Genomic DNA, 142,148 nt, shown 5'->3' on the forward strand with positions numbered 1-142,148 from the left:
CTCCTCTCCTATGGCCTTCTGCCCCGCAACCAACGCTTCCAAACGGGCCACTTTCACCCCAGTCCTCTTGGCCAGAGCTTGCAGACGCTCCAGCGTTGGGTTGCCTTGAAGAAGCTCCAAGACATCCAGAGCTTCACCTCCGAGGTTTCCGTTCCTCCTGTCATCATCGAGCTCGCTCAGGGACGTGCTCTTCAGCTCCGTTTCTAGTGTGGAGGTCTGTGTGGTAGCAGGAGGAGCAGGAGAGGTGTTGCCTCCATCTGGAGACAGTCCGAAACTAAGCAACACCTCACTCAGCTCCTGTATGAACTCGGTCTTGTTGGGGAACTGCGGGAAATCTTCGGGCAGCTCGATGCAGTGGTTATCAATATCGACGAAGCAAAGGTTTGCCTGTGGAGAGCAGGGAACGAGAGCGTGCGTATTAACATTATGCCTCAAATCCCCCCAGTTAAGTCTTCACAATTTTATTAACTCAAGTTTGGCTCTACAACATGCTTTTAAACGTGTCACCAGGCTGCTCGTTTAAGCTTTTTGCTTAATTATAGTTCAACTTGCAGAGCCCATTTGCAAGTATAATACACAATAATTATGGTAATGGCCAGCATAATGGAAACGTGTTGTTGTGTCTGTATGCTGATGTATTTCGGTTTGTAAGGCGTACAATCTCGATCTCTGTTCAAAAACCTAATCCAACATAATGATCTTAACCCTACGCTGCCAAATCCATTGTAATGTGCCAAAAAGAGCACACGTCCAAAACAGACACAAGTGCATTCTGAAAAATTACAGTGACAAACACGCTCTAACCCAGTGTCACAAAAACAAACAATTAGTTGAACTGACCTAATAAGTAAAGCCAATATTTGGAACTGGGTTAAATCAATGCATTATAACTCTGTGTGTGTGAGACTATAGTCACATGCAGTGCTCACTGCTCGTGCAGTCAAAATGCCCTCGAGTGACTAAGTGTGTGTGCGGTGAGTATGTGCGGTGCGCGTACGTCCGACCTTTTTGCTGTAAAAATAAATCAGTCAAGCGAGAAGCAGAACTGTCCATTCTGCCAGGCCTCAATGCTGACAGCCTGTCATAGGGCACTTAGGCCAGTGTGTGTATATGTGGGTGATGTTTGACCTAGCTTATATTTTTGTGCAAAGCTGCTAAAACATGCCCCGACGTTAGAAAAACCGGACAAGTCTTATAGTCAGGACATCGTTAAAAAAGTAAATAAAATCACAAATTAATGACTTCGTGCTGATGCAGCATGTAACATAAATTTTCAGTTATCATTCCGCCTTTAAATATCTGGTGTATCTGTGATCTCCAATCGATAACAGGGACAGAACTGATACAAAAAAACATTTGTAAAGCAACAGAAGTCTAAAAAATTGGTCCGATTTGTGACTTGAATGTGTGCGATGATGCATGCAAACACATTTATGTCGGAGTAGTATATACACCCAAACCAGACTATGACTATCGTTGAATACTAATATCATTTGTGATCAGATCTCCGTGCCCTTAAGGACACAGGCAATGAACAAGTACTAGAATAATGTCAGTAAATGTCAGTGTGACTTTTCCTAAAATTGCTTTTACAGATACAAGGACACAGAAATTGAACCTTAGGTGGTTTCGAAGCTTAACAGAGAAAAGACTGCAAATAATGCCAAAAGCCTGCTCTTTTTGAAAGACTAAGAGGTCACAAGCTTACTGTATTTATTTAAATTCAATTAAAACAAAAATTATATTAAAAATAAAAATAATATACAATACACATCCCAAAACACATACACAAAAGCATTCATAAATATATCCACATACACTTTTATAACGCTTGCAATATAGCAAACAAACCCGAAAGCTTGAAGTTGCTGTCCCAAAATAATCTCAAGTCTCCCGTTTCTCTTTTGTCATCACACATTTTTTTCTGGGTCAGCATGACTTCAAAGAGAATACAAAACAGGGAATCTGCATCTAGAGTCAGAGAGAGAATGGGATTTGGGGACGAGGATCTGAAAAACTTCGCTAGAGATTTTGAGCATCTAGATAAACCGTGAATAATTCTCCCCTACTAAGAATTCAGATACAGTGTGACACAAAGGAACAAAGGATAGAAAGTTAAATGTCACCAACCAACACACCAAACCCCCCCAAAAAGGGCTGCTGTGTTCCTGGGGGCTCTACAATGATATCTAACAATATATTGCTTAAAAACAAAAGCTATTCTAAGCAATGAGGGTGGCTTCAAACAAATTACCCATCGCCTTTCAACCAATCAAGCCTCAAGGTCAAAAAGCCTCTTTAAACCGTATAAAGGTGGATGTATCCGGCAAGTGGACTGTTATGCTAAGTGGATGCGCTGAGATAAAGGATGTGAATGTGTTTTTAAGCGCGGGGGTATACGTGCGGGTTCGTGCATGTGAACATGCTTTAGTGAGTGCGTGTCACCTCTTGAGGCAGCTCCAGTTTGGAGCGGTCCGTGCCCTCTTTGGACTGCAGGCCCATGAGGTAGGGCACAGGGGCGTCCAGGAAGTGCAGCAGAGAAGCGGGAAGGATGGGCACGTACACATGCTGCCATTGGAAGGGAAACAGTAACGTTGTGATTCCCTCCGCGACCACCATGAGCCTCTGGTAGTCTATAGGTGCAATGGGAAAAGACAAAAAGCATGAAAATGACTTTCTCTCTCCCAAATTATTTTTTGATATAGCCTTACATTACGAGACCAAATTATATTCTATGGTTTGATTCACATGTCAAGGTCAGACTACATTGCATTGTAAACCATGCATCATAACTGCTGACTCCGATTTATTTAATGGCCAACGCAAATTTTTACTTGCATTTGCCAATGGTTCGTTTTAGATCCTGGATGAACTATAAAATGTAACTCCATGTAATAGTGCAGCATTAAAACAAGCCTGTGATTATTAATAGATGCTCCTTATAAAATCATATCATTAGTTTCAAAGAGATCAGCCAGAGGAATTCATTAACATGTGTATTAACTTGTGTTTGCAGTAAAGCGTCTGTGTGCAGCAGGATCATGTAATATTCATAATGTTCCTCCACGCTGACTTTGTCTCCAAGTCAAAGGCCTTGCTGAGACACATCCGAACTAACAAATTAAACGTTGAGCTGAAGCGATCTGCATACAGACTCAGTCACGTCTTGAAATGCAGACACATACATTTGTCTACAGAAACTAAATGTTTGGAAAATGATATAGCGAACACCTGCCAAAATAACAATTGGCTTTGGTTAGCTTTAAACTCTGCAAGATTATGTGGTTTATGGCTAAATTTAAAAAGTCTAATCTTTAATAGCATAAAAGATGCAAGTTTTTGTAAATGTCCTTTAACATCACTTAAAAATTCCCCACCAGAAGTTTTTTTTTTAATTGGTTTAAAATTGCCATGGGAAACAAAAATATATTTTGTTTAAAAATTATGCAAAATTACAATTTCATGGTTAACAAGAATTTATTTACACAAAATAATTTCTGCAATTCTCTGATCGCAAGTGACAAAAATTCCATTTTGAACCCTGAATGATAAGTACCGAAAAGGTGCCACAAAGAGTTATTTTTTACCATTAAATCTTTCTCTAGGTTTCTTACCCTGTGAATACAGAAGGATCTGCATCTCCAGAAGGACGCAGGTGAAAAGCTGCACCAGATTTTCCACCCCCAACAACCGGAAGGCCTCGCCCAGCGGGAAATCAGCCAACGGCAGCTCTCCGACACCGGGCCTCTGGCACAGGATGGGTTCATACACACCGTGGAACTTTAAAGATCGTCCGGGTGGAGGCAAGGGTACTTCAAAGAGTATGTTGTAAATGTAGCTCTCCAAAGGGAGCGGAGGTGGTTGATTGGAGGTGACGGCATGGTGGAGCTGCGACAGGAAGCGTTTACACGCGTGCATAAATGGCATAGGCGTGATCAGACAAGCGGCTTTTGACACATACAGAGTGTCGCGGAGGGAGTCATAACCTTCTCTGGAGCATCCGCAACTTCTGCGGTTTCCATGTGAGGAGGAAGGAGACTCGACGTCCTCCAGGCTGCTGGCTAGAGAGTCCATACTAGATGATGAAGATGATGATGAAGAAGATGAGGAAGGGCAGTTATGGGCAGATGTGTTGTGCTCTGCTTGGTGCATTTGGTGTAGCGCCTGCATGGCAGAACAGATCTGAGGGCTGGTGACCTCCTCGTAGAAGGTGTGGACGAAACCGTAAGTGCGAGAACCATCTTCTCTGGTGATGATGAAAGAGTGGTACTGTGGGGCGCGACTGTCACGTTGCGTTCGGAAGGACAGGCCTTTTGGCATGCAGAGCTGTAGACAGAGAGAATGAGAAGCATTGGTGAAATAACTGCATTTTTTCACAATACTACTTTTAAGTCCCATTTACACAAAAGATTATGACAATAACTAGCAGATTTAAGATTCTACAAATAGATTTAAGCAGTTAAACGGCCAAGTTCTTGGCCACCATTGACTACCAAAATAGGAAAAATTGCTTTACCAATTTCTTTATTCTGTTGAACACAAGAGAAGATATTTTGAAGAATGTAGGAAAGCAAACGGTTCTGGGGCACTTTTGACAATCATTGTAATTTCTCCAACTATGGTAGTCAACGGTTTGGTTACAAGCATTCTTCCAAATATCTTTCTCGGTGTTCATCAGAACAAAGAAATGTATACAGATTTGGAACCAATTGATGATGAGTAAATGATGACAATTTTTATTTTGGGATGAACTGTCCCTTTAAGGGGGACGATAAAAATAAATAAACATCAATATAACAAAGAATAAAAACATAATATAATACAATAGATGGCAACAATGTTAGTTCCTCATCTTGAGGAACTATGACAAACTAACCTTGAGAAATTAATAAACAGAAGCCTCATTCAGTTTTTATGGTAAAAAAGCATGCGCACCAGTTCGAGGACACGCACAATGAGCAGTTTCCATGCCGACGTAAGCAGAGAGCTCGGGTTGAATAATTGATGCTGAACTCACTACTGCCAAGCTTCCGTTTACGCCGCTGGTGGAAAAAATGACCTTGCGGCACAGGATCGACAGGTCAGAGGTTTTCGTTACCTCTGAACGCTCCGGGACGGAAACACAAGCCAACTCGTCCGATAACGGCATGAGACCACAGACTGAGCGAGTGTGTGCTTGTGTATGTTTGACGTTCTGAATCAATGCAGGCGATTGCGACATCTCTCATGATTAATGTGGGAAATAAGACAGTGTCTGGGAACGTTTTGTTTTGAGAACATAAAACAGGTTTAGATGTGTTGGATATTGTAAAACGTTTAACAAGTCTTTGCATGGGGGCATGAAGAGTAGATAAATACTAAATGCACAAAATTAAAAAAAAATGTTTTTCCCCTAATGCTGGAATATATTTTGGAATATAGAGACTAATGTTATTGCAACTGTTATTATATTATTGTAATTTTTCAGGGACTTTCAGGGAAAATGAATGTACAGCTGTTTTTGTTAATCAACCTTGCATATTAAATATTTTAATATTTAAAATGTAAAATGTAATAAATAATTAGAAAAACACCTCAAAGTGAATCAAGAGTTATAGTTGGACGTAACTTCAAGATTTTCAGGTGACTCACCATGTTAACAGCATCTTGGTCGAATGGGTTGCACTCGATGTTCTCTGGGTAGTGTGCCAACACTTTGGATTTAAACGTCCTTTTCAAAGGGCTCTGATCAAAGTTTTCCCCTAAAGATACAGAATTGAACAAAACAAATTAATGAGGAGAAAGGCAAGGACATTTACTAATAGTATACATTATTCAAAAGCTTTACAATGCAAAAGCAACTAAGGTATGAGTGTGTATGGTCGTAAATACAAACAGTGTTGCAGTCATGCATCTCAATTACGCTGTTTACATTACATTAAAAAATGATACATTTTTGAAAACAGAGGACTGTACATGTATGTTTCCTTACTATTAAACATCTAAACATCCATGTTTCAATAGTACTAGCTTAACCTCTTTGTGCTACAGTACAGCAAACAGAGAAATTACATTTTGAAAACCTTGATACATACTCAAGTGTCTGGTTTAATATCATATATTTGTTTGAATATACACTACTGTGTGTGTGACAGGAAATTAGTTCAGGAAATCATTTCCACAGCTCTTTCAGGTATGCTGGATAGAGTAATCCCCCTGTATTTGCAGTGTAAACGTGACCCAGATACAACACCTGTCTATGAGAGTTTATCAGAGCAGGACTCCTCGCTCTCGAATCTCAATACTAACATACTCACATCCACATGTTGGGTTTGATCACTGGGATGTTAGTTTTTTGCATTTATCCTCATTTCATGAAAACAAATGTTTCAACCCTACAAAAGCATCTAAAAGTAACCAAATGTACGTTGGTGTCAATGTCAAAAAGTACACCGCCAGAAAAAAGGTACAAGAGCGTTGCCCATTAAAAAGGTATTTGTAAGACTTTACTTAAAGCCTTTAGGTATCATGTATTAGTTATTGAATGGTATGATGCCTTATAATTGTTCATAATGTGTGTTGTGATGCATTAAATGTTGTTGTAAAGAATTATAACCAAAATAAAAATGTGAAGTGTAACAATGAATTGATAAGTGTTATAATGTATAAACTTACAATTATTCATGAGACATTATAAAGTGCATTACAAGGCATAATTAATACATTAAAACTACTTAATACTATAATAATCCATTATACATACTGTATATGCTTTAAGTAAAGTGTTACCGCACTCTTTAGGTGTAAAGGTTGACTTTTTAAAAGAGTATCGCCCCAGCTTCTTTTTTCTGTCAGTGTATGCTTATTTCATACATGTATGTCATACATTTTCGACACTTCTATTATTGACTTGACAGATTAGAACATCTCCCAATGTGGCCGCATAGATCAATAAACACATTTGTATGTGTGTGTGTGAAGCAAGCCTAACCCTATTTCACTCTGCATCTCCAAGAACGCAACAGTTTTCACAAAACAATTACAGTTTTTTGGCTCGGTACATCTAACGTGTCTTCGGCAGGCTGCTGTGTTAGATGAAACAGTATCGCTCTGACAGCAAAACACAAGGAGGCATGAACAGATATTGGAACACACCCATGTGAAAACCCAACAGCACAGATGACAGGAGCCGACAGTGTCATGTAGGATTTGGATCCGAGGAGAGATTTTAACCAAAGGGTTGTGGAATAAACACGATGGCTAAGGCCGCATTTACACTGCAGTTCTTGATGCTCAAGTCCGTTTTTGTGACTATATCCGATTTTTTTGACGACCCGCTTACATCTTCTTTTAAAAGTGACACATATCCGATATCTGCATTTACACTGCACATGGCGAAACAACCCGAGGTAAACGTACGGACCACACAAAAAAGTAAAAACGTCATTCGCCACCGCCACTTATTTAATAGCCTTTTCATACAGAGATCTCAGAAAATAAACGCATAATGTGTCCCAGGATTTGTCCCCCAGTGTGCCTTCACACATAAAGACACGTCATAATGTACTGTAATGTAATGTGTATTTTTTTTATCGTGAATGTAGGGCTGTCAAGGTGACGGAATTTCCCTTGCTGTGTTTTTAGGTGGCTGAATAGCGCGGTTTGCCTTTATTGCCGCTTTCCTCTTATATTTAGCCAAATTGGGCTAAATAAACTATATTGTTTGGGAAAATTTTATTTAGCATATATTGTTGTTTTTTATTTAACTTAAATACCTTTTACTTATATATTTATTGATGCAGAACAATGACAATAAGAACGAAAAGAATGACAGGTTCTGAGAGAAGGTTTAAGCTCAGCCAGTTTATGAAGATAAATATGAACTTTCAAATGAAAATAAAAGCAAATTGTTCAGGCGTGGAGTCTTCAGTGCATTTTTACAGAGCCTCAATACCAATTATAACGGAACGCAGTCTGAGTCCTAAAGTAAAAATGAGCTGGTATTTTTGCAACTGCAATATAAAAGGCACAGAATATTACAGCAGCGCATGTTTTCATTTATATGACGTGCAAAAAAAGTGAGCTCAAAAATGACTTAATCGTTAATGCTTTTTTAAAGTCTGAGAACGTTTTTTTATCATTTAGATTTTTTGAACAAGCTCACGCAGACCGAACGAAAAACCACTTAATAAAGCAGACTGCATATAATATTACAAAGACAATACATAGACACTTAGGTCAGTGTATGATCATAATGTTCATGTTGTTTATAATGTTTTTGTTGAGGAAAAAATCAGTTAATGCTCGGTCAAGTGAAGCCTGTTAAAAGTAAAGCGGTGCAGAGAAACTCGACCTTCTCCGTTGCGTGGAACAGATAATTGTTTTAAAGGTTGCAGAGCGATCAAGTTTATTAAAGCGATTTGTATATTTGTGTTGATAATTTTTGATATTGAGAGAGAGAGAGAGAGAGAGAGAGAGAGAGAGAGAGAGAGAGAGAGAGAGAGAGAGAGAGAGAGAGAGAAACAACAGAAAAATAAGGAAGGAGAGGCAGTGTTGCAGGGGAACAGAAACTGATTTAAAATAAGATAAGGGGTGTGGGACCCACATTTCAGGGACAAGAAAGGCAGAGGGTTCAAAAGACCTCGAAAGAAGTCTTCTTTGAACACAAAAGAAGATCTGAAGCAGAATGTCCAAGCTAAACCATATGCAAAGCTCGCAGAAAGACAAAAAGCATGTAAATATTCTTGTGATATATTCCTTTAAAAAAGTATGCAGACAGAGGAAAACAGGAAGCAAGCATAGACAGAAGCTAAATGAGATGAAAAAACCAAGGTTGAAGGATTGAATAGGATGTTCAAGTTTTGCAATGAGGTGATTAAAGATGATGTTTACCTGCTGCCACGGCCGCTGGGTCCTTGCCCTGCCGATCGGCCTCTAGCCATTGGTACAAAGCTAAGGTGGCACAAACACACAAACAAAAAAGCAAAATGTCAAACAAGACACAGAAATGGAGAAGCAAACAAAAACGATGCATGACTGAATTGCATTGCGTACACAGACAGCGTGTGTTATTTTACAGGCTGAGCAGTGATGGAGGTGAAGTGAGACACCGCTGGTTTGTCGAGCACAGCTTGATTGTGGGATGTAATCTCTGCTGGCAGTGAGACATCATGTTATGCGTGACCAGCAAGCAAACACAAAATATTTTATCGGTGGGTGTTAGAACACGGCGAGGTGGATTATTAAGGGAAATCTACATTTGCCCACACAAACACGCATTCAAGCACAACCAATCTCCATTGATTATATTCCTGCCTGGCTGCAAGACATCATCGATTGAGCCTTGAATGCTTAAGATCATCTAAATGGGAGTAAGAGTGTGTGCAATTGTGTGTTTAAGTTTCACGCTTCAGGTATTATTTAGGACCTTTGAGGTACACATATGAATATCTAGATTAAATATATAACATATATGTAAATTTAAAGATTATATAAAGGTAAATATAATGAAAACTGAGGTCCTAAATGGGGGTCCTAAGAACAGCCTTTAGTTTCTTGGTGTAAACTGATATTCACCCACACAGAAGGAAACTGCTGCTGTGTTTTGCTACTGTACTTACAGGATGACTCAGCCCATGTGTGTGTGTTATGAACACGTGTCATCACCGAATGAATATAAATCATGTACTCTTTGATCTGACCTGACGTCATAACTAATCCCAACACCAGCTCTCATCACTTAAATAACTTCTTATCACAGGTTTTCAAAAATGACCAATTCAGAATGCAAGTCCTTCAACTAACAACATAAAAGTACCAGAAGAGACCACTGTATTACTTTTCAACAGCACAATGACTGCGTTTAATGAATGAAAGAAAACACAGCATTGTATTTCACAGTTTTTGAAGTACAGTGCAGAGCCTCTGTATAATGGCCTTTATTTTTTGTAAAGGTTTTATTCGCTCATTTTTTGTAAAGGTAAAAAACAGAACTACACATATAAGCCCTTGTGTTGAACCCATAGGTACATCAATATGATTGGGTGTGATATTGAGCAAAATCACTGGCCTTGCACCCGAGCGAGCACCATTCATTTTAAAAGTGCTGATGGAAGACAGCACACAGTGTCTTTTACAGAGCCTTTGTCCATCCTTGACTGCGTTACGTAACTGAGCCCTTGCTACGCATGCTCTGTGTGTGTGCGTGCGTGTGTTTCGAGTGCTGAACAGGCACATTGTGAGCACAAAACAGGGGTCCTTTTGCTTCACACAGGGTTTGGGCAGTCAGCACAAGCACAGCTCTCCTGTCAGAGACATGACACATCTGCTGAAGCTGGAGCTTACAACACGTTCTGGCCTGTCGAAGTCTCCAAGTCTTCTCAAGAAGAGCTCTGCATCTGGATTGATGTGTGGAAATTCTCTAAAAAAAATTGCTTTTTATTTCCATTTTACAACCACTTTACTTTATTGCAAACAGAGAGGTGGAAGCAATGGTCTTAATCTTAAATGTTTGATGAGACATTCGACTTTATTAATAATTCCTATGTACAAACACAAATGTAAACAAACACAAACAGGCAGAAATCACATAAGGACTTGTGGAGATAATTTCAGTGTTACTCATGCTGGCCTGTTGCAGACATTCAGGTTGAAGTTCAAACAGCAATGAAACACTGTATGTGCTTGGAAAGAAGGAAAGACAGACAGACAGACAGACAGACAGACAGACAGACAGACAGACAGACAGGCAGACAGGCAGACAGGCAGACAGACAGACAGACAGACAGACAGACAGACAGAAAGACAGACAGACAGACAGACAGACAGACAGACAGACAGACAGACAGACAGACAGAAAGAAAGAAAGAAAGAAAGAAAGAAAGAAAGAAAGAAAGAAAGAAAGAAAGAAAGAAAGAAAGAAAGAAAGAAAGAACAAACAGCTATTGCATATATATCCAAAACTATTGTAAGCAACAACTTTCTAATTCTCACATATGATAATACAAATGATGTACTCAAACTAAACGTATAAGTAAGAGACAATATGGAATTTTTGGACCTTGGGACTAAAAATACAACAAATTTTAAAAAACATGCTGGGTCATATCATCCAACCTCCCATAATGCATTCAGAAAACACTTTAACCTTATATGTTTAGAAACAGTAACAGGCATGGTATTTGTTAGCTACCCAAATATTGAGTACAATACTCACTAATGTAAGCACAAATGACCAGAAAATACCAAACCCTCAAAACATTTTCATAATCACATCTGAACTACAAAAACATGCATCATGTTTGGCTGAAATCAAATAGTCATGTGGTGCGTCAAGGCTTATCTAAGGACAGAGGTTACTGATGAGTTGGAGGTTAGTCAATGAACAAAGTCAACATGACCGATTCACGGCCTCAGTCGGTCTCAATTACACACAAACAGACACACACAGAAGGACATACAGACATACACAGATATAATGACTGTCCATCAAGACCAGTAGCCCCTTTGTCCTGTATAATCTATCAGACATGTAGAGCTGTCTTCACTCTAATTCGTATTACTATAAAACAATTGCATAATAAAAACATTTTAGGTTCATTTTAAAATGTCAAGCCTACTTTACATGCTCCCTATATTGTTACAACTATCACATTTAAATGAAGGTCTCAGCACTACGCAATGTCCTACCCTTGCTTTAATCTATTAAATGATGGCAGCGCATGAAGGTAAAAACATTACGCAACTGGATTTATGCGCTTGTGGCATAACTGTGAGTTATAGTAATCATTGCCCATTTGGCAGCCAGTAGTCAGCAAGAGTTTTAAATGCATATTGAGAGCAACACGAAAAAGTCCTTGTGCTATCTTTAAAATAAATTTAATTTGATTTGACATTTTGTTACCTAATGCAATGAAAATCATGCACTTTTAGGTGTAGCTTATGTGTCCCAAGACTTTTTGGACTATGTTTTGGTCTCTCTTATGTAAAGTATGCCTTTTATTTAAACAATTTTAATAATTCATCTTGCCTATTTATAAACGGCCAACAAAAATATTTTGCTTTGTGAGAACGTAAAACATACTTTTACATGATCTTAAAGTAACAATGTGGGGTTTTTAGGAGGATCTATTGACAGAAATGCAATATAATATACAAAACTATTTCTTCAGAGGTGTTTAAAGACCTTACGTAACGAACCATTAAGTTTGTAATACCATAGAATAAGCCATTTATATCTACATACAGAGCTGCCCTACATACATTGAATTCGCCGCCATGTTTTGTACAGCAGCCCTAATCTGAGCGATTCGTTGCAAATATATAATACAACGCTAGTGGCCGCTGTTAATCAAAAACTGCGCCTTTAAAAATATCATACAACCTTTTGATTTATGCAAACTTCAGTCTCAAATTAACTTAAAAAAGTGCTAGTGATAGGTTGCCCTATTATAAATTGCATAAACTTTTTGGTAATGTGCATTTAAAACAGGTTAAAAACTAAGGGATAATCCTGATGTGAGACCATTTTAATACCTCTAAATGCTTAAATGAATGCCTCTTGCTTTAGATTTATATGTGAAATCCATTTTATGCAGCACTGAACCACACTTGAGATCAAAGCGAGGCAGATTACACAGTTGCCTTAAAACTCACAAGTAGATTAAACTAACAAATTTACAGACACCCTTTCACCAACTCTGAACATTCTAGAAAATAAAAAACGTGAACTTCTTAAGCGTCTTTTCGAACGCCACTTTAAATGTCAAACCAGCAAAACATTACAGATTAAAAACAAGTTAATTGCCCAAGGTGGAGACAAAGAAGGGACAGAGTAAGAGGATTGTGCCGCTAGGATGCTAACCCATGAGAGGTCATGGAGGTGTTACCGAATTAGCATAGTCATTGTCCCCACGTTCAGGCTGTTGCTCACAGACAGATGGCACAGGAATCAGCCCTCCAGTGTCTCTTTATGGCTGTCCAGTGTCACTACTGCCTAGAGTCTCTATGCCCATCACAATAGGAGCAGGCCAACGACATACAATGAGCGGAGACACGTCATGCAGCCGTGGTGTAACAATGCAGCCCAGGTTTTGTAAATCCTGTCTAGTTTTTAGCCTCAGAGTAGAAACTTTGGTTGGGAGTCTTGTAGCTTGTTTTAAAATCTCTATTCTTAACAGCTTTAACAGCTGAACATAATCTTATATTGAAACCCATAGTATTCATGTTGTCTTTAGTTTAGTCGCCAAAGTAAGCACTATAGACACTTAAAAGCCCTGAACACTGAAAGTAAAGTATAACAGGGAGTTTATAGGAGAAACAGAGAAATGGTGATTTGATATGGAGTTACCAGTTTTTTTATTACATTTATTTGGCAGATGCTTTATCCCAAGTGACTTACACTGCAATTGGGTATACATTTGACATAAAAATTAGATTTTTGTCCCCGAAATGTCCTTTGAAATACCCGTTTCCGTCACCCCGAAGACTCAATATCTATGCATTTAATGAATGAATATACTTGCGTAACTGCCCACTAATGGCAGCTACACTGCCGGCAGGGTAAAATGTTTCCCTCAGCATCTTGTTTGCCAAAAGTACTTGTTAAAAGCTGTTTCGGGATGCTATAAAAATCAAATGGAGCCGATGCGGTTTTCAAACACCACTACTCCAAATCAACAGGTCTAACCTAAAGAGGACCAAACACTATTGATACCCTGTTAATGACCATTCAAGGTGTCAAATCCTCAGTAAACGAAGGCAATAGAGGGTATGCACGTGTCGTCACTTTCCCATGTGAGCACGCCGGAACGCGCCTGCTTGAGTGGTAAAACACTGGGCGAAATGAATGGTTACAATATAAGGAAACGCAATTCCGCGCAACATTTGAGTGTCTAAGAACACCTGATTCCTTTGTAATTCATAAGGTAGTCATAAGGATCACCGTCGAGTCCAGCTGCTTGTAGTTTCAGCAAATAATTGCGTGTTTTAGTCCCGTTTTTTTGTTCCTCCTATTGAATGCAGCCATTTTGCCTTAGTTTTACCACTCAAGGGAGCGTGTCCCGGCGTGTTCACGTGGGAAAGTGACGTCAATGCATACCTTCTATTCAAGAGAAAAATCCCCTCTTTAGACTGAGGTGTGAACTATGGAGATGAGCCAAAAGCTCAAAGATAGAAACATCTTCCTAAATAGCGGTTTTGTTTGTCGTTTTACAAAGCTCTTTTATTGACTTGTGGAACATCAGGGCAATCTTAAAACGTGATCAAGGTCTGCAGGTGCAGAATGTTTTGTAAGAAACCGAAAACATATTTCAAGTGCTGTGATCGCTGGAGCGTTAAAACAAAAAACATCTGCAAGCACATGTGTCAACAATTAAGATTTTAGGGATGATAGTTAGGGCCTGCGAATACATTTTTATTGGCAATATTTACCTTTAGGGCACAGAAAAATGCACCATGCGTCATTAATTATGTACATAATTCAATAACATGAAATTTTTCAATGCTACTGATGGATATGTCAATTATTCCCAGAATTTGTATAGAATCGGTTCAGAATAAATTTTAACGCAATAACTGACAAGTCCCTATTGTACGAATTACATTTACATTTTCAACTAATTAGCCATTTCGTAAAATAGTTAAATGAAGTATAAAATTGTAAAATAATGAATTGCCATGAGGTTGGATATTTACATTACGTATGTCTGCAGAGGCACTAAAGCCGTTTAGACTTGACTTCAAGCATGCAGAATTCTTTCGGACGGTGGTACGAAAATTGGCGGGAACGATTCCTCCATTTTTTACATTTCTGTACCGAAAAGGTCACGCTGTGACGTTTTGATCTTCTATTGGTCTCACGCACTCACGTGACGCTAATTCGCAGGTCAGAGTTCACCAAACTTGAACTTTGCTACGCAGCAAAATACGAAATATCTTCGGACGGGCTTGCGTTTCCGGTCTGACGCATTCGCATGCGTATGAATGGAAGTCAATGGAACGAAAAGTCAAGTGTCACTTTTAGCCTAAACCTATAACGCAAAATCCTTAAAAAACACAAAATATAAACGTGTTTTTATATTTAGTTCTCACTGTTTGTAAGCACGACAAGAAAAAAACAGTGCTTCAAATCAATTTCACACAATCTGTAGCAACTATGTCCTCTCAAAGGCAGAACAAGACACAAGAGGTGCTATTTATAGCTTATATTTTTATCCCGCTCAGAGGATATACCGCACCTTACGTCTATATAAGCGTTTAGAGGGCCTTCCAAGAACCAACCAACATCCATAACCAAATGGATTATATGAGAGCAGAGAGACCTATAAATAAGAAGCAGCCCCGTGGATATAGCAAACATAACGAAGATAGAAAAACAAAGTTGTCCATTAGTGGAACTTGTTTTTCCCAAATCACCTTGGCCTTGCAGAGGACTACAAACTAGCCAGAAAAACAACATTTATATCGGACTCTGAGATTATCAGAAAAGAGGACAACCGTCTGATTAATAAACCTCTGCTGAAAGAGAACAGAGGCACAGCCACTTGAAATGACATCAATTGAGAGGCCACACTGTGTTTACATTATTAATGGGCATTTTCAATTAACCCATTTTAATAAGAATCCTTTATATCAAGAAACAGATTGTAAATGGGAGAGAATAGTCAAAAGGCGACCAGCAGTGATGATTATGCCTAGAAGCACTAGGAGGGAGCTCGGCCTTTTGAGTCCAACTGCACGTATCCAGTCATGCAGAAACGCATGGAGGTAACCAGCAGGAAGCGTGCATTTCTGGTTTTAACAATGGAACCGAGGAAACAGTGCCAAAAATATATCACGGAGAACCATCTCTCGCTCTCGATCTTCAAGTGGTTTGAATTACAAATGAGCATTCTCATCTTCTCACAGGAGGTGCAACCAAAGCTGTCCTTTAGAAACTAGGCGGGTAGAAAACACAGGTGCTACGGGGTGGAACGAGGGGGATTTTCAAAACACTCGATATGGATCAAACCATTTTCAACAAAGGTTATGTTGTACACGGGATATCTCGAGTGAACATCTCACAATGCCGCAAACAGTGAGCGCTTACACTGCTTATCTGAGCAACCCACTGAGCTGATAATGTCCGAGTCCTTTATGACACTGGACACACACGGAGGTAAATTAATCAAGCTCCAACCGTTCAATCATGATGAACTTTATCTGGGGTATAGGACTGATCTGACATGAGAAAGTCATGAGCAAAGGACAAAATTATGCTACAAACACAAATGCCAGGTTAAGTTTTAGGTTGAAAACAAGCCATCACTTCCAAACACTACAAACTGTGGGAGACGACAAATTTTTTCAACGACAAAAACTTTATTTCCAAGAGAAATCAAGCTTGTGCAAAATCTGGCCATTGTGTTTCCAGGTTGCTCTGGCAAGATGATTTTCTGAAACTTACATTAACAGATTCTTTCACCAGAGCGTAACATCTATTTGAACCAAAATGCTCGTGTAATCAGGTTTAATTTACACACTTTTGACAAACAAAGAGATTCAAGCCTGTGCTTAAAACTAAACAGCCTGGTTTTATCCCACGCAGCCTCTCAGCACCACATCTAATCCACAGGAGCCTCACAAAGTTCACTAGCAGCGTCTGTTTAACTGTGCCAGGTTTTTAAAAAAGTGGCACAATCAGGGGATCTGTTAAAACAAGTGTTTCAGAAACAAATATCGGGTTCATTTAAAACATGTGATATTTCCCAGTAGGTGTGTGGCTAAAAAACAAGTTTCACAAAACAAGGGTTATTTCGTCAAGCATGAATTGAGTCACACCAAGCGTGGTACACAATGACAACAGTGGGCACCGTCCAAACAAAATGATCAGTGGTGTGAGCTGCCCAGCACCGGTTGCTCAATACAAGTTGATTAGCAGCCTGTGGACCATTACAGGACTTGTCACAATGAACTGTTAAAAGACACTGGGATATTTTGAAAGCCCTGCTAGTTGGCAATGTCTAAAATAGATGCACATTTGTTATGAGACCCATATGATGCCTCTTGTGATTGTTCAATGAAACCAGCCAACCTCAAAAACAAAGCTGAACGCTTAAACCACAAGGAGATACATCATATGCCCTATGTGCAACTTAAAAGACTTCTCTCCTTCTGTCTATGCCTGTTTTTATTTTTTTCTGTTTTTATTTTTCTCAGTCATACACACACACAGATAGTGTAATGAACTACATATTTCGAGAATGTTACAATAATGTATGCATAAATAATTATAAATGTGATAAATAATCTGGTTTAATAATAGTTCAAGCCAATCAACATGTCAATTTCACAGCCTCTTAATTTAGCAATAGGCCCTCGGTGGTCTCTTTATTGCCCATATAAAGCATATATCAGCTGTTCTGCCAGGATGCCAACAAGCCAATGAAGCCAATAACCGCATATTTCTAGACTGGTTGTGGTGTCACCATGGGACATTCAAAAAATGTTTACAATCAATACATAATGATGCATATTGATGTTTGATACCCATCTTTTAAATAACTGAACTGAATGCATTATCTATTGCACAGACATTTGTTTTTACACAGAGCACAGGAAGACACTATGGGTTTAGGTATTAAGCTGGTTTATCTAAAATCATTACACCATTATACTAAAAGGCTGTTACAAGAATTACCCATTTAGATCGAGCATAGGCTACCTTACGAAAATTGACCATGGTCTATAGTGGGCTAAACATGGTTTCGACGTAGCCTATACACACATTGACGTAAACACACAGGTTTACACAATAACCATAGTTTAATCGTGCTTTGTAGTGAAATTATTGTATATCAAATAGGCCTAGTAACAAATATGCCATAAGCATAATGAAACAATTACCCTAAGAGATTTTAATAGTACATTAAACAGCTTTCAATTTCCAAAGATCGAGATCGTAATATGATTCAAGCGGTGCTCATAAGAAATCAGTGCACGTCAGCTCATGTTTATATCCGCTCGTGTTTATCGTCAGTCAACAATACGCAAAACAATAAAATACATTCTTACCTGCTAAAGCATCGGGTTCCAGACCAGTTTCGTTGTCTATTCCGCATATAATAAAGTAATGTGCGAAGCGGCAGGGCGCTGACCCAGAGCCGCTCGTCGTGGCACTCATCTCGGCTTGAGCTGATCCGCTTTGTCCGCGCCTATTATACAGACCTACTCAGCTCCATATCCGGGCGTCACCGGCCAAATGAAATCTCAAAACGTGGGTTTAATAAACGAAAATCCTTAGTATTTGGTGTAGCAAGCGTTGGGAACCAGTCTGCGTTTAGATTATTCGGACCGAGTAGTTTATGCTGCGCAGTCTGCGAGTTGTAGAGTTTTGGTGAGACCCCTGCGCGCTCACTCGCTGACGCGCGCTTCAGCTGATAGCACTCGACCAATCGAGCGCGCACCGAGCGGGACCTTTAAAATGTGTCACCACGTTGGGGGCTAAAAATAAATAAATAAACACATAAATAAGTGTATTCATTTGTTTATACGCAAGACATTTTCCTCCAGTGATTTAACTTTCTGGTTCTTAAATGATGTGTGATTGCATTATTGTAATGATGATTGTATGTGAACATATCGCTGCGTGTCTGTAAACGTGTTTGCCTATTTTACACACATGTACACGTATTTAACAGAATTTACAAACAATTTAATGACATGATATAAAAATAAACACTGTTCACCCCTTGAAAACCTATACCAAAATTCTGCAAATAATAATGTGATTTTAAATGTGATAGTTTTAACTATTTGTTTTACTACGTCTTATACTGTATATCACAGTTGTTTAATATAAATCTATAGCGTGTCATTAAGACGTTGTTTGTTAACGTTCCATTCTTTAATGGATAGAGCGCCAATAGCCGTAGGTCTATCAAAATACCGCCCTCTGTCGATGAAGCGGCTGTATGGCTACCTGATTTATGTGTTACATTATTATCATCTAATGATTATCATCCTTTTTGTCCTTGTCAAAATCATATTGAATTATGCAAAGTATATGAAGAATGACAACGAACAGAAGCGCTGTGATTTTAAATAACGTTTTACAAGATCCCATTATGCTTTATAAAAACAAAAGATTTTTAGTGTGTGCAAGTGTGTGATAAATTAGTAAATTAAGATTTATTTAGTGAACTGTTTAACTGAAATTGATTGCCAAACTATTTTCTCCTAACTAGATTATTATTTAATATTGAAGTCATTGTTAAAAAAAAGTGAAACCATTTTTATACTGAGTAAAAAGTCTGTTTGAGAAATTATTATAGCTCGATAAATAACTGCTTGCAAGCAAAATTGTTACTTATAGTGAAACAAAAAATAATTAGGCTACAAACACTTTATGGATTATCCATGAAAACACAAGGATGTCTGTTTTTTATTTGTAAATACTATATAATTTGATTTTGTTATTCAACTTGATTTCGTCGGAAACTATGGTTACTCTTTTTTTAAAGTTTGTAAATACATTTCAACCCCCGAAACTTTCACGCGTGACGTCTTCGTTTGTGGGAGGGGCTCAGCCTCGCAGTTCGTTCGTCGGTGTCCCAACAGGACAACCAGAGGGACAGAAACGATATTTTATTACAGTGAATAATAACGAAAGAATAATGCTGAGTCCACACATTGTTGCTATAATACTGCCTGGCGTCAGGTCACAGCAGTAAATGTCTACAGTGAAATCTGTCCACCTCCTCGATCACAATTGCTCAGAGTTGTGCGGTAACACGATATCATATGAGTAATGTGACGCATGTTTAAACCACACCTCGATCACAAAGAACAACCGTAGCGCTTTACGCCCAACAGGGAGTAAAACACCTGACACTACACACCTCACTGCATCTAAAGAGAGACCTCGATGGCGGAGGAGGCAGATTTTATGCGCACTGTGTTGCCCGTTCTGGGGTCTTTTCGGTCGGAAGACACTTCTTTGGCTTTACCGCACACGGACAAACTCACTCATGCCGATACTCACCGGCGAAACCGACTACAGCAACAAGTGCAGCTGACACTCTCGCGGAAAAGAAAGAAACCTAAACTGCCAGGTATGCAGAATGATTCTTATTAGTGTTACTATATAATGAAGTAATGTAAAAGCAAGCAGAGTTATTGTTTGTTTGAAGTCGGTTGTTGGTGTATTCGGTATTTGTGAAATTACAGGATGGTCAGGTCAGCAGCAGTCTTGTTTATACTCAGCTCCTTTGTTAGTCTGCTTGCTCTCATTCTGCTGCCCCTGCTGGGAAAACATGACATCACAAAAATTCTAATGGCTTTGATGGTTTTAATGGCAACTTTAATGTGTGTGAACTTGAATAATATGTGAAACTGTGTGTTGGGTTCTTTATCTGCAGATGGGAACCAATAGAACGTCATTCATTCAAGCCATAAGAACATACAATAATTTTGTAATGGTTTTAATGGTAAACAATTTATGGTTCATACTGGTATTTGTAATAGAAATAGTTCAGAATTTGTTTATTTTCAAGGAGATGCAGCTTTGAAAGTATTCTATCCTCAAAAACATCCTATACAAAAATACCCACAAAAGGATCTTCCCAGCGATGCCATAGAACTTCTATGACAGAAGATCAATTTTTGGTTCCCTAAACCAAAAGTACCATTTACAGAAAGATTCTTTTAAGAACCATTTTGTAAAATCTAAAAAAAACTTTTCCACTACGAAGAACCTTTTGTAAATCTAAAAAGTTCCTTGGATGATTAAGTCAAGGCTCTCTATGGAACCATTCAGCCAAAAATCTTTCTTCTATGACCTCATGAAGCACCTCAAGAGTTTATAATAGGACATTTGAATCATTATTTACTCAAATTACTGGTGGAAGAATGGTATAGTGACCACTAACTCCTCTGTATGTGTCTGAAAACATCATCGTATTTTCTTTTGTTAGTAGAGCGATATTAACTTTCTTCAAAAATGTAAACTCAACTATTGAAACCTGTTTATTAGTTTTTGTGAATGAAGAATTTGTATGTTTTGTGATGTGTGTTCCAGATTCATCTCTCTCAGAAAGCCTATCCAACTGTCACATATCACGTAGTATTTCATTAGGAAACATTCAACTAAAGGTACCCAATCAAATTAATGCATCTTTAATGTTCCACACTTTATGTAACTCATATGATTTGATACGACACACTGTACCTTGCAGAGAATCAACACGTTTGTCAACCATGATGCTACGCCACAAACAGCAAGGCCGTTGTGGATGGGTGATCGATCTCAGTGGCCAAACACAGAGCCTCCTCACTTCCACAGGGGCTTCAGAAGCTTTCATTACAGCACAAGACCTGGTTTTTACTCTTTCACTCTCCCCCCTGCCACTCCAACCAACAACTTCCATACGATTAAATACCCATTACGTTATGCCCACTCGGAGGTTCTGCGTAACCCAAGGTTATTCGTTTCTGGACTTGTGGCTGTTATGAAGCTCCCTATTAAACCCGTTTATGATGACAATTTCGAGGATAAATGGGATGACGTCTTTTTACCCAGCACCTCACACAATACTGTCCCAGAAGGGTTTGAGAAGAACAGGATGGAGTTGGAGAAGCGCTGTATTCCAATAACCCTCAGCAAGAAGAGGGAGGGGGCTTTCGGTTCTCATGAACAGACAGAGAACGTGTCCTGGCAGGGCCACAAGCGGAAGCCGAGCCTGGAGGTTGTTGCAGGAAGACAACCCTCCCAACCTGGCTCGCTCATCAGTATGGTGGAAAAGTCAGGAAGTTCGGGAAGGATTGAAAACCTGGAGGTCGAACAACACACAATGACAGCTTCAACAAAGTGAGCCAACAGTTTATACATTTTTTTAGTAATGAGTCACTTTATTGTGTTTACAATGTTATTGTTTTATGCCATAGTAATGTTTTGTTTTTGTGGTGATCAGGACTGTAATGTAAAGTATTAGTATAGTAGTAGGAGGCAATTAATTGTTTTAAGTTTTTTAATGAGTTACACAATATGCCAACATTGCTTAAGTATATTGTTTATTTCAATATTGAACAAGTCTGTCGCTGGCCTAAAATACACACAAAGTCTGACGTATTCTTAGGGCCCGTTCGCAAAATATGCTTTGCATTTAGGTGACACTTTGACAGTAGGAAAATTTCTTTACCTACTTTACATACATGTCAGGAGGTAAAATTGTGTTACTATTTATAATCATTCATCGTTAAATTAGTAATTTACATGTCTGGGCCACTTTCTGCATAAGCTTACAAAGTTTTTTCACTTCCAAAGTGCACAATACACACCCACCACTGTAACGTTATCTTATCATTATCTTATCTTAACTTCCTGCATGTTTTGTGTAAAAGGGCAGGCAGGAAAAATGAGCATGGGACAGAGATGACACTCAAAGAGGCTGTAAATCTCCTAGAGGAAGATGATGTGGAAGCACAAATCACTGCAGTTAACTTCATACAGAACCAGTGCTTTAACAGACCTGACGCTAAGGAAAAGGTAAGCCATTATGATCCACCCTCATGGCAACTGACACGGATGATGTATATCACACATTTCTCAAACTCTAGACTCAATGGTTGCGATGATAACAAGAGCTTCAGGCAAAATGAAACGATGAGTCATAGCGCTGCTTGGCGAGGTGGCACTTACATTTCATTGTGGGAAACAGGTTATGGAATAATGCTGTAGAAAATATTTAGAGTGGTTTGGGTTTTTTCATTCAACCACAATTAACCTGCCACACCTGGTGCGTGAATTTAAAAAACTTCTTACCAGCCATAAATATTTCTTACCAGGCATGAATCTGTATTTTGCATTATTTTCATTCATTTAATAACAGTGTGATTTTTGTGAATGGGGTGACAAAGTCATTCACTTGCAGAATCTTACATGAAATAAGCCAGGCTTTGTCTTTGAGACTGCACCTCATTTTGTTGCTTTATTTGTGGAATAATGTGAGGAATATTTCACATGTGTTTGAGAAAAGACCTTAAGGCAAACTGAATAAGCTAATGATGGAAAGGTAAAAGTCATTGGAAAACACACAAGTTGCGACAGGTGTTTGCTTCAGGAGACGGACGTCTTTGATTTGAATTTCATGGATCAGTTACGTAAACAATCATTTCTAAACTCTTTAATGTGGTAGCTTTTAAAAAAAATACCAGATAATGTTACTTGCATTTGGTTATAGCAGAGTGCTAATTTTGGACCCTGTTTACAATGCATTAAAAGAAAATGTTCTCACTCCTGTCATTGCGTTTTTGGGAGAATGATATGGAATAAAGGTCCAAAGCAAAGCATTAAAAGAACTTAGTGTTTTTAGAAGTTTCCATTGTAAAAGCCAATAGACATTAAAAGGGGTGGTGTGTAAGATACGAGCTGAACAATTCATTAGCTATTACCATTGAACTTAGCCTAACATTATAAGTCAGCCTTAAAGGTGCTGTGTGTCATTTTTTGGAATATAATATACATAACTATGTCTTCAGAGATGTATAAAGACCGTAGATAATGAAACATTATGCTTTTATTACCTTAGAATGAGCTATTTCTATCTACATACACCGCATGTGGAATTGCATGGAATTCGCCATGTTGTTTATACAGTAGCCCTAAACGGACAAAGTGCTCTACAGAGCGCGTTTCGTAAATACATTATCTCCTTCGGCAAAGTAGTGAAAACATGACGACATCTTAGTTCTGTGCAGCCACTCTATAGTGCTTCAAAAGGGAGGGGTGGAGTGAGCCGTTGGTTACAGTTCACAAACTCACCGCTAGATGTTGCTAAATTTGATACATTTGACCTTTAAAATTTGAAATGTCCTATTTTAGCATGTTCTCTCTTCACAGATACATATTCTAAAGGGCATTCCAAAGCTGCTGCAGCTCCTGCAGAATGACAGCGAAGAGCTCCAGCAGGCCACCGCCAGCGCACTCCGAAACGCCGTTTTCGAAAACTGTGAAAACAAGATGGACGTCAAAGACTGTGAAGGGCTTCCAGTGATCCTGAGCACGCTCAGGAAGAACCGAGATATTGAGACCCGAAGGCAGCTTACCGGTAAACCTATCATACTAAATCTCAAATCCTAACCATAACTCTAAGAAAACGTACAGAAATGTGATCTCTACCCACACTGATTCTCCGATGGTCATTATCTCCTCAGGGCTGCTGTGGAATCTTTCATCTCATGACCTGTTGAAAGAGCAGCTCGCAAGAGAAGCGGTCAAACCTATCACAGACAACGTGCTGGTGCCTTGCTCGGGCATTTCTGAGGGGGAGGATCCCAAACTAGACCTTTTGGCTGACCCTGACGTTTTATACAATGCTACTGGCTGCCTGAGGTATTGCCAAAGGGAGAAAATGGTTTTGATAAAGACTAGTTTTGATAGCATAAGCGGCGTTCTTAGTGGAGAAAGCTACTTAAAGCCACAGTTTGTAAAATCAGCCGCTAGAGGGCGCACATTCAAAACGACAACAATGGCGTAGCTTGATGACCCTGTGAAGGAGCGCGGAATGATTGGATCTGTTGTCTTCAACTCCACCGCTGATGGCCATCAATCAGACGGGAACGAGAAATCACGTTAATCGTGTTTCTACATCAGTAAAAGTGGTAACAAAGGGTAACGCGGATATGACGCGAATGTGGCCCCGTGTCACTGTTTAAAATAGCGTTTTTCTCACGATTTACAAGTAGTTGGAAACATTTGAGATATTGTAAGTACTCAACTGAAAAAATTATATAACACTGGCCTAGTGGTTTTTGGATATTTTACTGCAACATTGTTACAAACTGTACCTTTAAGTTATATATCATTAAAGGGATAATGTGTACCCAAAAATTAATTCACCCTCATTTTGTTTGAAACCCATATGGCATTTTCTCTTCTGTGTGATGCACAGAACTCGATTGTTATATTTTTATAGCATGTCTCTATCATGGACTGCAAAAGATTGGTTCAGTCACCATACACTTTCATTGAATGGACAAAAAGAAAAGCATCCCTCAGAATTATTCCATGAAAGTAAAAAAGAACAACATAAAGATAGATAGCAGTAACATGAGCTATTAGCCTACTTGTGTAAATGCCAAGAAAATGTATTTTTATTATTATTATTTCTAGATATATATAATTTACTTGGTTGTATGCATTACATTTTTTCATAAGATGTTATTGTACTAGATAAATTGTACTTTGTGATTTTATTGTATTTCTATAGAAATTTGAGTTCTACCGGTCCCGATGGACGTAAAGCCTTGAGGGAATGTGAGGGCCTTATTGAGTGCCTCATCTATTACATCCGTAGCACCATTTCAGACTATAAACCCAATGACAAGGTAAATAGCTACTTGCGCTTAAAACCCAGTCTTCATACCTTAGTAACTGCAACAGTGAGTTAGATTCATAATTGAGGGGGTCATACAGTATAATGATGAAACATTATATGAATATTTTCGGATGACTTGCTAATAAGCATGACAATAAAAAGCTTTACCATCATAAGTGATCTTGAAATGTATGACATAATTAAAATAAATGTCAATGAAGTGATAAAATGTTAATAATATGATCCTAAATAATTATAATAAATTTGTGTTGTGATGATTTTGTTTTAATAACAATATAACAACAATTTTTCAAAAGGCCACAGAAAACTGTGTGTGTATCCTGCACAACCTCTCTTACCGGTTTGATTGTGGGATGTCTAATATAGATGCCCCAGAGGTTCAGGAGTCCAAACAGAGTCTCACAGCACAAAACAGTAATCCTGGCTGTTTCATCATCAACACTCCAAAAAGTATTGAGGAGGTTAGTATTACCATGCCAAAACAGGCCAAAATGTACATATAATAATGACTACATATTGATGGTGATTTGGTTGACGGCATAAAATAATGCAGTATCTTGAATATGAATATTAAACAAAAGATATACTTTCAGAGACGTATTATTTATAATTATTTGTTTTGGCTTACCTGACTGGCAGGAAACAGAGGAAGAGTATCCTCTGCTGGAAGAGAATGCCAGTCCTCAAGGTGCAGAGTGGCTCTGGAGCGCAATCACTATCCGCATGTATCTCTCGCTTATTGCTGTCAGTGCAAACCAACACACAAAAGAGGCATCCATTGGAGCACTGCAAAACCTCACCGCTTGTTCTGGGGAGGTATGGCCTGAAAATTAATTTCATTGCATTTATATTTACGCATTTGTCCGATACTTTTATCCAAAGTGACAATCCTGGTGTTGCAAGTGCTATTTTCTACTAGTTGAGCTTTAGTCTTGTGCTAGACATTGACTATAAGATAGATATTTAATATACAGAAAGCAATCACATACAGTTTGGTTAGAGAAAGCATGTCATTAAAACATCCAACAGGACTGGATTAACATCTTTGTATTCCCATTAGATATCTCAGGCCATCGCAAACTTCATTGTGCAAAAAGAGGGAGGCCTTCTTCATGTGAAAAAGATGCTGCAAGAAGAGAAAAGGGAAGAAATAAGAATATGTGTGTCATTAGTAAAAAATGTCTCCCGCTACAGAGAACTGCACAAACACATTGGTGAGCTATAATTAAATGACTGTACAGGCAACATGTACAACTGTATGCTGTTTAAATGCTGATTGTGGTTTGTATAAATCTCTTTAGTTAAACAGGTGCTACCAGAGCTGGTTGCCATACTACAAAACTCTGACAGAAGCTCAGAGCAACCCATAGATGTCATTGTCACAATCTTTCACATCCTCATCAGCTTGAGCAATGAGTCTGTGAAGAACACCTGTGACATTATAAACCAAGGAGCATTACCCAAGATTATCAGCATCAGCACCAAAGACAATGGGTACTGTGATTTTCATCTCCAGGAGGACTTTTAATATCTGTTCATGCATGTGACTTATTGAAATCATACATTTGTTTCTCTACCAATTCTAGGTTTGGGCCCACACGGGCAGGCCAAGCAGCTTGTGTTCTGTTGCATACACTGTGGAGGCATTCTGAGCTGCACAGCAGCTATAAGAAGGTCGAATACTTTACGTTTGCATCACATTGTGTTCATTAAATAGTGTATTTGAGAATAAGCAATAAATTATTAGTAATAATCAGAGACTATATAAATAGGATATAAATAGGTGGAAAGGCAGATAAAGAAACAGAGATTTAAATGAAGAGATTTTTCCAATTAACATAATGATAGTTGAGGCAGTGGCCTGGCATTTAGTTCTAACATGATGCTTGTGTAGATAATAGAGGTTTAGTTTGAGTTTTCATTATGTAATGTTTTCATGTATTATATACCTAATCTTATCTTCTTTTTATAAATCTGTTGCAGGCTGGTTATAGGAAATCTGATTTCATTAACAAAAGGACACTAAAGGCTGTGAATTCTGTCCGTGAATAGGAGGATGCACTGCAAGGAAAAGACCTTTCATTTGTTAACTTTAAAAAACTTACTTTAATATATTTCAAAGTGGTGCTAAGTAACATAGCTTTTGTATGTGTATATTTGTTATCTTAATTTAATATTATTTGTTTTTATTAAATGTATAGTGATTATGCCTGTTGACTGTACACGACTTTATTTATTTATTCTTTTATTTTGTACTGCCTTTGGTTTGTTTAATTAGCAATATTAAAAAACACATTCTTATATCTTTGTGCACTTTTTTATGTTGACTTCTTTGTTTTCAGACCATGAGTAAACCAATGCCTTGTGGTGGTTTTTCAAATTATTGCCCCATTCAATGAGGGGTTAATGTGTGTTTGTTTAGTTACCATGGTACTGTTTGAGTACAGTCTGCACTCAGGCGTAAACATGATTTGCAAAAACACAAAAATGTATTAAAATCTCAAAAGAATTCGTCCATCGTTAGAAATTCATGTAATGTGAGATCTGGATGTGCATGCAGTGTGAGAACAACGTAAAAGGTCATGTTACAGTCAGTCAAGTATGTTTGAGCTTTCGAATAAAAACAAACGATCATATTCCTCAGTGGGAGGGATCAGCGACAGATGAAAATATTTCGTTTCCATTGTCTACGACAAGAACAGAATGTGTCTGAATGAAAGTTTGAGGTGCATTTGTCCACGAGAAATGGCTATTGCTTTTGAACATAAGCGTTCTTTTGTATAAGCGATCACAAAACACTTTTAATGTACTTTGACGTCACATCCGTAAACAAAGAAGCTCATGCGAACTGGACTGCACCATGTTATGTTACTAGGGTTGTGCGGTACTCCTGTACGTTCTACATCGTCGACATTTCCTTTGTTTGTGATATTACACAATCATACTTGTTCGTGCCATTTAGATTTATAATTGTAATATCACGTTCGGGTAATGTTATACACTAACGTCACTCATGTTTCTTTGCATCTTTTGTCGAGGACAAAATATTTCCACCCTCTCGGCTACGGAATAATGGAATATTCCAGTTTCACAAAACACTGCAAGTAATAATGTAAAAGAGCCCTTTAAAGTCCCACCGTACTGCTCGAGGAAGTGTATCGATACATTTTGTCCTGTAAATCGAGAAAAGCCCCGTTGCTCGGTGTTGTTTGCCAAGTCTCCACTCTCGGGGACTTGCTTCAGGTAAACGTTACATAATTTTACTCGACATTTCTTTCAGGACTTTATATTTGTAATGTTTCTCACAAGCAATTTCAAAAGACCTTAACTTACTTTATAATCACGGAATTAATTACTGAAACCTTTAAACTGAGCATTGATAACTTGGATTGGAAAATGGGGTCGGACATATGTCTGTGCAATGAAGCTCAAACGACTGCAAATCACTTTAATAAATAGTCATGCGTTCACGACTTATTTCATTTTATTATTTCATATTATTTATTAATTTTACATCTAACCCAGGTTAGAGAGCGAATGTTTTGTGATTGTTGCTTATTTTTAAAGGGTTGGGGGTGTGCGTGATCTGGAACGTCCAGTTCGGTCGCTCTGTTGCAATGCTTTGACAGTTTACTCGTGTTTTGTCCTTGTTTGTGTGTTGAAGATAAGGTCACGTGTCTAGAGCAGCTGGGCTCAGTGTTGTGTGTGTGCGCGAGTGTGTTAGTGTGTGACTTCATGCATCTCTGCGCAGAGTGATCGGCATTTGACATTAACGTACCGCGAGAGCGTTTTGAAAGCAGAGATCTCGCGGTACTTTGATGTTATATGACGATCAATCTGCGCAGTGCCGCAAGGAGGTCGGTCTGATTTTTTTTCTGCTGCTCAAAATAGATTCTCTTTTTTGGGAGTAACACAAATGGAAAGGCTTGCACATGTTATGCCATTGGCCGTCCTATTATAACAACGCCTCCGGCTACTGGTATACGTATACTGCATTGTCATTTTTTGCACATTTCTATTGACATCTGACTATTATGTAAAAATTAGGCTGTTCTGTCAGTGGAGTACCTTTTGCAAAATAATTTATTCTTGCATAAAGAATGGGATAAGTCTTATATATAATACTTGGCACAACAATTTGGCATAAACTTAATAGGAACATCTGAAAGTCGTTGTTGAATCGAGTTAAAAAAGCCAAAAAAGACTCAGTTTACATTACGAAACAGGTGTGTAGTGGAGGCTATGATGCCGGGGGTGTAACTAAATAGGCTTGTCTTTAAAGATTAAACTGTTATCAAGCATTGTCTGTTACCTAAGAAACAGCGTCTCTCAGCGTCCCAATCGCATTTAAAATACAATGTTCCTTTGTGGGCCACATGAATGTAACTGAGCCCTTTTGTTGCCCTGTTTTCTTTGACCTTTGTAAACTACTTTGTCTTTGTTATGGGAATAAAGCTTCATGTGCTTGTACAATTTATCAACATTTAAAGTGTGCCATCACCCTCCGCAGCTCTATTTAAAAGATTGCCCTGTTTCCGTTTTAAAAATCAGTCTGTCCCACAAAATCATCTACCCACAGTTCTCAAAACAGTTCGATTCATATAATAGATACCTTCTTGACAACTCCCAGCAGCTGTTCAAGATGCCACTGAACGATGAGCGTCCCACCTCCACGTCTACGGTGGCCAGTGAGGACCAGAACAGCGATACCGAGTCATCGGAAAGGTGCGACAGCTTGACCTCGTGCAGCGATGTTGACTGTTCTCGTCAGAGCTTTACCAGCAATTCTTCCAGCAAACACAACTCTCCTTCTTGTAAGTGTTCGACTACCACACACACACACACGCAAAGCAAACAATTCCTCTTACCTCTTATTCTGTCAAATATGTAGGTAAATGTTCAACTTTGACATTTTATCGCTTTGTTTTCAGGCAGTCCACCAAAACCCCTAACGCTTGATGAGGTTATGGCTTCAGCCCGGGACCTGTCTAATCTGAGCCTGGCTCACGAGATCGTAGTCAACCATAACTTCCACCTTGAGCCTCCGGAACTACCTCAACACAGGTACCAGATTAATATTGAATTACCATTTTAGGGCTTTCACAAAAAAAAATGAAAACGCATGTTTGAGGTAACAGTGAGTAAATAGCAACTCTTCCGTTTGAAATCTGGATAGAGAAACAATGTGATCGCTTAACATTATGTTTTACCCTTTAAGCTTGGAGAAAAGGGTGAAAGATATGGTGCACAAGGCCTTCTGGGATTGTCTTGAAGCAGAGCTGAACGAAGACCCTCCTGAGTACGATTACGCCATTAAACTTCTGGAAGAGATCAGAGATGTAGGTCAAACGTTAACTTCAGTGTGATAACAACATGGCCAATGCAATGAAGTTTATTGACTATTCATTCATTACTTTTTTTCTTACTATCAAAGACCCTGCTGTCCTTTCTCAACCCTGGTGCAAACCGCCTACGTACTCAGATCATGGAGGTTCTGGACATGGACCTAATACGCCAGCAGGCTGACAACAATGCGGTTGACATCCAGGGGCTTGCTTCCTACATCATTAATACTATGGGAAAGTTCTGCGCACCGGTCCGAGACGATGACATCAAGAAACTCAAGGAAGGCTCTGGTGACACAGTGAAACTGTTGAAGTATGTTGTTTTTTGCTTGTCATTAAGGTTATTTTTTATAATTTTGTAGAACAAGCACAATGGTTGTAATACTATAGTAAATGGAAGTCAGGAGTGCAATTACATAATTTCTAATTATTTGTGTTAAACAGGGAGATCTTTCGGGTTTTGGACCTGATGAAAATGGACATGGTGAATTTCACCATTCAGAGCTTTAGACCCGAACTTCAGCGGCAGTCTGTGGAGTATGAAAGAGCCAAATTCCAGAGCATTCTGGAAAGAACTCCCGGTAAGAATTTTAAAGCTTCAAAAATAGCTTATCTGCATCAATCAACAGATCTTGGATTTCAACTTTAGATGTAATTTTAATCACTTAGGCGCTTTGGATCACACAACTGAGTGGATCAAAGCATCAATAGAGGAGGCCACTCAGCTCATGCCCCCAGCTGACAAGAGCGGTGATTCTGGTCAAGGCAAGACGTCCCTACCAGGGCCCATACTGGTTCTAAATACTGCCTACATTAAACTGCTCACCTGGGTTGAGACCAAGGGTCCTCTGCCTGAGGTTGGTGAACACACACAAAGACAGAAAGCTTATAGAAACTTAAGTTATCACAGTCACAGATCAGCGTTTTTGTTTGCCGTCCATTTAGAATGACTGTACCTTTAAGAGCACTTACGATTTAACAGTCTCTCTCTTGCACATTTAGACCTTGATGACAGATGAAGTGAGGTTGCTAGAAATGCAGAAGTCTCTTCAGCTCTACCAAGCTGTCGCATCTGTTCTGCTGATAGTCTGCAGCTCGATAGGAGGGCCTGTGTCAGGCCTGCCAGATCTTGTTGAGAGACTTAAAAAGATGACAGCGGTGCTGCTGGAGGGAATGCATGGCACGTAAGTCCACCCTGTGCCTTTCACAAAAACCCCACTCAGGCTTGCACACGCAGGCGTTACCACACGCATACTTCTACAATGAAGGTAATACAATAATGATTTGAATGATCATTTTTTACAGAGAATTCAACCTGACTGAATCTCTCAGAAATGTCAGCGATCTGATCTGCTGTGAGATCAACAAGTCACTGGAAGAAAGAAACTTCCCTCTTCTCCCCGCTGAACTGCAGGCTACTCTGAAAAGCTTGATCTGTGACCTCGCCCTGGAGAATAACCCAATGCGCACTCTTGTTGGTAAGAAAAGCACATTTGTCTGAAAAGTATGAACAATTATTGATCAAAGAAACCGTAACATTAAGAAAAATTCTAATGTGTCTCTGGTGTCTGGCAGAGGCGAGAGTGCAGCAGTATTTCAGGGTGGTCCTCGCCTCTACCAGTTCACACAGGGCACCCCCTCCCGTCCCACCAGGGTTGGGCCTGATTCAACTGGAGCTCATGGCCCTGGGGGCGAGTTTTTCCAACCTTGTCAACTACAACAAAAAGGTTTACACACCTTTCTACATCAGCATCTTGAAGACGCTCCTTTTTGACATGCAGGAGCCAGGGACCAATCCTCAAATCACACCCACCAGCCCAATGGAGTCCAAATGAGTAAATAGAGGTTGTGGATGCGCTGTTATACCAGATATTTCACTTATGTGTGTAGTAAAGAATAAGATGTATAATCATATACCAAGTTTCAGATTCAACTGCAGTACAAAGAAGACTGAAGAACAACTATGTCCTATGGTGCTGAAAATGGGAAATGATAGATTTTGATTGTAAGGATAACTATGTTACAAAGAAACTGTTCCTTGCCAAGTATTTTTGCATCTCTAACTGTGGTTCTTGCCTAACAGTGTTACTACAATACATATAGTATATTGACAAAATAAAGTTTTTGTGCAGGGCAAAAAGAAGAAAGTTTTCTATACTTAAAAATTTTTAAAGGCAGAGAGCCAAAATAGGCTAATATATTTGCATAGAGAAAAAATAGTAGTAAGCGAATTTGCTTAGAGATACCAGTGTGTTATCCGATGACCATTTTCTAACAATGTTTAATTATCATTAAAAATATGTTCATCAGATCATGAAAACCAGTGACAATGTAAAATAATAGATTTTGTTCGTGATACATTTGAAAGTATTGTATTTCAATTGTTAACCATGTTTAAGCTTTGAAACTTTTAAAAAATTTGTATAAAAAGGAAAAAGGTGAATTGACTTAAAGAGGGACAGACCAGATCTCTGTTTATTTAATTTTTTGATTTTGGTTTTGATAGTGTCATTATCCGATGATCTGCATGTTTTCCTTTTTTATCCTTTTTCTTTTTAAACGGCACGTTTTGAAAAAAAAATACGAAAAGGTTTTGTATGATGTTTTTGTATGTTCTTGTGCTTTGGTTACAGGCATGTTTGTTTATAAGAATTAAGGGAATTGTCTTCGTATGTTACTCTTAAGTAAAATTCTGTTGATGGATTTTTAGCTATTACCTGCATAGATTATTATGTCTGTTTAAGAAATATCTTTTTTTGCCATTTTGATAAGCAAAAGTTGTTGCACCTTTTAGACCTTCTTTTCATCAAAATTTTCAATTTGTTTGTTTACAATATTTAAGAATCCTTGCAAAAACATATGTGCTGTACTATGACAAACACTGAAGAAAATAAAGTGTGAAACATAATTTTGATTCACGTTTTATTTAATTTATTTAACACAAGAAATCATCACAGATATTCTAGTGGATTTAATGGGAATTGTACTGGCTTTAATGAAACCTAAAACATTTTTTAAACACATTTTTTGTTCCAGTATCTGTGATGTGTTGAATGCTATTAATAAGATGTTATCTGGCAAATAGGAAACCATTTAAAGCTATTCAATCCTACAGTAAACTGCATAAAGAAATTTTGTAATGTTAAATTGGTAAACAGCTTTGACAAATCCATTGTCTTGTTTTCTTCATAATGACTTTAGCTATAAAATGTAAAATTAAACGGGATACTTCAGTCAAGATTATTAACCAGCAAAAGGCCATCGAGTACACTGCACTTATATGTTCAAAGTTATATGACTTTTATTTTGCAAGAACAATACTTCCCGTCCGTTGCGGTTGTTTTCGTCGGGCAGATGACGTTTGGTGCTAGTTGAAGCCTACCTTGTCAAAATTACAACCACAGCTTTCGGGACCAGTGACACTTTTCTCTTTTATTTCTGTTAACATTTTAAAGGTTTAAACATGATGCAATTCATTGTAAGTATTTATTTGCGATGTTACGTCATTTTTACTGTCATTCTCTGTTTAGACAACTTGCTAGCTCACACATAGCTTTGAATTTATGCAGTCGAGTGTAAATTGAGTTTAACGTGAATACAAAGGTTTATGTTAAAATCTTATAGTGTATAAATAAAATATATCAATCTATGAGTCATGAAATCGCTCATGAAGGCATCACTTTATTTCAGCTTGGCTTCACTCTGGGAAACGTGGTTGGCATGTACCTGGCACAGAATTACGAGGTTAAAATATAGTCATTTTACTTTAAACATCCATTGTCTGTTTTTAACCTTAATCTTAATATAAGATCTAAAATAAAGGTTATATTTTGTAATGAAACGATGACTGCTTCTTGTTGTCATGTTGTTTGCTTTATGTGTATTTTGTCAACACTTTTTTTAAGGTGCCCAACATTTCAAAGAAAATCGAGGCCTTTAAAAAGGACGTGGAAGCCAAGAAGAAACCTCCAGAGTGACGAATCGATGAGTCACGGCTGGAAATATGGCTCATATTGTCATTGAACTGAAAATAGAGTGGGTGTTCTGACAATTTATGCTACCCTATCAAATTTTGCTACCTCTATACAAAACAGGACTAACCCCCAACCCAACCCTTACACCTAAATTACCCCTCCCCCAACACGAGGGTAGCAAAATTCGATGGGTAGCATAAATCGACAGAACAGGGGCATTTAGAAACCAGGATATACTCCATGTTACTGCTGGAAAAATCTAAAGAAGGACCCAAAATGCACAGTATAGTCTCATTGTTACAGTGCCTCTAATCCCCCTTTTGAAACTTTTGTTCTACTGCTACTTTTACAATTTAACCCAATACAGACGTGGATTCTGTTACCTGATGCATAATATATTTGAATATAATTGTTTAAAGAACTTAATTTTATTGTACACATCTGTTGAGTTAAATTAGTAGTTATAGTTATGTTTGTAAGATGTTTAATAAAATTGTTGGAAAAAGAAACTGCACGTGCACAGGATCAGTTGAAACATATATGACTGAAGTACTCTACAAGAACGTTTCATTCTTAAATAAGCAATGTAGAAGTGATCTTGCACAAATAAATGTGCCACTTTTACCTTAAACATGCATTTGTGGTGTTTTCTTTTCTATGGGTTACAAACAAACGTTTAAACATTTGTTTAAATGAAATTAATTTATAATAATGATTATTAATTAAACGCATTGAACTTTAAGGGGCGGTTTCCCAGACAGGGATTATTTTAAAACAGGACTAGGCCTTGGTTAAATTAGGATATTTAAGTTGTTTTTAAAAACATACTTTTCAAAAAACATTACTGGTGGGCATCCTGAGACAAAACAATCGCACTGATATATTTTAAGATAAGTCAGTGCAAGTTGTTTTCTATTAAGACACCTCTAACATTCAAGTTAGTCTGGGACTAGCCTTAAACCCTGTCTGGGAAACCGCCCCTAAATGTACATTACCGTAAACTTCAGAGTTTTTGAAATACTTCAAGATCTGCCAAACAGCCTTGCAATTGTGAAAGGTTGCACTTGTAATTATGACCGCCAGATGTCGCCGTGGACACCGGGAATCCATTTATGGCTTTTCAAAATGCAAAGCTGCTTTTTGTGAAATGTATGGGGTCACATTATATAAATGTAATAATTTAATAGTAAAATCATTTGGAAAGTTATCTATTGTGATATTTGTTCAATCGATTTTTTTAGTACTGGGACTTTTAACGTGACGGGGCATAACAAGTACGGTACGTTAATTTCTTAATCTGACTTTTAACTTGACCAGTACGTTATGTATACGTTAAGCAATAAATTAATTGACAATATATTAAGTTCGCAAAAGTATTTTGTGCGGAAAGTTTCACCGGAAGATGAAAGCGAGTGTTTCCGGAACACGTCTCCGCTCCTGTAACAGCTGTGGACAAGCGGGTGTTAAGAGGAGTGAAAGCAAAGATGATTTCCCTCACCGACTCCCAAAGTAAGACCACTGTAACCTGTATCACTGACAGCTTTTAATTATACAATGTCGCGCATCAGCACGTGCATCTATAAAGTCCAATGTCTTTGTTATTAAGACTGTCTAAATATTTTTACGCGTGTGGATTCATGTATTTGGGTGCAGCTGTCATCTGCAAATGATACTCATGTAAATATCGCGGAGCATAGCATTTGAATACATCTGTAATCGTTCGATATAGATGTTTCGTTTATAAATAATACTCAACAAAAGCTGTTGTAACGTTGACATCAGACTGAAATACACAGAGACGTAGCCAAACATACAAAAGCAAGTTTATGTCAGAAAAACCTTACATAATAATCAATCGAATTTGCAGAGCTTACGTAACTTTTATGCGTTATGACATTTATTTATTATTATTATTACATTTAATGATTATTTATTGCGTCATTCATTGCTAAGGCAAGAGCTGTAATATGCGCATATCTGTCTGGATTCATGTAATTGCTATAAACTGGATTTGATGTGCTTTCTCTCCCAACAGAGATTGGAATGGGGTTAACAGGGTTTGGGGTATTTTTCCTGTTCTTTGGGATGATCCTGTTTTTTGATAAAGCCTTACTAGCCATAGGAAATGTGAGTGTTTTCTTTTTCTCATCCAAGTTAAATTGTTATTTAGTAAGTTAAGGCAACAATTTAGGTAATTAAGATTATTAAATTAAGTTGATCACAGTTCTCACCCAAGATGTGGCTGTTGTGATCTGAAGCTAAATATTTTACAATTAAGAATTCTACATTCTTCACAGTTCTTGTCATGTTTAACATTAAGCGTCTCTTTGAATAGTTTGACTATGATATGGTTACACTGTACTTGTGCTACATATTCAGTACTAACTGTGTATGCTTGAGTTTATAGAGAAACATGCACAGATCCCTCACCAAAAGACAGTGTTTCGCTTACCTCTGTCTTGATCTTCGTCTTCTTTCAGATCCTTTTTGTTGTTGGCCTGGCATTCGTCATTGGGTTGGAAAGAACTTTTAGGTTCTTCTTCCAGAAGCACAAGATGAAAGCCACCAGCTTCTTTTTGGGGGGCGTCTTCGTGGTGCTGATCGGATGGCCCATCGTCGGAGTGATTCTAGAGTTTTATGGCTTCTTTCTTCTATTTAGGTATTTTTTACGTACAAATGAAAAACTGCTAACCAGGAAAAAATATGCAGCTATTTAAGCGGTGTATGTGTTTTTAATGGCTAATATTTAGAAAGAACAGTGGCAAAATCGGTCTAATACTAGTTAAATCACACATGTCCTGATATTTTTCTCTCTGTTGTGTTTGAAGGGGGTTCTTTCCGGTGGTAATTGGTTTTATCAGAAGGATTCCTGTACTTGGATATTTGCTGAATTTTCCTATAATAAGTGGGGTAAGTTTTATTCAGCAGGGCGATAAAAAGTGCACCGTGTTTTATTTATTTTGTAATTATTATTATATAAGAATTCTCTAAAACTGAAGTGAATTTTACACGTGTCCCTACCAGGTACGATGCTATAAAGTGAAAGCAGTAGGCCTACCCACCATTTTTATTCCGATTTTTGAACAGAGATTGAATGCAGCAAAAAGTTTTGAAGACTTGTCGCACCTGGTTAGGACACCAGCGTACATCAGTGTAAATTCACTTAAAATGCTTTTGCTTGCTGTAGCAGCTCTGAAAACTAATCTTTGGAAACATACAAATAACAAGAATGCTGTTATTAAGGCTTTGGAAGGAAGTATTTTCCCCACAAAAGTCTCAATTTCGGCTTTGACAAATACTTCGTCTTAGCAACATGATGATATTTCAAATTTAAAAATGATTTCAAATGTAAATCCAATAGTAGGTGGCTCACAATTGATACTGATGGCGGATCATTGATTTAGGATGAGCATAAGTACCTATGCTTAAAAATACACACATTGCCTTTTCTGGGCAAGATTCAAATCTGTTTTCTTATTCACGGCAGAAAACAGTTTCTTAAGAGTGTCTTTTTTCTTTGAACGTGTGTTTGTTGTTTTCTTAAAGCCTTCCAAAGGCTGAGCGGACAGTCAGACATCTTGGTCAGTCACTGCTAACTCTGTCTTGCATGTGAGCATGAATCTGCTGTTCTGTGTGCATCATGTTGTTTAACTGATTAGATTGCGCTTTATTTACAAAGAGCGTACACAGCTTCAGTCAATTTCCTAATGTTATGTTTTTTAAAGGAAATAATTTGCTGTTTGATATGTAAATACCTTGTAATACAATTGTATTACATTAAATGTATTACTGTAATTTGTCTGTATAATCTATAATGTTTGAATGTAATCATTTATTTCTTAAAAGTATCCTAATTCTACTCTTTTACGCCTTTTTATTACAGTATGTGGACAAAATGAGCGAAAGCAACAACATGGTTTAACAAAGACTGTGTTTTTTTTGTTATTTATGGAATGGATTTTCTAAGGTCATTACCGAAGCATTATAGTCAAGCGAATTTCCATTTTATGGATGACGTCAGGTTTGAGTGTATCTACGACAACAAAAAGCAAACTCTGTGGCTTGGAAAAGAAGCCACGGCCACTTCCTGCACAGCAAATCTACGGAGCGACGTCACATGGCCCAGCATGCTGCACCCTGGAGGATCACAAAGTGTATACTTCATGAATGCATACTGCATGATGAAGTCAGCAGAGGCTATCTCATGAGGGACAGTTTATTGAATGTGTTTAAGAATATTGGTTTCTATTGACTTCTGAAAGTCTGTATTCTGTGTTTCCTTTTTTGCCGTCACATCTGTTTACAAGAGCCTTATTTACACTTCCTTGTAAACTGGGAGGTTTAGCTGTGACAGCGTATGACTAACAGCCATGCGAATATGTCGTTTTCTTTTTATCGTTGTAAAATCTCAGCACTGGGATTGGATAATGGTTCAGCTGCCATGAACTTTTGTAAATAAAATACATGTATATTTAAAATATATATTTAAAAATATGGTATAAAGTCTGCTTTTTATTTAATGGATAAATGGGGGTGCCGCAGAACAGACTAACTTTTGTCACCCACATTCCATATACAATAAAAGTAATTTTCTAGTATGACAGAGCAAGTCTTCAAAAAATCTCCATGTAGTGCACAAAACTCATGCTAGACAAAAATGTAATAAAAATTGTACATTTAAAGTCATTAAGGTGAGTAAATAACACAATTTTAATTTTGGGGTAACTGTTCTTTTAAAATGAGATTATTTAGAATATTCAAATAAATAAAATCATAAGTACTTTTATTTTTCAATTGTTTTCTCTCTCTACCTAATCTCTATACAATGATACTTTTCCACTGAGAATATTGTTGGTTGAAATACACTGCAGCAACGATTTGATTTAATTTTTTTTCTATATAATTTACTTTTCTATCAATTGCTTACCACTGGAAAAGCCATAAATTGAAAGTTACATGAAGGCAGATATTTATATATATATAGTGTCAGCAGGGAAACCCCATCAGCATCTTTCTGAGAAACTGTGCTGCGTTCATTCATAAAAAACGATTGGCTGGTTTATTTGAGACGCATGGCTGCTGCAGGTGTAAACATATCAATACTGTCCGCCCTCCCCTCTTCATTGCTTACTATTAAAAGTCAATTTCCCAAACACCGCACCTAATAGCATCTTAGGTTACAGAATAATTCTCAGGATGTGGAGAGCCCCGCGTGTCTCGGGAATAAATGTTAGGGTTTCGTTTATTTTAAAGACAGGGTTAACTAATCCGTCTAAAAGGTTCGCGGTCCGGCCCCGTTGTGAATCAATGGGATTTGACCTATAGCTGAAGACTAATTCATTCAACATTCCTCCACCCTGATGATTATAAATAAGGACAGCCGTCATTGTCTTCACTCTTGATTTTGCCTCAAAGACTCGAGAGCTGAGAAGGACATCTGAAGCTATGAAGGTAAGACTGCACCCATGCACTTTTATCCACTTTCAGCACTTAATCTAGTATTAATTTGGCTTTTGAAATAATAGCTTTTGAGCGACCTATGGTGTCTTAAAGTTTCTTAAATAGTAATAATGGTGTTAGTTTTCATCTATAAAAACATAATTCTCATACAAATGTCTTGGTTAAGCTATGGTTAGACTACCGTAGTTTTTCTACAGCTTTTACGCACGGGGTAGGCTATCAATGTAACCCTTTTACGCACTATGTTATTCCATTTAAAATGGTGGTATACTGAAATCCAAGTGACAACACGATATTTCTGCAATGTTTTGCATGCGATTAAAGTTATAATTAAACATCATACTGATCTATTACTTTCCAGGGTTTAAAAACTCTTTCGGCGTACGCGCTCACGCTCTTACTTCTCTCCACGTTTGTGTCCCATTCCTGGAGCGCGCCCACGGTAACACAGTCGATGATGTTTTACGCTTCATATTAAAATCATGTGGTTTTTCCTGGACTTATATTGTTATATTTGTATGTTTAAAGGTAAGTTTTCAGCGTAGGAATTGGACGCCCCAGGCGATGTTATATTTAAAGGGCACACGTAAGTTACTTTTCAATTATTCGTACGTCTAAAATGTTTATAAACAGGCATTTATTACAAACAACGTCGTATTTTTATTTACATCTTTTTTTACTTTTTATTGTCTTTATAGAGGGACGGCGCTTTGTGGCTGAGGACAGAAATGAAGGGGACCTGTATGACACAATTCGCTTGGGTATGAACTATTATTTCAAAATATACATGCAAATATACAAACTATTACATGCAAATACAATTGATATTAAAATTAATTGGTATTGCAAACAAAAAATTATTTATAAACTTACAATTAGCCTATCTGTGCAAAACTATTGTAGCCTAACACTGACACTAATGTAAAGTTTAGCTTTTTTCTATAAAGGTATATTAGAAAGCTTTTCCTTTATCCAATATTGGTCTCAACAACTAACTATATAATTGTAACTCTCTCTACAGAATCACGCAGCCAGAACACAGAAAATCTGAGCATCTCGAAAGCAGTTGCATTTCTCTTAAATGTTCTCCAACAAGCCAGAGATGATAGTGAACCTTACTGAAACCAGCTAAATGACTCTTTCATCTGTAAATTTCCATTTTTGTGAGCCACGTGGAGTTATACATCTTAAGAAGTTCATCTGTGTTTACTCTTCTGATGTTTTGTGCACATTCATCAAATACTGTTTGCAGATAACAGTTCAGTTATGTGGCTCTTCCGTCAGTCTGTGATTTACTGGAATCCGTTGGGTTGTTCCAATGATATATTAATCAAAAAGGATAGCAAAGAGTAATAAGATATTTGTCATTTTTTTGTTTTATTTCAGGGTTGGTTTTACCAAGACATATCATCCTGGAAAAGGAACTATTTATGATGACTGAAATCTATGTAATATATATTAACTGTACAGATATTTTCTTTTCATTTTCTCATGTTGGATCAACATTCAAATTACAATGTGGAATACACTTGGAGAATGTGTGAACATTTTATCAATTAAACAATTTGCACTGAGTGTGTCAGATTTCTTGTTTTGTGAAACAAACAGCGGTTTGTTTTACATTTGTTTCACTTTGTACATCATTATTGGAATATTGAACTTTTCTTGGAAAAATATTATAAGTCTTTATATAATATTTGACAAGTGAAAATGTTATATGATTATGCTTCTTTTCCAATTAAACGGAATGTTTTTCATCACAAGTGATAAACTTTGCGCTATACGAAAGAATGAAAATTCGCTTACATTTACTAAATTACCCTCAAATGATCAACTTTAAAACTTTTTAAAAATACTTAGACTTTAACAGGAAAATGGGATCCCAGATGTTCAATGTGGTCTCAGATATTTTGACAATGCTGTATCATCAATTTATACAAATGCTCTCAAGTAACAAATATCTTTAAATCTGATGAACTGGGAAGATGAGATGAGCAGAAGGGTGCAGCTCTTAATTCCCATTTTGCCCCGGTTGTGTCTTCTTACCCTCCGGCGCTGCACCCAGAGTGAAAGGTGCTTTGATGTTCTGTCTGTCTCTCTCCACTTCTTCATCTTCATCATACGGCTCGTCATCTTCCTCGTCGCTGTGGTGAGGGGTGGAGTGGAGGGAGGCTGATGGGGAAGGTGGTACCGAGGAGGGTGGGGGGTAGCGGAAACCTTGGGTCTATTGAAACAAAATCACAGTTACTTACTTTCTTACTTTGCTCACTTTCCAATCAGTTACTTAAATTCCAATATGATGGCAAACAAATTACTTTACAATCTTTTCACAGTAATCAAAATCCTGAAAATCTGCCTAGAAAAGTAGTCCACGGTAATGTATTCCTTCACAACTGAAGGTTTTGTTTAAATGATTTGTGGGACTGGACAGAATATGAAATCTGCGAGAACATGAGTATTAGCAGGACTTACCAGTGGAAAGTTGAGGTGGTCCATTTTGAATTTAGCAGGGAAGGATCTGCTGAGGGCGAGATGCCTGGCGTGCATGTAGAACTGAGCGGAGACAAAAGTAAGCAATTCTTATTCATTTTATAATGAAAACACGCTGTATGTAGACAGCAATTCAACAGCGTAACTCAACTGGTAGAGTCCAAGGGAACATATGAAATGATTAAATGTTTATCAAAAATATTCTGTATAAAATGCTCGTACTGTTAATGAAATGAAAGACTTCAACATTTAATAAAGTTTTTACTTACAATTAACAATTACTTGAGCAGGTTTGTATTATTATTATTATTACTAGGCATTTTATATTTATAGTTTCCCGTTTACACATTATGACCTTAAGAGGCCACTCACTCGTCCAAGATATCTCCAGTCTAACAGGTCAGACAGTCTCTCTGTACGATTACGCTGGATTATCCGCTGTCGTCGTGACTGCTGGCAGAAGGAAAACATGAACTGAGTCAGCTGGTTACACGACTCATCCGCAGAACGGAAACGCCGATCCACAATGTAGATCCCTATAGCAGATGACAGCCAGAATGTTTGTGAGACATGTGACTGTAAATATGCATGAGAATTTGTGGTAAAGCACAATACAGGCAATTCAAATACAAGTAGTTCTTATAAATGGTCAGTCACTCGCTAACCGTATGCAGACGGGTCAGAGATGTGTTCTTCCATGAAACAGCCAAATCCAGACAGATTGGTTGTGACACTGGGAATTCCCATAACAGTACATTCACCTGAACACATTATAGGTTATGATCAAGAGAAATATAACGCATGGTTATGAAAGAAAAATAGCTAAACATGAAAATGCGCATAGACAGAGTGTGTGCACAATTAGTGCGTCTGAGAAAAAACCGTGTCAAATGGTGTATTGGCACAAATAAAATTGCACAGCCAAACATTACATAGACCATAGTATCTGAATGTGCACCGTACGGTATTCATTTCAAGACAGATGTTCCACCAATGTAAATGTGAATGGTGGGTGGCGCTACATTGTGAAGGCCAAATATTTTAAAATGTCTTCACAAACATAGTGGAGGATTTTGAAAAGGGTTTGCTTTAAATCTAGTATGTCAACAGGTTTCTATAAAGGGTTTGGTTTAAAGCATCTTCATAAAGCGATTACCAATATCATAAAAGTTTAATTTCTGTTTGTGTGTGAGCATTTTGTGCGCAACCTGGCGTGTATCCCCACGGTTCATAATAAGAAGGAAACACTCCGAGATGACAGCCACGCACAAACTCCTCATAGTCCATGGGTAGCAGGGGACTAGTGGAGGATAGAAACTCTGGATGGAACACAATCTGACACAACAACAATTATCCTTAACATGGGGTTCTACGTGAGGGTTCTTATTTAAGCGATTCCAATAAACCTCGTACCTTCACTCTGTCATTGCGTCCATTGAAGAGGCCAATTCGCCGGATGTTGCTCAGGATTGGGTCCGTTGAGTCGTCCAGCATGTTGTGAGTTGTTACCGGTGGGAATGAGTGTCTCTAGGGTGAACCAGAATTGAGTAAAGTCAGAATTTAAGAATTGGTTTGCATTCAGTTTGTAGGTTTGGCTCCATTATACAGCTCCATTATTCTGCCAACATGGTTTATAAAAGAGTTTAAAATAATAACAGTGTAAAACAGTTAACATTGTTTATTAAAATGGTTTCTTATTTGAAAAAGTTTTTTTATAATCCTAAATTCTTAAGTCTTTTAAAAATTATACTTTCTTCAAATTTCATTCTATTGAAATACATTAATATTAAAATTCTGTGATGTTTTTTTACACAGTTCATTTTAAATTCAAATTCAAATGCAAAGAAACACATGTGTGTATATAGTTTTTAGGATTTTAGGAATTTAGAAAATGGAGATATATGAACTATTAAAAAACAGAGTGATCTAAAGTCTTAAAATGACAAGGGCCACAAAGTTCAGTCATGAGTTTTCACTTCTCTGCTCTTAAAACTTTTTTACATTATGTGGGCACCATAATATTGAGCAATAAACAAAAAATAACTCAACTTCATGGTTTTTTCAAGTTTCTACTTGGTTCCTATACATTATTCTTCCTATTAAATTCAAAAGACTGAAGCGCTTATAAAAAAAGGGTTTTAACCCTGCAGAAAAATGAGTCTCATTTCTTACTCTCATTCCCTCTTTATAAAAAATACCTATGCGAATGGATCAATAGCTCCTTCTGTAGCTCCCGAAATATTGATGCACAGATAAATCTAACTGCAGTGGCTGTATATTGACTGGATGTCCATAACATTGCCATTACGAAGCTGTTGAATAAATCTCAGTAACACATTCAATCGATCGACCACGAACAGTCAGGAAACAGGGTTAAATACGTCACTGAGCACTTCAACATAAGCCAGTGGCCCAGGAGAATGATACAGAGGATTCAACCTCAGATTTAGAGACCTCCGTTAAGTCAATATTCACTATAACCTAAAGCTGACCTTTGATTAGAACCCATTCATAAAAAACAGACGCAGTGGAGAATGAATGAAGTCCACTGAATGCATTTATTCATTAGTTCTGAGATGTCCATCTTTGGACACACCTTCTAGTTTGTGCTGAAACCTGCTGCTGATGTTTTAAAAGAGAGTGATAATTCATTTAAAGGGAAAGGTCACCTAAAAATGTTTAAATTACTCATATCCTATATGAGTCTTTCTTTAGCAAAACTTAACGGGTGAGCTTCTTGTCATTTATGATATAATATCTGTTATATAATATAATCTGACCTGTGTTGCATAAATAGCTCTCTTCATTATGGTGAAGTCATCTCGGTCCAGAATTTTGCTCATGTCTGGGATCTCACCCCTGTGAACGTAGAACTTCATTAGAGTAGACTTACACATTCGCACACAGATTTTGCTCTTGCGCTTCCTAAGGATGACGCAAGAAATGACCCAATTACATCATAGAATGACATATGAATACCCAACACTGACAACCTCTGAAGGAAGTGTGGTGGATTCTCATCATCATCTTGTCAACACTACGAAAACCTAACACTTCAAGCACACAAAGGTTACACAGCCATGTCAAATTAAAACATCAGATGTTCATCATCTCTGTTCTTCATCACATACGGGCAACATATACTGTCACATCAATTCTGAGTGATGCAAATCTGAATGATAAAGAAATGAACAAAATAATGCTAACCTTAACAAGCCCTCGTAAAGCCTTTTGCCAAACTTCTCCTTTACAGACTGGGCTGTGTCCCTGTGATGAAGAGGAAAGACACCCCGGTTAAATCTGACACACTGGATCTGAAAAACATGTGTTAAAGTTTCAGTTTCACGTACCACAGCTGCTTGCGTATAGCCTGTCCCTTTAGAGACTCCACGTTGAAGTTGTTGGTCTTTGCGGGCATGATGAAAAACACAACTACTGTGACATCATTCTTGTGCACCTGCGAGACACACAAACAAATACAAACACACAATCAGTCAAGACCATCTTTTCTGAAGAAAATGTGAACAGGAATTTTCTTAACAAATCTGTCCACCAGACTGCTGTGGATGGTTGCCAGAGGGTTGATAAGATGTTCTGAGATTTCTTTTGTGCGTGTGTGTTGCTTTATGTTCCCTTACACATAGAAAACATATTTTCCTATATATTAAGTAATTTAATTTAAACATTTAATATATAGTTGAAAATATATCAATTAATTAGGGCTTGTCAAATGATTAATCGTGATTAATCGCATCCAGAATAAAAGTTTGTGTTTACCTAACATATGTCGGTGTACTGTGCATATTAATTTTGTATTTATGAACACATACACATCAATGCATATTTTTAAGGAAAATATTAAATATAACAATTAATAAACGTTGATATAGAATTTCAGTTATTGGTAAATATAAATAAAAACATTTAAATATTTCCTAAATATATATACAAGTATGTGTATGTTTTTGTGTTTATAAATAAAAAATTAATATGCACAGTACACAGACATTTATTATGTAAACGCAAACTTCTATTCTGGATGAGATTAATCGTTTGACAGCCCTACAAATAATACATCGCTAATATATTACAAAATTACAATATTACAGGAATTATAAGAAACATGAACTTTTCATGTATTTGAAAAAAAGCACTTCGTTCCAATATATGGAAATGTATAATTTAATATATTGCATTATATTTTCCAGTATATATATTTTTGTTTCGTAAGGGTTAGCTTTGAGTAGTTGCTAGATATGAATGGGATTTTTTTCAATACAGAACATAATTTTATTTTTTATGGTATTAGATAACCGTCAAGTATGAGAATTAATAACAGTTTATTTTGTTACCACTGCTGTGTAGTTTCTAAAAAACACAAGTAAAATATTTATACCCGTAGCAGATAGTTTAATCTAGACAGAGATTCAAGGAACAGGTCTGCTCCCTTATTAGAAAACTCATATCGACCGGCGATGAAGAAGAAGAGGGTCTTATCCAGGTTGAAGTCCAGATGTCTGCAAATGAGAATAGATTTATCAAATTAAGCAACAATAAACGAGAAGGATAAATAATTTTTAATACGTATTGATATAGGAGCTCCAACCCATAGAAGTGGCCTCTTACAAACTCCTGGATCTTGGCTTTGTTTGTGGAGTGCAGGTTTTGGAACTCATGCATGGCTGAAAACTTCCTAACATTAAGGCCATTTGGGGTGACGACATCTGCAAGATGTATTTAATACCATAAACACAGAACAATTATTAAAGACAAAATTCTGCATTGTGATTGGCTGATCAGGTGCATTATTAAAAGGTTGGTTTGTACAGATTTGGGAGTGTTCATACTGTTATTGTTTTACATCACATATATTTCTTAAATTTGACAACAAGAACCTGGTTGTCTATGGAGCATGTGATTGGCCTCCACAGCTGTGATCTGAGACACAGTGGTGAAGACATGTGCGCAGTGCACCGCAGCCCTCTCCAAACAGTACCGATGGTAGATTTGTCTCTCTCCTGCCTCTTGGTCTATGTTGAACTGCATCACACAAAAAATAAAACAGTGATAATAAGAATGACCAGAGTGAGATGACAGGACAGGACTGGTGTACGTTCACATCAAAAAGCATGGCAGCAAACAGACAGGAAACAGACGATTCCAAGTCATATTTAACCAATGTTTCACCAAATAAAATTTTTGCCTCATCGGTGGAGGTAGGAAGTATCCCTGGGGCCAACGCGCAATCATATCTACCACACAATTATGAGATGCTGTCAATTATCCTTCAGTCAAAGTCTGCGACCTTCAGGCATGATGACCTTTATGCTTCCTACACCAGACCCAATTATCACCACACACGCTCTCACGCTCTCTCTCGGCTCAAGTTATAATAAAGCATTGACCCCAGCTGATTGTTCTTGGACTCGATCTAAATATCACGAAAATGTGTGGTCACTTGTTTTTGAAATAACAATGGCGGTATATTGATATGATTGAATATTCTTTGCTAAGAAACATACGTAAACGTTTCACCTTTTCCAGGTTGTTGTAAAAGTCTGCATTGCCTGCACACAGGTAACGCCCCAGCAGGGTGGCATGTGTGGTAAAAATAGTTGCCAAGGGAATTTTACGAGAGCGGCTCAGTACAAGCCCCGTCCCGGCTTGCCACTCGTGGAAATGAGCAACTACGTTAGGCTTGTCCTGAAGTTGGTCTGTTAACTGGTGAGAGACAAAGAGGTTTAACAAAACAATTGTTTACAAGATAGATCAAACTAAAAATGTCATGTCGCGCTAGTGCATAACTACACACCTCTTTGAAGAACCAGGCCACAAGAGAACCAAATATGAGTGAGTCATTGGCCTCCCTGTCGTGATACGGCAGCCCGATGCTAGATGCGTTCCACAGATCTCCCTTCCACCGGTCCAGGTTCCATGCAGCTGCCCCAATATCAAACAGAATAACATATGGACTACCCTCAATCAACCAGCGGCCAAAATGCACCTGCATATAGAGACCGGGAAAACACAATAATGACATTAAAACAGACAAATATACCAACACGGCCCCTGCTTTTGTAATATTGGATGCATACTATGAGAATGAACATGCTATTTTAGTTTGTATGCGTATAAATCTTTATTTTATACTTTTTTATTAGTCGATTTCTACTATAGCTTTGGTGCTAATCTGGTTTACTGAGCTGAGCTCGCATTTACATTTATTTAATTTCAACGTGCTGTTGACAGTGCTGCAAATTTAAATGTTAAATTTAAATTCAAAATTATATTATATTATACATTTTGCATTATATTTGTAACTTTTTATTGTTTTTGAGAACATAAAAATATTCAAAGTATATTAAAAATAAATATTGACAAAATGATATTATAATTTTGAGCTAAATTGTTGAAGTCGTTTTGTCACACTTTACCACTAAATCTCCAGATCAGTATGTCTTTATGATAAAAGTTCATATTTTAACACTATTTATTTAAAGAATGATTAGTTGTACGGACAATTAATATTGATAAGCTAGGTAGTAGTCACCATGTCATTACATCACAGACTGTACTTGACATTGGCATTGTTGTCTTTTTAATAGCTTGTTTTTCTCATTTGTAAGTTATATTGTGTTAACAGTCTGTTAAACAAATAATTGTGAATAAAATACAAATATTGTCTCTCCGATTTAGATTCTATGTTCAAAATATGAAAACACTAAAAAAATGAAATGAAAAAACAATCCTATAGCGCCCCCGCTGGAGCCGTTTCACATTTTATTTGCTTTGTCTCTAAAGCAACACTTTTGCGACATCTGTTGGTCAAAATAATCCAAGACATAAACGCAACACAACCATTACATTTTATAACAAAAAGGAAACTACCAAAGCTAATATAAGGGTGCTTAATATCAGTTTATAGTATTGGGCTGGACAGAAATATACCAGGTGCATTTTTAAACGGACATAGGACCCTCAACGAAGAGCCTCTGATGCTCCCGACAGGGCAATAACTGTAGGCTATTGTGGGATACCTGGCAGCCATTGTTAATCAAGGAGTCCATTGCCACTTTTATGGCTTGGGTTGGAGGTTCGCATGGCTCCACCTGTGTCTTGAAATTGTGCTCGTAGTAAGGACCCATCATGAAGTAGTTCTCCCCCCATTCGTCCACTGTAATCTTAGCTTTAGTCTGGATAACAGTGTATATACCACCAACTGGGGATAAAAAGTATAGGGGAAAAGAGAGAGATTTAGTAAAGAGAATGTGACAGAGAAGATCTGGACTTAGTTGTGGTGGGCTAGAACTTTCCATGCACTGCCAAATAGGTACAAGTCTCAAAAATCTGATTATTGATTTGAAGCTTAATGTTTAACCTACAGTTTCACAGATACAAGACTGTGTGAATGTTACATACTGTACATGCATTGAACCATATGACGTCTCTGCCATGTTGCACAAACGTCAAAAATCCCATGTGACTGTCTTAGATCAGCATTAATTACCTTTAGGATACAGGTTGGTTTATGCTGGGTTGGTGCTTGTCTAGCTGTTGGTTATCAACAAAAACAAGCTCATTTTTTCAGGAGGGCCTGATATAGGGTGAAAGGGGCCACACAGAAGTTCTGCTGAGGTTATGCAATACATTTTAACATTGGGAAATCGCAAAAATACTAATTATCAGTTGTATGATTCTATAAAACTATAATTCTGAAGCCCAATGACTATGCATTGCATATTATCAGTGTGTATGTGTAGGCCTACACAACTGCAATCAAATTCTTACCTTTATTAGTTACTTCCCATGCAATCTCAAAGAGTAAGAGATCCTCCACAGGCAGACTATCCTCCTCCCAGAGTGGAAGTCCGGTTAATGATGTTATTGATAAAGATCTGGAAAGACGCATCTCAAAAACTCCTAAATATTATATATTTTGGGTAATGTAAGGCTCAAGAAGTGCGTGGAACCGATTTAAATGGATATTCGCAGAAGATATAATCTAATGGTGCGCCTGGAGGCACTGAAATCACAGTGGCACACTGTGAACTGTTGCACACCACTTTTACTAAAGGTTATAGTGAGGTCTAAAAAAATCTGCATGCGCGTCTGAAGTCCAACGACATCAAGGTGAAAGATTTGGCCAGTGCGCGCTCCTGCCCTCTGACCGGGAAGGCACGTGCACGCAAACTCCATATTCCTGCTTGGTTCATATCTTAGAAAATAAACACTGAACAGTCTGTTAAGTCATATATTTGAGGGGTTTAGTGTTGAATCATTTAAGATTCCTATAGTGCTCTATTAGGAGGGAGAGAGAGAAAAGTGTGAGAGAGAAAAAAAGTCAACAGATAATTTATGACGCACTTCAACGCGTATTTGACGTTTTACTGCTGAAGAACAACATTTGTTATTTATTTAAGGAGGAAAATACGCCTAAGCATAATGTGACTAAGGTGATCTTGGATTAATAGCCTACACATACAGAATTAAACAATAAACCAACGTTTTTTGTGTTAAAAAATACAAACAAATAAATAAATATATAAGACATAATATAATAAAATGTTTTATAATATATGGCAAAGACAAGTGAAATGTTGAATAATCTTTGTGTATATATATATATATATATATATATATATATATATATAGGACTTTGTTAATGTCGTTCCAAACACAGGCTTTTAAACAAAAACAAAAAAACATTTTCCATCCACTTACTGCAAGTAAAAAGTCACTATATAATTTGCATTAGTAGAGCAAAGGAAAAAATTCTACTTTTTCCTGTTTTTTATTCAAATCTGCTGGCCCCTTGTAAGATCTGGACAGTGATGACTTAATGCTTTAAAAATGTCCTTATGATATCCAGACTAACACGAATGTTTTCTGTTTTATTAAACAAGCACGCGCCTTTTCGGATATTGAAAATTGCTATGATTGCACACCATTACAGCGCTTTCATTCACGTTTTCCAACAACAAACAACTTATTTTACTTTTAGATCATATTTTTCTCTGGGAGTGAATGACTAAAATCCTAAATCAAAAGTGACGCGCATCAAAAGCATATATAGCAGCGGAACTTCAACAGTAAAACATGTCAGCCCAATTTGAATCTCAATGGACTACAGTGGATCAATTTCCAGGATTTCCAAGAAATAAACATCTAACATTTTGACAGTTGACAAAATAGTCTGGATGGATGGACGTCCTGTTTGCACGGGATGTGTCACGCATGTAAAATAAGGTCAGGGGATGTCACCATCCCAGCTTATATTGAAAGAGGACGGCAGAGGACGGGTTTATTCACTGAAGAAAGAGACACGCGCAGCTGTGCTTCATCTTCCAGCAGTATGAAAATCAAGGCACTGGTTATTTTCCTTACTGCAATGATCTGTCAGTCTACAGCTATGAGAGAACCATTTACTGTCATGGATACACCTGAGCACACAGGCACTCCAGGTAAAGGTGATCAATATTTTAAAATAATGTTTAAAAAATGTTTTTTTATATTATAAACAAAATATATTACTAAAATTAAAATGCATGATGATAAAGGCAAGGCAAAGCAAAGCTGTCAAGATGAAAGAAATGCGTTATCTTACATTGCAGATTTCAAACCAGAAAAACTTCATTTTCTCTTAATGGAACGGAGGAAATCCGACGAGCCCAACATTTCAGACGACTCGAGTCTTTGCTTATTCATCAAAGAAAAAGACGAAACGAGTCACATTTCCTGCAAACATCGATTGACACGTAGTAAATTCAACTACAACCCGTTTGGATTGCGCTTTGGAAAGCGAAATGAAGCGACAACAAGGGACACGGACAAACACAAGCACCTGCTGCCAATTATGCTTTACCCGAGTAAACAATTAGAGACTTCGTAAAAAATTCTCTCGTCATCACATTCAAGGATGCTTGGTTCAAAACTGTGGGTAACTATTTCAGCCTGTTATTCTGCCTTTCATTTCTCACATATGGAATTTATGGCGGACGTGTTTGCCATTAAATATTGTATTTGTGGCATAAACGTTTTACGTTGTTAAAGGTATTGGATGCGTCATTGTTAAAAATCTAAAGGTGCATCCTGCGCTGTTATTTACTTGAAATAAAGGTTTTTACCACAAGGTGCTAAATATCTGTACTCTAAACAAGAGATAAAAACGACTGGGAGACAGATTTGATCAGGGTTGAAGAGGTTTTATTCATTAGGTGTTACACTCCTGACCGCTGCCTGCAATATGATTCAGAAGAATGAATTCATATGTATTTATTTCACTTCAGTTCTTTACCCACTTGACTTAAACAGAGATGCACACAAAAACTTTCCCTAATGAGCTCACTAAATTATGTTGAGAAGAAAGAGGTGTTGGCTCTTTATGTTAACAAGTGCAAATGTGAAGAACCAAACACATTCTCCCTTTGATCATTCTCTTTATCACATTACCAGAAAAGCAGTTTGACTCACTAAGAAAAAAAGTGGCTGTATTCAAAAATTCACAGAGATTTGCACGACACTTGTAGGGAGTGAGTTACAGAGTTATGGAGTGTGTTTGGTTTCCACTGTGGTTGATCTACAGGTCCTTCAGGTCTTTCTGGATGCCCCAGAGGGTATCAGCGCTCTTCTTGAGCTGTGCAATCTCTTCGTCGATAAGGGTCATGTTGATGACGCTGCCCACCCCGCTGCTGTTGAGCACGCAGGGGAGGCTCAGGTACACCTCCTCGCCGATACCATACATGCCCTGCAAACCACAAAATACATCAGCGTATTAGATAACATTAGATGAAATGCATATTTGCATTTTAACACAGTTATGTCCCAATACAATAGATTTCTGTGAGCACAGTTTTGTGCCATTTCCATGATATGAGAGTATGAGTCATGATGAACATTAAATTCACAATGCAAATGTGACTGTAAGAATATACAAGTTCAGACAAAAAAGGGGCTTGTAAGTGAATACATGTGTACTCGCCTTCACCATGGTGGAAACGGGGTGGACCCTGTTCAGGTTCTTCACCAGGGTCTCGGTCAGGTCAGCTACACTAAGGCCGATGGCCCAGTTAGTGTATCCCTTCAGCTTGATCACCTCATAAGCACTAAGGACAAGATGACAACAACAAATCAGATCTTCACTTTTCTTGATTCTTCCAAAGCTTTTCTCTAAATGACCATCGAGATATTCTCTACCTGTCCACGACCATCTTGTGAGCTTCTTTCCAGTTCTCGCCGTCTTTATCTGTGCCAATGTCTGGGTTGAGTTTCTGCAGGCTCACTCCCGCCACATTTGCTCCACTCCACACGGGCACTAAATAGGGCAAAAACATTTTCAATTCTGATTGGATAAGATGGATTTAGCAGGAGGTAAAATGGCCATACAACAAAATACCCGTTACTACACATGATCTAAATTTTGTACCGATAAAGCGAGTTCCTACAATAAAGCCTACAGTTACTAGCTAGTAAACTAGATTTTATTTTACGTAATATGTTCTATTATGCAAATTTGGGATTAGCCCTGCCCAGTCAAATCTCATTGGCTCCTACTCCATACAGCTACACATTAAACATACGTTCTGATTGGCTGTGGTTTAGTGTGGATAGAGGAATCCTTCTCAAACTCACCACTGGAGTCTCCGTGCTCTCCCAGGATGTAACCATTGAAGCTGCTGGAATGGATACCCAGTTTCTCCGCCATGATGTAACGAAAGCGGGCGGAGTCCAAGTTGGTGCCGCTGCCAATGACACGGTGCTTTGGAAAGCCACTCAGTTTCCAGGTAACGTAGGTCAGAACATCCACTGTAGAACAGAGACAATCAGGTTTACTTTAAATACCATACCATAAACAGATTCTCTAACACGCAACACTAAATTTCAGAGCTTTCTTTGGTTTAGTATAGCAAACTTTACATCCGAGTAGGTTCTGAGGTCAAGTGCGAATTTGCTCACCTGGATTGGACACGACAATGAGGATACAGTTAGGGCTGTATTTGACAATCTGAGGGATGATGTGTTTAAAAATGTTGACGTTCCTCTGTACCAGGTTCAATCTGCTCTCACCCTCCTGCTGACGCACACCGGCCGTTACCACGACAATGCGAGAGTTGGCAGTCACAGAGTAGTCTATCGGTCAAAAAGATCAAGAATTATTGTGTTCGACTTCATGCAGTGTTGCGCAATCCAAACGGCATATGACAAAGTAACGCAAAAGTGATTTGGTGAATTACTAATAAATGGTTTTTTTAAACTAATGTAATGCATCTCACCCTTGTCGGCAACAATCTTGGGGGTCTTAAGGAAAAGACTGCCATGTTGCAGATCCATCATCTCTCCCTTCAGTCTATCCTCCACAACATCAACCAGAGCCAGTTCATCTGCCAACTCCTACAAAACAACAAATTTACATTTTCCATTCAAAAAACTTCTCATTAACCCATTATTTGTAGAATGATGAAATTAGAGACTCACCCTAAGCAAGACGCTGACAGCACATGCCATGCCCACCTGCCCAACACCAACAATGGTCACTTTGTTCCTGGGGGGCTCAGCGGGGCCGCTGGCCAGAGGAGTGATCAGCTTCTCCATAACTGAGGCCATGATATCTGCTGTAAGAGGGGAGTAGATAACATAAATAATATAGAAATTAATGCAAAATATGAACTTTTAGGAGAGTGCCACCTCTAAACCATTAAACGAATAGTGTGAAGTTTAAGAAAACAATGTGTGGTGTAAGCTTTAACCCAGGTCTCTCAGAGTTCACCAGTTAAAGTTTAATTTTAAAGTATACATGGTCAAACAGTAACGCTGTGCCAAGCTAACATCCACACACTCACTGCGTAACCATTACTCCATATGGAGCGAATTACCCTAAACTTTAGTCTCAGCACGAAGCCTTGAGTAATAAAATTAGGCACTAAAGTCTGCTCATTCTGCCCCCTTCACTAAATTTAGAGGTAAAAGTGTTTCAAAGTAGAAAGAAAGACCAAGCCAAACATTTGTATAAAATTATTGAATAACTAATTTAATAGCTGCAAGTATGGTTCATTCATAAACATATTAGTTTGTCAGTCAGGTGTTTAAGACAAAAACGTGATTTTTTTTTTACATTTTATTTGAAGAATTTAATTTGAGTAAAACTGAATTTGTCAAATGTCAACTAGGGCATCAGAACACTGGCTTATGCACGAACTCTGTCATTGACATGGTGTTCGGTTGTGACACTAATCCCCTCATGCGATCCAAGTGAATGTTAGATACTGATATCCCAAAATATCTGAGCCTCTGCCAACGTGACCGTCATGCAGTTCCCTTCACTGTGGATCTGTGCCTCGATAAAGAAAGAATCCTTATCTTGAAATGCTGTCATATCATTTCCTTAACTAAATCTTATAGCAAATGGATATCAGCTCGTAAAACGATAAACTATCAGGCTGTAAACATACTAGTTACATAATGATTCCAGTCCTGAGCTCCATTCATGATGTCATTCACTAGGTAAATCATAGTATTATACTGGACTCAGAAAGTAATGTGCAAATGTGTGTCACAAAAAGTGACACATTGTGGGTAGCTGGATGCAAACCAGAACTGGTCCAAAATTGGATTTGGTTCCTTTAACGTGGTTTTATTACAGCAACCATAGATGTACTATTTGTAGTAATCATAGTAAACACAAATTACAGGAGCCAACATTAACCATGATATTTGTAATAAATCTATACCAATATAAATGGTAACATGTTTACTATACTTCGAATATAATTAAATTCAATAAAACTTAATTCATAAAGGATGTATAGAGGCTATTAATGAAACCGTTAAAATAGAGAAAAGAGGTAAAGTGACTCAACTTTATAAACATGGCTCTAATAATAATAATAATAATAATAATAATAATAATAATAATAACAACGTTGTTATTATTAGACGAATAAACATTAAACAAACTTAAAAGTTTTGATTGGGCGCACATAAATCCTATTATGACGCAACCGCGTCCTTATCCGCGTCCTTGACCATTCGGATGCAATGATTACGTTAAAAAACAAACAATAAAATCGAAGATCACGACCTTAACCCCATTTTAATATTCTCCGGTTAATAATACACTCGTAATATGGTACCCCTTCACATTCGACTAAAGTAAACCAGGCCAAATTCAAGTTCAATGTGGACGGATTCCACCATGTTCATTCGTCATCGGGCACAGGCGTGCATCACAACCAAACATCTTGGTTGGTTCATTCATTTAAAAGTAACTTTAAAAAAAGATGGGCTGTATTTCGACGCTTCAGAAAAGCTAATATGAAGATGCGATACGCCAAAGTATATCAAGAATAAATGTCACCAGTGCTTTATCCGCCCCTTTTCAAAGGCACGCCACGCGACACTAAAATGGTTACTTCGCATCACGTCGACGGCGCTCGGTTAACAATAGCGAATTGAATTACATAATGCATACAACAAGCAATAAAAAAGCCAGTTGCGCCACATGGGTCTCCGATTTGACCATCTGCACACAGGCAAATGGATTGCTGGATGCACATGTAATAGAATTAAACACCCATGGTAGAACGTCATTGGGATAATAAATGATAAATAAAACAGGTGTCGTACATACATTTGTTGCAGGAATGTTAAATGTGCTTGTTTCCTGGGCTGCAGGTTGTGAGACGCCGATGACCACGGGTGCGAGTGAGCGTGCGTAGGCGCGTGACGTGCAGAGGAAGCGGATTTTATGCGTCGAGCTCTACGTTACGGGCGTATAAACTGCTGCGGCCAGTGCGTGCAACGTCCTTAGCGATGTGAAGAATAGGAGCAAAGTAGACCGGCCCACTTTCCCCTTGGAGGGTTGTCTCAAGGGTTTAATTGTTCTCTTAAAAATACTCCCTCGATGAATCTTCAAAAGATTGTTATTATAGAAAAGATTCTCAATGATGGCACATACCAAAGTCATATCCCAACGAACAGAATACCCAGTCAAATCTGACAATAAAGACACTATTTACCCATTTTGATGATTTTGGCAGTAGGAGATGCTCAATGTCCTTGAACCTGCATGGGGCTGTGTGTGTTACGTAAACTACATGTTTGTTTTAAACATAAACTTACTTCGTTCTTATATTTTCTTTCATAAAACAAGACTAAATATCTTTGGTCACTTTCCTGCTCAGGTAAATGTATTTTGATTTAAGAATAAGTTTTTACTAGAAAACAAGACCAAAATGCTCAGTGATGAATTCATTTTTTTGCAGTGTTAAAGCGATGGATAGTTGCAGATAAAACAGTTATCAAATATGCTCATGTTATTTATTCTCTTGCTTTCACTAAATACAAGAGATCTACGTACGTAGCTATGGCTTCAACTGTGTTTATTCCAGGGCAGATCATAAACAAACAGGATTTTCCACACAACAGTCTGCCCTGATTATCATGAATCCACAAGTCCTCCTCGAATGCCAAAAACAAGGACCAATGAGGCATCAGTTACACCTACTAACCGGTCCAATAAGACCAGTTTGAAACTTCTCAGCAGGCCATTGAATCATTTGTAAAAGCTTAAAGAAGGAATGCATGTGGTAGAGAGAGATTAAAAATATTAAATGGAGAAGGATTTATAAAAAAATATAAAACAAGCAGAACAGTGTACGTAGGCTATGTGTTTGGAGGACAGGTTTAAGGACATCTTGCTGTCTGGTCTATACTAGATTCTGTGAAAAGAGTATGTATAATAAGCATGTATTACATAAATGTTGGTGGTTCTGCCATCTGGATAGCCTCTAAAACAAAACTACTATAAATATACAATAGATAGTACTTATAACATTAATTTAAGCTCTATTCAAATCATACATTTTTAACAATTGAACAGTGAATATAGTAACAGGAAATAATGAGTATTATAATTAATATAAAAGAGTAGGCCTATAGAATATACAGTACTACATATTAGAGTATAAACATAGATAAATCAAGTGATATGACAAGCTTTTTGATGTAAAAAAAATCAACGGGATGATTGGCTGGTAAGCATGATCAGGTCAAATTTTGTTTGCACAAACACATATACAGTAGGTCTAAAAACAGCACCAAAATAAAATGAGTTATTAGACGTACATTGAAAAATTAACGCTAAATAATTTTCTATTGCTATAGATGAGCATGTTTGGTGTCTAAACACCACTAGTGACTGACAGATTTGTCCCTTATCAACACTTTGATCATTATAGTTCACCTCGTGCATTCCCACCAATCAGTGACCACCATTCCACCACCCAGCTGGCCAACAGCCAATCACTGGCTTGCATCAAAATGACCTTTACAAAGGCAAAAAGGTTTACTGGAACATTACAGGTTTTTTTCCTGAACATACTGTTCACTTAACACACCTTAGGGCATGTTTACATGAAAATTGTCACAGTGAAATTTGTTAGTAGATAGTTTATTATAAGCTTTTCGGCAGTTATAAAAATATATAAACTTTTTTAACCGGACATTTATAAAATAATCCTGTTAAAATGTAGGCTACTGTTAAATATATAGGTGGGGTGGTTGATTTGGAAATGTGCTAACTTTAGCCTGCTAGCACTGAAATTACAATCCCACCCTCTATGCGATTCGCTGTTCAAAGCCACACCTGCCGGAGCTGTCTCCATCTTATAAAAGATGAACTGATGTTAATTCAAGTTTTTCGATATATAATTATAAAAATATTATTTGACCACTATACTTCTTGAATGCTATCAGGATGTAAAGAGATTTCCAGCCAACATGACAAAATTGTTTCTGGACAGGATCACCCACCCTGCCTTTAAGGTTATACTAAATAAAAGATATAAGATTCAAGATGGTATTGAATTGGGTGTTTAAAACCAATAAACAAAAGTGCTGCAAGAAAACACACATTTGTGTTATTAGGCTTTATACTCATACCTTACAGTTACTAAAATATACCCTGTAGTGACAACTTATCTATGCAACAACTAGACCTGTTGTCTTTTTTATACACAAAAATTGGCTTAATTATAATCAACCTGCTCCTTTCATACATAGTTAAACTAATTCCTTTGAGGGCATGCAAGTCAGTAACTGTTCAGCGTTTCAGCTCTTCTGCTAGCAAAGTGCTCTGCAATTGCTTCCCACAGAATATTGCATTACAGAGACAGCCAATCCATTCTGGTTATGCACGAACCCATGTGACCTGTCGGGAACACTGCATACTATTTAGAATGACCTCTAAAAGTAGAGCAAGGGGGGAAACAAAAGAGAGAGTGAAAGTGAGAGACAGATGCATTAGCACACACACAGATTGTGGGGTGTCTTGTGACTGTGTTACACTATCAAAAGGTCACCTCATCTTTTCGCTTTAAAGGGATAGTTCACCCAGAAATAATTCTCTTGTCATTCCAAACCTGTATGACTTTCTTTCTTCTGTAGAACCCAAAAGAAGATATTTTAAAGAATGGTAATCAAACAACATTGACCCCCATTGACTTCCATAGTATGGACACATTTGGGTGATCTCTTTTATAACTCTTGTAAAAGATTTAGTAATAAAAATAGAAAATGTGATCTTTTTAAAACTAAGAATAAGGAGGGTTGTGGTTCTTGTGGCATCTGAAAAGTCCCAAATGGGCCCTCAAGACTCTTATATTTAGTACAGTGAGATGTGATTGGTCCATGCGAATAAACGCATACTACAAACAGCTGCATTAATACTCTATACTCATGTGTACAGTGACATTAATACTCTCTCTATTCAACAAAGGGGATATAAATAAGTAGCTGCTAAGAGCTCAACATTATTTTCCATTCATGATAGATCCAAATACAAAGCAGGTAAGAGAGCCTATTTATTCACCCCCTAAGACTTGTAAAATGAATGCTAAGTCACATCCAGAAAGCTCTGAAAAAGTAATTCTTGAGTAAAAGCGTGTGCTTTCAACACACTTCAGATGGCTCAAAGCTGTATTACTCACCCGGGAGGTGAGGGGGCATGTGGAACTATTACACGAATGCATTTGTGCCAAAGAGGATACAGTGACATGCACCCTGTGACCTTTAACCCCCGACATCAGCAGCTTGGGAACGGGAGAAGCAAATCCAGGGTCATAACCAAAGCTGATTTCCCAGAATTCAGCATCATGGTTCTGCTACCTGGTGTCCTGAAAACGGCATTGACAAGCAAATCTAAATGGGTTATAATCAGTGTTGGGAGTAATTCGTTACAAAAGTAATGCATTACAGTAACACATTACTTTTTGCTGTAACGCAGTAGTGTAAGGCATTACTAATCAATTTTCAGTATTATTTTACTCGGTACATGTTCAGTAATGCTTGCGTTACAACAAACGTTTCGCCCGAGAGATATTAACAAATCAAAAATCCCGCAAGTAAGTTCTATTTCCTGTTCGTGAATAGACGCGTGTGGTGTCATTCATCTTCCTCTGGCTGGTGGAACGATTTTGTAACGCGGCATGATTTCAGTCTCTGAGCTAAAGGTCGGAGGCTATTGGCCGCGCCCGGTTCGCTGTAAGCACCAGTGTTGCCAGGGTCGCGATTTTCCCGCACAATTGGGCTTTTTTGAAAATGCAGTTGCGGGAAAAATTATGGAGCCGCGGGTTGCGGGTTTTTGGGCTACTTTCATAATGTACTGCGGCCGCCATAATGTTTATTTATATTCTAAGGATAAAAACTAAGGATCTAGTATTTGTTTGTATTTATTTTTGTATAGCCTTGTTAATTCAAGAAATCAGCAGTCTTAAGAGGTTGATTGGCAAAAAGTATTTTGTATTTTGAAAATACAAAGACTTATTTTAGAATGTTAAGTTCTACTTCTGTAGTTATTTTGGTGAAAGTAACTCAAAAGTAATACTGGAGTCATGTAACGTATTACAATTCTGAGACAGTAATATTGTAAGGTAAATGATTACTTTTAAATAACAGTAACAAGTAATCTGTAATGTATTACAATTTGGAAGTACACTGCACAACACTGGTTATAATGACAATGGAGTGACGCATTGTCTGTCTCTTTTAGTGACTGGATATTTTCTTGATTTACACAGATGCGCACACACGCCTCATGCAAACCGACACATACAAGCCCACTACCAACTAGAGAAAAGCTTTACGCACATACACATAAACCCAGGCCTTCCTCTCCCACTCAAACCCATATGCCCGAATGCAGGCACAGTGTCTATCACTCTGTTAAGCAAAGTGAATGACCCCTATCTCTGCTTTGATAGAAAATCTCTTTGAGAGCTCAAAACATGCTGCGTTGAGGTCACAGGGCACCATTTTGCTTTTGCTTGCTGATGAAAATGGATGAGAAGAGAGTATGCCGGGGCACTGTGACATCATAATGAGATTGTATTAGTTCATCATTCTCACAGGCCACTCGATGTGACAATATCATGCCGCTGAATACTACTGCAATATGTTGTAAAACATTTATGATTGAAACTAATTAAAGATGCATTGAAATGAGATTCTAGATTATTTAGGAGACTATTTCCCAGAGTACTTGTCAAGTTGAACCCTTCTGACCTAAAATATTTAATTAAATTTCAAGTAATGCTAATCTTTCAATACACCCGAATAGCACTTGACATTATTCACATGCATTTATAGAGCGTATTAACATTGTTAAATTACTTATCAATCCAATCAAATGCAGTATAAGATCATTAAATCAGTTTCATTTTGATGGAGGCCCCATAGGTCACATGAAAATTAAATTCTGTTCTAGAGCATGATAAAGCTTTACTAAGTATGTTTATTCTTTAAAAATTAAATAGATATTATAACAGATAATAGATATTTTACTAAATAAATAGGAATACCAATATTATCTAACCAGGTAATAACCATAAAATGTATACATTTTACGCATTAAAAACAAACATTGTTTTTACAAACAAATAAATAGCTTATTACTAATTTTCTCTTCTAGGCCACGGGTAATTTATTCATATTTGATTTTTTGTCATTAGTTTCTTGAATAAATGTTGCACACCTTAGTAGTGCCCTCTAGTGTTTAAAACAGCAAACAGCAATCGCCTAATGACAGCAAAATAAGTTACAGTACAAAAACAGACACAAATGTTTTTTCAAAATTTAGTGGGTTTTACTCTAAGACTCAGACGTACAGAGACACAATGATATTCACACAGCCCACTGGTGCTTTCAACCATGTGTTACATGTGGAAAATAATCTTTATGTGTGCGGTTGTTAAGAGAGTAATCTAATAATCTAGGAGACCCATCTTTCTCTTAAGGGACTCGGGCATCTCTGGGGGTGGTGGACGTGGCAGACGGAAGTACACCTTCACAGAATCGTAAATGAACCACTGTAGGGCCGTCAGCGTGCCGATCATAACGATGCGAGCAAAGAGCCCCTTCCACACACCTGTGAGAGAGGTAAACGTAAATTTAGGAGCTCTTATATTAACTCTTGATTTTCTACTCTGATATTTAACACAAAAACACCCTCACAAAAAATGTATGCACATAATGAAATCAATGATGCGATATCATAATTAATTTCTAAATAAATAAAATAAATATAAGTGAATATAAGCTAAATATAAGTCAATTACTTCATAAGCAATGTAAATTAAATATTAATGTGCAGGAATAAATGTATGAACAACAGCTGCCTCTTGTGGTTACGTAGTGTATTGCATACTTCTGTAAACTTTTAAATGAGACCTACAATAATGTAAGTAAACCATTATAATGGCTGATCACAAGTTTCTAGTTTTCGACTCGATTAATTTTGTATAGTTACCACAAAACTCTTTTAGTAACTGTTAACCCAGGCAACCGGTTTACTTTGCTAGTATTTTTGTCTCTTGTTTCACTCCATCCTATCACTCCATTGATTAGCAACCAACCATATAAAGAAGGACAATGTACACGTAGCCAGTGATTATGACAAAACAAACTCCTTCAGGGTGATACAAAACCTGTTTAACCCGTTGAGTATTATTGTGTGACTGTCAACATGAGTCATTTCATCAACAGCTTTTGACAGTCTTGTATGCGAGTGGGGCGGTGACTCGCCTACGGGTCCCAGTCTTTTCAGCACCTCCACAGCTGAACTACCTTTCTCGTTGTTCAGTACAGAGACCACAGAATCAGCAGGGTGGGACACCACAGCACAGAACACACCAGCTGAGAAAAGACACAATAAGCTTAATGAAAGAATTCTGCATTTAAAACATCAACTACATCTCAGAAGCTAAAATAATTTTTTGAATGGCTTTACATCGCTGATCAAGGAAGACCAAGTCAGCGTTATACTATAAGGAATAATCATTCAAAATTCATTCATTTCCTTATTTTTCATGACTGTTTTACTCTATTCTGCAGGTTGATTTACCAATGTAACCGGCAACAAAGGTCACCACCAGCTGCTCTTGCTTGGAACACTCGCTGCGCGGTTTGGGCACTATGTGCTTATAAAGCATCTCCACAGTACGTTCAAAACAGGCAAACTTCATCATGGTGTAGGGAATCTGCCTCAGCCACAAAGGATAAACACCTTTGTAGAACCTGCACAGATAACAACCATTTGTAGAACAAACAAACAAACAATTCCCACAAAATATTTTGAATGCTCACAGGTACATGCATAAACATTTTTATGTTTATAAACATTGATATAAAAACAGTTAAACAAACAGGTGTTTCTCAGTCGGTCTGCCTTAAAGAGACACTCACGCATTTAACCCCTCCTCAGCGTGCATTTTTGGGGCGCACTCTCTCAGGGTGTTCGCGTAGCCGGGTTGCGTCTGAATACGCACTTTGCATGCTTCCATAGGCGCCAGTGCAATATCAGCAAAAAACTCGGCGCTGGCAGAAGCGGCCAGATACACAGAGGTTCTCCACAAATAAGCATTCTCCTGTTTAGTGCACAAAAACAGGCGTAGGACTTTAGATCCTATGATCAATTGCTTGAATGTTGTAATGTTTCATTTTTCTGTTTCAGACGCTTACCTCTCCAAGCATGTCATTGTACATGGCCTTAAAGACTTCGTAGAAACCAAACTTGCAAAGACCTTGCATAGAATAACCAATGAATGTTGGTGCCCACCCTTTGCCCAACCCCCTGAAACCATCTTCTCTCAGAGTGACAGAGAAGCCATTAAAAACGGACTTGTACTTGACTGGGTCAACCTGGAAGACAGATCGGTTCATTCTTTAGTTCCAAAACATGTGCATAAAAACATTAATGCATTTAAATGCAATTATTGATCATTAAAATTTACCAAGGTAATTCCAAGGTAAGCAAACCAGACACAAGTTATACCTGAATGCGGCATTTAATGAGGTCGAGGGGCACAACTGCTGTGTGTGTGAGACCACAGCTCAAAACCCCACCAAAACCACAGAGGGCGTAACATTTATTTGACCCATATTCACAGCTCACGTCTGCATCTGAGGAAGAAAACAATTCCAATAACATGACATCTAAAAACAGGTCATTTTCACATCTTAGACAGTCACAAAGATCAATACAATGTGTTATTCACCTATGTTTTTGCGACAGCATCACCAATCTACCTAGTTTATAAAGGCTTAATCTGTGTTAATCAAAGAAAATAAATGAATGTAAATTTAAGCAGTTTAAGCCAATTTATTCATGCGCTTGGACCCCAAGGCAGGTGGAGATCAGATGGAGTTCAAGGTCAATGTCAGGGTATTGATCTTGGCACCTCACAGCTGAATGCATTTTACAACTGAACTCTTGAAACCTGGATTAATGACAAAACTCTTTTTACTATTTTATTTAAATGACTTTAACACAAAACTGTGCCGTTTGTGTATTAATGCAAACCTACAATAGCACACAGTTGAGAATTAAAATCATTATGCTTTAACACCGCACAAAAGTAAAAAGCTTATAAAAAAATTACTTGAAAATCAAACCTCCAAATTTGTAAGAAAACAAATACTCGTTTAAAAATATAATCCACTCACTTGGTTGTCGCCTCCAGGGTGAAGCCAGTGGCTGGTGAGTCTCAGACGTCAGATGACCTCCGACTAATTCATTTTGACCTTCTGTGACGTCACCACACATCAAGCTGTGGTGCTGTCAAAACAAACTAAACAACCAATTTAAGAAACATGAAGCTTATTAAACACTCGACTTGTAGTTTCCAGTGTATTCAATGAAATTATAGTTCCCAATGTAGCACGACTGACACAAACTTGAGCTCAGGTTAGCTTATTACTGCAGCGGATGGTTTAAGACGATTTAAGTCAATGAGACGGTCTATTCTGGGACCAGACCAAAGAGACTTGTGTCATGTTCTCATTAACTATACGAGATCAAAAAGAGGACAGAATTCCATGTCTCTTTGGAGAACGGGCTCTACAATTACTACTGTAAACGTATTCCCTCACCCCAAACAAACAAGATCAATATCAAAAACTAAAAAAAAAAAAATTATATTCTAGTACAATAACATAGGACAGACCATAGTATTTACTGCAATATGCCACTTCGACTTTCATATTTAATGTTTTTTTATTCAATATGATGTTTTTGTAATATTTGTTGTTTTTGTGTTGTTTACATTCAATTCCAACATTAAGATTTAATTAAATAACCTCAAGAAAAAAAATTAAAAAAGGAAATGACATTGAAAGGAGTAATTAAACGGAATGCTTTTTTTCAGAATACATTGCAAATACAGTTTATTGAAAAAATTTGTATTTCAACAGATACATAAATACTAGAAGAGGCATCAATGTTATGAATACGGCACCTTTTAAGAGCTACATGTGAAAAATGCAACAAGTAGACACTAAATGTTTACAAACAAAAATGCATGTAAATAGCCAACTCTCCTGTTCATGGACAGCGCCAACAGTAAACTGTAAAATAAAATACAAACAAAAAAGACACACACTCACTCACTCAACATGCAAAGACAAGAAACAAAAAAGGTCAGAATATATGCTACTGTCCCTTAAAAACCATGTCTCCTTCCTCTAAACAGGCTGGAAATGGGTACAGAGCATATGACTCGACGGCCACGAAATGCTGTCAATCTATAAACGAGACCGGGAAATGTCCAAAATTGCAATGTGTGCGAAGTCAACAAGAGGGTTGACAGAATCTAGAGATGGTTGTTTTTTTTATTAAGTGTACAACTTTCATTTGCTGGTGCTATCTGATCCACTTTGCTTGAAGAGTCCAACCTCATTAGTCTCCATGGCCTGGTATACAAAGAACAGGAATCCAGCAACCACACTTAACAGCAGGAGCTGCTGCCACACTGGCAGACCACGCCGTGCCCTGGTCTTCACAGCAGGGGGCGGCACAGGTCTGGTAGCGGTCAGAGGGACTGCGGCCGCACGTGGAACAGACCGGGTCTCAGTGTAGGATGTGCTGGTTTCTCTTAGCTCCGTATGACGAAGACGAGTTTCGTCAAGCCATGTGTCGCCTAGGGGCCGACCAGCTGCTCCTCTGATTGGTCGCCGACAGGTGGCACTAAGAAAGCATAAATCAGGATGGGAAGATGGAGTAATTGTATATTTAATATATGAACATAAAACGTGTTTTTGCACATTATACTCACAATTTACAACAAATGGGATGCGGAATAAATCTTTCCTGTGTTCACATTATTTTCTCCATACCTGATTCCAGTTGGGGTGCTGAGGTTTTCATTAGGAAATATGTCTTTAAGCACATCTCTCTCTACCGTCCTTGGGGTCTGATCAATGGCTGACACCTTTTCCACCTGTGTACAAACAAAGAACAATGATGAGATCAATGATAGAATGCCATTTAACCAAGCCCTAAACCATTCTGAAGATCTTCCCAGTTTCACCTAAACAAAGGAAAAATGTAATGACACCAGAGCTAACCAAAGTGAGGTGTACAGCTTTATAAGTCTCTACAGCACCCATCACACGTGGAAGTCCCTTATCACCATTATACACCTGTGGAGCCAGACACAATCTCATTATATTACCATTGCAGTCTGCTTAGTCTCCGTATGGATGCTATCAAGCCCTCGGACAGGTGTGATTGGGGAGAAGAAAGGAGTGATTTTGGACTGCTTTTTCTTGGGCTGGGTCTCTGGTGAGCTGCAGCTCTCCTGGTAAAGCAGGACTTGTGGTTATACATCATTTATACAAACAACCAAAATCAATGGCATTTTGAATTGCACTAAGAAAACTGCAAATGACCAACTTCAAACCTGGGAAAGGTTATCTGATACTGCGAGTAGAGAGTCTTCTGAAGCCAAGCGGGATGCAGAATCTCTAAAAGAAAGTGGGGATGATGGGAAATCTTCTCTCTGGCACTCATAGGCAGATGAAAGACGACGCATTGGTTCAATCAAGGGTTTGGAAGGTTTGTTCTGACTCAAATGAGGTTGGATGTTTTTTGAGAGCTTGGGTACAGTGACAGATTTGGTTTCTTGAGACGAAGCCTTCAAAGAACAGACAGTCTAATTTTAGCTGCTAAATAAATTGTTACATAGTAATGTACCGTTATGTATAATTAGATGCAGGGTTCCCACACCTTTTAACCAATGAATTTCCATGGTTTTTCAGAAATTAAATACAAAAATTGTGTTGGGTTTTCTACGACTGCAGGAACCCTGTAAATCAGTAACGTTTGGGTCTTTAAAGCCATAAAACATACCACAGGAGAACGGCTTGCATATTTACAGCTTAGCATATCCTTCATACCATGGTCATCTACCTGAGTTGACAAGTATTAAAATTAAGATCCTTTTCAATCGTTTCCAAATGAAGAAAGCTGAAATCATATGCAGCAATCACCTCAACACAAGCAGTATTGAGCAGAGAAGCAAGTGGCTCACGATTGGACGGTCTAATCGGAGGGGAAGTGATGTCAGAGGAATTCTCATCAAACTAAAAACCAGAAACCAGATTTATCATCTCGAAACAAGAGGTAGAAAGAAGTTTTGTAAAATTGTTCAACATTCAAGGCTTGCCTAAACATTTGATCTACTATGAAAACATTTGAACTCATAGTGATTAAATTAAAACTGTAAAAATAAAACATCCACAACAGGTGGGCAGAAGTTTGGCACCTGGTCTATGGGAGCGTCCTCATGTACATTAGACACAGTTGACTGGAAAGGAGAGCCGTGACGTTTGGGGGATTCTGACCAGGCAAACGCAAAAACCGAGGAGCACTTTGAAGGTTTCGGTTCCTTTGGCACAGTCTTTAATATGAAGCTATAAGTTACAAACACAAAGCACAAATACGATCGGCAAGAACTTCATCTACCTACCAAAGCGTGGGCTTTTATTCTCACCAGAGGAACAGAGACCCCCTTAACTACAGAGACGTCAGAGAAATCCTAAAGAGACGTAGCATTTACAAACAAGAGACATTCAGACGCTCCTTGCAAGACTTCATGGAAACCAAATTATTATGTAATTATAACCTAAAATATAGGTTAGGAGGTATGAGAATAATTTTAAATTACAATACTTATTTTATAGCATGGTAACGATGTACGGTACATTACACATATGCATATAAATACTGACTTATCAACTACGTAGTAATGCCAATGCATGGATAAAAATGTAAAAATCATTTTCTCTTTTGACTCGAATGAATGATTGATCTTCGTCTCTACATTCTGATCAGATGAGTCAGTCATCATACAACAGCTGATGTTTCTAACCTCATACCGCCCAGCCTTCATTTTTGAGGCCGCACAGTAAATAAACACCTTGACGACTGGAGGTGCGTCATTCAGACCACGACGAAATGAACGAACTGGTGCACTGCGCCGTTTCACAGATTCCGCTTTTGACGAGAGCTTTGATGTTTGGTCTGTGAGCAAAGGCCGGGACTCCTTTCCTGCAGTCTTGAACATGATAATAAGCAGGTCCTTGAAACCAGGCTAATAATTTGGTTACATCTGTAACATTTTCTCAGGACACGTACCACAGGTCCTGTCCTCCTCCTGTCCTTGGTATCAGGTAAGAACTCTGGAGATGAGACTTCAGAGTTCTCCTGAAACCACCACACAGTCACACACCACTTACAATAGAGCCGTTTGTAGTAATAGGATTTGTGTTAAGATTACATCACCATATAAAAATCCCATTAGAGGTATGATTGTTATTTAAGTAACACAATCATACCTCTAAAAAAAAACATTGTTTAAGCAACGGTTTTGAAATTATTCAATAATAACTGTGTAATTTATGTTGTAAAAGAAAACTTCTGAAAATATTTTCTGGGTTTTAGGACAACCGCACAGCTCTATTGAGTAACAAAGTATATTACAGCAACAAAGGGTCAAAGCTCATTTGTGAAACAAATACCAGCTCAACCAAACAGTGTTGCAAACCCGAACACACCTGGTGTACATCAAAGTGTTTTTCCCCACCCCTTCATCACCATAGTGACCAAACACCCAGAAACCAGGTGATGTGCAGAAATAACATAGTGACAGGTGGATTTACAGTGTCGTCGCTAGCGGGAACAGTCTGATCCAGCCTACGGGACGACGTCTTCAACTTCCTCTTAACGTTCAAGAATGGCCAATCTTCCTCTGGTTTATCCTCCTACACAATAACAAGATCTAGAACATTCTCTGTGTTCTCCACTGCTGTCTTTAGAACCCAGGCAAAGGAAATAAGATCTGATCATTAAAGAACAGAGAACGCCCATACTTCAGCAAACAATATCAATCAGTCATCTGAGTCTGATCAGATCGCTTCTGGATTCATCAGCAGGTGGCGCTGTTGTGTGTTAAACAGATGATGCGTTTAAACAGGTGTGAGTGTCATGTGGCCAAAAAAGCAATATCTCAATTCACTCTTGACAGCAGCACAATGAAAGCAAACTAAACTTTTCACAGAAGAACAGAACGTTTAAACCGTGAGAAATTTATATTAAACAGAATCGGCAGCTAATAAAAGAATAACCCGAATAAAAGGCTTAAAATGTACAGCTTTAGGGTTGAGTTTCATATGAAATAAAAAAGAAATGCGAAAGCAAAGCATGACTAGAGAAAAGGAAGAAATAAGTATAGCTAAAGCTGCAATCCATAACGTTTGCCTCAATAACGCCATCTCAGTTTGAAACATGAAATTACAAATTCCTTTTAGTACTCGCAAGGCATCAAACTGACATTTCATATAAAATCCGACCCAATAAATTGATCGTTTTAGCCTATTTAAGTAAATATTGTGTGTAAACATTTACCAGCCAATAGATAATACCCACAAAGAATGGCTTTAAAAAAAATCCTCACCTTGTTGTGCTGCGCACTGCGTGTTCTGGTGGTCACTGGAATTTTTCCTCTACTCCTGATCGGCCTCTCCACAACTGGGATTGGTTCTGGCTCCACTTCTGGTTCAGGCTCGAGCAAAAGTATCGGAGCTGCTGCTATAATTTCTGACGAATGGTCAAATCTGTGTTTTAACATCTAACTACACAACGCATAAGAGCTCAAATAAAGGAACCAGTTTTCTGTTACCTTCTTCCTTGTCACTGTACTGTTCTGAATCAGTGTTGCCATTCTGGCTGCCATCGGTCTGTGACGCCTCTGAAGGAGGGGCCGCTGCCTCTGGTGGTCCCTGATCCAACAACTTCTGAAGCCTCTTCTCATAGACTTTCCGAGTGGATGCTGATGAGAGAAAGATGTTGGTAGAGACGTGTCAGAGAAGCAAAAGTGTACAGAGAATGACGAACATCATACTTTTGTTTAAACAGCAGCATTATTTTTTTGTAGAATAAAAAGCAGATTATATCTGCACATGGCCCTTTATTCATAAACAGTGAGATAGTCTACTAACATTCTTTCTAACTTCCATTTAAGGGCATTGAAACTATTCGGACCAGAGTTGGAAAAACATGCAAAACCACATGCCTGGTAAATCAGATTTACTGATAACCTCAGTAAAACAGTGTTGACTGTTTCAGATACTTAAACCAGAGTGACAATATAAGTTTTCTTTTAGTATTTTCTATACCATGCTATTACTTTTAATCTTTCTCTAGAGCATCTTAATCTATGTTCTTTACTGAATTTTAAACTTGGCCTATATCAGTTTTCCAAATAATAAAACTTGCTTTGCTTAGAGCACACTCTGGCTGGGTAAATGTATTTGCTTTTTCAGACATTTCATTCGAATAGACGAAATAAGTGCATGCAATGTACATATGAGCGTGACCGGAGATAACAGAAATAACATACAGAGAGCAACAGTTTTATTTCTACTTTGACATGTGAGACAGCGCCGAACACTGTATGCGTGTGTTAGAAATGGAATGGTGAGAAAACATTCTGCTTGGTAGGTTTTTCGTCTTTAAACCAAACGTTTAGGTCTTTAGCCGGCATAGTTTAAATCCTGTCTGGCTAGTGCGCTTCTCATAATGTTTACACATGATGTCCGTATGCGGAGAGTAGGCGGTCTCTTGTGGCTGTTCATCAAACGCTGCCAAAACAAAATTCACAGAAAAAACTGAAGTCTACCTAAAGCAGCGCGTGCAACACCGGGACGCTACTCTCCTATTGCAACACTCCCACTTCTTGCCAGGAACAAAAATGTATAAATTGCCAACAATACAATAAAAACAGCACTATATTGCCAGCTACTGGTGCAACTGGGTAACTACTAACTTACATGCATAATCAGTCTTATAGTAATATAAAGGTTACATATATTTTGCGGCTCCAGACAAATTTTATTTGGTGGGAGACGCCCAAAATGGCTCTTTTGGTCGCCGACCCCTGGCTTAGAGGGATAGTTCACCCAAAAATGAAAATCGTGTCATCATTTACTCCCTCTTGTCATTTTAATCCTGTCTGAGTTTCTTCCGCAGAACACAAAAGGAGATATTTTGTAGAAAGTTGGCAACCGAACACAAAATCAATGCAAGTGAATGGGTGTCTGTTAACAGCATTCTTCAAAATATCTCCTTTTGTGTTCTGCGGAAGAAAGTCATACAGGTTTGAAATGACACAAGGGTGAGTAAATGATGACAGAATTTTCAGTTTTGGTTGAACTATCACTTTAAAAAGTGTTTGTGCTATCCTTATAAATTTCACTTTTAATATCTGGATTAACCTAGTGTAATAGTTAAATTATCATTATGTTAAACTAAAATAAATAGAAGTTTAAATTACTTTCTTCATGTGTCCAAATACTTTTAGGGCCACTGTATGAACAAACAAAAAGTAACTTCACCTGTAAAAAATGTCTCTTTGTTATTTGCTTATGATCTCAATAGTGCCTCACCTACAATGGGTCCAACACTAAAACCGTACTTCAGTAACAGGTCTTTTAAACCCTCGTCTGTCAATTCAGTGACATTGGTTTCCTCTGGACGAACTTTGTCTGTTTTCCTCGTAGCTTTCTGCAAGAAACAACACAAGTACATTATCATTACAACAGTATACAGTAGCATAAAAGCATCATCTGTGACCATATTCTTCTATCCTTATCAGTTGAATATTCACATTCTATTTTTTGCATGCATGCATTTACGGCAATCCTATAGACCCATTTTGAGCCGACGTCACGATTACGTCATGGCATTAGCTGGAGGCAAAACAAGGGGAAAACTGGAGGCGGTCAATACAAATCAGCACAGAGTTAGCTACATAAGGAGTTTCAAATATCATCCTGCTGTGTTTTTGAGTGCCAGAATCGACAGAGTGAAGGCTCTAATTAGGGCCGTCACGATTAATCGTCTCATCGAGATTGTTTGACCTCATTCGCGATGGTTTCAGATCATCACAATTATTGCACATCTCTATAGAAGACACTAGGGGAGCTGTGCTGCATCTGCATATTTTATTGTATATATTGTAACTAAAGCATGGTAACACTTGTAAAATGTACCACCACAACACAATCACTTTTAAAAAAAACTAAAGCATATACCATAAAAATAACCTGCAGCACAATTTAATATTATTTCAGTGTGAAAACCAGTCTACCAAGATCTCATTAACAATAAAAAGCTGAGAGGCAGCAGGGTGGAGTTTAAATTCAAGATCATGTGCAGGGAATTTAGGATGCAACTTTAGGAGCGAACGTTAATCTGGATCAACACTCATTAAGTTAGCTGTTCACACACAAACTGCAACAAGAAATATCGGATAAAGAACTACTGGAAGAAATGAAAGCAAGCAATGCTCATACGAAGCGCAAATGATGACGGAGCTATCGGGACTGGAGGTAATAAGAATGCAAATGTGAACTTTCGTAGACTAGGGACTATGCAAATCCAGCCACATTCCCTGGACTCCAGCCTTGATCCACAATTCGAACCATGTGATTGAATGTAATGGTGCAAACAGTGAAATGGAGAGGGAGAATGAAGGGCAGGACAGACAGGAGGAAATCTCATTTGAGTTTCAGCCATTCCTTGCTTGAGTTTCATTGCAGGGGCCTTCACTGGGGCCGATCTGGAACGCAGCCTACTCAAAAAAGCAGTTTCATAATCACAGCATTCCAGCAGGATGAAGGGGAAAAAACCTTTTCCTCTGTCTACGAACAACACCCTTAGGCTCGTGAAACTTTCACAGACTCAACACAAGAAAAAGGGGAAAAGGACCAAAAACCAATATACCACTGCTTTTAAAATATACATTGATGAGGCAAGATATTGGTTACGGTTACCCACATTTTGCCTTATTGTGGGTTTTGCATCACAACCAAGACTTCACTGCTTTATTGGAACACGATGAATAGCAAAAGAATAGTGACTCGAAGCTATCAGCGAATTTTTTTTAGCCTATCTAGGTAAACAAGTTTGACATCTATAATGGCCTCAACAAATTACACCTTGGACTTTACAGTATGTGTGCAGCAATTAAAACATACCAGAGATGTGTGCCACACATTTCTAAACTTACTATACAAGAGACAGTTCAAAACTTCAAAGAGGAACGAGAAGCACACACACATCTGGCAGCCAACGCACAAATTCCTCATCATAAGAAACTATTTCCTCAATAAAGAGACCAAACCCACTATGAAAACAGCCATGAGGTCTTCTGATGTTATTCTACAAGTCACAGAATTCTAAGGGAGGGACTAAAAGTGGCGAACTTTTTGCACACTCATTTGTGTGATTTGTTTACAACCAGAATAGCTCTGATAAGCATGGCCTCCGATTCGTTGTTTTACTACAGTAAACGGGTGTTAATGACAAGGGAACGCCCATTTACAAAGATTTCACCCATTTATTAGCTTTAAAACAATGGAGACTATGTAGAGACTATGTGCACTTCTGTGTTGTTGTGTGAGACAAGAGTTGAGGTCATTAGGTTGATAACCATTTACATTACATTTACACTTAGTCATTTAGCATACGCTTTTATCCAAAGCGACTTACAAATGAGGTAGACAATGAAAGCAATTGGAACAACATAAGGACACCAAAAAGCATAAGCACAGTAAAACTGGTCTCATATAGCCTACCACAGTATACAAAGCTACGTTTTTGTTATTGTTTTTTTAACCAGATATATGTTCAAGCAAGTTCTGCTGAGGATTGTGAAATAACATTGGGTAATAAAATAAGTAACAAGTTTTTCACTAGGTCTGTGATCTTCCGCAAACAAAAGGACTATTCAAAAACGTCAATGACCAGCATGTCATGTGCGTAACCAGATTTTGAGTTTGATCAAACTACTATGCAGTAGTAAGTCTACAAAGTACTGTACTTCCTACTGTACATTTCCACACTCACACACAAAAATGTGTAACGTTAATGGTGTGTTGGGGGCCTTTACGTTTCCTGTGATTTGAACACGCCTAAATGACATATAGCAAAAAGATTTCCTATACATTATCAAGTCTACATGTCATATATTGGTGATTTCCACTGATACTAAATGCAAGACGTGAATGAATCTTAAACGAAAGCTGTAGTATTTAAGCGGGAAACGGTTGGTTACTAAGTTAAACCTCACCAGCAGCATGCCAGTTTGTTTTTATTGATACATGTGCACGAGCACAGAGAAGAGTTATGACATTAATCCACTATGATCGTGTTAACCACTTATGCTCTTAACAAACGCGTTCGCGCGCGCGACTTTATACACAGTTGCGTCGAACAATTGGGTAACAACGAATCATTTGAATCCGAAACAATAATTTAAAAGATGAGAATAACGTTACTTTTCCGCCACCGTTGCGCGTAAAGTTCTGTACGCGTAAGAAGCATTTATAAAAGTACGACTTAAAAAAATAAACACATTAATGAATGTTAAGAGCAGTCCGAACAAAAGAAAAGCATGCCGAGCATCAACTCACCCTCCCCGAGCGGCTCTTGTTGGAGACCACCGGGGCTGGAGGCAGTTCCTCGTCGCTGGAGAAGACATCTGGAGACTCGGTGCTCTTTTTGTTTTGCGCGGTCAGATTCTTGAGGTACAGCTGCACGTACACGTCCTTTCTCTGGTCACCGTTCGGCAGAGCCACATTATTGGCCAAGAGGGCACCTTTGAGCCTATCTTTAGTGAGCACAGACGGGTCTTCTAGAAAGTCCGACATGTTTGCTACTCTCTATCACAGCTTGGCATGAGCAGAACACTATCGCTGGCTGAGACAGATTTCTTTTATGCGATCGGTGACCATCTTAGGAGAGAGACTCCTATTGGACGGGCGCCGCAGAAAGAAACGCTCTGATTGGTGGATGCGGAAATTTTGAAATTGCGACTGGCTGAGCAATGCGAACCCTTGTCTTGCTTATAGATTTATTCAGCTGCGATTGGATTTATTTTTTTGTGGATAGAATGAACGTTTGAGGAAGGACTAAATGCATTTGATGGACCGATAAGAATAAAGTGCAGAATAGAACACATCATTGAAATTATAAGTATACGACTTGATCCAGAAATGTTACACATGTCTAAAGATATGTCAACAACATTTTATTGGCCAAATGATACAACTTGTCACGTTGCAACAAAAGACAAAATTATTACATAACATAAGTCACTTTTAAGTTTTACGTATTTCCCAGCTTTCACATTCTCTCATGGGCAAAACATTTACCACAAGTTCACACTACTATTGATTGACATTTGAATAACACGTTCCTCAAGACCACGTCCACTGAGAGATGTCATCAAATTGAACATGAGCTCTTGCATATATTCCCTTAAAAAGAAACAAATGTACCAAAAGCACATGTCATAACACCAAAACAAAAAAGCAAAATATTAACCAAAGTGATCACAGTGCTGCAGAAACAGACCGCTATATATCGAGCTGACTGGTGTATCATGTGTATCAAAGAAAAAGCAGGCAGCTGGAGGATTAGCATTCACGCTCGCACCCTCAGCTCTACCGCAGTCTCCTGATGCTCACTTCTACAATGTGCGTGTATGTGTCCGTTTCGCTTTTTAATCGCCACGCATCCAAAGTCATGCTCGGCAGTTCGGTCCGTCTCAGGTGAAGAAGGGTGGTGGCACAGCACTCTGCTGGGTGGTGGATTCCTTGACCCATCCCGCCCCCTGACCTCTCCCGTGATCTCTCCCCATTTGGCTTCCTCTCTCACTCTCCACACTCAGGCCTTGATCTCTGGTTGAGGGCAGTATAGGGCTTCAGAGTTCTCTGATGTAAGTTCCTCTGTAAGAGACAGAGGAATTAGTGTATTCTGCAGGATGGTTACAATCACAACATTTACAAGCATTAATTTGGCAGATGCTTTTAATCAAAGTGACAGTGCATATGCACATTAAGCTTATTACTGACCTACAAGGAACTTAAATAGATGAGAAATTTGAATGGTTTTTAGAATACAGATTTTTTTGTTTCGAGTAAAGCAACAGACCTGGCCAACATTGCAGCAACAAGGCCATAATAAATAAACTCACCAGGCAGGACACATTTCCACAAGCCATACGTTTTCCCTACAGCAGTCTGCCACAGACGCAGTGTTCCATCCTCTGATCCACTGGCATAAAGCTCCCCATCAGGGCTAAAACGCACGCAGTGCACAGGCCCAAAGTGTCCCTTATATGACTCTGAATGGGAGACACAAAAGCTTCATTGCTTCACATGATCATAAACTGTATTGGCGCAATTGCATTGAGTGTTTTAGTTCTAGCTTGACAGTCACTCCAATTGTTTTATAACATTTTATTCACTAATTGTTATTGTTATTAATCAAAAACGTTTTGATTTGTACAAAGCTAATATATTCTAACCAATTTCCTCCTTGGTACTGTAATCATATTTATAGAGTTTGAAGTCATCTCCTCCCGCAACAAAGTAGTCTTTCTCGGGATGCAGGGAGGCCGAGTGAATAGAAGCAGGGGCGTCTACAGTCTTTATCAGATCCAAACTGAAGAAAACAGACATTGGATTGGAGCAATTATCATGTCTCAGTACATTTTCAAGAGCATGTTTGTCTTCCAACATAGTTCCCAAGGTTACATGTGCAAGATATGACAGATTAGAGGTTGGTTTTTAAAATACTTTTTAGTTGTCTACCTGTGGGCTTTGTAGAAAGCAATAGTTCTCCCGTAAGTGATGACAAGAATCTCGCCATCAGGAATGTACTCCATGCTGCTAACCGAGGTCTCAAACGACAGTGTCTTCACTGCCTCCGTTGTGTTCTTGTCCCACAGCCTAAACATGAAAGCGCACACAAATACAAACCAATGCAATTTGCTTGTTATGTATGATGCAAAAAGGCGGAGCCACAAAGCTCTCAATAGCTTAACTGATGGTCAAAAAGTGTTCACCAAAAAATTCAAATGGCATTTACCTGATAGTTTTGTCCTCAGCAGCTGAGAGAATCTGTTGGTCATTGTTACACCAAAGAGCTTTCTTTATTGCAGAGGTGTGGCCTGCAATTTCCTGAGGGTCTGAAATACCAAAGTCATTTTTCATATTACCAATTGGGATTTTGATATCTTGATGCGTCAAGGAATTGCACGTCTTCCCCGCATACCTGCTTCGGGTTTGCTGAGGTCAAAGATGCGCAGCATTTTATCATTCCCGCCAGTCAGGAGACATTTACTGTCCTGTAGATTAAACGAATTCTAATGAAGCATACTTCATTTAACAGTGAGGGTTCCAAGGCCTTTCTTTATATGCCATAATAAATTCATGTGACATCATTGTTTTGGACACAAGTTACCTGTGTGAAGTTCACAGATTTCACAATGTGCTTGTGTGCCAGGGTGAGGACCTCATCTCCAGTGACAGCATCCCACACCTTTCTGCCGGAGGAAAAAACTTACATCAAAAGCACAAACTAACAAGAACAAAATAAACTCAAAATCCATTTGCTTTGACTGAACCCAAAATCCACTTTATTAGTCCTTACGCTGTAAAATCTGCTGCAGCTGTAGCTGCTTTTGTAGCTTCATTATTTAAGGTGGCACCCCACACAGCACCCTTGTGACCCAAGAATGTCCCGATCCAGTCCCCTGTGTCCCCCTGGCGCATCATAGGTTTGCCATCTGCATGGGACAACAAAATGTACGCAAACAATAAACAGGTGGATATCAAAAGCTCTGCCTGAAATGTAATAGTCACATATTGGAATCATGATGACAACTAGGCACTTTCATTTATTCCTGGCTTAACAAAATGATATTCCAGTCAATATGGGCATAAACAAAGAGAAATGACATACCTTTACAAGCACTAATAAGGAAATATCCATAAGGGGTTATTCCACTGAACGCCAGATCCACAACAGGTCTGGTGTGACCAGAACAGGTGAGAGGAGTCTGTCTCATAGCCATACTCACTGGAGACCTTCAGAAAAGTACATGTAAAAAAACCCAAGCCATTCACAGTGTCTCCTACTAGTATACACATACACAGACGTAATCATTCATAAAGATCGTAAACACCACGCATTCAGCAGAACAGATGTGCTGGCTAACACCAACTTGGCTAGCCAGGAAATCAATCATTACCTTGCAAAGGCGACACAACAACGACACGCAACAGCGCTTCGTGGTCAAATAAAATGTCGGGTAGGATGGTGGAGCTCAGAGCTACACTCCCAGCTACAGTGCTGTGCCACCAGCTACACAAAGTGCAACTCTCGTGTGTGTGTGAGCTAAACTCAAGCCCTCGCTAACGATGCAGGAACATCATGGAAGGGCTTGCGTGAAGAGCGTGCATCATTTCCGGCCAGCGACGCCGCGGGATTTGCCAGTAACGGGTCACGTGACGCGCTAAAACGTCATTTGGGAACTATTTCAGAGCTCGTTGCCTTAAAAGCTCCGATTTATCTGATACATCGTATTTCTTGCTTAAAGAATATTTTTAAAATATGTATTGTGTCTACCCCAGATGTGTTATCTTTTTGGAGTAGTAGAGTTGATTGTGTTATATGTAATAAGTGTAAATAAACAAAATCTTTAACAAACAAAATATTCAATCTTCAAACAAAATAAAAATGTTTTATAAGATAATTTATAAGAAACAATATCGCTGTTATTTTAAGATGAAAATAAAATGTATCAGTAATATCTTGTTCACTTTGCGACTTGCTATATGATTTGTCCTAGTCTTTTAAATTAGCATAGATTATTTATTCCTTAAACACTTGAAGACATAGTTTTCCGCCAGAAAATTGACATTTATGTCTATGGAATTTATCCATTAAAATAAACTTGTTGTATTTCGTTTGCATGATATTTTTAAAAGATGACGTTAAGCTACACTGTATGTATTTTTGAATACGTTTTTGAGCCATTGCGCGCCCTCTGTAGATGAATTAACCCGTACAGGATCAAATAAGACATGCACTTCTTGTTGAATTGTTCAGTGGTCACGACAGATACACCTGGACAGGATGCGGCTAGATATGTTTTACATACAGTAGGAATATCCTGATGGAAACAGTGTGTCCGAACCTCAATTTGTTAAAATGTTACATAACATTGTGACAAAAGCGTTGACAAACCTACTCATCCCTTCTGATCTCATGATAGTCCCAGTGTCATGGGATATATCTCGGAGAAAGCCCAAGAGAAATTTCTAGAAAGACCGAAAATGCTGGGAAATACATGTGTGTATAAAAACAAAAAGAACAAACCGCATAAAACAAATAAATGGATAAAGTATCATGCATAATATCATTAATAAAACAGTTATATATGTAAACACGTTTTATTATCCATAAATGTATTTTCATTACTCTCCATTGAAGCTGTCACAGACCTTTTCCTCTCTTTAAAAATACTCTGAAAGGGCCATTCTATGTTCTGCAAATGGCTTTTTTTGTGAGCACGGATTTTTATTTTGTGGTTGATGACCTGAAGACAGAAAAGCAAACACGGATTCCTCTTTACCTGAGTATCACCATAGTGACAAAGTAACGCTGAAAGCTCCAAATGCAAAACTACGTGTGAGTCATGAAGTACCAGCATGCACTGCGGTGGTCATTTAACATGCAGGGGTGGGGTTAACTACGACCGCTGAGAAAACCTAATTCAATTCATGGATCTGATTCGTTCGGACTATTTGATTCAATGAACCTGTTCATTGAGCCATCACGCACGTGAAAAACACATTTTGTTAAATATTGTTTCCATTGTATTTTGGATTGAAGTGGTTAGTGAGTGGTATATATGATTGTACAATACACCATTTTCTTTCCAAGCAAACTTCACACAGTCGTGTGATTTACAAAAACTTTCCGAGTCGGCTCAACTGAATCATTCAAAACGAACCGGTTAAAAAAACGATACTTTCGCGAACGTGCGCACAGGAGGCGTAACCGCGCAGAACCTGAGCTCAAATCCGCACCCTGCTTCTCTTCGTCGCATTCATTGAATCTTCCACGCCGTCGCACAGAGCTTGCAAAGTCTTACAACAGTAAAAGCAATACTTTACAGCAATGGCCAATTACATCCACGTTCCCGAAAGCGCGCCGCTTGTTCCCAAATTAGACGTGACTGTGGACGAGCACGATTTCAGAGCCGGAGCGTTGAAATTGATCAAGACGCTCAGACCCCACTGGAAACCTTCGGAGGTCAAAATGAAGGTAATTCTCACTCTTTTACCCGTTGCTTACAATTCGACCGCTCTGAGTTCGTCAAAAGCCGGCATGTGGTGACCGAAGCACGTTAACATGCGTGATAAAATGCAGAATGCAAAGCGGAGTCTTCAAATCCTGAGCTGCGTCACCAGATGGACCCATCTGCACCATGGCGCTCGGCAGAGACACCAGCAGCCAACGCGAGCTGTCAAAGCAATGCTTTTGCAATGTTCTTATTTATGGAAAACGTTCTTCTTTCATTCATGCAACAGGGTGCTTTTTAAAAGCACAATGAAGACGCGTTTACAACTGTAAATGTAAGAAGAAATAGTAAAAGTAACTAAATTTGTAACGGGAAATGGGTGGGCGGAGGATATCTGATGTTAGATATTTTGTAGCTTATACAGTAGGCCTATATGCCACTGTCCACTAGTTTGATGAAATACGTAATTCATCAAACTCATAATGTGTGCGCGTTTTTTAAGACGCTATTTTAAACATGGTTTATGTATGTGTAGTTACGAATTAGTAATTGGTTTAAATGTGATAGTTAATGCGTAATAATATGTGTAATTACGAATTAGTAATTGGTTTAAATGTGATAGTTAATGCGTAATAATATGTGTAATAATGGTTTAACATTTGTGCAATATTTAGTGTGTATATATAAACTTAAATATGTTAAGTTTGTGACCTGGTTTAATTCTTTAGTCTATTCTGTCATAATAACGGCTTATTTTAGAGTACATTGTAGCATATTAAGGAGCCTCATATATATGACTCATTAATACAATTTCTAAAGAACTGTAAAACTTCCACCCCTATGAGGAACTTGTCTAATTCTGTTATGCTTGTTTTGAGAAGGCTTTTAATTAGATCCACAGGTTTTTAGAAAACATGACTCAAACACCTTATTTAGTTTCATTTTTGAATAACAAAACCTGTTTCTCGCTATGAACGTAGCCATAGAAACTGGCACGAAATAAAAAATAGGAAAAAAACTTCAATACATGGACTCTCCTACATTGACACTTATGATTGATGTCCAAACACAGATCAAATGTCAATAAATAGCTTTAAAGTCTTTAAAGCGACACTTTCAGTTTAACTCACGCAGTTATGCAATTGCTGCCATACAACATTCCTTATTTCTAAAATGAGTTTATGTTAATAGTGACATAATTAGTTTTAAAGTGGCATTTCATTCCAGTGGAATATCTGCACTGGTGTTACCGTGACACAACACATACATCATTTATAAACCTGAGAAGGGTGGAATCAAGATCACAGTGGGAGGATACCTTTCACAAACTTATGAAGGCAAAAACACCTTTAGCAGTCCAACAACCGATTTCGCACAACTGTCAGTCCTGACTATTCCAAGAGCAAACAAACATGCAGGCCTTCATATAATTACAACAATTTATGTTAGTCCCTTAACTTGTCTTAGACTTTCTTGGAAGTCTAGTTTGTTGAACTACAAACCATTTCATTCTGGAACCTGCATGTATTGATGGCTTTGACAAGCTTGAATGTTACAATTCAGGTTTCTGTTGCCTTGGGGCTTGCTACTATGGCGATTCGAGTCTTTTCTTTTGCTCTGTGCCTGTGGACAAATCAAGTTTTTCAGGTGATTTATAGTGTCAATTGATTAATGAACGTCCTTCAATGACATATCAGCATGATCATTTCTATACAGACATTTGTGCCGTTATAGGTTATAAGGTGATTTTGCTATAGTAATTTCTATAGTAATCCCAGCATAGGGGATCATAGTGTAGTTATTTTAATACCATCATTTTCATTTATAATAATACAATAAGTAAAGCCAATAAACAAAAAATACATATAAACTCACTTCCCCATGGCAGCAAAAAACCGCATGTAAAAAAAAAGAAAGATGAAAAGTCAGCAATCTGTAACAAAATTCATGTAAACTCAACGCCGCTTAGCCCGAGGTGTGGAAGAGTTATTTCCTTGTATAAATAAAATTGGTAGGGGTGTAACCTGCTTAAATCTGGGAATGAAATAAGATACGCACTGGGATGTTTTCATGAACTTGAAAACAATACGGGGTGCTCAGCACATGCCAGTCCCCACTGATGCTCGCAGAAATCAAATTCCTGACGTCCTCTGTCATTGAATCCCAATGCAGATGGAATGCCAAGCTTCCCAAACACGCTTCATTTACATTAGTTAGACAATGCAAATTTGTTCAGCTCCACCAGACGAAGTATGCTTTTTTTGTTGTCATCAGTTTGAAATCAACTCGTGACACCCGAGTCATACACCTACATTTGTGAACCGACATTAAGGTGCGGTTTAGTGTTTTGTTATGCGACAGCTATCAAACATTCTTGTTGTTAGGGCGTATATTTCGAAATTACAATATGTTTAGAAATATTTGGTGCCTTACAGCCTTTTCGCAAATGACATTTTATTAAATGAAAAAAATATTTGATCTGGATACATTGTTTTTTTTATTACATGGTTATTTTCTTTCTTCCCAAACTTGAATTTCTCAAGTGTGCGGTTTCTGGTCAGCTGACTTAGGAATCAAATAAATCCAAAAGGAACTGATAAAGAGCACGTGATGCTGATGCTAACAAAGGGTTTTCTGATGAATCTCTCAAAAGGTCAACCTCAAACCATCTGCACGAGTCGATATCTCCTATCGCTTCTTTTCTTCCTCTTTTCGCAGTTTTTCACAGACGGCATTACGAACAAGCTGATCGGCTGTTATGTCGGCAGCTCCATGCAGGAAGTGGTCCTGGTACGCGTCTACGGGCATAAGACGGAGCTGTTTGTGGACCGTGAGAACGAGGTCAAGAGCTTCCGTGTTCTTCAGGCGCATCGATGTGCGCCACGCCTCTACTGTACCTTCAACAACGGCCTGTGTTATGAGTTTCTCCAGGGTGTGGCACTGGAACCTGAACATATCCGTAGCCCTGCTTTCTTCAGGTGGGAAAGAGATGCTCGGAGCACTCAAACTATCATTTCATTGCTTTTTTATCGCCGGATTGAGGCCAGAACACTGTTGTCCTTCGTAATACAGCGGTAATTGATTAAGAACAAGTAGGACGGAGATAGAGACCCTGGCGTTGACCTCAAACTAGCCAGACGCTTGTAACTTCAACCTTCACCCTGTAATCCTTTAAGACGAGCAATGACGCACTATGGTCTTGCTCACACGCTGACCCAGGCCTCCTGCCAACACATGTGGGTTCTCAGACAGCTGTGAAAGAACAAGGCTACTGTGTTAGCAGGGCGATAGCAGAAATGCTGGCCGATAAGCTACTTTAAACAGTTTCATTTAAAGGAACAGTATTCAAGGCATCATTTAATCACCCTTATATTGTTTCAAACCTGTATTACGTTTCTGCTTTAGTAAAATGCAAATGTAGTTACAAAAAACGGGGATTGGAGCTTTCAAGTTCTAACAGGACCGCCTTGTTCATTTTCAATGAATTGTTTAATCCAGTTCACAAAAGCGGTCTGAAAGATTTATTTATAAATTAAACCGATCCGATCTAAAATTTGGCCCGTTCCTCACACAAAGCTTGTGTGCTTCATAAAACTTTAAAACATATTGAAAACATCTCTATGGTTCCTTTGCATCCTTTTTGAAGTTAAAAGGCTTAAGTTTTCATTTTTTGTATTTGCATTAGGGCTGTCAAACGATTAATCGCGATTAATCGCATCCAGAATAAAAGTTTGTGTTTACTTAATATGTGTCCGTGTATTGTGCATATTCATTTTGTATTTATAAATACAAAAACATACACATAAATGTATATATATTTAATACAATTTTTGAGATGTATTATTACCAATAACTAAAATTACATATAAACGTTTATTAATTTTTATATTTTTCTTAAATATATGCATGTATGTGTATGTGTGTATAAACACAACGTTAATATGCACAGTACACAGACATGTATTATGTAAACACAAACTTTTATTCTGGATGCGATTAATCGCGATTAATCGTTTGACAGCCCTAATATGCATATATAAATCATCGGGACTAAATTTTCATCTTTGGGTGAACTGTCCCTTTAAGTAGCACACAGCTTCATGATCACCTGAGGATTTATCATACTGCAAATTATAATACATACGTTTTGTTTTGTTAACAGGCACATTGCAAGGCAGATGGCGAAGTACCACGCTATACATGCCCATAACGGTTGGGTGCCCCAATCGGACCTCTGGATAAAGATGAGCAAGTTCTTTTCTCTTGTTCCTTCCCACTTTAATGACCCTGAAAAGGACCAGAGGTGAGGAGAGAACTGTAAACCAACCTTTTTTCCAAATAAGGCGTTTCTTCAGCAAAACAGTACAAGTAGAGAGTTGTACACAGTAACATACCCTTAGGTAAAACAATTTGGCAGAATTAAAGCAATCGCAACACTTTCACATCTCAAAGGTGTTGAACTTTAAAGAGCTCTGATGCATTGCCAAAGAATATATCTTAACTGACAGTTACGTATAGAAGCCTAAAAGATCCTTCTGATGCATGACATTTCTCTACTTGTTTCGACATAAACATGTCCTGTCCTCATCGTGAATTGAAAACCCACCCAATGTTACATGACTCATCTTGTCATGGTTTCTGGTACATGCACAGAGACACGTATATGCACAAGTTCAGGGCAGCACTCGTTTAGCTGTCAATCTACAAACAGGATAAGCAGCAATGTATATGAATGTTGTTTGGTTAATTTTGCAGGTGGGAAATATGCAGGAGGCAAGTAGATTTTTGCATTATCTGAGAACGCCGCGATGTTCCGAGAGGTCTTTAGTACGTTGCTATGCGATGGCCTTACTGGACTAGAAAGCACAACTAATTATTTTGATGAAAAGTGTGATGGTTTGCTTTCTAGCAAGAGCAATTAGAGCTTTCACAACAAGCACCAAATAACACACCCATCCAGTGTTTCTGTGGTTACATTACTATTTATATACTCACAACTATACTTATAATTAATCTTGAATTGTTGCTACTAACTTGAAATCAGTGCCGTTTGGGGGCTAGTTTTGCTTTGTGCATTTACGTTCATAACTTAATGCAATTTACCCAATAATGAAGGCATGTGCGAACACATCATGTAACTTAATATTACACAAAACGCACACATACACAAATATGTGCTCGTTTTGTAAAAGCATGTATGTGTGGGTGGTTGAATAGACATGGAAGGGGCTGGGACTTAAGTTTTCACCAATTTCTCCATTTTTTAAATGAACATTTTTAATCTGAGTTCATGTAAATGGTCATGCACTGTTGTATTTTTTAAGTACAAATGTTTCAAGTAGTTTCTATATAACATTTATCAAACCCTATGAAAAATACTTATATCAGATTTAGTTGAGAAACCTATTTTTTATTAAATGTGTAATCTTTGAAGACCATTGACCTCTAAGATACAGTATGTTAAATAAAAAGCTTTCCTGCAGCTCAGTGGTTATAGCGTGGCGCTAGCAACGCCAAGGTCATGGTTTCGATCCCAGGGATTGCACGTACTCAAATACGAATGTATAGCATGCAATGTAAGTCGCTTTGGATAAAAGCGTCTGCCAAATGCATAAATGTAAATGTTTTTCATCTAATTTAAATAAAAAAATGTGACTTTCTTACTTATTATTTAATAATAAAAACATTTCATTTTTGCATAGGCTATATTACACCATATTCAAAGTTGCATGACAAAATAGAGACGTATTGAGAATGTTCATAAATTCTCATTTTTCATCACAACAGTCCAGATATTGTATATTCGTTTGAATATCTTTCTTAAAATGACCTGTTGGCAGGCTGAACAGCGAGGTCCCCAGCACGACTTTCCTCAGAGAGGAGATGATCTGGCTTCAGAAGAGCCTCTCTAAACTGGGCTCCCCAGTTGTTCTCTGTCACAACGATCTGCTCTGTAAGAACATCATCTGCAACCAACAGGAAGGTGAGTCCTTCAAATCCCACCGGCTTCCTTCAGCCACAGCGTTTGTTTCCCCAACCCCCCTGCCTCAGGTAGGCTTGACTTCAGTGTTTTCACCTAAATTTAGTTTGGATGGCCTTCCCTAAAAGATCTTAAAATGACATTCTCATCCATCAATTTCACTAATGGACCAGGTGAATCCACCGGTTTCCACAAAATGTGTTTTATTTTATTTTTTAAATCAAAAGCAAATGTGTGTTTGTGTTGCTTTGGGGAATGTTGCTGTGATGCTGTTTTCATAATGTAGAGACTGGCGACTGTCCTGCGCTGGCGGAGGCGACAGGCTCTGGGGAATGAATGCGAGTGTGACTTGGAAGATAGTGAGCAGTGAGAAAATGGCCGCAGTAGTCACAGGAAAACGTACTTCCTGTCTCTCGCCTTTTTTTTAGAGACAGACGCATTTAAACTGTTAATTATAATCACATGCTTGTTACTGCCCTAAAGGTACCTGTTGCCCTTAAAACTGTTCTTGAACCTGTAAATAATTCACAATAACAGACGTTCAGTCATGGAAATCCGGATCAGGGACAGGGTTTGGAGGCAGCTACGACCTTGGGCACGTGTTTGTATTTGAACTTCACAAACCATAACTTTCAGAGAGGAAGGAGGCTACATTTGTAGAGAAAAATGGCAAGCCACTTCCTCTTTTCAGCTTTTGAAAAACAGACTGCGAAAGTTTTCACAGTTAAGTGCCAAAGGGTGTTTTTAATTATCTCTGCCCCCTTCATAAAGTGCTACAGTGAACGTACAAAGACTGTTTCGTAATAGCTTTCCGAGACTGTACTTGTTTTTGTTTTTCTTTCTATTCGTTGTCACTCAGGGAGTCAAATAAGTTTGAGTCCCACAGGCTCGACCTGCACAGGAAGCCACCATGGCATTTACATAGAGGCTGTAACTTGTGGCCTCATTGGCTGGCTAATCGACCAATGGGGATGCTGTGTGGCGGGGGTGTGCGTTTATGAGATGAGCCGTGTTTGTTCTTAAAGGGGAGGTGCCCATTGGCCTCTCTGCAGTGAAGCTGTGTGTGTTCTGTGACAGATGTGAGTTTGCCAAATCTCTTCATCTGCTGCACAGGGCTATAGCCACTGACTGGAGATGTTCAGTGTGTCCCGCTAGGATGCCACCGGGTCTGGTAACAACCTCACGTGTCTCTTTCTGTAGACCAACACTTCTGTCCAATGTCAATCAAACTTTCCCTACACACCGTAAGCTTTAGAGCAATTGGAATGCAAGGCACAGTAATAATAGCACACAAATGGAAAAAAAAAGCAGGCCGTGATTTTGTTTTAAAGGGGTCATGTCATGAGGAAATAAAAAATGTTATTTGAGGAGCTTGATGTACTATGAACACACAAATTATTTGTAGTACACATTTTTAGCAATAGAAATACAGTAAAAGGAAATAAATGTTTGGCCCAAAAATGTATTATATGTATTATTTATTTGCGTTTACGGTTACATTACGCATCTGGCAGACGCTTTTTTCCAAAGCGACTACTGCGCTGCAAATCCAATGCTTTACCATTTGAGCTACAGCACTGCTACAGGACCTTAGAGGTAAAACGAAATTATGACATGACCCCTTTAAAAATACATTAAAAGGACATTGCATTACACATTTAGATTGCATCAGAGGAGTAAGGCTTTGAATTCTGAAGTCAGCACTGTACAACATCACAACCACTGTCCAACAAATACGTCATTGCTTGCTAGACAGACTCTACGTGCCTCTAGATGGCATCGTTGCCCATTTTCTCTTCTTTACCTCTTGTCTTTTCCAACCCTGTGGCCTACGATCGTCCGATTCGTCTTTGCACTACAAGTCGTACGCTTGACTCCAATGTGAATACTTCTTCTATTTTTACCACTTTCTTTGTGTTTTCTCCTGTAGATAACCAAGCTGTTTGTGTATGATTCTTTCTTTCATCAGACAAACAAGATATTTCCAAGAAAACGTGTAAAACTTGCAATGACAACTCGCGCCCACATATTTTGTAATGAAGTAAGAAATTGCGTTTGTGTGCCGTTTTTGTGCCCCGATGGAATTGCGAAAACAGGTCATATTTTTAGACAGGTCTCCCACTCTCTCGATCCGTCATGGGTTAGCCTTGAACGTGAATCCTTGGTTGAGCCAATGTTTTTTGAGCAAAGATTTGATAACGCCACAGTGCTTAAGCTTTCAAGGAAAAAAACGCACACGTCTGAATTGTAGTTAACCCTGCACACTAAGAAAGAATAAGAGAAATAAAAAAAACCACACACTTTAAACTAACCAAAATGGAACTACAGATGTTAGTGCAAGTTTTTCACTTTTCCTTTCAGCACGCACTTATAAATATAACATGCTGTTTATCTTGCATGCTGTGAGCGCATGGAATCTGTTTATTTCTGTCATTTGTGTATTCTTTCGTGTCTTATAACCAGAATGCAAATCCTTACTCCTTTACACAGATGTCATTTGATCAGTCATTTAAATTGCAGCTAAACCCCATGTAGTGTTGGTTTGCTAATACAGGCATAGAATGTTACAGTAAAAAAGAAAAAGGGTTTAGAGGACAGTGCCCGTGCGCTTTTATCAACTAATTCTCCTTTGTTTGCCCTCCCGCAGGAAATGTCAAATTCATTGACTACGAATACGCTGGTTACAATTACCAAGCCTTTGACATTGGGAAACACTTCAATGAATTTGCAGGTAATGGAATATGACCAGCCATTATTAGATGAAGCAAACACACGGAGTTGAGAAACCCGTTTTACAACATGGTCTGTGACTGTAAGTGATTGTGTACGGTTTTTGGGCGTGATTCACAGGTCTGAATGAGGTGGACTACAGCCTGTATCCTGGTCGAGAACTCCAGCTGCAGTGGCTTAGGGCCTATCTGGAGGCATACAAAGAATACAAATCATTGGGCACAGATGTGTCCGATACTGAAGTTGAGGTGCTCTATGTGCAAGTCAACCGATTCGCATTGGTGAGTAGAAACTGTGACGCGTTTTGGTGCTTTGGGGCTGCATATACCATGCAGCATATACAGATACGTCTCAGGAACATGAAAAAAAAACGCTTAAAGGAAAAGTTCATTTCAAAATCCAAATTGTGTTATTTTTTACTCACCCACATGATGTCGACATGTTTTAAGACCTCCCGGCGTCTTCGGAGCACAAATAAAGATAGTTTAGATGACGTCCGAGAGATTTCCAGGCCTCCACATAGACGTCATGGTTATAGTTGATGTCAAGGTCCAGAAAAGTACTAAAGACATCGTTAAATTGGTCCATCCGCTCATAGTGGCTCAATTTAATTTTTTGGAAACAACGAAAATACGTTATGTGCGAAAAACAAAACAAAATAACGACTTGAGATGAACTTTTCCTTTAATATGGCCTTAAAAGTAAGACCACAGTGTTAATCATAATAAACAAATGTAGGTGCCTTTAGTTTGCATTCTTTTTTCCTAAGCGTCTTTTCATGCATAGACTAAGAGGACTGATAGTGTTTACAAAGGACAGTCTGAGTTGGCTGTGAGATCCTGTCTGTTTGGGATCATTTGACTCTTTTTTTTCGGTGCAGTTCTCTAATGATTGAGCCTTTATTATTGACCAGGAAACCTGTGATCTGCACTCACATGATGGAAAGACTGATTTAGTCTGATCACAGGGGCTTTAATGTGATACATTTTATTAGCTTTTACCTTACTGTCAGTGATCCAAAATCAACACAAACAACTTGCATGCAGCAATTTTTCCCCTTTTTAATGGGTCCACTAAAGGAAACAGTGTTTTCTTAGAAGGCATAGGTTAAATGTTTCTAAGCAACATTGACGTACAATCTGTTGTGTTAACTTTAGTGTCTGGGTGAAAACTGAAGAGTCACGGAGTAAAAATGTTGATTTTATTTCCGTAAAATAGAATTCATATTTATTTTGTTTCATGATAAAATAAGAAAACACAAACATTCATAAATACACATAAAATAACACAAAAAGATGCTTACTTTATGGACTTGTGTTCTTGTTCTATTCAGGCATCTCATTTCTTCTGGGGACTGTGGGCTTTAATCCAAGCGCAATACTCAACCATCGACTTTGACTTCCTGGGGTGAGATTTGACTCTTCGACATTACTTTTCAACACAGTGACATTTAAAACACAGCAAACCCACACTTCACGTCACATTTGTTTTTGCAGATACGCAATCCTTCGTTTCAGCCAGTACTTCAAGATGAAGCCAGAAGTCACATCACTGCACCTTCCAGAATAATCTAAATGCGGCTCGCGTTACCCTCTAGCGAAGAGCTCCCCCTGGTGGACACAAGTACTAACTGGAAGACTCTTCAAGTTTTTGTAGACTGAAAACTGCACGCACTTGTCTGAATACTTTTAGATAAGCCCCTGAACTCATCTCTGAACTCAACACCTCATCAAGTCGGTTAAGTGTGGTAGAAAACCAAGAACCTAAGCCCTCTCCGCATCTATCTGCTGGTTGAGAGAGGGTCATCCCGTGCCCTAGTTGTAACGCACTTTCAGTCGAGTAATATTGCCAATATTGCGAACCAGCAAACGGTTGACATTTGCTACTACGCACAATATCCTTGGCTCACTTTGGAACCATAAAATAGCCATGTATGTGAAAAGCCCTGGAGAATTTAAAGTAACCCCCGATATTGTTTCCCGTGAACCTCCGACAACAAAAACGTCTTTTAGACAATAAGGTCCTCTGGGGTCATTTCAGCAACCCACTAAAGGTAATTCCTTCTTGTTTACACAACTTTTAAGGGGAGAAGTCCGAGTACTGTATAGCAAAGGTGGGTTTACTATACGGCTAGGTCGCTGATGCCGTGCGGTCATCTGAACGCCAAGCTTCAGGCCGGTCTGTTTCTACGAGGGTCCTTTTGGTGAGATGTGGAATACAGGGACCAATAGTAGCTTTGTCTCTGTTTCTGAATGAAGATTTTCCCCTCATCCCGTCACTGTGAATTTATAGTTTCTTATCAGTTTCCTCAGCGTGGTGCTTGGAGAAAGTAGTTGATGAAAGTTCTGATGGCCACACCAAAGTGCTGATATTTCTGGCTTGTACATGTTGCACAGTGTATTTTTCAACATAGTAAAAAGTAGCACGGTGATATTTACTGTTTAAAACAAGGTTTTTATACTTATTTAAATGAAGCGATAGTGAGCTGCGAGTGTGTTTTTATCGGATGTATTCCGGAAAGGCCTTAATGACTGTATCGGCTGCTAGACGCACTTAGCTATCGCTTTTACTCGACTTGCGCCACAACAGCATAGCTAAGCCTTCTTTGCACAAACTTGAGAACAAAATCAGTCCTCGCTTGTATTTCAGATCGGCCTCTTCAAATTAGTACTAGTAGCAGATAAATGACGTAAGCTGTAAGCTTTATTTAACACTTTATTTTCCCCGTTATGCATATTATGAGTCGCTGTACTAAAACACTTCATTCATTCTGCAGTGATTACATGTAGCTCATTAATATCGATAATCAGTACTTATTTAAAATCATTTAAAGGTGTTTTCTATGGCAAACCTCAGCTCTGAGATTTAAGCGTTACCTTCGCGCCGCCTGGCTGGCCTCATTTACCTCATTTTCCAGTGTCACTTTTCCTACACGCAACCACGTACAATACTGTAAATATTAGAAACTGTGAAATTCTGGTGTTTTATTGTATTTTGAAGTATGCTTCTTTTTCTATGCCAGTTCTTTTGTAACTGTCAGTCTAACACCTCGATTACGTTTTTGAACTGTCTTGGACCACACCAAATGCTACATTTTTATTTCACTTTTACTTTCGATAATATACATGCAATATTCCCAGAAAACAATTTGCGTATCACGTTTTGCAGTTAGCTGTTATTGAGATAACAGATGTCTTTGCGCTCTATACAACAGAAAGTGACGGGTAGTTCCAAACTTTCAGCCAATCAAGTGCTTCGGGTGCACATTTGAGTTAACTTTGTACAGAACTGCCTCATGCAAGCGTCTTCTGGCAGTTTGAGTATAGGTGTTTATGCACAGCTGTAAACAAACTGTAAAAGAAAGAAACTTTGCTTAAACTATGTCCATTGTGAATAACTAAACTGAGATTATCCTTTTTCTAAACTGTTAAATAGATTAAATCTGGGGATGAAATCCTGAAGTGTTGCATCCTAGATTCTGTATCAAATTATTTGAATAGAAATAAAATTATACATATTTTGCCTGTATTTCCTGCCTAGTGTTGTAGTGTATATAATATTTTACATCATTTTTAAACAGTACGCACACAAGGAGCTCCTAATATGATTAAACTGTGAGGTTACACAGAGAAACCCGTTCTGTTGTGTTTGTTTGTTTTGCACCACACCAATGTCTATTTTAATGGCAAATTGAGTTTTGAATAATGGATTGTGCCAACACTTTGTTCAAACAATTGGGTAACAGCGGGGATGAACAAAATCATGCCTGTATTTTACGCTACAAAGTCTTTGAGAAAGAAATAATTATAACAGCGCTCGGTTCATGTTGTAATTGAATTAGTTTCAGTCCCTGCAGCAGCTTCTACTGAGAGCTCCACATTAATTACCAAATTCAATATCTGATATTCACGCCTCAACTTATTTCCATTTTACAAAGGTCAAATTACAAACACTTGTCTGAAGTGAATTACAAGTGCGTGTAATAAACAAAACATGCCAAGTGGTACAATTTGACTCCTACATTTGCCTAATTTACATACAATAATAACACAGTAGGATGTGTATGCATTTACTACAAATAATACGATAAACCTAAAAAAGTGTTTCCTACACAAACAGGCCTACATTCTGCAATACAGCATACGATGCATCTTAACAAAAAGCCCATTTGCTTTTTTCACAACAGGTGGTAGACATGGAACAAATGACTGCAAAAGCTTAAAAGCATCTACTCTACGAGACAAAGCTCTTATTCTTAGCGTTTCTTTTAACGCGCCGCGGAAGGGTGTAATAAAGCCATACAGTTATGGCAACGTGTCCCATAGAGACAAGGTCACGATAATACGTTTTGAGGAATAAAGATGTAAAAGGCACAAACAATGTGCGGCGGGTCAGGCGTTCATTCATCTTGATTAGATGTGCCAACCTAATTACAAGCGGATGAAACAGTAATTAGCACAAGTCTCACCTCATTAATCACGTAAGACTTCTTCAGTCTATTTTTATCTGATGAATGGCTCTTTAAACATGGGGGGGGGTATTTATATTTGGGGTAGTTGTACGCAGCTTGCTCGATCTAGTTTTACTTCACAGTAACCTCATTAGTTTATCATTGTTTAATGGACGCTCTTGTCAGCGCCAATGTTTCTACACAATGAGATGATATCAAGAGGCTTCAGTGCTGATTCAATATCTTTGTGGGTATAAATAAGATGTTTTAGGGGCTGGACATCTGCATCAGCAAATATAAAACACATTATAAATAGAAACCATATATATATATATATATAAACAATACAAATATTTATAGTTTTCTCTACAAGTATGAACCATTAGGTGTTTAGCATGGAAACCATTACAAAATACTGTGTGGAGTCACTTCCCTGCTGAAAAAAACAATAGAACCCCAACAGAAACCATTACAGAAATTCTAATGGTTTACAATAAAACACCATTATGAACCATTAGCTTTTTCCATTAAAACCATTACAAAATGCCTTTTTGTAGTGTGTTTTGTAGGATTTAACATCCCACCAATAGAATCCATCACATACCAGTAGAACCATTACAGTTTCCATTTAAACCAATACAAATCCCTTTAAAACCAATAAAACCATTATAACTTCTTTAATGGTTTCTATTGATTTTTTCAGCAGGGTTATTCCCCTGCTGAAAAAAAACCAATAGAAACCCAAAAGAAACCATCACAGAGATTCTAATGGTTTCCATTTAAATATTATTATGAACCATTAGCTTTTTTCATTAAAACTATCACAAAATTCCTTTTTGTAGTGTTTTGGGCATATTCCAGTAGGATTTAACACCCCACCAACAGAATCCATCACACACCAGTAGACACCATTACGGTTTCCATTAAAACCGATACAAATCCCTTTAAAACCATTACAACATCTTTAATGGTTTCAGCAGGGTCTAGTAGGATTTAAATGGTTTTGTAGTGGTTCCCATCCACCAGATAACATTCCACCAACAGAACCACATTACCAGTAGAGACCATTAGTTTTCATTAAAACCAGTATGATTTTTATTATAACCCTTTAATCCATTAGATTTCTGTGATGGTTTCTAATGTTTTACTCAGCAGGACAATGAAAGAAAATTCACATTTTATTATTTTTAGCCCATATGTGTTAGCTTTGAGGCAATTTATATTTGATCAACTACCTCGTATACAAAGCTTGCTTGCGGTAGATACATACATTAAGAAATAACTCAATATAACTTGCAAATTATATGAGCAGTTTAAAATGATCTTTAATTCAATATATTGTGTTAAATGCAATCCTACACTTGGTTGTGTTACAGGTGTTACAATGATATCTACATCCAGGTGCATTATATTATTCTGACATGTAATTTAAATCAAACTGCTTCTAGTTAACCATGTCCGCCGCGCAGGGGAGTAATTGTTGAAACAAATAAAAAGCTATTGTGCAGTCAAAGATTGCCATCAAGAAACATCTGGCAACAGCAGGCCGGTGGAGTGTTTGTCTCTACAGATGTGGAACACTTCCAGCTCAGATGTACTACAAAGCGTACATGCAGTAGGCACTGTAATGGCCCGGATAAAAGCCTCAAATTGAGGAGCTAAAGATGAAGAATCAGATTAACTTCTCTCACACAATACCAACAGCTGTTCATAACGCTCTGAGCTCAAGATATCTTCTCAGATTAACAGCGATGACAATACCAGCAGCTGCTGTTGGAGCGGATCATAACAATAGAACGATGGAGAGAAAAAAACAAAGTGACAAAGGGGTTGACAGCCTCAAACGCTTTACATCACACAATCCCTGAGGATCAAACCAGCTTTGTATCAGAGCGCCGCTCGACACTTTTGAGCGGCCTTCAAAACTAATCTCGGCGCTGCAGCTTTTCAGCGGGCAAATCCCGACTATGATAGCATTCTTACAGTCCCGCTGTCTGTGATAAATTACTGTGTGAACGCCATTAACACCCTGATTTAGTCTGCTAACCATATTGAAGCACCGTCGACAATGGGATTGTGCTTGTGTGGTCCACACAAAATGACTGTGTGGGTCTTTGTTGATAGAATTACTGTCTTGATTAATAGTTTAGTCAATAAGTAATCCTTTTTCTCTCTGTATTTCTGAAGCCAGTTAAATGGCAATATGTAGGTCAATGGACTTGGCTTAGTTTTCCAATTTCAGTGACTAAGACATTATCAGATAGACTTAGCTGTTAGCTATGTACATACACACTATATATTGGTTTTCTTCTCATAGACTTCCATTGTTTTTATACCAAATGTATATTTTCTGTCCTACCACTAAAGTCTTACCACCAAAGGGCCGAACGCTTTATGCATTTGGCAGACACTTTTATCCAAAGCAACTTTCAGCGCATTTAAGATATACATTTTTCATCTGTGTGCATGTTCCCTGGCAATCAAACCTATAATGTTTGCTCAGATAACGTAATGTTGCGCAGAAGGTCATTGATTATGATCTGGCATGCTCTTCTCATCAGCATATTACACAAGACTGAATCACAAACCTTTGTGTCTTTCCATGTGTACTTGTATTTTAAATAGGAACCAAAGCCATACATATTGATGTGTGTATCAGTTTTGAATAGATCGTTTCTTTCTGTATAAATAAACAAGAACTGGGTGTGACAAAATTGGTCATTAAACGTGATATAAAAGCATTATTTGTCTATTAATATAACGGATGTTTAAGAAGCCACATGTTTATCTTGGTGACAAAATGTGTCTGCACCACAAACAACGGCCAATAGATGACAGCATCGTGCTGTCCATTGCTTCTAGTTATGCACGTTACACGTACTGTTGAAGATGCTCATCGTCTTTGGTTTATAGCTTACAGCTTCAGTAAGAACCAAAACATTTCCTTATACGTTATGGTAAACATGTGGATGGCAGTGAGTTTTCTCTTAAATGACCATCAGAGCTAAATAAATGTATTTTAAAGTAAAAACGTATGGGACATGACCCGTCAATCAGAGACAGCAGGGTCCTTCATTTAACATGCTACTAAATCTAAAACAATTTTTAAAGCATTTCCATTTTTTATTAATATGCATGCAGTTCTTATGACCTCATATTTAATGGAGATATTACTTAAATATTGTCACCCCACAGGACCATTTAAGCAAAGTAAAACATCTAAAAAGGTATCTTACAGAAATTTGATTAGATAGCTTTAATATAAAAACAAATTAAGGCATCCAAATGCATTCAGATTCTAATCTCAATCAAATCTCAGGTTTTGATCTAAATTGTGGAGAGCAAATGTGACATACTATATTTACATAAACTACAGTATGTTTACATTACATTTTTGTAAAGTTACAGAGGAAGATAATATTGAGTACTTTTCTTGTTTATATTTATGTTTTTTAATTCATACAACATATAACATTTATTTGATTTAAGTCAAAATGTTTTAACATTCTTATGGTAAATATAGGTTATGCAATATATCAATTATATGAGAAATATAATATAAAATAAAATATTATTTTGATTAGAAAAATGCCACATGACATATTTGCCTTTTCCCTCATTCTGTGTAATGCAAAATATGAAATGTAGAATCCAGTAAATTTATGTGTAAAAACAGTGTGTTTAGTGTCTGTAGGTGAAACCGGCTGAGGTTTTCTAAGGTGTGACAGTACCACTTGTGTGCTTTGCGAGTCGGTGGGACAATAGTTCATCTGTGCCCCACACAAGAGGGCGGAGCCGCTATCGCCAGGGAGACCAAACCTCCTCAACTGATTGGCTAAATTGGGATTTTGAATAGTTTACTTTGGACCAACTCTGTTTGTAGGATTTTGTTCTCAATTAAACGTGGAATGCAGGTTTTTTTTGCAGGGCCTGTCTGTATATGTGCCCTTTCTTTGTATTCATAGGCAAATATAAAGGTCTCCTTAGAGAGGTTTATGGAGAGAATTATATCACCTACTCCAGAGTTAGCTTTTCTAAAACCGCCTTTTTGGAGCTCTAATTTAAATCTATGGATGTCAGTGTACCTACGGGTCACAACGGCTGTTTTACTGTGTAAACAGATCACTATCAGCGCCACATGATTACATTTTAAATGTAAAACACCATTAGTCTTTTTGTCTCTGACAGAAGGAATCATTCATATCTAGATGTATTTAAGTCAAGTTTGAGCAGTTGAACAAAGTAAAAAGTGCAGTAACAGTAGGAGATGTGACAGGCTTAATGAATCTACATCAGAACAAACATTTTTCAAGAACTTTAAAATGCGTCTCTATAGCCTTTAGATGCAGGAATAACATAAAAGAGATGACCAATCCAAAGCAACACAAAGACAGGCTTTATTCGAAGCATGAAAATCAGTCTAATCTAAAATAATTAATACGTCCTTGAGAAAAACAAAAGAGAACCTCACAAAGCAAGAGACAGGGCTATAGAGAGAGAATAGATGGCTTATAATTGTTTTTAAGTCTTGGGTTATCTGTAGATGAGTTTGTTGTGCTGCAAAAACACTTTGTTTCCTGTCTTTTATATAGCTCCTATTTTCCACTTTCTTTTTTTGCTTTCTTTTCCTCGTCTTTGTTTCTTGTCATCTCCGCTCTCATATTTACCGTCTCTCTGGCTTTCATAAAGCTCCTGCAGCACATTCTTTTGTGCGCCAGGCTTTTAACATCTTTGCCTGGCTATTTATTTTTCCACTCCGCTTTCACGTCGGACTTTGAATCCGTGGGACAGAAGACATTCTACCTCGGCTTTTACTGGTAATTAGGCAGTGTCCTCTCTCACCTCGTGACCCCCGTGAGATGCATCAGGGTTGTAGAATAAACAAGCACAGAAAAGCCTCGGCGCTAACAAAGACGCAGATGTTTGTGTTCTGCTGTTATTTAGTTATTTGTCTGTCTGAGTGCAAATAATCTTGGGGAAAAGGGGGGAAATAAGTAATTTGCTGGTAACGTTTGTTGAAAAGGAAAGTTCTAATTTCAAATACCTTTTTTTAAAGACAATAAATATTCTTATGTACAACAATATAACTTATAATATAATATTTGTAATTTGTAAAGATAATATGGTCGCTGCTCGTCAAATGTTCAGACACGCTCAATTTGAGCTTTCTTGTGATATTTTTGAAGAACATTTTTTGAAGTAAAGGCACAAAGTGGTTGAAATCAATTTGCATAGATCAACATATGTTAGCATGTCTATACAAAACTAAAATTTTAATTATGATTATTAATAATATTTGGAATGAGTTGGATTGGATGATGAAATCAACAAGTGCCAGCATACATGAAAACGCCTTCAGCATCCCAGGTGGTACCACACAAAGTTGGCTGAGAGAATTCCAAGAGTGTGATGAGCTAAAATATAATTGTGATTTTTTTTAGTTACTACATTTTGCACACATATCTAACTTCTGTATTTCATTTATTTCATACTTTCCCCCCACTTTTTGTAATAGTAATACACAACATTTGTCTAGAATACCAGACTACAAAACCAAGGGATAGATAATTACCTTAAAAAATTACCCCTTCAATAAAATGAAATAAGCAGAATTATTTTGATAATTTTGCACAACAAGCTGTATTATAAACATGCGCTCACCAAAGTTACACAAAGTGAAAAGATGGCCTCGCTTGTCATTTACAACACTATCAAATATAAAAAATACAGGTAACAGCTTCATAAACTCCCTCAAGGGACTGTCACATATCTATTTCAAACATAATTAACTGAAGGATCGGTTGTTCCGTGGTCATTTTAATTTAAGACGTCGCCCCACATTTCCAAACAGGCAGTCTGGGACATATCGCAAATCGTTTACAAAAACGTTGCAGTGATCCAGGGTACGCCATTAGTCTTGCTAAGGTCACACGAGCTCTCATGTGACCAGTCCTTTGGGTCCCCACCCCCACAACACATTCGTATTTTCCACGAAGCAGACCCAGGGGAACAGGGTTTCCCAGACGCATCTCCAAACTTCAGTCATTCTGTCAGATAAACGCTGCTTCTACCGAGCCCTATTTGCATTGTGAGTTTCATTAAATCTCCAAGTGTCATTACAGTTCATATTCTTAATTATACCACGAATATCCCTCAGGGAACTTTGTGGAGGCCACTTCTCCCGCCGATCTGTCCATATGGTGTTTAATTAAAAGTTTTCTTAAAGAGTAAATTGCATTCAATTCAATTAAAACTGTAATGTCACAGCTAAATAATGGGCTCAGCCACTCTGGTGGAAAAAGGAATATCGTTTTGCAATATTTGCAGCGAAAAGTGCAGATCTCGTTTTTTCTTCTCTTTCTTAAAAAAAAAAAAACGCAGAACAAAATATGCAAGAAGCAAAAATCACTAAAAACCTCCTACATGTTATCAGGCCCCAGGCAATGCACATTAACATTGCTGGAGCTATTTCTAGATTCCACTCTTGGATTTCGTACCATGACAAATGAAGCGTTGGAGTTTGGAATTCCTATTTATCTACAGCGAACAGAGGCACCTCTTTGGGGGAGAAGAATGGAGGGTTTAAGGCAGAGAGACAAAAAAAATCCATTTTGTAGGATAAATAAAAAAATAAAAAAATAGACGCCGTTGTGTTTTTGGAAGGTAAACTGGCGCGCTCGAGTCTGGTGAGAGGGCGGCGGAGTGCCGGTGTCAAAACATTTCTATCAGGCCAGCAATGCCAGACTGTTCTCTATGCAGTGTGAATTTAATAACGTAAGGGCAGACACAGTCCCGAGGGCAGAGTGGGTGACCACAGAACATCTTTAAACGGGGGAATTACAGATTGTTTTTAAGAACACGCGGCTCCTTAACAACCATCTGCTGGGATTGAGGTGTCTTCCTTTTTTATTCCAAAAGGCCAAAACCTCTAAATCGTCACGGAAAGTAGAAGATAAGTTGAATTCTTACTCTCTTCCCCCTCCCCCTCGATCTCTTTCTCACATTTTTTGAACACTGAAGGCCCCTGAAGCATAAACAAAGCCCACTGTATTTCCTCTGTGAGTGTAGGGAAATGGAGAGCGGTTTTGGCTCCGTGCGGCCCTGCCGCTTACGCATGCTAACAGACTCCTCAAGACCACGTCGCAGTGTTTGCCCACACGCCACAGACAGGTCAGGGCCTCTCACAAACAGAAGTCTGGACGAAACACTATGAGCTGTTGTAACATCCAGATCAATGAATTCAAAAAGAAAAAAACATATTATGTAACCTAAATCATAAGGAAAGTTCAAACACGTGTCCAAATAGAGTAACCACAAGTTGGCAAACAAAAGTGTTCAAGTGCTTAGATCTATTGTTTTACTTTTTAAAACCAAACAAAACAAATTTTGAGAAATGTTTTGCTTGCGTACTTTTGTTTTATAATAAATAAATACCGCCTGGTTTCGTATGAGGTTATCTGATGCAATGACTTTTAAAACATTTTTAAGTTTGTCTAAGTGTCTTTTAGGGCCCTGTGGACTGTAAAAAATATATATTTTTTAAATGTCACACACACACCAAGAGATCCTGATGCTTTCACACATTACCGACTTTCGCCAAGAGCAGCAAGTACACAACATTTCCAATTGTGAAAGTGACATTTAAAAGCATTTTATAAAAAAGAAATGAAAATCCCAGTTGAGGCAAAACAAGAACAATGGCCGAGTAAAATATTTGGAAAAGCATTTGAGATTCTTGAGAAACACATGTATGCTTGTATTGACTTTTGGGCCCCAGCACCTATATGTTTGCATTCAGACTGCGATCGCCGTTCTTTAAAGAATTTCTTTACAGAAATATTTCTGCACTATCCTTAATGCTCCACATGCTAATTTTTTTACCGGGACAAGGCCAACGGTATTGATAGAGACGATTATAAACAGTATTTGTTTGCACCAGTACCAAGGTATTATGGCTTTCGGACATATTTTCTTCAAAGTACCTTGTTAAATACTATGGAAAATACTTTATTTTTACCATGGTGCACATATCAAAGTACCATAGTATGACAATCAGTATTACCATCTGATTACATCACAGTAAAATGGCACAGCAACCGTATATTTTTATAACAATCACAAAAAAATATGAGAATAGTGAGAAAACATAAAAAGTAGAAGTATAAATGAAGGAAGACAATTTCTTTAAAAATCATATCCTTTCAGCATCTTTAAGACTTTGTGAGATCAACTGTCTGCCACAGAAACAATAAGGGTGAATCACTGATATTTGTAGTCCATACAGTGTATCATTTATGATTGTGTATTCACAAAAAACTGTGTTTTTAGGGTAGTTTTTGTCTAAGAGTGTAAACCTGTAGTGCTTACCTGATGTTGAGTGACAGTATCTCATCCCTTCTGCTGTCTAGATGAATATGCGGTATGGCAGACACTCCCCTCTGACTTCATTCTGCAGTTTCAAAATAGAAAGGAGTTTTTAATCTCAAAATATGACTCTGTAGTTTTAAAGCTTCAGGCTTTATGATGTATAAATCACTTCACGTTCCTGTACGAGAGTGATAAATGCTAACAGGTTTGGGCTGCTGGAGGGAAACCATGAATGAAACTCAACTCAAGCTTAGACATTTTCCTCCAGGACAAATTCAGAAAATAAAGGTGATGCTGGGATGGGGAAGACAAACAAACATAAAAAATGAGATGTTTAATGTCTCAATCGTTTCTTCTAGACGGCATGAAAATTAAATGAACAAAGAAACATTTTCTCCTGATCATACTGTACGAGATTTCTATGCGATCGCAAACATTTCTCATTGCATTCTAAATATATAGAAATATTTAGCAAATTAGCACATTAAACTCTATTCTGTGTCAACAACCAACTCATTTATTTCTTTTATTATCTTTGTAAATAGCTCTATGGGAAGTCTAATTTCCTAATTTAAAAAATAGTTTCTTTTTTATTATTGTTTCATTGTATGCTACTTATTGAATGCAGATTCCCAATGTGACACTTTCCATCACACAGTGTGACAACATCCCCTGTCATTGCATGGTATAAAACTGACTTTCCTTTCTCTGGGCGCTGGAAAGGATCGCTGTTTTTGCATCCACATTGAATTTAATTTACAAAAATAAACAAGTAGTAACATTCATTCCATTCAGTTCTCGACCATCCAGTTATTGCTTTGACTCTGTTTAAGGTTCTCATTTAAACTCGTCCTTGTTTGTTCACATCGAGTCTGCGACGCTAAGCTAAACAAATCACCCAAAGGCTCAGGGGTCCCTTCATGTCACCCATCTTCTCATCTGCATGTACTTAGCAAGTGAGAGAGATCGCAGAACTCGCGGGCACCGACTGTGGTGTGCGCAGACGGTCCACCCTTGAACTGCTTAGAAACTCCGAGAGGGACACATTCTTCACTTTTAATTGAGTGTCAAGAGTGGTCTACAGATTAACTCAGCTCCTAACATACAGATAAAGCGGCGCTTCGTTATTTGTTATTGGTATTTACGGACTGTCATCGCTCCCCACTGGCTGAAGGGATTAGAGCCGCCAGCTAACGGCTTAACGGGACGTTGAGAAGGCTTCCCGGAACCCATCGCAAAAACAATCACAGATTTTCTCTGTCCCTGATGACAACCCTTTCGTGAGACTTGCTTAGGGGAAGTTTGAGAAAGTATGTATTTTAGGGCCATTTGAGGAATGTTTAAATGAACAGGTTAACGTTCGCCAGTAGGGATGTAACAATATGATCGATATCGTGTTATCGCAATAGCAAACTTGTCTCAATATTATCGTAGTCACATGACTGTATGAAACGATAGGTCTTCCGGGCCTCACGTAGAGAATGTTAAACAAAATAATAAATGTTACCTTTGACCAGGTCCATCTGGTGCAATAATTTTATTTTATAAGAGGGATTTTTAGGTCATTTGACCAGACTCATACTATAACTCATACCTCTAAGCAACCGTTACGATTGGAGTATAAAGAAAAGAGGATGCTTATGGCACGTTTCCAAGTCAATGTTTGTCATTTTAAATATTGCAATAAATACCGTACAGAATTTATACCGAGGTATTTTCGAACAGTGAGAGTTTGATATTTGAAGTGATTGTTTTGTATCACACATGAGATCTCTTTACTATCTTGGCTTATTTTTTGCATTCTTTGTCTCAGGTTTCTCTCAACTGATTTCTGTCATTTAGGAAACGATCATCAATGCAAAATACGCCTAACACACTTCAAAATAAACTGTTTATCTGGAAAACATACAGTGTTGTTTTTTTAAGTTTCACTTTCGATGGCTCGCTTAATTGTTTTGAGAGATTTACTCGTGTTCATAAGCAGTCAAGAAATTCAGCTTCTTTAATTTTGTCATTCACTAAAGTGTCTAAAGTGTCATTCTTTTCCTCTTTTGACACCTTTCCTTCTCCTTTTCCCCTACATTCGTATTTTAATCTCTATCCTTCAGTCTGTACTCTTGCTGTCAAGCACCCTCCGCATCTTTCCCTCAAAATTTCAGCATCTCTCTCTCGCTGCTGTGTTCTGCCAGTTTTGCTGACAGACAGCCATGTTCTAATGGCATCTGCCTGCTGCTCTACAGCTAGCATGTGTGATCAGCTGTCTCCAGCTTCTCAAGTCCTCGTCTTCTCCGCTTAGAGTCCTCTTCTGAGCGCACACAGCTTGCATGCCAGCTCCCAGCCTCCGTTAACTCCTATACCATCTTATGTACTGCCAAAGCAGATTGTGTTTGGAGGGCAAGCAATTAAGGGGTAGAAAAAAACTGTAATGTAATTTTGGCTGCAATATTTACAGAAATGGTAAAGCTTAAGCGCAGAAACATGACAAAGTCAACACCGTGGAGAATAATGATTTAGAGCCCAGATTTAGAGGGAACGTAGGCTGGCACATTCCTAATTACGCAAGGCCAAATGTCAAGCCTGCTTGCTGTCAACGCGTTCCGTTAACGTTTTTTTTCTCTCCCCGCCTTTCTCTAGCACGTTCAGCCATGTTTTATGAATCTCATTATAAGTCATTAAACTCCACTACAGATTTCATAGGCTCCTCACTTTGAGGCCTCGCAGTTCTGGGCGAAATGGAGTTTTTTTCTCCGCGGGTGCCTCCGAGCGTCGCGTCCATTTAATGGAACGAAGAGGGCGGGAAATGACCACCATTAATTCACCTCTGCTCAGGGGCACCGAAGCAGCAAACAGCGGTAAATGAATTAAGACACTCCACAACAAGACGTTTAGCCTGGAAGACGTGAAATTTCTCACTGTAATATCGCACTCAGAGTGTAATTCAGTGTGTAATATTATCAAGCCCTGACTCTTTTCTCTTGGGAACGATCACCTGGGACCTCGATTACGGAGAGATAATTAAATAAAACTGAGGGGCTTTTTTGTTGTAAGAACTGAGAAATTCAGCTTCGTTCAGCCGCTCTCGCTCTCGACTGGAAGAATCTTTTTTCCTGGCATGCGCTCTTCCTCAGTGGTTTAGAGTTTGTTGGGAATGAAACCAGCACCTTAAAGTCTGGTCCTTTTCTCTTCCCACTTGGACAGGAAGTGACTGATGGACATGTAAAGTGACCAATCACAGTTTGTTTGATGGGATAATAAACAGATTAAACAGATTGCAGTGCAACACACTGTATGAAGCTGAAAAAATAGTTTATATATCGGCGTTGCAGTCTTTGTTAACACTGTAAATGTGAATAAACTTTTATTTCAAAGTAAGTAGTAATTATTTTCACAAGACGAAACTCAGAAAAAGAAGCAGAATATTATTGACTTAGCCTTAGATATTCCAGACCTGACTTTTTTGTTCTGCATTACACAAAAAAGATATTCTGAAAAACTCCAAACGTCATTGGCACCCCATTGACTTCCACTGTACGAACACCAAACCGCTGAGTCATTTCTCAAAATATCTTCTTTTGTGTTCCAAATAAAAAAGATTCTGAATGGGGGTGAATAAACAATGACGTTTATATTTTTTGCTAAACTACCCCTTTACTCTATGAACCTGGGCCATTCGCAGATGAACAGATAACTAAAACAGAAGTTGCGTAAAGCTTCAATCACAACGCAACTGGCAGTTTCAGCCCTGTTTGTGTGTAATGTGTCAGACGGTCAGTAAACCGACCGTGGGTGTGTCTGAGACTAGTCGGTAATGAGCCCTCATCTCAGCTTTAATATGTGAGGATATGACAGTTAGTGCGTGTATACTGCACGTATGTTGTGTATGTGTGTGACGAGGCCGTGCGGGGGCCTGTGCTTTGGCAGTGGCTGGGTGTTAGCAGAGCTGCAGATGGTGAGCGCTCAACGCTGAAGGTGATAGAAGTGAAAGTGAGTGTGTATGAGCGAAAGAGAGAGAAAGGTTGGCGAGGTGCACACTGCCAGAGAGCGCAGGGAAGCGTCGGCGGCGCGTGATATTGATGCCGCGCTGTCACCTCGAACCCCGCCGGCACCCTGCGACTTGGCGACGGGAAAACCAGGCCTGCGTGGGCGCGAGACGCACCGATCCGCTTTGTTTGTGTCTGTGTGCGTGCATGTGCATGTGCATGTGCATGTGCGAGCGGGTGTCAAAGTCGCTTTTCACCTGACACCTGTGTCAGACTTTATCCCAAAGTGAATAATGCTCAAACAACACCTTTTATAAGTATTGAACCTGGAATCGTATTTTAAGTATACAATTTAACCATATTGAACTTGGAAATCCTATTTTGAGTGTACAAAATACATTAGGCTATATATAGGCCTATCACATAGATTAGATTTGAACTGAATAATCTCATACAACCTGTTTGATACAAAGAAATTCACGATTTCTCACATATAGGCGCTTTCATCGGACGCACGAGCCTGACCCGAAGTAAACTTACGGCCTGTTTGGATATAATTCATTTTCTATTTAATTTATATTAATTTATATTAATATTCTTTTGTATGAAATTACAATAAAACTACTCAACAGTTATTCTTTGTGGAGGTCTACCGGAAGTTACGTTTGGGCCACATAACGCTTATATCGTTTATGTTGTTGCTGAAACCATCTGTAATTTTTTTTGTTTTTTGTTGGTTTCAACTTAAAATTTTAAGGCAAGCAGGTAACTTATTTTTTGAGTTAATTAAATTGAAAAATATTTAGTTTTTTTACAGCATGAAACTCAAACTCAAGTCAAGACAAAAAATGTTGAGAGTCATTTGGTCATACAGCCGGAATCAGGAGATGTTAATCTCATCAAAGTGGGAGGTCTTTAGAGACCACAGAAGAGATTGTAGGTATACATGGGCTGCGTCCAAAATCACCTACTTCCAAACTATATAGTAGGCGAAAATGAGTATGAGTCATGAATAGTATGTCCGAAACCTCAGTTTGCAAAAATGGTCCAACCACAGTAGGCGAGAAATACCAGGATGGTCTACTACTTCAGCCGAGATTCGCGAGTGTGGATCGGATGGACACTTTTCTATCCCATGATGCCACGGGAGCTGAGCAAAGGGCAAATTTCAAAAGTAAATCAAATAAAATAGAGGAATACTTTAAGGCGGACATCCGTTTTTAATGAAAGCGCCAATAAATGAATTTCTCCTGACTAAATTATGTTTTTATCAACACTCACGTATGGGTTGTTGTTAATACACCATAGGTCAAAGAGCAAACGGGTCACATGACCATAAAACATGACAGACGCAGTATGTGCGAAATGTATTCATACTACTCCCACTCAGAACATACTGTTTTAACAGCCCTACCGGCTGTACTTATTCAAATTCAGTACGTACTGTCACAGTATGCGATTTCGGACGCAGCCATGGTCTTTCTGAGGAGTGTATTGAATTTAATTTAACCACGTTACCTGACCTGCGCGTAGTACATATACATTTATTCATATGACAAATAGTTTTATTCAAAGCGCTATACATTTTTTTGATCATGAATTTGCATGCGTGTTCCCTTGGATTCAAACCCACTGCTTTGTTCCACCAACTGAGCTACAGCAACGCTATAAAATATATACAAAGTGTAATATAGAAGTATAAACACTTTAGGAACAAAAAAATATTATCAAAAGAGATATCTGAGAGCATACCGGCTCGGTTGGACCATTCGCTACAGATTCAGTCAAGACAAGCTCCGCCCACTCCTGGATAATAGATGAAAAAGTGTCTTTCACTCCGGGGGCAGCGAGGGTCTCTGACAGCCCCTGACATCCAGCTCTACCTCCCTCACACAGGGCCGAATAGTGTGGGGAAACCCCCACAGGGCTCCAGCGAACACACATGCCCTGTGTCTGTGACACTAAGCCAGTCAGTGGAAAAGTCTTCACCTCTTTAACACAGGCTGGCAGGTGAAGCTAAGCACTCCGCTGCTAACCTGCTAGAAAAGAGAGTCTGCCAGCATGGCCTCCAATCAGGGCTGTCAGAATAATAGCAGGTTTATTGCTGAGGGGATGCACTCTGTTGCACCCTGATAAACATGCACTCGGAGATCTAGACAGTCTGCACGCACACGCACAGAGATGGTCACTCATTGAAGAGGGAGAATACATGCTGCAGAAAATAAAACATTAATCTGTTTTTAGGGACCAGCTTGGACCAACTAGTGACCAGTTTGGACCTGCTAGAAACCACCAGCTATGTTCTAAATCCAAGCTGGATCACACACACAAGCTCAGCTCTTCATACGCATTTACACAAAAGCAATCAACATGTAATGAATACAGATGTTTCAACACGCAGGAGAGACAGTTGAGAAAGTCTATGCCAGGCAAAGGGTACATGCCCCTGAGGTTACAGGCTGCTTAGAGATGATGTCAGGTACGCTCCTCGCACCAAACCAACACACACTTCTCAACAGGATAACAAATCACAGCCGGAAGGAGGTCTGCGAAGCTCCCCGGCTTCCCTAATAACATTTAGAGATGCTTAAGCTGGTAAATTAGCGAATCTGGACCGCAGAGATATTATTTATGCTTGTCTGCGGCAGAGAATAAGAAGGGCTTGATGGGTGAATTGTGTTTAATTCTTGGAAGGGGACGTTTTTCTGCACCACAGCGTGATACGAGATTAATCCCCTTACAACATTTGCGATGCACTTCAAATCGCTCGCAAATGTCAGCGATGCAGATTTGCAGCAGGAGAGATGCAGATGAAGGGTGAACAAAGCTGATCCGTCCAGGGTTGGGAACCGAGAACCGGTTCTTATCAAGAACCGGGTCTGTTTTTTTTAAAATCCGGAAACGTGAGCAATTTATAAGTTTCAAGTTCCAAAAACGGTTCTGGTGCGATGCGTGGCCAAGTGCTGTGAGCAGCCTTGCACCACTGTTTCCCATAAAGCAGTGGTCACCAACCCTGTTCCTGGAGATCGACCGTCCTGCAGACTGCAGCTCCAACCCTGCTTCAGCACACCTGTCTGTAATTATCAAGCAAACCTGAACACCTTGATTAGATAGTTCAGGTGTGTTTGATTGGGGTTAGAGCTGAAATCTTCAGGACGGTTGATCTCCAGGAGCAGGGTTGGTGACCACTGCCATAAAGGATGTCACAAACCAAATAGAAACGCAGCGCTGCTTCTTTAATCACTGAAAAAATAGTTTTCAATGACTTTACATGCACTCCACAGACGCACTGCGCCTTTAACTGCACAATTCATTGGTTTCCGTGACTGTGCGCCCACCCCACAGACGTGTCACGCCGCGTCTTTGCTGAACACATCGTTGACTGTACACGCACTCCACAGACGAGTCACGCCTTGTCTTGCTGAACACAACATTTTCCTGTATGTGCACTCGCATCTTTGATAACTGTGCTTGCTGTTTTGTTTGACTGTACACATACTGGCAGCGTGCAACTCCTGTCGCCACTAAATTACATTATACTTGTTTCAAATGGTCATTTACATAATGATCAACCTGTATGGACCACCACTGCTGTTATGTACATAGGAGTGTTAGATTATTTAGTGTACAGGTCATCTCAAGATTGATAAACAAAGTGATGGAAAATACTTATTTTCATGCATTTTAAATGTTAAAAATGTGGAAAACACTCACTGCATCTCACCCTCTGCTGGCTGCATTATTATTTGTAAAATAGAGACTATGTAATGTGTACATGCATTGAATGTGTTTGACAGATAACATTTAACAACAAAATTTTATTTATTTTGTTTAATATTTCATTAATTTAGGGAAATGAGCAAGTGTCTTAGCCCTCATCAGACTATTTGGATGTTATTGATAGTGTAAAAACATCAACTTTAAAGCACATGCGATTGATGGATTAGCAGTACTCAACATTACTTACCACCTTACAGTCAGCAACACTACATTCAATTAAGGTAAAATAGTTTAAAAATATAATATTTAGTTTAGACGGAACTGGAATCGGAACTGGAAATCGTTAGGCAAAAATAGAACCGGAACCGGAAAATGTCTTATGATACCCAACCATATTGATGAGACAAACAGTGTTGCTTGTGTGCAGGCATCAAACTAATTGTTTTTGACTATATGTGCATCCATGACAACTAAGAATGTTGCTGTCAGATGAATTTCCCCTGTGTTCAATGAGAAAAAAATAAAGGGGACCGGGGATTCAAACCACCAAACTGCCCATGGCAAAACCAAAGCACTAACCACTACACCAGTTGGCCTACTGTATGGACCCGCTTGAAAGTGAAACCCATCAAGGGTCAAATTTGCCAGCTATTGCAGGGGGAACGGCATCTTACAGCTGAGAATTCTCCTGTCACATACCGTTCCCCCTGTGTTCCATGAGTTAGAAAGTTCATACTTGTCTCACATTTATTTGCACTTCTGACTTTCAAAACCACAACAAGGAGGTTCTTAGAGTTTAAGGCTCATATCATTTAATCTTTCAAAGCAGGACAACATATTATGACAACTAAGACTGTTGCTGTCAGATCAGGTTCCCCCGTGTTCGATGAGAAAAAAAAGAGGGGGACGGGGGCTTCAAACCACCATCCTGCCCATCTCAATCCCAAAGCACTACACCATTTGGCCGATTGGCTGAGACAGCTGGAAAGTGAAGCCCATCCAGGCTGGTATATGGTATGTGACAGCTGAGAATTCTGCTGCCACATAGGGGTCCCCCTGTGTTCAATGAGAAATAAGAAGGGGGACCAGGGCTTCAAACCACCAACCTGCCAATCCCAAACCCAAAGCAAAGTGAAGGCAGGCCTCAAACCAATGACCAGCCTATCACAAACCCAAAGCACTAACCACTACAGCAGTTGGCCTGATGGGGGGGTTCTTTTTTTAACGAAGTCCATCAAGGTTAAATTTTGCCAGCTATAGCTGGGGAAACGGTATCTGATGACTGAGAATTTTGCTCTCTGAGACCGCTCCTCCGGTGTTCCATGAGACACAAAGTTCATAAGTGTCTCACATTTGAAATTTTAGCATGTCTATGTAAATTTTAATGAATGCTTCATGAGACAAACAGTGTTGCATGTGTGCATGCATCAAACTAATTGTTTATGGCTATATATGCATCCATGCATAAGTTTAAAAGGGGGTAGAAACGTGGCAGTAAGGTAAAACAGATCCTGACCCAAAATTACCCCCATCCCCCTTTAAATATTTTCCTGCCATGTGTAACATGATGTGTGTGTGTGGCCTTGACATTTTAGTATGTCTATGTAAATATGAATAAATGCTTGATGAGACAAACAGTGTTGCTTGTGTGCAGGCATCAAACTAATTGTTTTTCACTATATATGCATCCATGACAACTAAGAACGTTGCTGTCAGATGAGGTTCCCCTGTGTTCAATAAGAAAAAAAGAAAGGGGACCAGAGCTTCAAACCACCAACCTGCCCATGTCAAACCCAAAGCACTAACCACTACACCAGTTGGCCTATTGTACAGGCCATCTTGAAAGTGAAGCCCCTCAAGGGTAAAATTGGCCAGCTATTGCAGGGGGAACGGTATCTCACATCTGAGAATTCTGCTGTCACATACCATTTCCCCTGTGTTCCATGAAATAGAAAGTTCATACTAAAGTTCAAACATCAACTTTAAAGCACATGTGATTGGTGGATTAGCATTACTCAACATTACTTACTACCTTACAGTCAGCAACACTACATTCAATTAAGGTAAAATAGTTTTAAAATGTATATTTTTTATTTAAATGGAACCAGAATCGGAACTGGGAATCGCTGGGAAAATGGAACCGGAATCGTAAAATGTCTTCCAATACCCAACCCTACTCCACACTGATGCAAAACGGCCCATTTTGCGTTCATGCATGCATATTTTGCATTCAATGCACGTGGAGTTTAATATTCAGAAAATTTGGGGACTCATAATGTTATATTAAAAGTTTGACCATTTTGAAAAAAAATCAAAGAAATGCTTGATGATAAGCATAAAATGCATAAGAAACTCTTTACTTTAATTTTACTTTTTATTTTTATTTTCTTTATTTTTAACATTGGCCACGTTAACACCTTTGTACAAAAGTTAAGACGGGGTCCACGATTCCATTGAAGCACATGTGATGGTCTTTGGAGCTTTATCATTAAATAAATGCTAAGAACTACTTAAATGTATGTTTTTATTTTTTTCACTCAAGCTGTTATGCTGATAATAAAACTGATTATATATATATATATATATATAGCAAAAATCTAAATATTTGGACACCACAGAAGCTCCGTGTTTGCCAGTGTCACTTTAAGGGCATTTGGTTTCCATAACTGTGTAGAAGATTCAAAGTTTAATTATGAAGACAAGGGCAAGGGTTAATGTCTGCCCCTTGTCAAAAACAGTCTACAGCCATTTTCCATGTGAAACAGGTCGCCAGCAACATGGAAATAATGTTATCCTGATCCTGGCAAAAGGGGATCCCTGGTGCACATGGGTCATCTGCGCCCCTCCTTCCCATGCATTCGGTCCCCATAAGCTGTTGTGCACAGGTTATATATATATATATATATATACTTCTTGGTTTCAAGTCAATGCCTAGAGCATCTGGATCACTTTCAGGGGACATGACCTGCGGATCCAGAGACATTCCAACTGTCAACACACATTCATCCTTTCCTTTCTCTCCATTAATTTCTTCCTTCTCTTTTTTCTCCTGCGTATGCTTTTCATCTTGAGCTGCCTCACAGCTGGATGCTCCGGAGGGGAGCCGAGCACAACACAGGCAGTAATTAAACTGTAAACATTTCCGAATATCAGAGAACCTTAAAGGGCGAACCATCATCAAAACTACAAATCTTGTAACGAAACGCTGCTGACATTCATCTGTCTTCATCGTTTCTTGAAAAACAATTTGACTTCTAATGTGAACAAGTTCAGCTCCACGATAAATACATTTTCAAAACAAAGATGTTCTAATGTTGCATTGTAAATCGAGCGGGTGAAACTTTATGCAGACATCTGACCGCAGCAATCAAAACAGAAAATGACACGCCGGCTGTTTCCACGGAACAAGTAATATCTGATAATTACTGTTATTTGCAATATTTCAGACACACCAATTATGCTTGTCTAGAGATTTTTAATGTATTTCTACACTCGGTAAGCCGTGGACTGTGTTCAAGAGAGACAGAGAAAAATAGACTCATACTTTTAAAATGGACAACTTTTTTTGTGTAGGTCCAGAGCAATTTTCCTTTTTGTTAATGGGTATAGATAAAAAAGTATACAGGTTTCACAATAAACATATGTTAACTAGAGAATAAATTAAAGGTTCTCCAATGGAAAACTTTAAAAACTAAATTTTATAGCATTATACAAAACAATGTCTGTTACTGTTTACTGAGATTTCATGTCGAATAAAGCATTAAGAATGTATTAAAATTGTAACAGAATTTGTTTACAATCGAAATTTATCTTCTGAATTGTCTCTGAAATGACAAACATGATATTCTCTGCATACCCTCCTTTCTTCCATATAAGAACACTCCAAGTACAGACCCCCCAAAAAAATCACAAATGTATCCATTCCAAATTCTTCAAGTTCATTTCACGTGACCTGTGATCTTTTATCACAGCTGAAGGGAATCTGGCTTCGTTCCTCAGACGCTTCTCACAAATCAAACAAGCACTCAGGATGTTCTCATCCTATTTTTTAGTCAAAACTTGGGAGATTTCGAAAAATAGTCCAACTGGTTTTTGGCTTCAAATAGGTTAATTAAAAACGTGAAAGCACCACAGGCCTGAGCCAAGTGAACGTAATAAATAAATAAATAACAAGTTCACATATTGTAGATATGATTCTTAAATACGTTCTAGCAGTTTCACACTTGATTTTCCCGAATTCTCCTGAGATATCAAAAAATACTTAGGACAAAACTAACATTTGTTTTTGTCTACAGTGGCACAAACCCAGAGTCAGACGGATGAGGTTTAAAGGCCAGTAGTTTGTGGTAAGTAAAATCCCTCGCTCCACTTAAATGACTAACCACAGGACCACGAGACACTGTCGCTACACCGCAGGACGACCCACATCTGCTCACCAGACCCGTTCTGGGCAAAAAACCCTCGCTGCTCAACAACTACACAACCCTGGGATTTATCTGGTCACAGGCTCTAAATCCTGGTCACTCAGACCAGTGTAATCCTGGGACATTGGCACAAATCCTGGCCATCCCATGACCCTTTTCATCTCATTGCATCCCAGCGTTCATAGCAAAGGCCACTAATGTGTCCCTTATATGCAAATAACATTAGCCAGGCCAAAAAAAAATGTGTTTCTCCACAAAACATCCTTCAATGTTAAATGAATAAGTTATGCCACAAATACTGGATGTGAGACAATGAAGCCATGTAACAACTCTTAAAAAAAAAACAGATTTAATTGTTTAAAAAAGGATCTAATCCATGTGCAGAAAATGTTACACATTTCTAATATTATGTATAATATGTTGTTACTTGGGACAGTTTATTACGAGGAGTCACAATAAAAGTGAGAATAAAACAAATTATGTACATTGAATTAAAGACTTTCGTCAGCAAATATTGATGTGTATTAAATCTTCCAATTTTTCAGCCTTAATGAAACATTACAAAGCACACGAACCAGAACCCATTTTACTACTAGAGGAACTCAACATTCTTCATGTAGGAATTGAGGCTTTAAGGCTGAAAGAGTTCACAGCGTGTGAAGAAAAGTGAATATTAAACAAAATACAAAGTCAACAGCTGGCAATAGCGGTCACTGCGCTGAGGGCAGGAGCAACGCTGCCCCGTAACATGCCAGCGGGTCCTCTCTCATTCTGGCAAATCAAAAACAAATATTTGCCAGAGAAAAAAACCCTAAAAAGTCTTGGAGCACAGAGCAAACGGCAACCGGGGCAAATTAAAGAAGCGCTCCACTGCACCGTCACTGTCAAAGCAGGAGGGGAAGAAACGTCTCTCTCGGGCTAGAGAGGCGTTTCTCTTCCTGAAGAGGTCAGTACTGGGTCTTTGGAGACAAGGGGACGAGCAGAGGTTCGGGTGAGGGCTGTAAAAGTTGGGCCGAGGGGAAATTTTGGGGATGTTTGGCATGAAAGGGACATTGCGACGTTCACCCCAACTGTTTGGTTACAAGCATTCGTCCAAATATATTTCTCTGTATTGATTAGAACAAAGACATTTATACAGATTTGGAACAACTTGAGGGCGAGTAAATGATGACAGAATTTTATTTTGGGGTAAATTGTCCCTTTAATGCAAATCTATTAAGAAAACACGATAAACAACTCAAATGAAACTTTTATGAACTTTTGTTGGTGCTTTTGCATCATGTTTGAAGCTTCAAAGCTTCAGTCTCTATTTACTCTCATTTAAATGCACAAGAGCGACTAGAACAATTAGATTTGTTTGTGTTATACAGAAAAAAAGAAAGCCATACGGGTTTGGACAACAATGGCGAGTAAATAATGACAGTGTTTTCATTTTTGGATGAACTGGTGCTTTAACGTCCATAGTATCCAGGAACATTAGCAAGGTTGAATTTCACAGCTGACTCCACTAAGAGTGATATCTAGAACTGAAGCTTCGCTTTAAATGACACATTTGTTTATTCCGATGAGTGGCCGACTGCACCCCTCCTTCGTGCGTTATCATGCAGCGATGCTCTCGTAAGCTTTTAGAGATTTGTTTATTTGTGTTACGGCTCGTTTTGCAGCTTGCGAGTGACCCCACCCAGTTTTCACAAGAGCTCCTGACAGCAGGCCTGCTTAGCAGCTCCCCTCTCAATTAACATACCATTAGCATAATATTAGCATGTGTGGATTCGGGTGTTAATGGCTGGAGAAAAATGCTTCAAAAATCAATTTGATAAATTACAAATGGAGGCCAGCGGGTGCAAGCGGTCTCTTCACATACCGCTTAGTCAAGCTGTTCGACGGATGAAGCACAAACACAGTAAAAGGCTCGGTACAAAATGTTAAGTGCTATGTGCAAAACTTTTTAAATTGTCCAAATGTAAGTGGTGTTTTGATTGTAAATCTGGTGATAATGAACGAAATCACGCAGTATAAAAGTCACGTTTTGCCAGACTTTGACATATGGCATAAAGTCTGGTCCACATGACCAACTACGAAAAATCAACTGGTTTTGAAAAACTAAATTGAAATAATGACTCACCTGGTGATCAAAAATTGTGTCCCTAGAAATGCTGCTGCTTATTTCACAGACAACTTGAAACTTATGTTTTATGTTATATATTTCACGTATATTTATTATATATCATAATAATGTATCACTTTTTTATTATAATTATATTTACTGATTTTTTTTCTCCGACATTTATATTTATTCCAGAAAAACTAGTTTTTTTTCCAGCCATGTCATAGATCTTTTCTTTTTAATACATTCAAAAATGAACAGAGGTAAATGACAAATGTTTACCACGAATGCTGTCTATGCTAAATAAACATCTGTAAAGTATTTTAACATAAATTGTGTGTCTTTATTGATTTAAAAACTGCTGGCCACTACACCCATTAACATTTGATTAGTAAAAAAAACATAAGCACATCTAACTGCGCTGACATAGAAATATTTAGAAAATTCAATTATTTTTCATCATCAGAAATGCTCATTTACTCATCCCAGAACAAACACAACATCATTTCTAGGTGGATTAACAAAAAACACCATTATTCCTGGAAGTTTCGTATGCCTGTCAATCAAATTTGAACTGTGACTTCATCACTGTATGTAAAATGTTCATCAGACGGTCAGCGAGTGGACTGTGGGCGTTTCATCTGAAGCCGAGACTGAATGACACAAGAGATGGCAAGAAGACAGCAAGACGTAAGGCAGACTTTGGCGGACGCAGAGAAGGTTTCATATGAATGGGAGTTAATGGGAAGAGGGGGTGGAGTAGGCCAGCTGTTGATGAAGTCACTGAATTTGAACAAATGTAACGTGTCGTCTGAAATACGTGTCGGAGCTGACTAGAGCACCCTTAGGCTGCGCTGTTCCTCTCAATCCCATGCCTGTCTCTCACCTCCTGCTAAACTGAAGCTAAATGGCAGAACCAATCAGCTACAGCTTGGTTTACATGTCCAAAACATCCCCGGACCACACAAACTGTATTCACATGGTTTGATGGGCCGCGAGATTGACACAGAGGACTTCAAAAAATACATTCCTCTATCGAAGGAAAAATACAAAGAGCTGCTCACGCACAGGTGCTTTAGAATATGGATAGGTAGGTGACATGAAATGCTCTGAAAGTAATACATTGTGACATAACTACTAGTTCATGCAAAACTATTTAAATTAGCTTATTTTTATACATTACAATTAAAAATATTAATAATTATAATTACTAATGCTAGCAAGTTGTATGGCTCACGTAATAATGTATGTAAAAAGTATGTACAAATATTTGTAAAATAGCAAAGATATAGAAAAACAAAAAACCTTAAAGTCACCATGCAATCAAACAGAAAAATTCTAAGTGTTTTACACAGTGTTGCAGAGATTTTTATAAATGATTTATCCATGCACAACCTTATTTTTTTTATTCATTTGCACTTGTAATCTTTAATCAAAAACGTAAAGCTCCTCTACCCATCTCAACAACTACTCTTTGTCACATGACGTCAGCAACAAAAAAGAGGTAGTACTATACTCACTGTCCAATGGCCAGGCATTTTAAGCCCTCCCCTCAAGGCCCAACTTACAACAAACCAATAAAAAAGAGAAGGGCAAAATAAAGCCCCGCCCTACAGTTTTTCTTCTAATTTCAGAAACCATTTCACTCCGACAACGTCACGATACGGAAAAGAAGTCAATCGCAACTTCCGTTTCATGTTGACTTAAAAAAATTCCGAAAAAAGTTGAAAACCCTTAAACATTCATATACATTTGAAGCTAAAATATCAAAGTTAAAAACAAAAACATCTGGACACATTATGCATCAACAGCTGTATGTAGTTCTTTAGGTATTTGTTTAGTCTTTAGTAATGATCTTTTAAGACTGGATGTTTAAAAATGGCTGTCGGTCACGTTAAGGTGGCGCGCGTACGCTCGTCTGCAAATGGTAATGCGCGTGTGTGAGTTCTGAGTGCTCTCTAATCCCCCCTCTTCATGAATACATTAGCGGAGTGTTTTAAACTCAGTTTAGCTGGTGGCTCTGGAGGCACATCACATCCTATTACCTACTTTAAATCATTAATGTGACATCGTTTTTACTCAATCTCTAAACACCCACGCTTCAAATCTGCGCGTTTCACCGAGCTGTCGCACAAGAACGCACAAGTACACACGCACGCAGACATATGCAGGCACGCATGCAGACACGGTAAATGTAAAAATACAGAAGCTTGCACGAGTTTACAAACATGTAAAAACAGTAAATACACACTCTGAATTATGCTAATTGCTTCCTTCAGACGAGGTCGTTACTTCTGAGGAAACATATTGCCCCTTTTTTCTTGTAGGTGTATATGTACATTGCGGGAAAAATATCTTGAAGAATCAGATAATAATTGTTTCTTAATAACGTGCTTTTGTATCTTTTCCGTCTCAAGAACACACACACGCACGCACGCGCACGCACACACTGACAAAACCATCTCTATTTAGTGTTAGCTACAGGCTAAAAATCAAATATTTACAGTGCCCTGAGCTACGTTGCTTCTCTTAAAGACTTAAAGACTCAATTTTCCAGTCTTTCACTGCGTTTAAATAAAAACGTGGGAGTACTTAACTCCTCTCAGACAAGCACTCATGACAGACCCAAAGAGAGGAAACGCAGACTTTGAAGACAGTAGCATTTACTAAAGCACTGATATTAAAACGATCGCACTTTATGTAAAGCTTGTGGTTTGTTTTTAAAAGATTGCAGTACCTTTATGCATTTCTCTTTTTGTTGTTTCTGTTCCACTCTTACATTCTTGTCAATTGAAAAAGTCATTTCATTGGCTGTGACTAAATGGCACTCTTTACCACAGACATGCTGATTGGTGTAAAAAACAAGGTACATCGCTCTTGATTAACAAACTAAGTAATTGGTTAAATTGACACCTGGAACCACTGTGTAAGCAGGTTTGGCTTTCTCATGCATTTTCTCTATTTAAGGTTTCCTGTTTTTGTTCAAAGAACACTTTTAGTTTTGTGATTGAAACGCACTTTCCAGGCCTTATTTTGATTAAAATGTAACCCAGACATACTTTATACACATAAAATTCATATTTGTCATTTTTTTGGAGTTGAATTGGTAACTTTTGACTTGCTTCAATTATCATTTAAAAGTGAAACATGCAATTTGTATTGTGTTTATAAAGTCTAAACATAAATAGACGTATTTCAAACGCTTCATAAAAACCTCAGACCTCCTATTTGAGGGAGGGTAATATAAACAAACCTTTAGGTTTTGTTAACAATACTCTGTAATTCATGAAGAGTCTTGTACAAATATTTGTAAGCTCAGCAGGTGTCCTACTGTACAGCGTGATGTATGTCATTCCAGCTGCGATGAAGTCCAACACTGGAAATTCTTCTTTGTAGAGAGGTTCTTGGTCTGAAGGTCTATTCTAGGTTAGGTTCATGTTTTGAACACATAATATATACATTATTTGTATTGTTTAAATATATACAAACCTGTTTTGCTAATTAGAGTACAGAATTGAGTGTAGTGTCCCAAGTCTGTGTTTATTTTATCCCTGGCAAACAATGTCAGACAGCATGAGTGAAGTTTTTGAGTCTCTGAGCTGACAAACACCGGTCTAAACATCAAGTCTGCATGTTGCTGTAAATCAGAAAAAGGAACCACACACACACACGGTAGAGATACAGAACACGTTGCTGTTTTTATTTGAGCCTTGACTGGCAGTAATACTGAAAAACGTCAACTTAGAACAGATGGTGGTAACCCACGGCTTGCTTTTTTTCTTTTTTTTTCCATAAGAATACAGTAACTCCTGCTTTTATTGTGGCATGAATAACATCAATAAAAGAGAGAAAGAAATATACAACTTATATTACACTGTGTTATGAACAAAATATAAATCTATAACTCTATGCTATATTTACATAATTATCTTTCTCCATTTTCAAGTTGAGATGGTAGGATAAGTACTTTTTGTTTGTCGTCGTTGTTTTGAGCTCCACACAGGACTTTGATTGATTGTCTTTATCTATTATTGTTCGGAATACAGGTCATCATTGTCGTATTCAAATGCATCGCCGTATGTGTTCATAAAGACCATGAGGTTGCCATGGCGACGGATAATTGACAGAACGTGACCCTGTATGTTAAACCAGACTTCCTCCAGCATTTGTCTTTATACGACTGATATGATTGTGGGAGCTATGAGATAACATTGTCATCAGATGGCTGTTATTTTGCGATTGAGAATCTAATTATCTTAAAGGAGGTTATTGTGACGTCGCTATTAAAAGTTTGATTGACAGAGGGAGACAAAGTGTGGAGCTAAAACAATTCAGGAATCGAATAAGAACATCTAATATCTAATATGGCCATTCAGAGGAGCTTCAATGGAATCAGACAAACAGATTACAAATTCAAAGAGATGCTGTTTTTCTTAAAGGGGCAGTTCACATAAAAATGGGCATAATTTGTCTTTTATGGCTTGTGCAACTTTTTATCTGTTGAACACAAGTTACGAGTTATTAACGGCAAAAGAGGAGCAGCAAAACTTTTGCTTTGGCGATCATACACGAATAAAATGAAGGCGAATAAAAGATGACATAATTTTCATATTGGGTGAACTATCCCTTTTAAGGGTTAACTGACTAGTAGGCCTACTAGCAGTCAGTACGTACGCACGTATAATTTTTGTCCAAACCAATGATGTTCCAATGAATCGTAAGAGGATGATAAATCTTAGTAAACGAGATCCACGCTCCTCCTGTTCAATAACAACTGGGGGTATAATATAGCTGTTTTCTTTATCTTCAGTAAAACAAAAAGAGAATTCAACAGATAGGAAACTTCACATTATACATAAACCATTACAAATAAAAATATCATGTTCGTCTTATTTTCGTCTCCGAGTATCCAGAGTCCTAGTGCTTTAAGAAACGTGTGTTTGGAGTTCATGAACGATGCACGGAGGAGAAAAGAAAATGATAAAAAAAAGAGAGAACTGTCTCTTTTTCCGTCATGTCAGCAGTTCACCGTGACCATTTCTCAGAGATATACCAGCGTCCAGAACAGGATTAATTCAACGAAAACAAATAAAAAAGCAAAACAAAACAAAGGAATATTGAACATAATAATTCAATCTAAATAACTACCCAGCTAAATATAATGCTTTATCAAGCGCGGTTTCCTTACGGTCATAAAAAAATCCAACTGGAGGAAAGTAATAAATTATACTGTACATAACTTACTAAACTTAGGAAACGCTGCCTATTCTTATAATTATTGTTAATAATATTATTACACTAGAGGCAGTTATAATGAAAATAAAATACAGTATTTGCAAATACAAAGTAAAACATTAACATGCAGAGTCTGAAATGGACCCACCCGACCTCAACAGCAGAGAGACGATGACATGGAGGCAGAACACAAATACGAACGACTGTCACGGACATTGCCGGACCTGATCGAAACAAATAAACCAGACACAAAATGTGGTCGGTCATGAGAACGAGTGTTAAATTATTTTGCTAGCGCTGCAGGCGTCAAAGTACCTTCGAGATAACGGAAAAACACAAATCTCAAGTAGGCCAGAAAAGCTAAACCGCTCATTTGTCTTGAAGTTTTAATAAGGTCTTTGTGTTACGTGAGTATATAACTTCATTTGCGATATGTGTGGAGAGCGAGAGAGAAACAGAGGAAGAGAGAGAGATGATTTAACGGATGGAGTCTGGCTGGTGTTCACTAAACAGCTTGCGTGTTTCTCTCATCCAGCTGCCCGCTCGTGCCCACACCAGGCCAGACAGAGGCTGGCAGAGTGGTTGCAGTTAGGGCAGCCGTCAATCAATTGCCGTTGCCGTGCCAACAGGTGCCATAAGATGGAGTGGGTCAGTCAGAGCCACGCAGAGCCCAGATGACTGATGGCAAGACTTCTGCAGAGATAAACCGAGCGACAGATGAAAAAGTGAAGGAAATAAGGAGGAACGAGAAGGATGAGATATATATTCTCCTCCTGCGACATGTTATTCAAGCTTTTCTCTCACTGTCTCTTATTTTACTTTTTGTAATGACAAGAATAGGTTGTTGGGGAAGGAAAGAAAGTCAAAAGACTGGAAACAAAAGAAGGCGTGAGAACGTAAAAAAACAAAGAACCAAACAAAAAGAGAGAGATTTCGTGTTCCTGTTCACTAATGAAGTGTGGTTTTGAGTTCGGATTCTTTCCCACTGATCTGCCTGCTAGCATGAATCGTCCGTATCGAATATTAACGTTTCATTTGCGTTCACATGACCAGCACATCAACCGTCTAAATGGAATAAAACTTAACTTAAAATCTAGTAAAACTCGCATTCATTCACACACGTGAGAAATCCGAACACAAAGTAATGTGCACACACACATGCACACACGATTCCACTCAAGGCTTCAACTCTCCACCATCGCACAACACAAAGTTTGTGCTATCTCATAAAGTTCGTCTCCACACCTGAGAGAGACGTTCGACGTCCAAAGCTTCCTCAGAAGGCGGGGAAAAGGAACAGAAATGTCGAGAAGAAAAGATGCGAGGAAGGAGGGATTGTCTGTCATCCAGCGTTATCCAGACTCCTGAGTGAAGGGACGTGAATCCTCCCTACCATCCTTTCATCCAAAAAACGAAAAAATGAAACAAAACGAGACGAGACGTTTTTGAGGACATGGGCATGAGTGTGACAAAAAGAGATCAGCAGATAGCAAAACTAGGAAATGTTTGTCGTTGCTACTGTCAGGTGCTTTTTTACGGTGAAGAAGAAAATAAACGTCTTTTTTCTCTATTAAAACTGTAGCACAAAAACAACAAAATCACATTCACAAGCCACTTGTTGGCACTGTGTACCTGAGTGAGAATATTATAGAACCAAGAAAAAAAGCGGTTTAAACGTGTCTCTTTAGAAACAAACAGGTCCACCATTTTAAAGTGTCTATGACAGGTCCTTGTTTTTATAATAAACGTTTCAAAAATTGGTCTTGGGTTTTCCTCGTAGCTTACTCGTCAACTTGCCGCGGTACTTTCCCTCAGCGGGAGTCCGGGCAAGTGTTACGTTTCCTCTACAAGACCCTCCTTTCCATGTAACAGTCACATTGATTGACAGGTCCTGTGCTTTGCTGCATTGATTCAGACTCCTGTGGGAGGGGCTTGCCTCTGGAGGAGTCCTGATTGGACGGTGGATGGGGACGGAATGAAGGTTGCTCGCGTGAGGTGACTGGTGAGATGGCTGTGATTGGCGGGATTAGTGAGCGATGTGATTTTCACTGTCGCTGCCGTAGTCGTCGTCTTCGTAGTCGAAGTCGTCGTAGGCGTCGCCGTTTCCGTCCTCCATTCGGAGATCCTCCTCCTTCACGCGGGGTGCCACCCCTTTGTGGGTGCTGAGGTAAGACACCTGGCTGGTGGGCGGAGCTGGTTCGGGGCTACTGGACATGCTTGAGTGCTCGGAGGGCATCTGCGGGGAGGGCATTCCTGCCATGGACAGTGCGCCTGGGTACACGACGCCCGCTGAGGACAAGGGCAACTGGGCCTGCTGCCTGTAGTACAAACACACAATTTGTTAGTAATCATTTTTTCCTTTTTTATTTAGTCTTTTGTTTTGTTGTAGCTTTTTTCATTTTAAATTCTCTTCTAATTTTCTTTTCTTTATGTTTAGTTAATAATTTCAGTGGCTCAGATTAAAATAATTTCTGTTTATTGCCGAGGTAACGTTTCTAATTTTCATTTAGGTTACGTTTTTCAATTAACATCTAGGCCGATACTTTATTTGATGTTAATACGCGAAAATGTTTGAAATAGTTTAAGTAAACAAAAAGCATGAAGCGTACCCTACGGTGAAGTACTGGCGCATTTCCTGTCTGCGGTTGCGCATAATAGCTTTATATTCACCGATGCGCAGTTTCTTCCCGTCCACCAGGCAGGTGCGTTTGGGCCGCGGTTTGTATTTGTAGTCTGGGTACTTCTCGAGGTGCTGTTTACTAAGACGAGCCTGTTCTTCATAGTATGGCTGCTTTTCCAAGTTGGTCATAGACTTCCAACGAGAACCTAAAAAAACAAAGATGTTAGAAAACAAACCCATACCTAACACAGATGCACACACATGATCTTTTGTGTCTTGTTAGACGATGTTCGACTGTATGCATAGTAAAACCCACCCTAGTATAGTCGATATATTCTATTGACCACTGTGTCGTGTCCACAGTTTTTGTGGGGTGTTTTAGGCATCCTGCCATGTGTTCGAAACCAGGATTCCCTTAGGACAGATTATTCTACACTAAATATGTAATAAAATTGTACATGTCCCTTACACACACACACACGTATGTTTTAAATGGTTTTAATGGTGCCCGTCCTTGGAGAGAGCTGAACTGGCAGGTCGCTCACTTTGCACTAAAAGAGGGTTTTTGCTTGGTGTAATGAGTACTTTCGAGTGGCGTTGATGTCAAACAGAACAGACTACTGTGTGTTCTCTGCCCTCTGCGACACGCAGCACAAACACGGCTGACATGCGTTATTATTTCAGGTGATAGCAGGTTAAGTGGATGTCTAACACACTGGGTCTAATTATCAGAGCTTAACAGGTGTACCTGCGGCTTGTGTCCTTTATTTCTCATTAACACAAACACTGCCGCACATACACGCGTCATTGTCTCTTTCCCCAAAACCCCGAGCGAGAGCTTGTGTTTTTAAACCGCTCGTGCGTCCGCGCCTGTGTTGAATTTACGCAGTCCTACTGTATGTTTAATGGGAAAAAGCTGTCACCGCCGGTCCTGACACGCACCCAGCGCTGGAAAGGGGAAACTCCTTCTGTTAACAATTGAGAGAGCGGGGCCTTATTAAAACCAGATTTCCCGGCGTTATAAAACGCTTAGGAGCTCTTTAAAATGTCAAACACAATCCCAGAGGCCTGGAGAAAATGTCAGACAGACTCGAGTGCTGGTTTAACGCATAATGAATTATATCATCATTGTTGGAGTCGGCCCTCTAGAGCGATTCATTAGGCAGTGGTTACACAACGCATTGTGTGCGTGTCGGGGAGGAAGAACAGGGGTGGATTCTCTGGGTCTGAAGATGGATACATGGTTCTATGAGAAGGAGCCGGGCCCTTAGCCCCGCCCACGTTTATCACACCCACAGTTTCGGATACGGGATAAGGTGTGTAAATGTCTCGAATTAAAAACTGAAACTACACTAGTGCTCTCTCACCGAGGATCTTGCTGATGTTAGAGTTATGCATATCCGGGAAAGCCTGAAGGATCTTTCTCCTCTCGTCTTTAGCCCAAACCATGAAGGCGTTCATGGGGCGCTTGATATGCGGTTCGGTGTTGCCACGCCCCCGAGCCTCTCTGTAGATCCGCGAGTCTGACACACTGGGGCTTCCTGGAGAGACAAGAGAAGGGAGATTATTGTTAGTGTAAAAACAACAACAACATATTATTAAGGGATATTTAAAATCAACTGGAAGCAGATGTCACAACCCAATTTATTTCTATAATGTGATGAATTAAAAAAAATGAATAAAGATTATAAAGACAATTGTGTATTAGGACAGTAAATTGTCGATTTACACTTTGACATTAAACAGCACATCTGGATCAAACAAAAACATGAATACAGAGAAGAATAAGTATCCTACCATCCGAATCGCCAAAGTCCATCATAGCGTGAGTGAACTTACTCTCTTCGGACTGTTTTAACTGCTGGCTGAGGCTCTCAAGAGCGGCTTTTTCCTGCAAACACACAACGTATACACAAGCAATCCAGTTAGGTTCATAATACACAAATAAACACCGCTTCAACAGCATTATCACAGATGAACAGACCAATCAAGTGGGAGGAAAACGACCCACGAGGGAAAAAAATGAAAAGTGAGCTAATGTTTATCTATCATGTACAAGCGGTTTGGAAGCCACCTGCAATCTATTTACACGTTCTCTCTCTCTCCCTCATACGATCTCAAGCTCTCTCGCTCAGCCCTGAGGTCAATGCATTAGAGAACGCGGGTGCTCTAGAGATGAGAGCGGGGCTGGACCGCACAGCCTCCTGGGTATTTATTACACCCAATAAAAAGCCGATTTACTATGCATTTACATGGCTAATGTAGCAGGGCCACGTATTTCAACACAACACCCTCTGCTCTCTCTAAACATGAGCGGCCCGCCCGTCCCCCCGGAGTTGCATCTGGGGCTTAATTAGTCAATTAGACTCCATCCAGAATCCGAGCTACGTTTAAAACACGTTCGCAGACACGGTCCTCGCCATTAGAGAATGACCCGAGCTTTCTGCGATTCTGTAATGAAATGCATTACACCATTTCGTCGCCATCGAGATTTAATTGTTCCGAGTGAGTTAGAGAGTGCGGTTTTAAATGAATGTGTAATGGAGAGAGAATTCATCCCTGGAGAGACAAAAAGAGAGAGAGAGAGATGATCGGGTTGGATGATGTGACTACGACAACTACTTCGGGTACTTCGGCTCTGGCCAGACACTTCTTTATCTCGTAGACGATTGACCTCGCTTGTATCCCGCAATCCATTTAGCTTAGCGAGACTCAAAGGGTTCAGGGATGTGACTCGGTTTGACCACACCAATTGATAATACAGAGAGGAGCAGTAATTGTTTAAAATAAGAGATAATGGGCAGAAGAGAAAAACAAACAGAGTTGGCTGTCTGATGTGGACTGCAGCCATGTAACGGTAAAAAGAAAGAGAGTTAAGATGATGATTTCCTAGCATTGATGTCAGCAGTTATTCAATTATATAAGGGGGCATATAGGTCTATCCTCTCTCCATGTGTGTTGTCCTCATGTGACAACACATAATCTGTCATGTAATCAAAAATAACCTTGCTGGACCCTAAAAATGTGTAAAAGTGAATCACGGAGGGCAATCGAGGGTGCGAGCGCGTAAAGCTGTGGTCAGGGTAAAGTACATCTGATCTGTGGTAAATCATAATAAGGATATAGTGCTTGGATTATTCATAATGCAACTTCATTAACCTAGTAGAAATAAGCACGGACACTAAGCGCAACAAAAAACGCAGCTTACGGGCGAGTTTTTGGGTGTTCAACTGAATGCGACGGAGATCAACATGCCCATAAACATGCTTCTTGTTCAATACTAAACACTGCTTGCAACCCATTTTACATCTAGGGCCTACTGTACATTTCAGGGGCATTTTGAAATAAAACGGGACATTTAAAACGAACTAAATCAAAGTTGATTGAATCAATTGATAGGCGAATAAAAATAGGAGGCACTCTGAATGCAAGGTTACTAAAAAGTGCATAAAACTATTTTGTCTATGAATAAGCATTAGACTATATTTATAAGCAAATAATGTCAGCATAAGAGAAAAGTCCATTTTTTTTAATGAATGATATTTAATTTTGATAAAGAATATGAAGATACGTTTTTACATTTTGCACATTAATGAATCTTTCACCAAGACCAAGAACTTGGAAAAGCAAAGTAAACAGTGTTAACCTTTACACAAGGCACTACTGATATGAGTTTACACACAAAGGTTTACCAAATAAACCAAGTGTTTCTGCACTAAGGACAGATGATCAGGAAGCAGGCACACGTGTGTATATACAACGTCTTCCTCTGCTCATGTGAACAATCCCGCTGTTAAACGTGGACGAGGAGAAAGCGGCTATAATTTATAATGCTTGTTTACCGACGTGCTCGGTGTGTTGAAGCATTTGTATGCAAATACTACAGAAAGCGAGCATGTTTTAATATCTGCGGTCGAAAGCGTTTCCTGTGCAATGGCGTTTTGCTTGGTGCTTGGACCAGCTTATTCCAGCGTGTTTAGCAAACAAGCCCAATTTAGTCACTTCACATTAGAGTCAGCTGCGGCGTCGGAAATAGCGTCCCGTTCACTGCGCCCCGCCTGCCCTCAGCCTGCCTTACAGACACGACCGTGGCGTACCAAGAAAAAGCATTCAGGTCTCAATCACCTCAAATGTTCATTGTTTTATAGAAATAAGCAAATTCTGTTTTAACGAATTCTTTTTCAAACCTTTTCTGAACGTCCGTTGTTGAGGCTCAGGCTGTTGACTGCCGCCACCTTGGCGTCCAGAACCTGCTGCTCTCTCTTCAACTGCTCCTTCATCTGTCGAGCCTCCTGAAAGGCTTTGGTCACGGCCTCATGGTCGTTCAGGTAACCAGCGGAGGTGATGGATGACAGCAGGTCTGAGGGAACAACAGGTACACAGAGTTAAAGATGAAACAGGTGTGTGACTTTAAGAAACGTTTTGATATGACAGATAGAAAGCGTTTTTGATTTAACAGATGGACTCAAAGTGAAGCCACCCTGCACTAAAGCACTGCTGGGCCCTTGGGCGTAACACATTAGCATTTAGCGTGCTGCAGGGTGAATCTATCAGCATTTGGCGTTAGCGTTACCGTGCACACACACTGACCATTTGACTGTCACCTCTCTGACTCAGCCTGCCTACGGCTCTTAACATTTATTCATAGCGAAGAGACGAAAAAATAAACGGGGCGGAAATGTTGGCTTTTCTTCAAGCCGTCTATGGACCAGCACCGTGGTCTCGCTTTACAAATCATACAGGGCTTGAATGATGAAAACTGATTGGAGATCGGATGTTTAATGTGTTCGCATAATGTGATCACATGGGAAAGGTAAATGAGAAATCTTATTTACAGCGCAAATGTCAAATCAGATCCGCGCAGCTGACACACACAGAAATCCAGTTGAAAACAGATGCTCTAAAGCCAAATGAAAACCTCCCAAATCTGCCATTCTGCATTTAGAGATTTAAAAAAAGTGCACCCCCCTTCAACATTCACGTCTCATATATTTTACATATATCAGCACTGTCTCTAGTTCTATCATTCTATAAACTTCTATTGAAACCAAAGCTTATGAAAATCTTAAAAGTGAGAAAAAAGCAGCGATTTATGTTAAAGCCATAAGCGGCCTAATTTGGACCATCCCGCAACATCTTCCCCGAGCATATCAAAGACGCTTGCGACCATCTTTTTATGGCTATTATTTGTATTATTCTCAGCGGCTTAAACGCCTGAGCTGTGAGCCTCATCTGTTGGCTAGTGCGCCGCAGAGCATTATTTAGCCAGGATAGATCTAACAAAGAGCCGCGCTAGATTATGAGCCTTTATCTGGCTTAATCCGGCCGCTAATGCAGGATAGCATGGATTAAACGCTTTCATATGAAATGATGGACGAGGGAACTTTTTTTAAAAGTCATATCTGGGGAATTTGTGAGAGTGGCCACAGGTCACGGGGTTGTCAGGAGCCAACGCACTTCCTGAAAGTCGATTCTACTAGAGAGAGAGTTATGAGATGTTATTAATTTACTTATTTATTAAGGAAGAGATTATTTATCCGAACTATATCATTCATCACATTGGAAATCAGATAATGTGTAAAGCGCATGTGTGGAATTTTCTTGAATTTATAAATACTTTCTACTATCCCGTTTAACTCCTCAAGAGTGAAAAAATATTGATTGTTAAAACGTTGACTGTTCAACTGGCTCAACCAATGGCACAAGTTTGGGGTAGGACTATCTGTTTGTGATATTCTTACGGAACATAAGTAGAGTTGTTAGGATACAATCAGAAATTATTATTTTTGTCAATTTTATTTCGTAAACTGAAGAGAGAAACTCGTCATTTTGGCTTCTGAGTGATGGTCATAGAGGACATAGCCCTTGACGGCTCAAGTTGAAGTTGAAGAAAGAGATGGAAAGTTGGCAAATTGGGTTGAGCATGCTGGGATGTTTAAGGACTGATGTTGCTTAGAAAGGTCAAACAGATGAGAGACAAAGAGACCATACGAATGGTTATATATCTGCATATGGGCAATTCCAGCGTTATGGTTATGTGACATTTGGCATTATGGATGTGACATATAAACACTCAGAGAATGTATTTGTTACCAATAGAATGAACCATTTGTTTATATTTGATTAAATCCTTGTTGATTAAGTTTAAACATCAGAAAAATATCAGTCTATCCACAAGTATTTAAAGAAAAGGAAATAAACATGAGTTAAGGATGTGACAAAAAAGGACACGGTTTTTGGGAGACGACAAACTTTGAAGGATTTCTGTGAATTAAAATGCACAAACCAGTAACAATAATACCCAACAAATGGAGAGTGGATGCCTCTTCATAGAACATAAAATAGTTACTTTATTTTATACATATGTAATATGTACCGTTATGGTTGTGACCATCCTAAAAATGGCACTTATCGGACAAAGAAAAATCATTCACTAAACATAAAACAAAAATTTAAAAACTTGAAGAGAGACATCACATGGGTTTTGAACCACCAACCAAATGTACATGTGCTGTTAGTATAGTAAAAACTTTTTTTCATAGTAAAGTTGACATTTTTATGGAATTGCCCATACACGTTCAGGCAAATGGATCTAGACACATACCGACAGCATCTTTAAATGTTCTGATGCATCTTTGAAATTGCATTAGAGGTTATGTTATTTCCTGATCCCTTTAAAAGACACGCACCAGATGGAATAATCGCGGGAACATACGGCACTCTCCAACTTAATGATCTAAAAGACTGTTTCCGAAAGGATTCCAGTGAAAAACTTTCCATCCAAATCCATTTTCAGAACAAAAAACATCTGGGCGGCAAATCCACTAATCTACTATTAAATCCCAGGATTTGTTGAAAAACACAACGATTATGGAGAAGTCTGAAATGGCTAACTGTTGGCTTGGAGGGGAGGAGGGAGTATTGCGTTATTGTGTTATTAATGCATGTTGTTTGTGCTGTGGGTGGTAACAGAGTTGTATAAGAGGCTTGTCTAATCTCAGCGCCTGTCACGAAGGCTTGCGCTTCCCTATTCAGCACCTCGAAACAACAGAAATAAACGCCGCTAAACCTTCCCGTCTCGAGCTCTCGTTCCCTCTCGCTTCTAAACGCAGCTGCTTAACAAGCTCTCCCCCACCATCTAGACTAATAAATGTTTGACAATGTGCCCTTCAGGCAAAATTAAATTCTACAAACCTAAAAATGTAACATCAATTACCGCCTCATACAAGAGGCCGCGCCGGCAAGAAACACATCCAGGAAATGCTCTTGAGAGATACGTTCAGGGCAATATGTAATAACATTAAGTCTTTTATGTGGTGATTCGTGTGGGTTTATTGAATTGTAATGAGTCGGAGAGGTGCGTTTACCTATGGAGCTCAGTCTGGACGGAGGTCCTCCGATACTGGAGGGGGCACTGTTCTTCAGGGATCCGGGGCCCAGCTTCACGGCGGGGACCTGTGGGGAAGCGGGGGAGCAGGGTGACTTTCTCTCGGATGCCTTAGGCTTGGACGACAGATTCAAGGGCTGAGCGCCCTCGTCCTGCAAAACAGCAACACGTGTGGCCCGGTGTGATTTTTGTTCTCCTATGAGACTGGGGAGCCATCAAAACTCCCGGCGGGGGTCAAAACAGCTGACCGCACGCCAGGGATAACGAAACAGGAAGTTGTCAGCAAATGCAGCCAGGCCACAAGGAAAAATATTGTAGTTGTGTTTGCACAATTCGCTGATATAAAGTATTGGATGGTGTGGCGCATTGCCACGACGCAGTCAGCATGCAGCACGGCCATGCTTGAACAAACAAGAGAACAGGGACAAAGCGGGCATACCAAAACATGCAAATACAAACAAGCACAATATTTAAATATAAGCCACAAATGATGTACAAAATATGTTCACAGATTTGAGTAATTTTTGAGTCTGCAGGCTACCAGCCAGAGGTGGACGCTTGTGGCCATGTGGACGTCCATCCATGTGGTGCAAATGATAATATCATTCACTTCCCAGATATCAACACCGCTGACAGTGTAATCGCATCAGAGGCACCCTGCTCACACCACAACGGCCAATTAGATCTCAGAGTAGCAGATGCAGCACCGCCCCCCAAACCTGGCTCCACGGTCACAGAGCCGTCTCCATCCTCACCTCTGTTTAAATTCTTAACAGCTTCACAGCTGAAATGAGGCTCCAGAATTACAACAAAAGCATGCGGGCAGGCCTCCAGGTTGGAATGACCTCGCCGGCCCTCGTCCACGCCACAGCTGTCAATCATCCTCTCCTGGCAGAGCGAGTCTCAGGTCACCATTGTGCTCTCGCCGTGGTGGGATCTAATATGTGCTAACATGGGGAGTGCGGCATCTGTACCGACACCTGTTTCTAGAGACTTGCCGTCTGTCGCGAACGGCCGGAAATGCGAAAAGCAGCCGGAATGCCGGAAATGCGAAAAGGAGCACAACTGATATATGGATGGATATCGCTTAAAATGATAATTTCTTGGTTAAGCACAGTAGTGCAGGGCCGACATTCGCTATGTTCCTACATCATTTAAGCATGACATGTATTCACCCAATGCTCCAAAAGGTCAAATTTTAAAGAAGCATTGCATTTATCCTATATGCAATCCCATAATGCACTGTGGCAGGCTCAATGAAAATGCCAATCAAAGATGACGGGAGTGAGAGGAAAGCTTTAGAACTTCAATTAAATAAAAATTATTTCATTTTATTCATCCAACGCTGAAAATGTATTTTTATTCATGCAATGCTGACAAATATTGCAAAAAATTGATATCAACAAATTTCTTTCATAAATTTCTGATTTTTAACAACTTATTTCATTATAAAATTGACAACATTCAAGGTTTATTTAAACCTTCTGTATGTAAATGTTTAAAACGTGAACAAGTTTATCACTAAAAAAAGACTGAATTTTAAAATAAAGAAAAATTAAGATACAAATAAAGGAAAAAAACATCAAAACGTGATATGTTGCACATATGTTGGCAGCTCAATCAAAAGAATTAAACCGATGTCAAAATAAAAACTCATTTTTAATATATCACACCATGATATATCATTATGTTCCTACTATTTTGTTTATATTTCCTATTCTTTACCCTCTCTGAATTTGTTTTTAACATTTTACAAAAATAAATGCAAATTAATTAATTAAATAAATAAAAGTAATTTACTATTGTATTTTTTAAATACACATGAATCCTGCCTTTTCTGGTTTATATATATTATTTATTTACTTACATTTTTATTTATTTGTATTATGTATATTATGTTTATTAGTGTACCGTTTTCCCATCATTCCATATCAGTCACTAATGAGCTTCTGTATGACTTCGGATGCTGCCACAGAAGGCAGCTGCCTAAGTAGTCAGCGAGGCAGATTACTAGGTTTTGGAACGGAGCATCAGAGGGTCTGGAGAGCTTGATTAAGACCTTTCCCTCTCCGCCCGTTCTGTGATGGGCCATAACAGGATTGTCCTCATTAGTGCTCTTCTCAATGCAACAGGGAACCAGTGGGATGTGGACCCCGTTATAAGGAAGGCACACAAAAGACACTAAGATGCGATTGAGGAGAATCCTGTATCATGACCCACATTGTGTGTGGTGTGTGGCAACGATGAATTGAAGAGGAAAACTGAATATTTATGACAGATAATGCCTGCCTCCCTTCCTGATGGAGGATTGATCTCCGTGAAGCAAATCCTTGAGTGGGACAGTAGCCAACGCGAAAAGAAGCCGGTGAAAGACAAACTAATAGAGACTGGCAAAGCTGTGCGTGAGGAGGAAGGTCTGCTGTACTGTAGGACCTGTCATCCGTGATACTAAGACTACTCGAATACAAAAGACATGCGAGAAGGTACAGAACACAACAGCAGACGTGCACACAAGGCCTAAACGTCTTGGTCTGAGTCCACTATGAAGCTCACAGAGATGGCACCTTCAAGGTTAAAAGAGAAAAACCCAGTCGAGTTTGAGTGAAGTATTGAGTGTACGAAGGTTTGAGTAGGTCACCGAGTGAAAGGCGTGATAGAGTGATGCACCTGAGTTGTGAGGCCTTCCCCCGGGGTAAAGCACTTAAGCTCTGTATGCCTCAGTCCAACCAGCTGTCTGACTTCTCAAAATGAGAGAGAGAGCGGCAACTGCCCCAGGACAGCAAGCCTGAAATATACATGGTGTCCCCTACCCGACGGCAACAACAGAGAGAGCAGTGATTGAGAGAACATTTGAAGAAAATCAAAGACACGTTGCGAGAGAGAGAGAGAGAGAGACAGGACATTTCCTTCTTATAGCTCACTGACTGCGGAGGCCTGGCAGGTGCAGGCCGCACTGCCAATTATGAGTATTAACTCCATCTCTCTTCTTTCTCTCCGTGTAATTGGTCATGTGACAACAAAAGGATAAATGTTTGAGGAACAGGGGCCTTCATTACCCTCTGACACAATGACCTGCAGGGGGGCCAGAGCCAATCGATGGTCACCATTAACTCAGAAAGACGAAGACACAGAAAGACAGAGCGATATCTACAGCTCTTCCTCCATTCAACAGGCATCTCCAGGTCTTTCCCCTATCCAAACCCTCATCTGTGGCTCATGGCCGGAGAGTGAGCAACGGGCCTTCACACATGTTTATCCAGATCTGGCCGTCCCGCGGGGTCCAGCTATTGTACTGCTGAGCGGGACAGAATGGGCTTAGAGGGGTATCCGGGCGTCTAGAACGACCAGCCCTGTGGGAGGGGATTTTATTTCTTTTATTTCTGCCCTGCCTGATATTCATGGAGCTTTATTCCGCTCAGATAGTCATGGCATCCTGCAGCCACTGTGGCCGAAGACCCTTGGACATTATAGCGCAAAGCAGATTTGGGTGAAATGCAACAACGCACCAAGGCATGGAGAAAGGAGTTATAGGTAATCAACCAAAAGAACACCAAACCAATACATACAAAAACTATTAGCTCTGGATATCAAGTGCATGCGATAGTACAGCGTAATACACACACACTTAGACGTATGCAAACATACCTTGGGCTTTGGTGGTGGGGTGTTTCTGTTTTTCTCGCTCTGGCCGCTGGTGGGCGAGAGTGTGCCGGTTGCCAGGTTGGCCTGAGGCATTGTGCTGTGTTTGGCCCCTGGAGACACCTGCATGGCAGCCAACTGAGCCGCATACAACTGCTGCTCAGAGACAGTGAGAGAGGAAAAAGAAGAGTGGATGAATAAGAGAGAAAGGCCCATGAATAAATGAATACGCAGAACGCACAAACAAAACATGCAAAAAAAGATGCAGGCTAAAAAGCGAGTTCGGCCAGTGGATAGGGCTGACGGTCGTTTATGTGTGAGGGGACAGAGCTGTCACTTTAAGTTCCACCATCCATCCTCAAGGGGTTACGCTAACAGCTAGGAGATGCCTGAGTGAGACGCGTCCCCGCCAAGTTGCATCCCGGGAAAAAATACGCTCACCATGAGGGTCATATTCACGAAGGAAAGAAAAGAGTGGAAAAAGTGTCTCTCAAGGTGAAAAACCGACAAATGTGTTTATGTCAAGAGAAAAGTTGTGAATCTCTTGGCCACCAGGAATGGAAACAAACTCAGGACCCCCTGTCAATTCTGTTAAAGAACGCGAAGGGATGAGAAGGGCTGAGGGAATGCAGGCTTAAAAGTTGCTCAAATATCTGCCAGTGTGATTCAATGAAATATGTGGCACGGCGATATCTGACAAAACAACAACTAACAGTTTGGCACTTTCTGCTTCCATTGTTAAATAATGTAATAATTATATTCCAGCTTTAAACCATGATTGGATTAACAGCAGCGTTTTTTGGGGAATATTTATGATATTATGATATCGACATATCCATGAAAAATATCCAACATACCCCGTCTGTCAAACGCTGAGCTCAGGGATGTGCTTTTTGACGCGGACTATTTGCAGACCGGAGCACATGTTTCTACGGTAACAGGCAGACCACAGTGGTGTCTGGACATTGTGTAAAACAGATTCCTAGAGCTGTTTGTGCCATTCCTGTAATGAGAGAGTGTTTGTGTCGCTTTCATGTGCAATTTTGTGGACTTTGAAGGAAGCGAGGACCGAGCGAGGGCTTTTTTTATTATATTTATGGGAAAAGATGAGGAACCAAATCTATGTTTACAGTAGCGGCAAAGACGGGCTGTTTTTTAAATTGTATTTTTCTCTTTAAGATTTGGAAGCGAGTGGCTGTTTGTGAGGACAACTTCCGTCCTTCTGTTCATCGCTGGCTGCAAGCCACCGGCAGGAAACAAAGACTGATTTATGCAAATATCCGCGGCGGTTCCTCTCTCTCTCTCAACCTCGACAGCGCATTCTCCACAATCTTCTGTCTGCTGTATCTGCTAGAATTAAATATTTCTATCAGATGAAAACACGCACAGATTAACACACCATCACGCTGAGACACAGAACATCTCCATCCGCACCCACTTGATTTTATGTGCCTGAATTTGCAACACGGAGGGCTAATAAAGTTAAAAAGCACAGTTTTTCTTCAAAAGAAAATATTGAGACATGTCTGTTTTAACTGTATTTTACATTATCTGTTTAAAAAAGAAGGATGCGGCAATATACAGTAGAAATGCAAACTTTGTTATAGCAGAGAAACACTGGAATTTAAACACTTGGGTGAAAAAAAAACTGTACAGTAACTTTTAAAACATAATAAATAAATGGTATGCCATTTGATTAGGAAGAAAGGCGGTATTTAATACTATTTTATTCAAATAATTGAACACTAAACTAGTTCTATACTAATTTAATAATACTAATTGATAATTAATCTATTATGATTATACATACTCACTTCTCACATAATAACAAATCTTATTCAAATATATATTTTGTTCTTTTTTCAGGTAGGTATTCTTGTAAAAACTGAAATAATGCACTGGATGTTCAAGGCCATCACTCAAATAAGTTCTTTTGAAAGGCATATGCCATCTCAAAAACACACACCTACACGCGCACACACACTCCTCCGTGCTCTCCGATCAGGATATGACCTCAGTGTGTGAGCTGTGGTCAACACAGGGGACCAGAAGATGAAATAAAGCTCTTGTTGGTCATTTCTGTACAATTACTCCCACCGTGGCCCCTGGTTGTGTGTGTGCCTGAGCGTGACATATGGCCACTGTCGGAGTGTGCTCTGCCCGTGTGTGCGTTAGATGGCGATATGGTCCGTGTCCGGTCCACCGCATCAAGACTGCTTTATTTTCTCTCTAAATTGTGTTCTATTACAAGGTCAGCTTCTGTCAATCAAAACTGCTAGAGCGGCCAGGTCTGAGAGTGACACGCACGGACACACACACTTCACTTCCAACAGTCTGCCGCTGAACACGCTTAAAGCGCTGCCACCCCACCGCCATCGTGAGCAAACAGGAAGTGACAGCACAATGGCCCTCGATCGCCCAGGAAAGGGGAATGGAGAGGTGGCTGATATCAAAACTGGGGAAGTTGCAGAGGAATTTAAATGTCAACCTTAGAGAAAAACACACACAAAGAGGTGCTGAATGGGGAAGGGCGTGTTTGTAAGGGATTTGATAGGACTCTCGACTCGTACGTCCTTTTGAACTCAAAAAGCTGCTCCCCTTTCCTCTTCTGACTCTCCTACCTAATCCTTACAGAGGAGTCTTAGGCCGGCTCTAATTCTCACTTACTAAAAATGTGTGTGTGCGTTTAAAAGCAAAAAAGGTAAGAACACACACACACACACACACACACACACACACACACACACACACACACACACACGCACACACACGCACACACACGCACACACACGCACACACACACACACAGTCGACCAGAATGTCAGGCTTCATCAAACTGAGAGGGCCAATTTATATTTGAACACAACAACAATAATAATAAACAAATTAATAATAAAGTAATAAATTTAATAATAATAATAATCATCATCATCAAATTAATAATATTAATAATCATCAAATTAATAATAAAGTAATAAATGTAATCATAATAATAATAATGATGATGATAATAATAAACAAATTAATGAATTAAACAAATTAATAATAAAGTAATAAATATAATAATAATCAAATTAATATAATAATAATAACAACAATAATGAAGATGATTAATAATACACAAATTAATAAATTAACAATGAATTTATAATAATAATTACATTCATTAAAAATCATGTAAAAAAGATATATAAAGTTGTATTTTTTTCCCTTTTGATCTTGGGTCACCAACTTAAATCAGACTGCCACTGGGGTGTCCTCAAACATTTTGGTTCCTGACGCCTCTGTCCTTAACAATGACAGAATGCAACGGCAGTCCGAAATCCTTTGCCTTATTTCAGTGTCGTCCATTGTAGACGGTCAAATGTGAGCGCCCTAGGTAGTGTGTTAGTATGTGTGTATATGCAGGGTGACGGGAGGAGATAGATTGGCATTTGCGCTTTAACTCGTAAGGCTGATTGGAGAGCATTAGTGTTGGTGACACATGTTCTAACAAAGCCAACCCCCCTTCCATCCTTGCTAAGCCCCTGTCCCTTCCCTGAACACTGGAAGACAGGCCGTTGTCGGCGCTCTACGTCGGAGTGGATCTTCGAGACATCTCTCGCTCTCCCATAATCCCCTGCTTTACTCAGATTATGAGCTTCTTTCCACATCTTGCTTTGTTGTCAAAATGGGAGCAGTTCACTGTGATCCTTTGAGCTATTGTCGTTTTGGTTACCGCTGACTATCGTGCTATTATTTTGATTCGTGCATTTTTTTCCATTTTCGTTGTTGTCATCACTTTATGTGCTAAACTGAACGCTGGCTGTCGAGCGCTGCAGGATTTTGATTTGCGTCTGACTGAAGACGGTGCCAAAAAATCTCCTTCGTGAAGTGTCAATTAGTGCTAAAGCTAGTGTTTACAAAAAATAATAAAATACAGCCCAAAAAAATCTAATGTGTGGTGTGATAACTGTTCTCTTAGAGTTGCTTAATTATTTTTTAGGATTGTCGAACGTGAGACGTTTTACCGTCCGGATTTGAGATCCACTTGCAGGGAGCTTTCATTCAAGATAACATTATTGATGCACTGGGAATATTATGTAAGTTTATTACAGTCTGGTGCAGATACGCCAAACTGTAAAGGATCAAATTCAGCCTGGCTATCTATTAACAGTGCCACTGACCTCCACATTTCCAAACAATGCCACCAGATCACACACATGCAGTACTCCACTGAGTCCCTGTCAACAAAATAAATCGCTGGGGGTTTGGACTACAAATGGAAATATATGTTTTTTTATAACTTCTTACTGCTGATAAAAGGTATTAAAGACAGTTTCCCTGCTTCTCCCGCTCTCTCCCTCTCTTGTTCTCCTGTGTGCTGCAGTAATCTGCTGCAATATGGTCCAACATCTGCCTCTACATATGATGGCTGACCTCCTCCATTGACCCACTTTATAACTCTTCAGCGTTGCTGCTCGCAGCTCGTACCTTTCCCTTCCACCGCTTCCTTTCTGCTCAAAACCATCTTAGCACTTTTATGCAATAACACATTTTAAACACAGTCTTTGCTTTTGTCACTGTATGACTTTTACGTGTGTTATGAGTTTTAATATAGAGGTTATACAGGTTATAAAACACTAGTCCACAGTGAACTATGGTCTCTGAAATAGCGGTTTAGAAACCACACCAGTGGCTTTGGTGAGCAATGGGATACACCTTTAAGGCAGTGACTCTCAAAGCAGACTCACACACACACGCACGCACACGCACACACACACATGGTGGTATGTTGAGAAAGGGAGGAAAAGCTCATGCTTCTCCGCATGAGCACCACGGCCCCACATGTAAGAATGCCACAACTCAGACCACTCGATTCTGTCTTGAGTCTGATGTGTGCACATATCAGGGTTGCCAGGTCCAAGAAATATTTCCAGCCCAATGACCCCTCAAAACCCGCCCAAAAGGAATGAAAACTAGCCCAATTATTTTCCGGTGTCAAATCAAAGTTAACAACTGCCAAAAGACGTTTCTATTGCTATATTTACTTATCTGAATGGTTTCCTAGGTATTGTATATATTTTTTGTTCTGTTGAACACAAAAGATGTTTTGGGGGATTTAGGAAAGCAAACAATTCTGGGTCACCTTTGACTACCATTTTACTTTTTTTCTGCTATGGTAGTCAATGATGCCAAAGAATTTTCAGTTGCTAACATTCTACCAAACATCTTTGTGTTCAACCGAACAAAGAAATTTATGCAGGTTTGGAACAACTAGAGGGTGAGTAATCCATAACAGAATTTTCATTTTTGGGTGGAGTGTCCCTTTAAAAAAGATCCCATGTGTGCTCGAGGCCACACACGGAAATGGACGAGAAACGTGTTTTCTCTTCGTAAGACATGCAAAAACTTGCTTCAGAAATAAGCATGGTTAAATATATTGCATATGTATAATGTGTACAAGCACGTCAATGTTTTAGTTGTTCTAGACTGAGTATAGCTGCACAAACGTGATATTTGGCAGCCGGAAGAATAAACTGTTGTACACTAACGCGTGATTTCTTTCATTGTGCAACGTGACATGCACCTTACGAAACATTGGTAAAAGCATAATTCGGATGCATTGTCTAATACCACCGCTATATTTTCCTCTTTGGTTGAGCTGAGCACCCGCGTCCCTCCCTGTACTGTAGCCTGCCTGTCAGACCCTCGTTCCCCACACTTTTGAGAACGGGTCCGGTCCTTGAGTTGCCAGGTATTCATCCGAGTATGAATACACATTAAGAAACTCATCAATTAATATTTATACTTAGAATATAAATAAACATTTTGGCGGCTGCAGTACATTATGAAAGTAGCCCAAAAACCCTCCATAATTTTTCCCGCAACTGCATTTTCAAAATAGCCCAATTGTGCGGGAAA

General features: G+C 38.8%; 13 protein-coding genes across 38 annotated transcripts in view; 6 read left to right on the plus strand and 7 right to left on the minus strand.

Moving 5' to 3' along the window:
- The window catches only part of dennd5b (DENN/MADD domain containing 5B), a 31,481-nt gene extending 13,106 nt beyond the window's left edge, over nt 1-18,375 (minus strand). For 4 of the 8 annotated variants that reach the window (XM_057324067.1, XM_057324065.1, XM_057324066.1 and 1 more), the window contains exons 1-6: nt 18,031-18,375; nt 8,872-8,931; nt 5,632-5,741; nt 3,615-4,326; nt 2,446-2,633; nt 1-387 (exon numbers count right to left, since the gene is read on the minus strand). The exon at nt 1-387 is cut by the window's left edge and continues 189 nt beyond it. In XM_057324067.1, coding sequence (XP_057180050.1) covers nt 1-387; nt 2,446-2,633; nt 3,615-4,326; nt 5,632-5,741; nt 8,872-8,931; nt 18,031-18,139 — 1,566 coding nt within the window. In that variant the 5' untranslated portion in view covers nt 18,140-18,375. The remainder of the gene's footprint in view (nt 388-2,445; nt 2,634-3,614; nt 4,327-5,631; nt 5,742-8,871; nt 8,932-18,030) is intronic. The other 4 variants (XM_057324072.1, XM_057324070.1, XM_057324071.1 and 1 more) reach the window with 1 other exon arrangement.
- Nucleotides 18,376-19,813: 1,438 nt separating this feature from the next.
- On the plus strand, nt 19,814-27,670 carry pkp2 (plakophilin 2). Its single transcript, XM_057324887.1, has 13 exons — nt 19,814-20,069; nt 21,035-21,108; nt 21,192-21,823; nt 22,357-22,501; nt 23,855-24,062; nt 24,169-24,346; nt 25,224-25,341; nt 25,649-25,813; nt 25,992-26,168; nt 26,413-26,566; nt 26,654-26,846; nt 26,939-27,026; nt 27,336-27,670. Exons 1-13 carry the CDS (start codon nt 19,883-19,885, stop codon nt 27,402-27,404), a joined length of 2,388 nt encoding a protein of 795 aa, XP_057180870.1. The 5' UTR covers nt 19,814-19,882; the 3' UTR covers nt 27,405-27,670.
- Nucleotides 27,671-28,463: 793 nt separating this feature from the next.
- On the plus strand, nt 28,464-33,605 carry tcp11l2 (t-complex 11, testis-specific-like 2). 2 transcript variants are annotated; one of them, XM_057324197.1, is made up of 10 exons: nt 28,464-28,595; nt 29,983-30,166; nt 30,284-30,416; nt 30,571-30,691; nt 30,787-31,010; nt 31,142-31,278; nt 31,367-31,554; nt 31,700-31,881; nt 32,003-32,175; nt 32,273-33,605. In XM_057324197.1, the coding sequence occupies exons 2-10, from the start codon at nt 29,995-29,997 to the stop codon at nt 32,530-32,532; spliced, it is 1,590 nt and encodes a 529-aa protein (XP_057180180.1). In that variant the 5' UTR covers nt 28,464-28,595; nt 29,983-29,994; the 3' UTR covers nt 32,533-33,605. The 2 variants fall into 2 exon arrangements, with proteins under 2 accessions (XP_057180180.1, XP_057180181.1); XM_057324198.1 differs by having other exon boundaries at nt 29,986-30,166.
- A 414-nt stretch (nt 33,606-34,019) lies between these two features.
- stmp1 (short transmembrane mitochondrial protein 1) lies at nt 34,020-35,302 on the plus strand. Its single transcript, XM_057324460.1, has 3 exons — nt 34,020-34,175; nt 34,388-34,441; nt 34,603-35,302. Exons 1-3 carry the CDS (start codon nt 34,161-34,163, stop codon nt 34,672-34,674), a joined length of 141 nt encoding a protein of 46 aa, XP_057180443.1. The 5' UTR covers nt 34,020-34,160; the 3' UTR covers nt 34,675-35,302.
- A 765-nt stretch (nt 35,303-36,067) lies between these two features.
- On the plus strand, nt 36,068-39,426 carry golt1ba (golgi transport 1Ba). Of its 2 annotated transcripts, XM_057324350.1 has the most exons (6): nt 36,068-36,180; nt 36,707-36,798; nt 37,152-37,330; nt 37,500-37,581; nt 38,218-38,252; nt 38,555-39,426. In XM_057324350.1, exons 1-5 carry the CDS (start codon nt 36,156-36,158, stop codon nt 38,230-38,232), a joined length of 393 nt encoding a protein of 130 aa, XP_057180333.1. In that variant the 5' UTR covers nt 36,068-36,155; the 3' UTR covers nt 38,233-38,252; nt 38,555-39,426. The 2 variants fall into 2 exon arrangements, with proteins under 2 accessions (XP_057180333.1, XP_057180332.1); XM_057324349.1 differs by lacking the exon at nt 38,218-38,252.
- A 655-nt stretch (nt 39,427-40,081) lies between these two features.
- On the plus strand, nt 40,082-41,265 carry spx (spexin hormone). Its single transcript, XM_057324402.1, has 5 exons — nt 40,082-40,122; nt 40,493-40,573; nt 40,660-40,717; nt 40,830-40,892; nt 41,153-41,265. Exons 1-5 carry the CDS (start codon nt 40,117-40,119, stop codon nt 41,251-41,253), a joined length of 309 nt encoding a protein of 102 aa, XP_057180385.1. The 5' UTR covers nt 40,082-40,116; the 3' UTR covers nt 41,254-41,265.
- An 877-nt stretch (nt 41,266-42,142) lies between these two features.
- On the minus strand, nt 42,143-50,723 carry gys2 (glycogen synthase 2). 2 transcript variants are annotated; one of them, XM_057324400.1, is made up of 16 exons: nt 50,410-50,723; nt 49,659-49,840; nt 48,434-48,625; nt 48,157-48,342; nt 47,517-47,661; nt 47,228-47,345; nt 47,018-47,138; nt 45,972-46,078; nt 45,829-45,888; nt 45,402-45,480; nt 44,035-44,148; nt 43,830-43,956; nt 43,287-43,382; nt 42,994-43,157; nt 42,604-42,684; nt 42,143-42,355 (listed from the first exon to the last, which is right to left on the minus strand). In XM_057324400.1, exons 1-16 carry the CDS (start codon nt 50,528-50,530, stop codon nt 42,143-42,145), a joined length of 2,106 nt encoding a protein of 701 aa, XP_057180383.1. In that variant the 5' UTR covers nt 50,531-50,723. The 2 variants fall into 2 exon arrangements, with proteins under 2 accessions (XP_057180383.1, XP_057180384.1); XM_057324401.1 differs by lacking the exon at nt 50,410-50,723 and adding an exon at nt 50,129-50,133.
- A 2,079-nt stretch (nt 50,724-52,802) lies between these two features.
- Nucleotides 52,803-57,410, minus strand: ldhba (lactate dehydrogenase Ba). Of its 2 annotated transcripts, none has more exons than XM_057324713.1 (8): nt 57,245-57,410; nt 55,093-55,226; nt 54,891-55,008; nt 54,574-54,747; nt 54,250-54,423; nt 53,815-53,932; nt 53,600-53,723; nt 52,803-53,365 (listed from the first exon to the last, which is right to left on the minus strand). In XM_057324713.1, exons 2-8 carry the CDS (start codon nt 55,219-55,221, stop codon nt 53,198-53,200), a joined length of 1,005 nt encoding a protein of 334 aa, XP_057180696.1. In that variant the 5' UTR covers nt 55,222-55,226; nt 57,245-57,410; the 3' UTR covers nt 52,803-53,197. The 2 variants fall into 2 exon arrangements, with proteins under 2 accessions (XP_057180696.1, XP_057180695.1); XM_057324712.1 differs by having other exon boundaries at nt 55,093-55,229; nt 57,245-57,409.
- Nucleotides 57,411-62,634: 5,224 nt separating this feature from the next.
- Nucleotides 62,635-66,052, minus strand: slc25a3a (solute carrier family 25 member 3a). 3 transcript variants are annotated; one of them, XM_057324502.1, is made up of 7 exons: nt 65,614-66,052; nt 64,943-65,070; nt 64,630-64,809; nt 64,354-64,535; nt 64,013-64,185; nt 63,736-63,804; nt 62,635-63,037 (listed from the first exon to the last, which is right to left on the minus strand). In XM_057324502.1, exons 1-7 carry the CDS (start codon nt 65,711-65,713, stop codon nt 62,874-62,876), a joined length of 996 nt encoding a protein of 331 aa, XP_057180485.1. In that variant the 5' UTR covers nt 65,714-66,052; the 3' UTR covers nt 62,635-62,873. The 3 variants fall into 3 exon arrangements, with proteins under 3 accessions (XP_057180485.1, XP_057180484.1, XP_057180483.1); XM_057324501.1 differs by having other exon boundaries at nt 63,694-63,804; XM_057324500.1 differs by having other exon boundaries at nt 63,597-63,804.
- Nucleotides 66,053-66,268: 216 nt separating this feature from the next.
- tmpoa (thymopoietin a) lies at nt 66,269-76,229 on the minus strand. Of its 2 annotated transcripts, XM_057324849.1 has the most exons (15): nt 75,922-76,229; nt 72,892-73,009; nt 71,127-71,276; nt 70,902-71,044; nt 70,108-70,209; nt 69,584-69,652; nt 69,366-69,503; nt 68,916-68,984; nt 68,712-68,846; nt 68,437-68,529; nt 68,297-68,356; nt 67,848-68,081; nt 67,620-67,745; nt 67,282-67,385; nt 66,269-67,132 (listed from the first exon to the last, which is right to left on the minus strand). In XM_057324849.1, exons 1-15 carry the CDS (start codon nt 76,156-76,158, stop codon nt 66,796-66,798), a joined length of 2,115 nt encoding a protein of 704 aa, XP_057180832.1. In that variant the 5' UTR covers nt 76,159-76,229; the 3' UTR covers nt 66,269-66,795. The 2 variants fall into 2 exon arrangements, with proteins under 2 accessions (XP_057180832.1, XP_057180831.1); XM_057324848.1 differs by lacking the exons at nt 67,620-67,745; nt 67,848-68,081; nt 68,297-68,356; ... (4 more) ...; nt 69,584-69,652; nt 70,108-70,209 and having other exon boundaries at nt 66,281-67,132.
- A 288-nt stretch (nt 76,230-76,517) lies between these two features.
- strap (serine/threonine kinase receptor associated protein) lies at nt 76,518-79,769 on the minus strand. Its single transcript, XM_057324319.1, has 10 exons — nt 79,548-79,769; nt 79,259-79,383; nt 78,947-79,082; nt 78,758-78,839; nt 78,569-78,641; nt 78,383-78,482; nt 78,106-78,243; nt 77,820-77,956; nt 77,487-77,636; nt 76,518-77,238 (listed from the first exon to the last, which is right to left on the minus strand). The coding sequence occupies exons 2-10, from the start codon at nt 79,368-79,370 to the stop codon at nt 77,177-77,179; spliced, it is 990 nt and encodes a 329-aa protein (XP_057180302.1). The 5' UTR covers nt 79,371-79,383; nt 79,548-79,769; the 3' UTR covers nt 76,518-77,176.
- Nucleotides 79,770-81,360: 1,591 nt separating this feature from the next.
- etnk1 (ethanolamine kinase 1) lies at nt 81,361-93,843 on the plus strand. Of its 2 annotated transcripts, XM_057323913.1 has the most exons (9): nt 81,361-81,628; nt 84,324-84,583; nt 85,768-85,908; nt 86,361-86,378; nt 87,446-87,588; nt 90,233-90,316; nt 90,436-90,596; nt 91,649-91,722; nt 91,812-93,843. In XM_057323913.1, exons 1-9 carry the CDS (start codon nt 81,482-81,484, stop codon nt 91,882-91,884), a joined length of 1,101 nt encoding a protein of 366 aa, XP_057179896.1. In that variant the 5' UTR covers nt 81,361-81,481; the 3' UTR covers nt 91,885-93,843. The 2 variants fall into 2 exon arrangements, with proteins under 2 accessions (XP_057179896.1, XP_057179897.1); XM_057323914.1 differs by lacking the exon at nt 86,361-86,378 and having other exon boundaries at nt 81,362-81,628.
- A 27,199-nt stretch (nt 93,844-121,042) lies between these two features.
- Nucleotides 121,043-142,148, minus strand: part of sox5 (SRY-box transcription factor 5) — a 166,249-nt gene continuing 145,143 nt past the window's right edge. For 10 of the 11 annotated variants that reach the window (XM_057324647.1, XM_057324646.1, XM_057324645.1 and 7 more), the window contains 7 exons: nt 136,251-136,400; nt 132,586-132,757; nt 129,406-129,578; nt 127,016-127,109; nt 126,586-126,759; nt 125,208-125,424; nt 121,043-124,916 (listed from right to left, as the gene is read on the minus strand). In XM_057324647.1, coding sequence (XP_057180630.1) covers nt 124,625-124,916; nt 125,208-125,424; nt 126,586-126,759; nt 127,016-127,109; nt 129,406-129,578; nt 132,586-132,757; nt 136,251-136,400 — 1,272 coding nt within the window. In that variant the 3' untranslated portion in view covers nt 121,043-124,624. The remainder of the gene's footprint in view (nt 124,917-125,207; nt 125,425-126,585; nt 126,760-127,015; nt 127,110-129,405; nt 129,579-132,585; nt 132,758-136,250; nt 136,401-142,148) is intronic. The other variant, XM_057324651.1, reaches the window with a different exon arrangement.

This window comes from Triplophysa rosa, linkage group LG24 (genome assembly GCF_024868665.1).
Source record: "Triplophysa rosa linkage group LG24, Trosa_1v2, whole genome shotgun sequence".
Classification (NCBI taxonomy): Eukaryota; Metazoa; Chordata; class Actinopteri; order Cypriniformes; family Nemacheilidae; genus Triplophysa; species Triplophysa rosa.

Coding starts and splice junctions, on each gene's coding strand:
- gys2 (XM_057324400.1), bottom strand. CDS start 50,530: ATGCGTCTTTCCAGATCTTTATCAATAACATCATTAACCGGACTTCCA. Junction 46,079..47,017: donor GATTAAACTATCTGCTACGG/GTATAAATATTT, acceptor TGTGTCTCGCAG/GTGCACAAGAATGATGTCAC. Junction 45,889..45,971: donor GCTATACGCAAGCAGCTGTG/GTACGTGAAACT, acceptor TCTTCATCACAG/GGACACAGCCCAGTCTGTAA.
- strap (XM_057324319.1), bottom strand. CDS start 79,370: ATGGCTATGAGACAGACTCCTCTCACCTGTTCTGGTCACACCAGACCT. Junction 77,957..78,105: donor GCTTTCTACAAAGCCCACAG/GTAGACAACTAA, acceptor TGTTTTCTTCAG/TTTGGATCTGATAAAGACTG. Junction 77,239..77,486: donor GTGGAAATGTGTCCTGCCTG/GTGAGTTTATTT, acceptor TGTCTCTTACAG/AGGAACTTACATCAGAGAAC.
- ldhba (XM_057324713.1), bottom strand. CDS start 55,221: ATGGCCTCAGTTATGGAGAAGCTGATCACTCCTCTGGCCAGCGGCCCC. Junction 54,748..54,890: donor CAAGATTGTTGCCGACAAGG/GTGAGATGCATT, acceptor TTTGACCGATAG/ACTACTCTGTGACTGCCAAC. Junction 53,366..53,599: donor CCGTTTCCACCATGGTGAAG/GCGAGTACACAT, acceptor TGTGGTTTGCAG/GGCATGTATGGTATCGGCGA.
- golt1ba (XM_057324349.1), top strand. CDS start 36,156: ATGATTTCCCTCACCGACTCCCAAA. Junction 36,799..37,151: donor CCTTACTAGCCATAGGAAAT/GTGAGTGTTTTC, acceptor GTCTTCTTTCAG/ATCCTTTTTGTTGTTGGCCT. Junction 37,331..37,499: donor GGCTTCTTTCTTCTATTTAG/GTATTTTTTACG, acceptor TTGTGTTTGAAG/GGGGTTCTTTCCGGTGGTAA.
- spx (XM_057324402.1), top strand. Junction 40,574..40,659: donor ATTCCTGGAGCGCGCCCACG/GTAACACAGTCG, acceptor GTATGTTTAAAG/GTAAGTTTTCAGCGTAGGAA. Junction 40,893..41,152: donor GTATGACACAATTCGCTTGG/GTATGAACTATT, acceptor CTCTCTCTACAG/AATCACGCAGCCAGAACACA.
- tcp11l2 (XM_057324197.1), top strand. CDS start 29,995: ATGCCACTGAACGATGAGCGTCCCACCTCCACGTCTACGGTGGCCAGT. Junction 30,692..30,786: donor TTCTGGAAGAGATCAGAGAT/GTAGGTCAAACG, acceptor TTACTATCAAAG/ACCCTGCTGTCCTTTCTCAA. Junction 31,279..31,366: donor CATTCTGGAAAGAACTCCCG/GTAAGAATTTTA, acceptor TTAATCACTTAG/GCGCTTTGGATCACACAACT.
- pkp2 (XM_057324887.1), top strand. CDS start 19,883: ATGGCGGAGGAGGCAGATTTTATGCGCACTGTGTTGCCCGTTCTGGGG. Junction 25,342..25,648: donor ACTATAAACCCAATGACAAG/GTAAATAGCTAC, acceptor ATTTTTCAAAAG/GCCACAGAAAACTGTGTGTG. Junction 27,027..27,335: donor TGCACAGCAGCTATAAGAAG/GTCGAATACTTT, acceptor AATCTGTTGCAG/GCTGGTTATAGGAAATCTGA.
- etnk1 (XM_057323913.1), top strand. CDS start 81,482: ATGGCCAATTACATCCACGTTCCCGAAAGCGCGCCGCTTGTTCCCAAA. Junction 81,629..84,323: donor CTTCGGAGGTCAAAATGAAG/GTAATTCTCACT, acceptor CTCTTTTCGCAG/TTTTTCACAGACGGCATTAC. Junction 84,584..85,767: donor CGTAGCCCTGCTTTCTTCAG/GTGGGAAAGAGA, acceptor TTTTGTTAACAG/GCACATTGCAAGGCAGATGG.
- slc25a3a (XM_057324500.1), bottom strand. CDS start 65,713: ATGTGTGGTGACGTCACAGAAGGTCAAAATGAATTAGTCGGAGGTCAT. Junction 65,071..65,613: donor ACCCTGGAGGCGACAACCAA/GTGAGTGGATTA, acceptor TTTCTTCCTCAG/ATGCAGACGTGAGCTGTGAA. Junction 64,810..64,942: donor TCATTAAATGCCGCATTCAG/GTATAACTTGTG, acceptor TCTGTCTTCCAG/GTTGACCCAGTCAAGTACAA.
- tmpoa (XM_057324849.1), bottom strand. CDS start 76,158: ATGTCGGACTTTCTAGAAGACCCGTCTGTGCTCACTAAAGATAGGCTC. Junction 71,045..71,126: donor GTACAGTGACAAGGAAGAAG/GTAACAGAAAAC, acceptor ACCATTCGTCAG/AAATTATAGCAGCAGCTCCG. Junction 68,082..68,296: donor ATGCAAGCCGTTCTCCTGTG/GTATGTTTTATG, acceptor TGTTCTTTGAAG/GCTTCGTCTCAAGAAACCAA.
- stmp1 (XM_057324460.1), top strand. Junction 34,442..34,602: donor ACCTGGCACAGAATTACGAG/GTTAAAATATAG, acceptor ACTTTTTTTAAG/GTGCCCAACATTTCAAAGAA.